The following is a 144,179-nucleotide window of genomic DNA, read 5'->3' on the forward strand; positions in this document are numbered from 1 at the left end:
GTAGACAAAGTTTCCTCGAAAGGCTGCACGAGAAAATGGAAGCAATGTTTCTTCCAGAATGACCCTGTACTTGAACTGGTTCAGGTTTCCATTCAGAACAACCAGGTCAGTTTTGCCCCCTGCATGAAAAGCAGCCCAAACGGTCACCCGACCACCTCCAGATTGGACTCTTGGCACTATACAATCTTCGTTGTGGGCTTCATGCACTTGTCTGCGCACTCGGACGTGGCCATCTTGACGATAGACCAGAAATCTAGACTCATCCCTGAAGGTCACGTGATTCCAGTGTCCTGGCTGCCATTGACTGTGCTCTCTGGCCCACTGCAATCGGCGCTGGCTGTGTTGTCTGGTCAGGCCTGGCTTTCTCAGGGGATGCCTGGCACGATAGCCTGCTTGAACCAGTCGTGGGGTGACTAGCCTTCTGGATACAGGCACATTTGTCAGTTGCTGCCACTCAGCCCTAAGCCGATTAGCTGACTTGGTACGGCCATTGCAGATTAAACGGTGCAGCTGGCGATCATCTCTCCTTGTGGTTCTGCGTGGACATCCTGGCCTCGGAATTGGAGTAGGGACACCCCTCTGAGCATTTCGTTTCAGGATCTTTGACACCTGACCTTGAGTGATGCCATACTGCCGAGCAATAGCACACTGTTTCATGCCAGAATTTCGTAAAGCCACCACTCCATGACAAACAGCATTGTCAAGTTGACGGACCATCTCCAGAGGAAGCGGCAATAACTTTTGTAGACGTGCAGCAGTTGTTTTCCACGAATACAGAACGCAACAACCCTTATATACCCGATTGTGAAGCCAATCGTCAAATGTACCTGTCCTTACATTTTGTCACGCCACCTGTGATATAATCCTGTTATTGACTTCTTGCTGTGAAAGACAATCAGTGACATGGTTCTTTCAAGAAAGACATCACCAAATGGTAAAATAAACTCACCAGATTGATATACTGAGTTCAGAAAGTAAACCCAAGTCAAGAAAAAAAAAAATTCCATTTTAAATGCCAAGTCTGTATATATATATACTCTACCGGTCAAAAGTTTTAGAACATCTCAATTTTTCCAGTTTTTATTGAAATTTACGGTTTAATTTCTCAATATTCTCTGAAATTAAGCATAGAACAAATAAACAATTGGAGATAAAAAAAGAAATCGTACTCATTTTGTTTAACAAAATTTAATTTACATTTTTGACTCGGCAAAGTGTCCACCTTTTGCAGATATAACCGCCGAACACACTCGTGGCATTCTTTCTACAATGGAAATCAAATATTGGTCGGGAAGTGCTTCCCAACGCTGTTTCAGACGTTCCCACAAATATATATATGTACAACTTTAAGTGTTAAGTATACCAGTAAAGTACCTAAATTTGGCAGATTATCCCGTTAAGTTGGGCAGTTTCAGGACCGCGTTTTAAAGTGCATCCATGAGGGAATTGCTCACAAATCTTCGCTCAGATTTCGTGTTGGCAAATTCGCCGAAGTCATGGACCCGAGACTGATTTGCTCCGAAATTATCCAGGTGGACGTGGAGGCCTTCTCGGCCCTTACATGCCTGATGGTGCTACGGTCTTGAAGACCCTCATGACCGTTACTATATATACACCTATCTGCAACGACAACACGTAAAGAGGCAGGTAGTAGGAAAAAGGCAGGCATGTCTCAGGTATAAAGCCATTGTTTACAGCAATCAACACCGAAAACATCACTTTCAGAACACCCAAGCCTCTTATGAGGAATGGATTTTGACAAGTCATAAATAAGTGAGCAACAATGTTCATAATTAAACAAACACTCAAATATCTGCGTCCGATGGGGTGCCCAACACCGCAGGTTTCATTGTGACACGTTCACAGGAACGAAAAAAATGCAAGAGAAAGAAATTTCAGTCAAATCAAAGAGTTCAAGGCAAGTCTTTTTCAATTCCCATCACGACAACTTTGCTTCTCAACTTTACGCAAAAGTCTGCAGAGATGCGATTGCAGGTGCGAACCTCAGAAATGGTGCCATTTATTTTTTAAAAATCCCGTTGAGAACAGTCTTGCAGCTGAAAGACTCGTCCCGGCTCCTGCATGTAACACGACTGTCTTGCCAAGAATTTCACTTCTCCGCCAGAGGTCGATGGGATGCCTCGGATTATATTTGAAAACCAATTCCGATTTCACATGGTCGTCGGCTCCTTTCGATTGTGGTGGAAGCTTTTGTGCACCGCTGGCATACATAACTTGATAAAAACCCGTTTCCTTTTAAAGGTTGCTAATATGGCATGTGGGTTGGCAGGATTACTTAGAGGTGTTCGCACTCACCTTGGAGCTACCTCGCCTGGGTTTGAATCTTGAAGCAGCGATTAACTAGTGTCACCGCAGCGAGTGGGGCGATGTATTGGTGTGTAGGTCTGTAGTCTTTAAAGATCCCACACTGTCGTTCCTGAAAAAGTAGTCGCTTTATCATCGGCACCCAGAACAAATTTCAGATGTCTTCCCTGACTGACTGCAGGGAAGGTAATGGAAATCCGTAGCATAACCTTTGCCCAGGAGCTGCCATGACAGCACTGACACCGTGTCAGGAGTATGCAGCACATTTGAGTGATTGAATAGAGAATCCATTAAAGGGGGAAAAAAACATCACAACTTTTAAATCTTTCCACAGTACGGTATAGACTGCTTTCCATGAAGGATTATGAAGCCTTTTATTCCAATGCTTGGTAATTACTTTTAAGATTAAGCTACCAGGTGTCTCTTATCCATTAAAAAGCAAAGCAACAGTGAGGACGGTGGTGGTGAGGGTGGGTTGTTGGTGGGGGGGGGGGGGGGGGAGGGGGGGCTAGACAACACTTTGTGTGAGGTCCATTTAAAGTTGTAGGAACTCAGGCACACCACGAGGACATGGGAACATCATGCTAGTGACTGCATAATTTGAACATTTGAGAACGACTTCCAGAGATGGACAGATGGCTTGATATGCACAGGATAAATTAAATTGGCCTTCCCACTGTTCATCTGATGCACCATAACCCAGTTACATCGCTTTGGTGCTGCTGAAGCTGTTTCGTGGCAGAGGTTATACTGGGTGGTTTGCCATTGAATTTGGAATTTGTTCGTGGTGTTGGAGATAGCTCACTTATTCTTCATGAAGGACACCATGGGGTCTTTATCCTCCACCAACGAATGCTGGTAGACGGGACGCCCAGGTTTAACGTCCATCCAAGGGATGGCACACACATTGATGAATCACCCTGCCTGTGAGACACCAGAATAACAGTTTATAGCTGGGTTTGGGATTCAAACCTAGGCTAGACAGCTTCGAAATGAGTGTGTGTACCTCTCACCCATCCTGCCAGGCTCTTCCGGCGATCGAGCAATATACAGTGCCGATAGAAAGTCTACACCCCCTTTAGAAATTGTCACCTTTTGTTGCCTTATATCCTGGAATTAAAATGCATTAAATGCGACTTTTCCCACCTTTGTTTACACATTGTAACCCACAACCTCCAAGTGAAAAACAAACTCTACAAATTTCAGAAAGTTAATTGAAATACAAAACTAGAATAGCTTGGTTAAGTGTCTGCCCCCCCTGAGTTAATACTTGGTAGAAGCACCTTTGACAGCAATTACAGCTCTGATTCTGTTGGGATAGGTCTCTACCAACTTTGCACACCTTGATTGGGTGATATTTGCCCATTCGTCTGTAAAAACAAAAAAAAACAAAGAAAACTGTTCAAGCTCAGTCAAGTTGTGTGGGGAGCGTGATGGACAGCAATCTTCAAGTCATGTCACAGATTTTCGATTGGATTTAAGTCACGGCTCTGACTGGGCCACTCAAGGACATTTATCTTTTTGTTCCTTAGCCATTCCAGTGTACCTTTGGCTGTGTGCTTCGGGTCGTTGGCATGCTCAAAGGTGAACTTCCCTCCCAAGTTCAGCTTTCCTGCAGATGGCAGCGGGTTTTCCTCCAGGATTTTTCTGTATTTTTCTCCATCCATTTTCCCTCCTATCCTGATAAGTGCCCCAGTCCCTGCTGATGAGAAACATCCCCATAACATGATGCTGCCACCACCATGCTTCACAGTAGGGATGGTGTTCTTTGGGTGATGTGCTGTGATGGGTTTGCGCCAAACGTAACGTTTTGCTTTTGGCCCAGAAAGTTCCATCTTGGCTTCGTCAGATCACAAAACTTTTTGCCACATTGCTTCAGAATATATGGAGAGGTTTTTTGCATATCTCAAATAGGACTCAAGGTGGGCTTTTTTTTTAGTAATGTCTTCCTTCTTGCACACCCTACCCACAGGCCAGACTTGTAGAGTGCTTGGGATATTGGTGTCACATGTACACAGTGACCAGTATTTGCCATAAAGGCCTGTAGCTCTTTCAAAGTTGCCATTGGCCTCTTGGGGGCCTCTCTGATCAGTCTCCTCCTTGCTTGGTCATCCAGTTTGGAGGGATGGCCTGATCTAGGCAGGGTCTTGGTGGTGCCATACTCCTCCCACTTCTTAATGATTGTCTAGACTGTGCTCCAAGGGATATTCAAGGCCTTTAAAATATTTTTATACCCATCCTCTGATATGTGCCTGAACCTTTCCAGTACTTTATCCCAGAGTTCTTTTGAAAGCTCCTTGGTGCTCATGGTTGAGTCTTTGCTGTGAAATGCACTACCCAGTAGAGGAAACCAACAGAAACAGCTGATTTTATTCCGAAATAATCAAAAATCACTGCAATTTAACACAGGTAGAGGCTAATTAACTTGGTGTGTAATTTTGAAGGTGATTGGTTAAACCTGAGTTAATTTTCAATTGCTATTATAAGGGGTTAGACACTTATCCAACCAAGCTATTCTAGTTTTGTATTTTTAATTAATTTTCTAAAATTTGTAGAATATTTTTTCACTTGGAAGTTGTGGTTTATGATGTGTAAATAAAGGTGGAAAAAGTCTGATTTAATGCAATTAATTCCAGGCTATAAGGCAACAAAAGGTGAAAATTTTGAAAGGGGGTGTAGACTTTCTATAGGCATTGTAAATAGTGTAGATAATGTTTGCATAGTCTGCCTGCTCTGGATGATTCACAATAGGGAAAGTGAGAGCAGGTGGACCAGGATTAGAAGATGTGTTAGATGATGGGCTACCGAGAAGCAGGCCTGTTGGTGGTCACAACAGCAGGTTCTCAATATCAGACAAATGGCACAAAATTCCAAATACTGTATGCTCAAGGCCTAGTCTGTCTCCAAAGCATTGAAGAGAGCCTGATCAAAAGTGGACAATTTGACAGCACATCAGTGAAGAATACCCCATAACATGAGAAATAATGAGAAACGTGTACCCCGATCAACTACATGTTATGAGACAATGGCTTGGCATGATGGCAAAAGTCCAAATGATGCCAGATTGAAGATGTGTTCAGTATAAGAATGATGAGATGATGAGAAAAAGGGCCCCAGAGTGGGCCTGGGCAAACAACTATATTCCATATATTGTCTTATGATGGAATGACTTCTGGTCAAAATATATTAATTAATAAATCCAATATCAGTACGTCTTGCATGCTCACTGCCTGCGATTCAAGTTGAAGTGCAGGAATGACTTTTAATGTCATCGCCACATGTGATATTCATCTTGTGAGATCCTACGCAGGTCCATACAACATGCAATACAAGATAATTTTAAAAATAAATAAATGATCTTTCCATGCAGGTTCACCAAATAAGTTCACACATTGGCTCCATGTGACTGCACAAAATGTTTGGAAATGTTTAAACGAGGACGATAAAGAAAATAAACAAGAAAGACGTCATGCAGAGCACGATACTTGCAAAATCCATCCCCCCTCCCGACGCCCTGAAAAAAATTGCCATGGATACATCAAATTGTCCATTGCATTAAGATTAAAATTGATGATCTTAATCAAAGTTCGGGTCAATCAGATTAAAATTTATTATTTTTCAGATGAAAATGAATGATTTTAGAAGTTTGACCTTGGCTTGACCTTTGACCTTTTGACCTCAAAAATAGTAGGTTTCCCAATTCACTGAAGCACAATGCAATTGCAGTTAAATTTTCAAGTCTATCAGATGAAAAATGACGATTTTAGAAATTTGACCTCAAGATGACCTTTGACCTCAAAATCAATGGGCTTCTCAGTTGTGACCTCTTCTACAACCTGGTAAAGTTACATTACAATTGGTTTGGAATTGTGACCTGTAGGCGAATGACATACCAACAAACAAACAGACAGAATAAATAACACACAAGACCAACCAATATACTTGAAAAATCATCGATTTTGCAAGTAAGAAATAAGAAACACAACTCTCTGACTTCAGCGTGCTCCCACACAGTGCAATACAGCACATCATGCAGCAGTGCCACCTCCCACAGACGAGACATCTGAAGCATCAAGGACAGCGTCTTACACAGAATCTTACCAGACACAAACAGTCACATCAGCTTCAAGGATATATTGGATTTTCATCCAGTGAGTGTCATAGCAACGGATCAACACTGCCCCACATAGGATGGCATAGCATAAGAGATCTCTTTTCCGAGAGTTTATTTCATAAATCACCTGCCATAAAGGATTCTGCTGCCATAGAGAAAGTACAGACTACAGCATCGAGTTACTATGTTCCAGGGATAGCTGGAGACTAAGCTGTGAGGAACATTTGAAGGAGGCAGGACTTTATACATTGCATAGGAGGTGATTACGAGGGGATCTGATTGAGATGTTTAAGCCAATGGAAGGTGTTGTTGTTCTATGGCCCATTCTTTCTCTCTTGTTCTCTTGTTGTTGCTCAGTTCTCTTGAACAAGCCCGCAGCACGGAGACAGTCTGTTGATGTCCCAGGAGCGACCCAGAGTTCCCCCACATCCAGGATGGTGTACCCCACCTTCACAAAGTTTGGGTCACGACAGAGTTAGAGAGAGAAAGAGGGAAAGGGCCAGTCCGTGTGGACAGATCGGCACTTTGACCGCGCTCCCTGACAAATCCGGGCAGCAGGGAAGAATGGGGAAGATTTGGCTCCTCACTTACATTGGGGGTACAACCACCGTGAAGAGGCGTCCTCTATAGTTGTCATTGAAGGGTGTGGACAACATAGGTGCAGTGGAGTTTTTCAGAAAAATGGACAGTGTTTGGACCAGGGGACAGAGCTTGAGGGTAAACTAGAGGAGAGTTATGACAGTTTTAAGTCAGCGGTCTTTCAATGGGAGAGAAGATTAATGCATGGAATGGTCTCCCAGCAAAAGAGGTGCAGTGGAGGGGTGGATAGGATAAAATTGGAATTATATATTGTTACGTGCTCCTCCCCAACCCCTTGGTCATGGTGTACCTCCGAGCCCCGAGAGGAGTCACGGCAGAAAAATGTGTTATTCTCTATGTCAAAGATCAATGGTGAAGCCACACCAATTGTTACTTACAAACAAATATTGTATTAAGGTCACACAAGAATAACAACACAAAAACAATAGTAATCAATTGCACAACAAATAGTATATCATTCCTATGATGATACCATCAGGTTCGTACAATATAACTCACTGTGCTCCAAGTGAGCAAAAATAAGAAGATTCCCAATGTCTCTATTCCCGGCTTCAAGCCAAAGTTGTTCTGGCTTCAAGCCAAAGTCGATCCGCTCCAGCGATCGTCAGAACGATGTCCAATCGAGATCAGAATCCCGTTCGGATGACAGTCACAGTCATGCGGCCAAAGTTGCACAAAGGCGCCCTCAAGGCGACTGGGAAATCCAAAGGCGCCCTCCAGGCGTCTGGGAAATCACACCCTCGGGTATGGACGTTTCACGGCTCACAGTCGGCGAACCTCAGATTTACCTTCAAAATCCGCGTTGCACACACACACACCAGATAAACGTCTGAAAGCGGTGAAAACAGCTGAAGCGAAGCAAAGAAAACTTGCTCGACACGCAAAGCGCGTGAGTCAAAATGGCCGACGGCCCGTACTCGAGACGTAATGGCCCGACGATGATTCTCTTCGGAATCGACCGCAAAACCTGACACGCAGGTTAATCTGTCACAGCGATAACAACTCTGTCGCAGGAATCCCTTTCCTGGGAAACCCAAAGTTCACTCGTGACTCTTGCTCGCCAATGTTCGCTCCAGACCGCAAAGCAACTATGCTTCTTGTCCGACTCCACTCGCTCCGCCATCTTTTTTCCTCTTCCCTCTTCGTCGTCGTCCGGTTCCCGATCCGGTTTCCGGTTTCTTTTAACACTAACTTTTTCACCTTTTAAAAACAGTTCATAAACAATAAACCTTTTGAAAACAATAATAGTACATGGAATCAAAAATATTTACAGTGGATGAAAACCACAACAATGGAAGTGACGAATCCATAACAATATACAGTTGTGAGAAAAAGTTTGTAAAACCTTTAGAATTTTCTGTATTTCTGCATAAATTTGACCTAAAATGTGATCAAATCTTCATCTAAGTCCTAATAATAGATAAAGAGCACCATTATTGTTCAGAGTTTTCCTGATGGTGCACTCATGAACACTGAGATTAGCCAATGCAAGAGAGACATACAGATCCTTAGACATTACCCTGGGGTTATTTGTGATCTCCTGGATAATTATTGTACCCTTTGTTCTTGGAGTGTCCTGGAAAGAGTAAACAATGGTGTTGAATTTTCTCCGTTTGTGCACTCTCTGCCTGACAGTGGATTGGTGGAGCTCAACATATTTACCTCCGTGACCGAAGGTGAGCTTGGTGAAGATCCGAATGCGGACCCGGATACAATATTTTTTGATTATTTGAAGTGATTCTTCACCATTGAGTGATGGGGCCAAAAACGATATATAGCGTGATATTTCACTTGGTAGAAGTTGTGGACGACCTATGACAAAACTTGGTAGATGAGTTGGTTATCCAGATCCAGTTCGGGCCTATCAGTGGGATGGAAAATGTAAACTGTTTAGCCCTGTGGAGGTATGTATGCTTTCTACTGAGTGCCGTTCTAGTTACCCTGCACTCGTGAAGCGAAATGCAGGGTTAAGCGATCGGTTTGCGTGCGTACGTACATGTCATGAACGTACAGTACATACGTATGGCATACGTACGTGTTAGTATTTTTAAAATTGCATTTTCTCAGCAAGCATTTGTGGTCCAAATGACATGAAATTTTGCATGAGAAGAGCGTCTCCTGTAGATTTTTTTAGTGATAATTATGACGTCATAGATTAAGTGGTATGGATGCCATCTTGGAAAAACTTTGCACCTCGATATCTCCGAAACCGCTCATTGGAAAAAAATTGAAAGTGGTTCATTGTCAGGTACTCTAGGAGGAAATCAAATATGTTAATGATGATGTCATCGTTACCTTCATTATGCTGTCATAATTCGACAAGTACAACACCTGATCCAATTAGTACGAATTTTTTTCCTCTCTGCAACTGTTGGTCTGAAGGACGTGGAATTTTCACCATAAGAGCGCTTCCTCCTGTATATTTTTTTATTATAATTATGACGTCATCAGTTACGTGGTACGGACGCCATCTTGGAGAAACCGAAAAACGTTGCACCTGTATATCTCTGAAACCGTTCTATGGGAAAAATTGAAACGTGGCTCATTGTAAAGAACTCTGCATGCTGAATAACTGTTCTAATGATGATGTCATTGGTGCCTTAATTATGACGATATAATTCAACAAGTGCAACGCTTAGTCTGAACAGATTGAAATTTATTGAGTTTGATCTCCGTAATAATTATATTGGAGAATGTAAATATTTATGTCATCAGTCACGTGGTCTGGCAGCCATATTGGATCAAAGAAAAAAAAACCAGAAGAGTTGGCTCACATCAAGTCCTTCTCAAGACTGTGCGAAGTAAGTATTCTATGAATACTGTACCATCAAGATAGAAATGGTTTTGTAACCTTTTCCAGACTGATGAGATCCTCAGATATCTCTTTTGATCAGGGCATGACACACTTCCACAATCCTGTATGGTGAAGACTGGACTCTGATGGTGACAAAGTTTGTCTTTCATATAGGGCAGGGCCACCCAAAATCACTCCAGATTGTCATCCCAACATTACCCCCTTTATGGAGCTGATTAACTTAGAGGTGCACAAACTTTTTCTGACAAAGAAATTTAATATTGGATTGTTTTGCTCAACAAATAAATTTAAAAAGGATATTTTTGTGCACGATTTTAAAAATCATATTCTCTTTATTACTAGCAAAGGTTTGATCTAGCAACGGACTAGCGACGTTTTTGAGCAACGCCGGGTCCCTCCTTCCACCCCTTCCCTCTGGATTTCCACACCCCTTTCTCAGCCCTCGTCACACTCTTTCCCCTCCCTCCACCCCACAACCCCTCCCTCCAGGCTCCCACCGCTCTCGCCCCCTCCCCTTCTCTGACCCCCTCCCTCCGGATTCCCACCTCACCCTTTCGCCTCCTCCCTTCCCACTCCCTTCCTCCTCCTCCCATCCCTCTCCCTTCCTCCTCCTCCCAACCTACCTCCCCCCCCCTTCCAGACTGCCACCCCACCCTTTCCCCTCCTTCCTCCCATCCCACTCCCTTCGGACTCCTAACCCACCCCTTACCTCCCTCATCCCACCCCTTCCTCTCCCTCCAGACTCCCACACCACCCCTTCCCATCTGTCCTCCCATCCCTTACCATCACTCCTCCCATCCCACCACTCCCTCTGGACTGCCATCCTTTCCGCCATCACATTTTAGGTCTACTTTATGCAGAAATACAGAAAATTCTAAAGGGTTCACAAGATTTTTGGCCCCACTGTAGGTACCTGGATTCCTTGGAGATGGGAGGGGTATGGGATATTGGCAGGACATCTAAGTAGCTTGTGTGCGGATGGGTGAAAATACTGGGGTTGGTGCAGGCGTGCAGCACAGGCATGATGGGCTGGATGGCCTCTTCCTCCCCATCATCCTGTACCAAAGTTCCTTGTGTACATTTTCGCTTATGTGTAGCCACAAATTCGTGTCCCATCAAGGCCATTTCTGTGCAGATTTTAATCAGCATTTATCACGTGCCCCACAAGCACCATGCGTATAGTTACACCAAAAACAAGAGGGATTGCACAAAAGCAATGGGCAAAATGCAGCGTTTTGCATGACTTATTTTATTTTCTCCTTGAATATATAAACTCACGACACACTGCTCTGAAATTAACAAACAGCGAGCTCCATCTTGTGGTAAAGATGGACCACAACACAACAGGTCTCACCAGCCCTTAAGTGACAATTGGACGGAGAGAGTTTCAGATGCTTATATCAAAGGTAAGCCATGTTGCACGTCCAGGTAGGTGAATCCGGACTCCGGATCTACATGTACACAGTATTGCAATGTGATACAAGTCATCCACTTGGCGGTGTTACAAAACCAGCTAACACCCATGGTGTAATTTTTTTAATTTTTTTTATACCCATGAGCTGAACAGTTCAACCATAAGTCACATCAAACTAATAAATGTCCTTGTTGTTGTAACCGTTCAGAAATTGGGTCTGTTTGGGGGTCTTGACAGTCTTCCACTGCGGGAAAAACCAGGACGTCTGTGTGAGGGAGGATCTTTGACCTCAGCCGGTGTTGAGGGTGTGAAAGACGTCCTCCCGGCTGGTGTGCTCACCCATACCAATTTCTCAACACTACAACCCACGGTCTCAATGGCAGTTTTGTCTCCACATTGCACATCAGGTCTTGCGATGCTCAGGCTGCATCTCTTTGCTAGCCCATCCAAGGGCTGTCCATGATAGGGAGTTGGTACTTACTTGGCCACTCTCAGGTTCACGTGATTGTGGCGATAGAGGGCACATCCATTTCACATCCATGAGATTGAGGCGTCGGGCAACCTGTTGTACACAGGTTCCTACTTTCCAGCGACCTGTCTGGTCTCCATGCAGTGATTTGATGTGGATGTATTCACGAACATTCAGCTCAGGTAAGTCTCTGGCTGACCTGTCCAAGGTGAGCTTGAATATCTGCTTTTTTTTGACGCAGTATCTACAAGACACCTGGAATGACACAAGGCTCGAGCAACTTGTTGGCCACAAATAAGACGTCTTCAGCCTTCTTGACATCAAGAGTTGCGCAGAGCTGCCAGCCATGCCCTCCGTCGATATGTTCCTCCACTTGAGTATGGTCTTCCAGCGGTCATTGCTATCACATGTAGCTTTCTTGCACAGGTTCATTACAATTTTGATGGCAGACTCAGCTTTGTCATTGGCTTTTGGGTGTCATGGAGAGGAGGTGAGATGCTCAAATTCCCATTTGATGGTCCTCATAGGCAGCTGCACATTCCAGTTCAGCCAAGGTAAGTTTCCATGACCAGATACATTGTTTCCCTGTTTTATTTTAATTCTTGCTTTGCTGGTCGTGTTTTTCGTCAATTTTTTTCTGTCCCAAACTGTATTTTGCCCTTTTGAATCATGCAATTTGTGCCATAGGTAAAGTCAGGCCTACTGGTGATAAGCACCAGAAATGTTCTGATGGGTGGAGCCAAACTTGTCAGCCTTCCACACCATCAAAGACGCACTGGCCAACGGTTCACTCCTGATTCATCCAAAGCCAGAGGTGCCAACATGTTTGATGGTAGACGCGTCTGAGGTAGTCGTGGGTGCGGCTCTTCAATATTTCGTCGATGCCGACTGGCGTCCACTGGCCTTCTATAAAGCTCTGAAACCAACTGAGAGCAAGTACAGCCACTTCGATCAGGAATTACTCGCTGTATATCTCGTCATCAAGCACTTCCGCCACTTCTTAGAGGCCAGGCAATTCTCTGTCCTGACTGACCACAACCCTTTAACTGTCGCTCTATACACCCACTCGGACTCTGACTCTCCTCAAACACTTCGCCAACTCAGTTATATCTTGAAATTCACCACCAACATCCGGCACATCAAAGGAATTGTGAACACGGTGGCCAACGCTCTCTCACGCATCGCGGTATTGCCGTTGTTTTCTTCCAGCACACTGGCCATCAGTTTTAATGCAATTGCAGCAGCACAGTCGGAGTACACGGGCGCAGTGGGAGTACATGGTGCTCCATCGTCTACATTCTGTAGCAGGTTCGCTTGCATTTTGTGAGGTACCACTCCCAGGGAAAAACACTACCCTCGTGTGTGATACGTCGACGGGACAGTCATACCCTTTCGGTCCTGCAGCATTCCGTCGTACACTCTTCGACAATTTTCACTCACTCATGTACCCAGGTATTCAAGCAACCCAGCGACCCGTCACCACACGCTACATCTGGCCACACATCAACGACGACGAGTGCTGTTGGGCCAAGCAATGTCTCCAATGCCAACGCTCAAAGATCCAATGCCATACTGTCGCACCACTTGGTTGCTTTTCAACACCGGATAGTAGTTTCGACAGGGTTCATGTGGATATCGTTGGTCCCCGACCACCATCGAACGGGTACCTCTATTTGCTGACTTGCCAGGGCCTTTGTCCACACCTGGATCTCACGTTTTGGTGTTCCTTCAACCGACACTTCAGATCATGGTAGCCAGTTTGATTCCACTATATTTCACGAAGCCGGTTTGATTGTGTGTTCCAGGACAAATAGATTCGATTTTGGTGAAGATCCAAATACGGATCCGGATACAAGAATTATTTTAATTTTTAAGTGATTCTTCACCATTGAGTGAAAGGGCCAAAAATGATATATTGCACAATATTTCAAAAAGTTTTGGATGGATTATGCCAATACCCGGTGGAAGAGTTGGTTAGGTGACAAGAGCAAGTCGATTAGGTTTTAGTTCAATTCAGAGTGGGATGCAAAACATAAACTGTAGAGTCTGGCGGAGGTATTACCTTTCTAGTTACCCTCGCTGGAGGAGAGGTTTACACCGCCATGGTATTTGGGACCGTTTGTTTGTTTTTTGTTGGTCCGCACAAAACGAGAGTATGTGTATTAATTATAATAGACCCTTAGTAACCCCAATAACCTGTACGACCCCTCAGACCCTTTCGAACACTTACAGCCCTGAGACCCATTAAGACCATGAAGACCCACAAATATCCTAAAACCCCTAAAAGCCTGAAGACCCCTTAAGTCTTAAGACAACGAAAACACTTTAGAGCCTTTGGAACCCTAACACCCTTTAATACCCTAAAACCCAGAGGACTCAAAAGACCCCAGAGACCCAAAAGACCCTGAAGACACAAAATACCCCACCCAGATACCCAGAACCCCAAAAGACCCAGAGGACACAAAATAACCCAAGACCCAGAGTACCCCGAATACCTTAGGTTTGAGGACCCAGAGGACATTAGGTTTGTAATCCTTGTGTGTACCTGCGTTCATGGGCGATGTTTATACGAACCAGAGATCCAATGTCATACCTGGCCTCTTCTTCGTCGACCCCACTCCTATTATAATGGATGGTGCAGGGGAATGGTTAATATGTGATTTAGTTCACTTTTTAGCAATTCTGCAAGGGTGCAATTTATATATCCTAATTTACTGTATTTGTAATGAAATAATAAGTGAAATGAAAAAATGCTTAAATCATGTCAAATTACAAAGACGAGTTCTTATTTTTGGATCCACCAACCACCACTCACCCTTCAAATCGAACCATTTACCGATTTGAACAAGAGGGGCAATGTGAACTGCACATTGGCGACGCATTTTGCGGAATACTAAATGAACATCTCCATCATTCAGTAAAAGTTTATAATAAATTGCAAAAGCCACAGCTTTTGCATTTATAAACTTTTACTGATTTAATTCAACTGGATGAATCATAACCTGCATCGATCTCCATCATTCATTTATTTAAAACATGTCCCAATGTTACAACTTTTATACAAGAGGTGAATTTGTTATTTATACATTTGTAACACGAATATACTTTAACTAAGAGATTTGAAAAATTAGCTTTTCATCGCAATGGGTTTTGAAGCTTTTACACCGCCATGGGTTTTGTTGTTTTTACACCGCCATATAGAAATCAAAGAAAAAGAGCGACATTATTTAAAATGTTAAATTTAAAATAAGGACAGCATATTTAGAGAAAACACTTAGCAAGGTAATAATCTTATTCATGCGTAATATTTTGAACCATTTCATCATTACCAAAAGAAGGGAAAAACCATTGCCGTTCAGCCGTTTGAAACTGATAAACATTTCCGGTCTGAGTTGCGGATAAATGAGGAAGAAGAGTATATTCTACCGAATATTAAAAACAATTACAGGTTAAGAGTGACAGAAGTTAAAGGTATGAATAATTACAGAAAAAGAGAATTTATTGAGTCAATGACTTCGTAATTTATAAATAACGATATTAATAAGAAACGTCAACAGTTGTGGCTCCATCAGAAATAAGGAAGCGCAATAAAACAACAACTACTCCGAGTAGTTCCCGCTTTCTCGGCGCGGGAATTTTGCTTCAGGTTTTTATCTGTTCATTATTTAATTATTGTTGTAATATTTATTTTCTTCCAATAGGAAGCGTGTATTGTGAGACATGGAAGGAGAAACAACTCCACGACGCACACCCACGGTAATGGTGCCTTTTCTCTGTTTGATGTAAAGTTTATCGTATTTACAGGAACCGTAACTGACGTGAAATACAATAATATGTTCATTGAGTTGTTGTTGATGTCTGTGTGCTCGTGAAGTCGTGAACGAACCATTTCGCTTCCCTTTTCGTTTTACCTCACACTGAAGTACACGAGATGAGCAAGTTGCCTTTTGTTTAACCCTCAAATTATTGTTTCTTGCTTGATATGATTGTTTTCCCAATATGTAGTTGTTCTCTGCTTAGGTTTGTAATTTTATTTTTGTTGTGGAACGTTCGTTCGAAACAAGTCAATACGAGGCTGAGGGGAGAGAGCCCGGCGGGAGATATTTTCACGAATGATTGCCATAGAAATGGGTTTGCCATAGAAAGATTTGATTTTGCATAAAACGTTTACACATCTCTCCTCAACTTTGTACATAAAAAGTTTACACTAATCTCGCCTCGACTTTGTACATAAAAAGTTTACACTAATCTCGCCTCGACTTTGTACATAAAAAGTTTACACTAATCTCGCCTCGACTTTGTACATAAAAAGTTTACACTAGTCTCGCCTCGACTTTGTACATAAAAAGTTTACACTAGTCTCGCCTCGACTTTGTACATAAAAAGTTTACACTAGTCTCGCCTCGACTTTGTACATAAAAAGTTTACACTAATCTCGCCTCGACTTTGTACATAAAAAGTTTACACTAATCTCGCCTCGACTTTGTACATAAAAAGTTTACACGAGTCTCGCCTCGACTTTGTACATAAAAAGTTTACACTAATCTCGCCTCGACTTTGTACATAAAAAGTTTACACTAGTCTCGCCTCGACTTTGTACATAAAAAGTTTACACTAGTCTCGCCTCGACTTTGTACATAAAAAGTTTACACTAGTCTCGCCTCGACTTTGTACATAAAATGTTTACACTAGTCTCGCCTCGACTTTGTACATAAAACGTTTACACTAATCTCGCCTCGACTTTGTACATAAAAAGTTTACACTAATCTCGCCTCGACTTTGTACATAAAAAGTTTACACTAATCTCGCCTCGACTTTGTACATAAAAAGTTTACACTAGTCTTGCCTCGACTTTGTACATAAAAAGTTTACACTAGTCTCGCCTCGACTTTGTACATAAAAAGTTTACACTAGTCTCGCCTCGACTTTGTACATAAAATGTTTACACTAGTCTCGCCTCGACTTGGTACATAAAAAGTTTACACTAATCTCGCCTCGACTTTGTACATAAAAAGTTTACACTAGTCTCGCCTCGACTTTGTACATAAAAAGTTTACACTCGTCTCGCCTCGACTTGGTACATAAAACGTTTACACTAGCCTCGCCTCGACTTTGTACATAAAAAGTTTACACTAGTCTCGCCTCGACTTTGTACATAAAACGTTTACACTAATCTCGCCTCGACTTTGTACATAAAAAGTTTACACTAATCTCGCCTCGACTTTGTACATAAAAAGTTTACACTAGTCTCGCCTCGACTTTGTACATAAAAAGTTTACACTAGTCTCGCCTCGACTTTGTACATAAAAAGTTTACACTAGTCTCGCCTCGACTTTGTACATAAAAAGTTTACACTAGTCTCGCCTCGACTTTGTACATAAAAAGTTTACACTAGTCTCGCCTCGACTTTGTACATAAAAAGTTTACACTAATCTCGCCTCGACTTTGTACATAAAAAGTTTACACTAGTCTCGCCTCGACTTTGTACATAAAAAGTTTACACTCGTCTCGCCTCGACTTGGTACATAAAAAGTTTACACTAATCTCGCCTCGACTTTGTACATAAAAGGTTTACACGAGTCTCGCCTCGACTTTGTACATAAAAGGTTTACACTAGTCTCGCCTCGACTTTGTACATAAAAAGTTTACACTAGTCTCACCTCGACTTTGTACATAAAAAGTTTGCACTAGTCTCGCCTCGACTTGATACATAAAAAGTTTACACTAATCTTGCCTCGACTTTGTACATAAAAAGTTTACACTAGTCTCGCCTCGACTTGTTACATAAAAAGTTTACACTAGTCTCGCCTCGACTTGTTACATAAAAAGTTTACACTTGTCTCGCCTCGACTTTGCACCTAAAACATTTACACTAGTCACGCCTTGAATTTGCACCTAAAAAGTTTACACAAGTCTCGCCTCGACTTTGCACCTAAAAAGTTTACACTGGTCTTGCCTCGACTTTGTACATAAAAAGTTTACACGAGCCTCGCCTCGACTTTGTACATAAAAACTGTAAACTAGTCTCGCCTCGACTTTGTACATAAAAAGTTTAAGGGAAAGGTGTATGCTGCAATTGCTGCATGTGTGAGAAGTGTTATGATTTATGGGAGCGAGACATGGGTAATGAACGTTGAGCAGCAACGAAGGCTGGAAAGGGTGGAAATGCGAATGGTTCGGTGGATGTGTGGAGTATCGTTGAGAAAGAGGAAGACAAATGATGAATTGCGAAAGATGATGGGAATGGAGCCTGTGATTGATGCTGTGAAGAGGAACAGGTTGAGATGGTTTGGTCATGTGTTGAGGAAGGATGAAAGTGACTGGTTGAGAAGAGTGATGGAAATGAATGTGGAAGGAAGTAGAGGATGGGGAAGACCGAGAAAGACTTGGCTAAAGATGGTGGAAGACGAAATGCGGACAAGGGGGTTAACAAGGGGAGATGCAGAAAATAGGGCAAAATGGAGAAGATTGTCATGGGGACCACAAGGCTAACCCCCGCTCTGGCAGGGAAAATGGCCTTAAAATGCATGTTGTTGTATTTAACATCCGCCAGCTCATAAATGCAAACAGACAGGACACCTGGCTTAACATCCATCCGAGGGATGGTGCACTTGGTGATGCACACCCTGTCTGTAAAGCACCAATTCAACAGTTTATAGTGGGGTTGGGCATCAAACCCAGGTTAGACAGCTAAAAGGTAAGAATGACATCAACATCACAAAAACCTATTGATGCTTGATATCAACTTTACATTAAGGTGAAATAAGTTTTCATCTAGATTGCATACAAACGTCGTTATCAACCCGGTTGATAATTGATATCAACGGAGGAGGTGGGAGAGTGGATAACCATGATCCTATCCACCATACCCCCAGGCCATGAGCACGTCTTTGCGAGAGAGACTAAAACGATCCCGACGGAGTTTCCACGCCTCACCACACTTGTGTGCCAAGTATCCTAAGTTTCAGCAGCAGGATGGCTTACCCGATGCCTCTCCAGGACCTCGAGCTGCATGTTCCTCCGGGATGACCATAAACCCTGGTTCTCCTGCCTTTCCTCCACTAGCCACATCACCCAACCTCTGCAGTGATGAGCATCCTTTGGATGTCCTTGGAACACCAAAAAGTGGACTTGGTTCTCGAGATGCTCCATCCAGTCAAAATTCTACTTCCAGGCGATGTCTTCAAGTGGAATCCAAAGGTAGTGCTTACGAAATTAGCGATTGGTTCGCTGAACGTTCTCGTTTTTAGCAAACCTAGGACGATGTTTCGGGGAGTTTATTCATTCATCTGTCGGCTTGAACACGTTACAAACTCTTTTTGAAACCGATGAAGGTATTTTCATGAAACTTGGTAGAAATCAGGTGTCATAACTATTCTCAAGTTGGTTCAAGCCATTTGCCAACATATTTTAAGTGGGTCAGTCAGATGTTAAAGTATATGTTAAGATCAGAGGATGTGTCCCAATAACTGGTAGGCCAGACACAGGTCACAAGGTGGGATGTTGGGCCAAAGGGCTGGCCTGTTTTGTGTTCCCATTTGTCTAAATTTGCTCATGATTATGCAATCCCAGGTTCAAACCTCATATTCCTCGGCTGATGTCCTATTGGTTTTGAATATCCTGTTTACAAGTAGCATGTGCATCAGCCGACCAAATGGTAACGTTTGCGGGGTTACAATCCCAATGTGTACGCATACACAGAGGGGGAAGGGAAGGTAAAGAAAAATAATCTTGGAATGGGGGGGGGGGTAAGCTGGAAGATTGACGTAAAAACAAGATAAAAGCAGAATGTGTGGTCAAAAATTGTACAAGTTTGTGTACGTAATATGTAGACGACACTTTACAAAGTATCATGATGTCCAGCTACTTGCGGCGATCTTTTCCCAATTGTAGATGAGGGTTTTGGTGCGACATGCAACAAAGAGATGATGCTTCTTCAGAAAATACAAGCTCGCGAGGAGACCCTTCGCCGGCTGCACATGGTGAAACGGTACCGCACCAAGGTTTGAGCTTTTCGACGCATTCTATGATTTGGAATTGTATTTTACAGCATCATACGGGCAGCATGATTGAGATGTGCTCTCGGAGCTCACGATGCTGAGGTGGGTGTCTCGAGTTTGGAATTTCATCGTTTCCAATTCAATTCCTTTCCATCTTTCTTGTAATCTCTTGCCTTCCCACCTTGAGCCCAACGTCCTTGGTCTGGCGATGGATGAAATCAAGAGGACGTTGATTGAGGTATGCTAACCGCCATGGGATGTGAGGAGAAGCTGACATTTCAGGTGTTAACCCTCTTTTGCTGCAACGAAGAGTCGATGCTCAAAACGTCAGGTTATCCTCGCTTTCCATGCCGGTTAGCATACCTCAATCGACATCCTGTTAATTTATTCCATTGTTCTACCTGTCTGCCGAGGTATATTGATACTAGCTTTCACCTACAAGATTATTTCTTCATCCTTGTTCTACCAATCACAATGTTTTGCTTTGAGGTTAAAGGTTGAGTTCTTTCTGATCACTTGCTCATAAGGTGTGATCGTCACTGTTGGTAATTTAACAACTACTGGTAATGTGGTGAAACGTCACACAACAAAACCGATCCACTGCCCCCAGAACAACCTGCCGGAGCTGCAGCAGCTGACACGGCGCTGGCGTCAAGCCGCCCAGTCATTGCTCTATGACCTCCAGAAGGAAGTGATTAATGACACAAGTCATAAGCCCAGCCTGAGTGATCTGATGGCAGGAATGGGTATCGATCCTGCCCTCCTCCATTACAATGCAGCGGAGGATGCTTTCGATTAGATTTGGCCGCAAGTGCCACGGCCACGTTGACATCCTCCAGGGAAATGGACCCACGGTTGAAAGTTCAAATCGCACCTTGACGAATTGTCCGTTGTTGCCCAACGACGTGTCTTTCGAATCGACATCCGAGTGTTGCGCCTCCCAGGAAATATTGGGTCAGGGCTCCACGTTGTAGGATGAATATCGTTTGCTCAGTAAGCACTTTAATTTACCATTGAGGTCGTCTGCGTGCAAAAGCATCATGTGGCTGATCATTTGCCCTCAAATGCAAATTTTGGAAGTCGCATCGAAAAAGGACTTTTGCTTCGGTGACGGTTCAAACATATCAACACTGTTGCTGCCCTTTTTGAAGATGCATTTGTCTGGCTCGATCATTTTGACTTTGGTTGTACTTTTGCTTCATGCGTTGGGGTCGTTATGCAGAAGCAGGGGAACGGCTCGATTGCTGGGGTGTGTGTTGAGTTGTAGTTTGTGAACAGAAAATGTTAAGATGCAACGTTTAATTCAAAATTCCGTTCCTGTTGACATTTCAGATGGCAAGAATGTCGTTCATTAGTTCAAGGAAAGAAAAAAAAATGTGAACAAAAATTATTAATTTGTTTTGCAAAAGCCACGAATGAGTACCATTCTGCCTGTTATATTTATCAATCAAGTCATTTGAAGTTGTTTATTTACCTTTAAAAAATGCTAATTCAAGTGTTTTAGCCACCACTTCCTCCTTTGTGTGTTACAGGATTTTAAAAGTTACTATTTATGATTCTGGCAAACTGCCATGAAGAGGGTAAAAGATCCAAAAGGAAATAAAAGTGTTTTCAGTAAATGGATCCATGAATGTGGCATTTTCTGTTCTTCTGAAAATCTAAGTGTGTATATATATATATATACACCACAACAGGCATTTTAATATATATATATATATATATATAATTAATACTACAAGGACATATATATATATATATATATATATATATATATATATATATATATATATATATATATATATATATATATATATATATATATATATGATTGCAATGTAACTTTTGTTTTTGTATTAAATCCTTCATTGATCTTTACAAAGCATTTTCAAACCCTTCCATAGATGTTCAACTCAACATAAATGTTCAACATAAATAAAGTTCAACATAAATGTCATGTTCAACTCCCACTGCTGGATGTCTGGAATTCCATAGAACTTGCAACACGACATTGATTACATATGGTAATTCACCCGCTTCTAAAAACATCCCTTATATCATGGCGAATCACTCCGATTATGGTTCTTTATACTACTGTAGCTGCTGCTGAAGAAGTAGGACTCGGTAAAGCCGCTTATGTTTCCTACGTATACTGGAACGTTCTGGTAGATAAGAGCAGCCTCCTCCATTGACTGGTTCGGGAATCTGTGAAAGTTCTTTCTCGCTGTAATAAATAAAGACGTGTCAGCATGTTTAAAGGACAATTTGATCATGAAACACACACACGCACGCACACACACACATGCGCGTACGTACGTTTCTGATTTGACAGGAAATATTGGGTCATTTGGGAAATTTTACCCCATTTCCCGACCCCCCAATATACTATAAAAATTCCCATATAAACAATAATTTGATCGAGTCCTTCTATAACTCAAACAATTCAAAGGACACTCCGGGGGAGGCTTGCCATTGGCGAGCGATCCAATGATGGCCATATTTTTTTTCAGACCGCCATGATTGGACCTTCAGCATTTGGAATAAAGTGTAAATTAAGAAAATGTGTCCCCATCTAAAATATATCCATAAAACTCAACATCATGAAAACCGAATGAAAAATTTTCAAGTTATGATCAAAAAGATGTATTTTGTTAATTGGGTCACAATCCGAAAAAACAGGTCAAGGACGAATATAGTATCAGGTGCACAACTTCAGTGCAGGTACGCTATTATTATTTTATTTTTTTTATGTTGGAGGCTCCAGGCATGGACGATATAGTCCTCATCAAGGCCAGGCCTTAAATAAATGAGTATGAAAAGTATATGGTGTTTGTTTGCAACAAAAACACTCTTCAATCTCTTAACCGCACTCTCAACTCCCACACTCTTCAATTCCCACTCCTCCCTCCAGGTCTTTAAAACAGCTGTTCACCACCATCTCTTGTCTTCCCCCATCCAAAACCTTGATCTTTTCTGCCCCCGTTAGAACACCCCAAATCTGCATCTTTCGATCCCCAACTTCTTTCCCGAAATTCCTAGTAGTGAAATTCCTAGTAGTGAAATGTCATGTTCAATGTGTTAGCTCTTCCACGAGCCTCGATTCTGTATACCAAAAAAGTAAAGATTAAAGCTAGTTTGAGTATTTTATCTTTGAGTTTGAGATTAAAGCTTCACAGAAAGTTTGAGTGAGACAAAGCAAGACCAGCAATCCTGACAGAGTGTAAAATGGTTCCGGGCACCACTTTAACGCTCCCAAGTCAGAACAGTTGTACCACCTTGGGCGGTTGCTGTCTTCAACCTACTACCTAAAAATAACATCTTGGAGGGCCAAGATATCTTTGAGAATCCATATTGGCAAAATTGAGCAGTGAAAAACCACTTTATATATATTTTTTCCAGAGTGCCATTTTGACCTTGACCTTTAACCCAGAGTGGTATGATGAAAATTGAGGGTAGATGAGCCTTACTAAACACTATCCAGTGAGGGAATTTTCTCTCGATCTGACGTTTCCGATGAATTTGTTGCCTTAGGGGCTGGCGGATCCAGATGAGAAGTACAATCCCAGAAGACCCTGCTGCCCTGATTAATCCTCTCAAATATGGTTAAATTCTGGCTCGTAGTTTTTTGTTTTTTTTTGTATGCAAGATCGAGGCTCGTGAAAGAGCTAACATTAATCACACAAAAAGTCAAACCGACACACAAAACGGAAAAAACAAGGGGAGCGGCAGACAGGATGGGGAGAGAGGGGGAAGGACACAAATACAACATTTGAGAGCAGGGACATCAGGAGGACTTGGGGGTAGGTGGGAGAGGTATAAAACATATGAACACTGCAAGGACTCTGGGGTGAATTAGCGGGGGTAGAAAAGATCAAGGTTTTGGATGGCGGAAGATAAAAGATAAGAGATGGTGGTGAACAGCTGTTTTAAAGAAATGAAGGGAGGACTGGGATTGAAGGGAGTGGGGGAGTTTGTTCCAGAGGCGGGAGAAAAGGGGAATGAAAGAGTGAAGGTGAGCAGAGAGCCTAGATTTTGGCAGTTTAACCATAAGAGGGTTGCAGGCAGATCTTGTGCGACCTGAAGGAATATTGGGGGGACAGAGCACAGAGAGAGCTGGGGGAGCAAGGCTGGAGAGGAGTCGGTATAAGACAGAAAGACCACCAACCTGCCTGCGGTGAGTGAGTGAAAGGCCCTCGGAGTTAGCTTCATCGCAGGAGATTCCAATGATTCTGAAAGCTTTGGCCTCAACAGCGTGAAGCCGAGCTAGGTGTGAGGCAGGTGCACCAGCCCGGAGGGGGGAAACAGTATTCCATTGAGCTGCGGATGAAAGCCTTGTATGTGGTGAGGAGCTCAGGTGTGCCAAGGAAGGACTTCGCATGACGGAGGATGCCCAGTCGGCGACTGGCTTTGGAGGCCAGCTTGGAAATGTGGTTTTCCCAAGAAAGATCATGGCAGATAGTGAGACCCAAAAGCTTGAGCGACAGAACTTCTTGGAGAGGATTGTTGAGAAAGTAGATGGGAGGGTTTTCCAGTCGGTCCTTTCGGAGAGACATTGTAAGAGTGTGAGATTTGTCAGGATTGAAAGACATGTTCCACTTGTTTGACCAGTCTGTGATTTTGTCCATGTCTGCAGAGAGGGAGGAGGCTGCAGACTGCCGATCTGAGGGATGAGGAATGGAGCGGCAGATAGTGGAGTCATCAGCAAAGAGATAGAGAGGATTTTCCAGAGAGACAGAGAGATCATTGATGAAGACCAGAAATAGCACAGGGCCCAGAACACTACCTTGGGGAACTCCAGCCAGAACAGCAAGGGGAGATGAGAGAAATCCATTCAGGGCCACACGTTGCCTACGACCAGAGAGGACGTCCGCAAGCCATGAGTGGAGATTTCCATGGATACCATAGGAGGAGAGTTTGGTGAGCAGAGCTGGGTGCCAGACCGTATCGAAGGCACGTGATATGTCAAGTGAGACAGCTCTGATTTCCTGTTTGGCATTGAGGACCTCCATCCATTGTTGAGAAAGCAGAAGCAGCATGTCCAGAGTAGAGTGACGAGGTCTGAAACCAAATTGATGGTCAGAGATCAAGCCATTGGAGAAGAGGAAAGATTTCATATCCGAAGCAATGATGGATTCCATGACTTTGCTGATAATTGGAAGCAGGCTGATTGGTCTGTAGTTGCAAGGATCTGTTTTTGCACCTTTTTTGTGTAAAGCGGTAATGGTTGCTGATTTCCAAGATGCTGGCAGATGACCTTGAGCAAAAGAGAGGGTGAAAAGAACAGAGAGAGGGTGAGATAGAGCGGCAGAGCAGGATTTTAGGACCCGTGGGCTGATGCCGTCTGGTCCAGTTGCAGAATCAGAGTCGAGGTTTGATAAAAACTTCTCCACCTTGTCAGGAGAGAAGGACACAGAGTCCAGGAGCAGTTGGGTTCGACTGGGAAAGGTGGGAACAGAGAGAGATGGGTTTGGGACACAAGATTTTGAGGCAAACACAGAGTTGAGGCATTCTGCATTGTCACGTGCGGTGTCAACTGTGTAGCCATTTGAGGTATGGGACGGGATGGAGGGGGCACAAACACCAGAAACGGATTTGACCAGACGCCACCAGGATTTGGAGGAAGGAGACAGGTTTGAGAGTTCAATCTTGAGTGTGGAGCGATAGTGCTTCCTGGCACTCCTGAGGGTAGACACACACTTGTTTCGAGCTTGGTGGAAGGAACTGAGATTGCCTTCAGTTGGATTTACCTTCCAAGAGGCAAAGGCAAGTTCTTTCAGGGCAACTGCCTCACCACAAGATTCAGTGTACCATGGACGGGAGGAAGGGTAAGACAACTGAAGACAAGATGGGATAAATCTGTGCACGAGAGAGAGCAGTTTGCTTTGGAAGAATTCCCAGGAAGAATTGATGTCAGCGGCAGTAGAGATGTGAGACCAGTCCAGATGATTGATGGCTGCTTGCAGACCGTGCCAGTCGTCCTGAGTGAAATGCCTGAATCGTCGGCGCTGAGGAGGCTCTCTGAGAATGGCCAGAGAGATGTCCACTTTAACAAGCACATGATCAGAAGAACCGATTGGAGCAGAAGAAGAGCAGCAGACATTTGCAGGGAAGTTAGTCATAACCAAGTCCAGAAGAGAAGATACTCCATTGACTGAGATCCGGGTCGGGAAATTGACAGATTGTGTCAGTCCCAATGAGTCGCAGAAGTCCTTTGCTGAGGTGCCATGGCTGCTGAGAGATGAACCCACACCCAGCTAGCTGGCATGATGACAGTTGAAGTCGCCACATATGAGGAAGAGAGAGTTTGGATGAGTTGATAGAAGTTGGTCCATGTTGTCCGACAGCGAAATGTAAATGGAGTCATCACTGTTTGGAGGACGGTACAGAACACATATGAACAAAAGGTGGGAGCGGAGAGGAAGCCATAGCCAGAGGTAGGTACTCCTGGGGGTGGGGTGGAGAAAGGGCAGTGCAGGGAGAGTGAGGAAGAGAGTTTTTGATAAAGATAGCCACCCCACCACCAGGACGAGGCTCAGGTCTATCATACCGTAGGAGGGAGTAACCAGGAAGAGATATTAAGGAATCAGACACATCTTGAAGGAGGAAAGTTTCTGTTGAGCAGATCAAGTCTGGATTGTCAGAAGCAACCTGAATGGAGAGATCAATCAGGTTTGAGCGAAGGCCCCGGATGTTTGATGTCCATACCGTTAATGAGGAGAGAGGGGGAGCATCGGGTGCAGGGGAGGGGAGGGGTAGGGTCAGATGTAGGGTGAGAGGGGGAGGTAGGAAGAGCAGTTGATAGTGTGTCAGAGATTACAGAAGAGTTACAAGAAAGGGAAGGATGAGGAGGACGAAAGGTTTAATGGTGATGGGATGAGGCACAGTGAGGGGTTGTTTGAGGGGGGGCAGAGGAAAGTAGAAGGTTGGGGGAGGTGGAGGTATGAGATAGAAGGGAGACGAAGTGGGGAGGAGGCAGCTTTGAGAAGGAGGTGGGTGGAGTGAGAATTTGGGAGGGATGGTTGGGGGGAGATTTGAAGGGGAGGGGTTGGGGGAGAGGGTTGAATGGGAGAGGCAAGGGGGGAGTTTAGGAGGGGAAGGGCAAGGGGGGAGTTTAGGAGGGGAGGGGCAAGGGGGGAGTTTAGGAGGGGAGGGGCAAGGGGGGAGTTTAGGAGGGGAGGGGCAAGGGGGGAGTTTAGGAGGAGAGGGGCAAGGGGGGAGATTTGGAGGGGAGGGGCAAGGGGGGAGATTTGGAATGGGAGGGGCAAGGGGGGAGATTTGGAGGGGAGGGGGAAGTTTAGGAGGGGAGGGGCAAGGGGGGAGTTTAGGAGGGGAGCGGCAAGTGGGGAGTTTAGGAGGGGAGGGGCTAGGGGGGAGTTTAGAAAGTGGATGATTTATGAAAGCTGAACATTTATAACAAATTGGGTTTGTTGCGATTTTCAAGTTAGCGATCCGTTTAAGAACGATGGAGGAGGGGTGGAATGAATGAGAATTTAGAGCATGGAGTGATTTGGAATCATTAGAGATTGAATATTATTTTGAAATGGAATGAGTTGAAGAGGAAATTGAAAGGAGCCTTTTAAATAGTAAGAAAAACAGCGTGTTGTAATATACGACTGAATAAAACATTCCAGGGGAAAGTTTAAACATATTTAAATAGAACCATGAAGAACAATCTTATATTCACAAAAATACCAATGGGGAGAGGGAGCCTAGAGCGATGACCACGAGTCACTTGAACAGGGCAAAAGGTGGAAGGCAAGGGGAAAATGGGGGCGGGGCGAGTCAGCGCACGTGGGCAGAGGCAAAAGCACACGATGGGACAAAAGCACACGAGGAGAAAGGGAAATAAAAGTTTTTGGTTTTTTTTTTGGGGGGGGGGGGGGGGGGTTACAACGTTAGACAAATAGTAGATGTTCGGTGAAGTTTGGGGGAGAAGGGAAAATCAAAAACCAAGCATAACCAGCGAAGGAAGAAACAAACTTTGACGGGAGAAACCTGAGGCTGCAAGGCTTCACACGCCGCGTGGCAAACAAACGATTAATTTATGATAAACACCGAGATAAACACCGAGAAACATCCAAGGGACACACTATAAGTTCACACGCCGAAAGATAAAATACAGTTACGACAAAATACAATTGTGAACAGACTTAACTTTGAAAACGTGGAGACCGTGTGGAGCTTCGAAAATTCGTGACGTCGTCTCGAGATCTCGCGAGAGATGTTTCAGTTATGGAGGTGTTTCAGTGAAAATGGTGAATTTTGGACCCCACAATGGCCGTTTTGTGGGAGCCGGTGCTTATGTGGAGCACAACTTTAGATGCGGGCCTAGTCCTAATGCCTCCAAGCAAGTTTCATTAAAATCTGGTGGTAATTTTGAGGATAAGATTTTGAAAAAATTATCCAAATTTAGGACCTCTGCGGAGGTCGATCCAGCCAGATGAGGAGCGCTACGATTAAGACCTACCTACTCTGATGCATCCTGTTACATTTGGTTTGAATTGGCCAGGTAGTTCGGGAGATGAAAACTTTTTCGGGAAAATGAAGCATTCTGGAAGTTGGCACATTGCCCCTTTACTGGGGAGATATGGCCACAAATTAAGGTTAAGGCATGGTCTTGATGCCACATGGCCATTTTGATGTGGATCCGATTGGTTTCTGAGAAGTTTTTTGAAGGAAATACCCAAATTAGGGGCAAAACCTCACTTTTACCTCCTTTAGATGGGCGGATATGGATGGGGTGCACAACACCATGAGACTTTACTGTTCTGATGTATCATACCAAATTTGGTCCATATTGGTCGTGTAGTTTGTGAGGAAAATATGTTTTAGTGAATGAGGCATTAGTGGAGGGGGCCCGTGTTCCCCTTTTTGTGGGAGATACGGTCATGAGGAGCACAACTTAAGGTTAGGACATGGTCCCGATGCCTTGTGGCGAGTTTGGTTTTGGTATGTCTGGCGGTTTCTCGAATATTTTTGAATAAAATACCAATATTTGGGGCAAATCCTTTTTTATCCCCTCTATAAGGGGGTGCATCCGGATGGGGAGCACATCACCATGAGACCTTACTGTGGGTGATGCATCGTACCAAGTTTGGTCCATATTGGTTGGGTTGTTTGTGCGGAGAAGAGGTTTTAGTCAAATATTAACATACGGAAGGATGGACACCAGGACCCACTATGAAGTTATTTCTGAGAAATAATTTCTGAGAAATAACCTAAAAATTGGGGGAGCTAATTGCAGAAACAAACCCTTTATCTGCTGTGAAAACATTGCTGAAGCGCTGATTTTTCGGGCACGTTTTCCGGATATGAAGATATTATAATAAGAGGGGGAAAGAATGAGTTTTACTCATTCTTTACTCTTTTCCTTCAATTGTTTCATTACCTCTACCACCGAAGTTGGATGGAGGTTATGTTTTCACCCCTGTTTGTCTGTCTGTTTGTGAACAAGACGTCTCTGGACGGATTCGGACAAAACTCAGTGGACAGGTTGCGTGTTTGACAAGGACAAATTGATTCGATTTGGGTGCAGATCCGAATTCAGATATGGCCCATCAGTGGGATACAAAACTAAACTGTTGAGCCTGGTGGAGGTATGCTCTCTACCGAGTGCCATTCTCGTTCCTTTTTTGTCCAATATGTCACGTATCTTACTCGCATTATTATCCAATAGCTGTTGTTCATCTACTGTACATCAGCGGGGAAGTCATAAATGATGTCACTAACTCAGTAGACCTATACATTTCCCTTATTTTCATATTCTATCTCACTCCAAGGATGCGATATGCCTGAAACGTCCATGCTTCTGCTATTTTTTCATGGCCAATAACCCAAACTGTTTACACTTTTGTTTTTATACCCTGCCACAAACTCAGTCCGCTAGTTCTTTGTTGGAATTTGTAACGACCTTTGATGGACAGTAACACTTGTATTACAAGAGGCTTGGTGCAGCATTGAGACAAGGCTGTTTTTCCCATCCTCGGCAGCCCTAAACTACACCTCGGCACGACCGGACTCTGCGAGGCCCGGGCCTACTGAAGGGACGGTTTTGTGGCCGTGGTCATAAATATGGTCAGTAGTCCAGGTTTTGCGAATGCATTCTGGAAACCGTGACCTAAAGTATACTTCTATATACAATCCCGGTGTGTACCCCGGTTTAGAATAGGTACACCGTATCCCTGCGCATCGTAAGAGGCGACCAAGGGTTGGCGTCAGGAAGGGCATCCGGCCATAAAAACATTGCCTCAAACAGGGAACCATGATTGTCATGGGGCCCGCAAGGCTAACCCCTGCTCTAGCGGGGAAAATGGCCTTAAAACGATCATTCATATTTTATATACACAAATAATTAAGTTAAGCACCCCCCCGTTTTTTTACAACCTCGCACATTACAAGTTTGTTGTCGTCAAAACAGTGTAATATACCCATGATATTGCTATATTTTCTGGAGAAGTGATATTATGGTCACATAAAAACATAACAATCATGCCGTTTTCAATATTTTATTCTGAATAATTTAAGGTGAAATTTTTTGGGAATTTTAGGCATATTTTCACCTCAATTTAAGTATGGAGCTATAGGTCCATCACGGACAGTGTGGATGACGTTTATGTTTTCTAACGTACAGTCATTGTTCTGAGAAGACCTCTAGCGATCTTTGCGTCAATAACGTGTGTAGGACCCACGTGATCGGATCACTGACTCAACCCTACGTCTCATAGACCCTGTAAGCCGTCGTATGCGTTGCTGTGGCAGGTTGTTCCATTCCCGATGTAATGCACGTTCCAATTCATCCAGATTGGCTATTGGAGGGACCATCTTCGCAATTTGTCGTCCCAACATGTCCCAAACGTGCTCGAGGGGGTTCAGGTCAGGACTGTACGCAGGCCAGGGGATGGTTGTCACAGCACCTTGCTCCATCCGATCACGTGGGTCCTACACACGTTATTGACGCAAAGATCGCTAGAGGTCTTCTCAGAACAATGACTGTACGTTAGAAAACATAAACGTCATCCACACTGTCCGTGATGGACCTATAGCTCCATACTTAAATTGAGGTGAAAATATGCCTAAAATTCCCAAAAAATTTCACCTTAAATTATTCAGAATAAAATATTGAAAACGGCATGATTGTTATGTTTTTATGTGACCATAATATCACTTCTCCAGAAAATATAGCAATATCATGGGTATATTACACTGTTTTGACGACAACAAACTTGTAATGTGCGAGGTTGTAAAAAAACGGGGGGGTGCTTAACTTAATTCTTTGTGTATATATTCTGGAAACCGTGACCCTGAATACATAAACTGTGAATTTAAAATATGGCAGAAGGCGGTGCCCGTGGTGTCTTCACAGCATTCAGCGTTTTTTGATGGGTCGAGCCTGTTTCTGTTGGATAATATTTCAAGATCCAAACCCTGACGCTACACAGCCACAGCCTGTATGTATATAGTAGTCAACCTAACCGTGACATCTCTTTCCAAAATGTGTTTGTTCGCCAAATACTCCGACAGTTTTTTGGGTTGATATTGACCAAACTAAGACCGAGTACTCGGTGCCCCCCCCCCCCCCCCCGAGGGTTGTCCGATGGTGGGCGGCATCATGATTCTCTGGGGTGACGTTCCAAAGTTCAAACTTCTATTGAAAGTCATAACTATGTAACGTGCCTCTTAATTCCAGTAAGGAAAAGCCACAGAAAAAGCAAATGACAAAAATGGGACTTCGAGTGAGCATCCCATTTCGTGAACTATTTTTTTAATAATAGCTACACCAGGAAGTATACTTTAGTAAATGTATCCCTCATCCCTGTCTCCGATTTCATCCTCATCTCCATGAGGCATTTGGGTGCATATTTGAAGTGTTAGCACCATGGCCAAAAAAAGTGCCATATTTATATAATGCATCTAAAAAATGGCCATATTTTATCAGTGCTGAGGCCTCTGATCCCACACACCTTGCTGAGTTGTATTATCTGTCTTCAAAGCAATTTAATTCATACTCTCACCCTCATTGACGAAGAATTCTGCCATGTAGAAGGAAGTGTGCACAGCGTTGGACGAGTGGGAGATTGCTTGGTTTGGATTCCACTCAAAAGGAGCTTTCTCCGGATGCCACTGTACACCATATATGGAGTAGTTATAGGCTGGGGAAGTATGAGGAAATGGTAAAGTTGCAAATGAGTTTGAGGAAGAAAAAAAAAAAAATACTCATGATAACGACACTGGACGAGCAAGTTCAAAGGTTGTACATGTGTATGGGAAGCACATACATTCTGTGTGAGGCCAAATTAATAGTCAGGTACTAACAATCACATGACCATAACTTTTGCTGCTAACCTGTCATCCATCTTATTGCAGAGCTCGACATGAAAAGACTGTCATCCCACGCCAACATCAAATGTTTTCATGAAAATGGTGACAATGAAAATAAAATTAACAAGAGGCACAATTCCATTTAATTAATTGCAACACAAAAGGCGTAAATGTGACTGGCCTCCCTCCACACAAGACGAAACAGAACATGCACTTATTGACGAATACAGAAAATCTTTCCATTATGGCCCTGAACCTGTGATTGGTACATGACAGGTTTCCTCGGCGGGTTTAGTTCAGCTCCAAAGGACCTATCTCACCGCCGGTCTTGTTATATTCATAGGCCACATCATGGCATACCCCTGTGTGATATAGCGTTTGACGTGCCAATTCTCAGTTTGTTGGAAGTCATTGGGACGGCATGGGCCGATATAGTATGGAACAATTGGGAGGAAACCACAATCATAAAATAAGGAGGAAGGAATGAGGTGAACCAGGTTCACAGACGACAGTCGGTCCCTCAAAACTAGTATTAGACCTCAATGCACATATTCACACATGGATGGTATGGTAGACGTGACGCTTCATCTTCATCAACATACATGAAATCACAATTAAACTAGGAGGGCACTCAGTTGAGCGCATACCTCCGCCAGGCTGAACAGTTTATGTTTTGTATCCTACTGATAGGCCGGGTCTGGATTCGGACCTGAACCAACATCTAATCTGCTTGTTCTTGTCACCTAACCAACTCGTCCATAACTTTTAAAAATATCACTAGCGTGACTCGGCACGCTCCGCGCGCCTCACCACACGTCGATTCAGAGGGATAGACGTCTTTGACCATGTCTGCTTTCTCCGGCAGTGAGGGATGGTGGGTGGGGGTTCGTGGTGGTGATAGTGGGTGGGGATCATGGGGGGAAGTGGGGGAATTGTGGAGGTGGGATGGAGTGGGTGTGATGGGGGGATTGTGGGGGAGAGCGGCCAAAATTGGGTCTTCAGGGACTTTTTGGTCTTTAGGGTCTTCTGGATCTCCGGGGTGTTTTGGGTCTTCATGGTATTTAAAGGTCTTTGGGGTCTTTTGGTATTTTGGGTCTTTAGGGGTCCTCAGGGTATTTTTGGTATTTTGGATCCTCTGGGCCTTTAAGGGTGTTTAGGGTCTTCAGGGGCTTTTGGGTCTTAAGGGTCTTTTGGTTCATCTGGGTCTTTGGCGTAGTTTGGGTGTTTTCGGCCTTTAAGGGTACTTTGAGTATTCAGGGTCTTTTGGGTCTTCGTGGTATTTTGGCTCTTTGCAGTCGGTCTTCATGGGTCTTGGTGGTCTTAATGGTCTTGGGTGGGGGGGGGGGGGATTTAAAGTGTCGTCAAAGGTCTGAGCGGTCTCAGCAGTCTAAAGGGTCAAAATACAGGGTCCGTCAGGGAGGTGTGACGAATTTCAGAAAACTCGTACACAGTTATTTTTAGTCGAATTTCAATTTTTTTTTTTTTTAAGACTACATATATAATGCCATGTAATAGTAATACACTGTAACAAAGACATTTAAAAAATGTAATTCATGTTTTTGAAAAATGACATCTAAATGGCGGCCGTTCTTGTCCAAGCATTCTTGCAGACGCGCAGAAAAGTTCCAGCATTTCTCAGCACAGCAGCATCCCTCAGCAGTTCCAGCATTCTTTCTGCGAACGTAAACCGCCGTACGAAATCATTCTGCTGCAGTTCTTGAACCACCATGATTTTGTACGCGTGATGATGAAGGTCCAAGTGCAAAATTCGACGAACTGATCTGTCTGACATCCGTAGAGCGCGAGCGTGCCGTACCGCTGACCGACGAGGGCTGGCCTCCACAGCTTGTCGAACCCTTTCGATGTTTTCCGGGGTCCTAACGGTTCGATCACCTCCCCGAGCTGCTCCCGGCCTCACAGATCCAGTTGTCCTGAAGTTTTTTACCCACTTCAATATTGTGTTTCGAGACGGAACGGCGCCACGTCGACCAACATTGAAGTGAGTACGAAATCTGCGCTGTGTAAGCACCACCGAACTACCCGTTTGAATAAACGTCTCAACAACAAAGACGCGATGTTCAATCGTCCACAGCTCCATGGCTACTGAAATGGCGCCTGACAACGAGTAACCAACAGCCATCACGCATGCGCTAGACCCCCCACTTGCATTGTTATACCCAATTCAAACATGAATTACATTTTTAAAATGTCTTTGTTACAGTGTATTAAATGGCATTATATATGTAGTCTTTAAAAAATAAAAAAATTTGAAATTCGACTAAAAATAACTGTACGAGTTTTCTGAAAATCGTCACACCTCCCAGCCGGACCCTGTATATATTCCAACAGTACGTAATTAAGAGTTCACGGACTGTTTTTTGTTTTGGTCACAGAAGAAGACGTTTTGGTCACAAATAAACAAACATCACCATATACGTTTGCTCTATTATAATAAGATGTTATATATTTCTGTTCGCCCGATCTCTCAATGGTGAAGAATCACTTAAAAATTATTCTAGCCGAATCCGGATCTTCACCAAAATCTAATCATTTCGTCCTTGTCACATACGCTACATCTCTGCCAAAGTTAGTCCGAATCCGTCCACAACCTTTTGAGATATTTCGTTCACAAACAGACAGACAGACAGGGGTGAAAACATAACCTCCATCCACCTTCGGTGGCAGAGGTAACAAAATGTTTCTCCTTTATTGGTCGCTCACTGTACCCCTTCCACTTTACACTGTGTCATGGTATATTTTGGAACAAACCTCAATGTGTGTCCCGACTAACCCAAACTGCCTTAGGCAATATAATCTTTACCTGATGTTCCTTATTGCCAGAGCTCACCTTCTACAGAAGAGATGAATTTGATGCCGTTATTGTCGGTGTTTAGGCTCACGATGCGATACATCTGCTCGAGGGCATTGTTCATTGAATAATTCTGAAAGAGACAAATAACCTTGGTAACAAATTAAGATGGTTTGACCCATGGGCAGAGATGGCAAGCAAATTAAGATGGTTTGACCCATGGGTAGAGATAGCAAACAAATTAAGATGGTTTGACTCATGGGCAGAGATGGCAAACAAATTAAGATGGTTTGACCCATGGGCAGAGATGGCAAACAAATTAAGGTGGTTTGACGCATGGGCAGAGATGGCAAACAAATTAAGATGGTTTGACCCATGGGCAGAGATGGCAAACAAATTAAGATGGTTTGACCCATGGGCAGAGATGTCAAACAAATTAGGTGGTTTGACCCATGGGCAGAGATGGCAAACAAATTAAGATGGTTTGACCCATGGGCAGAGATGGCAAACAAATTAAGATGGTTTGACCCATGGGTAGAGATGGCAAACAAATTATGATGGTTTGACCCATGGGCAGAGATGGCAAACAAATTAAGGTGGTTTGACTCATGGGCAGAGATGTCAAACAAATTAAGATGGTTTGACGCATGGGCAGAGATGGCAAACAAATTAAGATGGTTTGACCCATGGGCAGCGATGGCAAACAAATTAAGATGGTTTGACGCATGGGCAGAGATGGCAAACAAATTAAGATGGCTTGACCCATGGGCAGCGATGGCAAACAAATTAAGATGGTTTGACCCATGGGTCGAGATGGCAAACAAATTAAGATGGTTTGACCCATGGGCAGCGATGGCAAACAAATTAAGATGGTTTGACGCATGGGCAAAGATGCCAAACAAATTAAGATTATTTGACCCATGGGCAGAGATAGCAAACAAATTAAGGTGGTTTGATGCATGGGCAGAGGTGGCAAACAAATTAAGATGGTTTGATGCATGGGAAGCGATGGCAAACAAATTAAGATGATTTGACCCATGGGCAGAGATGGCAAACAAATCAAGGTGGTTTGATGCATGGGCAGAGGTGGCAAACAAATTAAGATGGTTTGATGCATGGGCAGCGATGGCAAACAAATTAAGATGATTTGACCCATGGGCAGCGATGGCAAACAAATTAAGATGGTTTGACCCATGGGCAGTGATGGCAAACAAATTAAGATGGTTTGACCCATGGGCAGAGATGGCAAACAAATTAAGATGGTTTGACCCTTGGTCAGCGATGGCAAACAAATTAAGATGGTTTGACCCATGGGCAGTGATGGCAAACAAATTAAGATGGTTTGACCCTTGGGCAGCGATGGCAAACAAATTAAGATGGTTTGACCCATGGGCAGTGATGGCAAACAAAGTAAGATGGTTTGACCCATGGGCAGAGATGGCAAACAAATTAAGATGGTTTGACCCGTGGGCAGAGATGGCAAACAAATTAAGATGGTTTGACGCATGGGCAGAGATGGCAAACAAATTAAGATGGTTTGACCCATGGGCAGCGATGGCAAACAAATTAAGATGGTTTGACGTATGGGCAGAGATGGCAAACAAATTAAGATGGTTTGACCCATGGGCAGCGATGGCAAACAAATTAAGATGGTTTGACCCATGGGTCGAGATGGCAAACAAATTAAGATGGTTTGACCCATGGGCAGCGATGGCAAACAAATTAAGATGGTTTGACGCATGGGCAAAGATGGCAAACAAATTAAGATTGTTTGACCCATGGGCAGCGATGGCAAACAAATTAAGGTGGTTTGATGCATGGGCAGAGGTGGCAAACAAATTAAGGTGGTTTGATGCATGGGCAGCGATGGCAAACAAATTAAGATGATTTGACCCATGGGCAGAGATGGCAAACAAATCAAGGTGGTTTGATGCATGGGCAGAGGTGGCAAACAAATTAAGATGGTTTGATGCATGGGCAGAGATGGCAAACAAGGTGGTTTGATGCATGGGCAGAGATGGCAAACATATTAAGATGGTTTGACCCATGGGCAGCGGTGGCAAATAAATTAAGATAGTTTGATGCATGGGCAGAGATGGCAAACAAATTAAGATGGTTTGATGCATGGGCAGCGATGGCAAATAAATTAAGATAGTTTGATGCATGGGCAGAGATGGCAAACAAATTAAGATGGTTTGACCCATGGGCAGCGATGGCAAATAAATTAAGATAGTTTGATGCATGGGCAGAGATGGCAAACAAATTAAGGTGGTTTGACGCATGGGCAGAGATAGCAAACAAATTAAGGTGGTTTGACACATGGGCAGAGATGACAAACAAATTAAGGTGGTTTGACGCATGGGCAGAGATTGCAAACAAAGTAAGATGGTTTGTCTCATGGGCAGAGATGGCAAACAAATTAAGATGGTTTGATGCATGGGCAGCGATGGCAAATAAATTAAGATAGTTTGATGCATGGGCAGAGATGGCAAACAAATTAAGGTGGTTTGACGCATGGGCAGAGATAGCAAACAAATTAAGGTGGTTTGACCCATGGGCAGAGATTGCAAACAAATTAAGGTGGTTTGACCCATGGGTAGAGATAGCAAACAAATTAAGATGGTTTGTCTCATGGGCAGAGATGGCAAACAAATTAAGGTGGTTTGACCCATGGGTAGAGATAGCAAACAAAGTAAGATGGTTTGTCTCATGGGCAGAGATGGCAAACAAATTAAGATGGTTTGATGCATGGGTAGAGATAGCAAACAAAGTAAGATGGTTTGTCTCATGGGCAGAGATGGCAAACAAATTAAGGTGGTTTGACCCATGGGCAGAGATAACAAACAAATTAAGGTGGTTTGACCCATGGGCAGAGATTGCAAACAAATTAAGGTGGTTTGACCCATGGGCAGAGATTGCAAACAAAGTAAGATGGTTTGACCCATGGGCAGAGATGGCAAACATATTAAGATGGTTTGACCCATGGGCAGAGATGGCAAACAAATTAAGATGGTTTGACCCATGGGCAGAGATGGAAAACAAATTAAGATTGTTTGACTCATGGGCAGAGATGACAAACAAATTAAGATGGTTTGACGCATGGGCAGAGATGGGAAACAAATTAAGATGGTTTGACGCATGGGCAGAGATGGCAAACAAATTAAGATGGTTTGACCAATGGGCAGCGATGGCAAACAAATAAAGATGGTTTGACGCATGGGCAGAGATGGCAAACAAATTAAGATGGTTTGACCCATGGGCAGCGATGGCAATCAAATTAAGATGGTTTGACGAATGGGCAGAGATTGCAAACAAATTAAGATGGTTTGACCCATGGGCAGAGGTGGCAAACAAATTAAGATGGTTTTGACCCATGGGTAGAGATGGCAAACAAATTAAGATGGTTTGACCCATGGGCAGCGATGGCAAACAAATTAAGATGGTTTGACGCATGGGCAAAGATGGCAAACAAATTAAGATGGTTTGACCCATGGGCAGAGATGGCAAATAAATTAAGATGGTTTGACCCATGGGCAGAGATGGCAAACAAATTAAGATGGTTTGTCTCATGGGCAGAGATGGCAAACAAATTAAGATGGTTTGACCCATGGGCAGAGATGGCAAACAAATTAAGATGGTTTGACCCATGGGCAGCAATGGCAAACAAATTAAAATGGTTTGACCCATGGGCAGCGATGGCAAACAAATGAAGATGGTTTGACCCATGGGCAGAGATGGCAAACAAATTAAGGTGGTTTGACGCATGGGCAGAGATGGCAAACAAATTAAGGTGGTTTGACGCATGGGCAGAGATGGCAAACAAATTATGTGGTTTGACCCATGGGCAGAGGTGGCAAACAAATTAAGATTGTTTGACCCATGGGCAGAGATGGCAAACAAATTAAGATTGTTTGACCCATGGGCAGAGATGGCAAACAAATTAAGGTGGTTTGATGCATGGGCAGAGATGGCAAACATATTAAGATGGTTTGATGCATGGGCAGCGATGGCAAATAAATTAAGATAGTTTGATGCATGGGCAGAGATGGCAAACAAATTAAGATGGTTTGACCCATGGGCAGAGATGGCAAACAAATTAAGATGGTTTGACCCATGGGCAGAGATTGCAAACAAATTAAGGTGGTTTGACGCATGGGCAGAGATAGCAAACAAATTAAGGTGGTTTGACGCATGGGCAGAGATAGCAAACAAATTAAGGTGGTTTGACCCATGGGCAGAGATAACAAACAAATTAAGGTGGTTTGACGCATGGGCAGAGATTGCAAACAAATTAAGGTGGTTTGACGCATGGGCAGAGATAGCAAACAAATTAAGGTGGTTTGACGCATGGGCAGAGATTGCAAACAAATTAAGGTGGTTTGACGCATGGGCAGAGATAGCAAACAAATTAAGGTGGTTTGACGCATGGGCAGAGATATGTCATGTATGCAGTGCAAATGTTCACCGTTGTATCCCTACACCGGGACCGGGTTGTATCCCTACGCCAGAGCTCGGATGGCGCTGCTGTGAATCGGGCCTTGATTGGCAGAGTGAATAAACGCGTACGACAATTGATCGCAGTTTGTCGAGATACTTTACATGGCGACGAAGGTAAACATCTAGACCATGACATCTTTCGGCCATATCGATGAATTCGACCCTCATGAGGGGGATTTTGACACGTATTCTGAGCGTTTGTCTTTCTACTTCGAGGCGAACGGCATTGCGACCGAAGGCCTGATGAAGGCCGTCTTCCTGTCCGTTTGCGGAGGTGAGACGTTCACACTCGTTAAAAACCTGATTCGGCCTCGGACAATCCAGGAGCTCACGTATGCAGAGCTCAAGGCCGCTTTGAAGGAACATTGCAACCCATCTCCTTCAGTCATCCTGTGTCGGTTTAATTTTTACATGTGCAGACAGCAGCAAGGTCAGTCGATCGCAGACTTCATTGCACACCTCAAAAAACTGTCACATCTGTGTGAGTTTGGGGACACGATTGATGACATGCTTCGTGATTTGCTGGTGGTTGGCATGTCCGATGACCGCACTCGTAGACGCCTGCTTGCTGAGAGAAGACTGACGTTCCAAAATGCCAGAGACACCGCAATTTCCATGGAAAGTGCTGAACGCAACGCTACAAGCATCGGTGCCACTCGCTCATCTGGTACCAGCCCTGCTGTGAATCGGTTGGATCATGTTCAGCCACAACGTTGGAACAAGGCTCCTCGTCAGAAGCCAGTGCAGTCTCAAACCCACAACAACTGTTTTCGGTGCAACGGAAAGCACCCTCCGGAGACGTGTCGGTTCAAAGATGCCACCTGCCATTTCTGTTCGAAAACTGGCCATATTGCTCCAGCTTGCATCACTCGCAAATCGGGAAAAGGAAAAGCTGCTGACAAGATTCATCAGTTTATCGGTTCGGAGGAACCCGAGCTTGACCAGGTGAGCTCTGTTTCCGACAACTCAGAATCGTATGACCTGCTTCATATTGATTCTCACCATAGGCGGGACCCTCTTCTTGCCAATGTTGTCGTCAACAATCGACCATTGCAAATGGAGGTCGACACTGGTGCGGCCGTCTCGCTCATCAGCCATGCTGTTTTCACAAACCTGTGGAGTGATGCTGACCGACCCCATCTGAAACCTACTACCTATGGACTCTCCACCTATACAGGTGAGAAGATTGTTCCCTGCGGTACATGTGATGTCACGGTGGGCTACGATAACCGTGAGTTTCACCTACCCCTGATCGTCATTCCTGGAAAGGGCCCTTCCTTACTCGGCAGGAACTGGTTGAGCATAATTCGACTGAAGTGGGAAAGCATTCATCAACTCCGGGCAGCCAATGTTTCTCCTACCGCAGCATACACACTCAAAAATGTGCTGGATACGTACCCGGATGTCTTCAAGGATGAGCTTGGAACCTTGAAAGGACATACGGCTAAACTCAGGGTTGACCGGGATGCCAATCCTATATTTTGCAGGGCTCGCCCAGTCCCTTTCGCCCTGCGTGAGCGGATTGACAAGGAACTGGATCATCTTGAAAATCTGGGGATCATTGAGCAAATCCAGTATGCCGAATGGGCGGCGCCCATCGTTCCAGTCATAAAATCGGACCAGTCCATCCGCATATGTGGAGATTATAAAATGACCGTGAACAGGTGTTCTTCATTGGATAAATATCCAATCCCGAGGATCGAAGACCTCTATGCTCGTCTCACGGGAGGCAAGACTTTTACGAAACTCGATCTCAAATCCGCCTATCTACAGCTCTGCTTGGACGAGAATTCGAAACAGTATCTTACCATCAACACGCATCGTGGGTTGTATAGGTACCACCGACTTAGTTTTGGAGTGAAATCTGCACCTGGAATTTATCAGCGTGTCATGGACAGTTTGTTTGCCGCCGAACGCAACGTCGTTTGTTACCAGGATGATATTCTGGTTACTGGTCGTACGGACGCGGAACATCTACAGAACCTGGAGAGAGTTCTGAAGAAGATTTCGGACTCCGGCCTACGTTTGCGTCGAGACAAGTGCAAGTTTATGGTGCCATCAGTCACGTACCTGGGTCATACGATTGATGCCGAGGGTCTACACCCGACAGATGAGAAAGTCCGAGCTATCAAGGATGCTCCTTCTCCACGAGATGTGACCGAATTGAAGTCATACCTCGGTTTGCTTCAGTTCTATGGTCGTTACATCCCGAATGTGACCGACGTTTTGGGCCCCCTTTATCGGCTTTTGAGGAAAGGAGTCTCCTGGAGCTGGGGGTCTAGTGAACAATCAGCATTCCAGACCTCTAAGGATCTGCTCAAATCGTCCAATGTTCTCGTTCATTTTGATCCAGAGAAGGATCTTGTGCTGACATGCGATGCCTGTCGGTATGGAGTGGGGAGTGTATTATCGCACGTGATGCCTGATGGTACAGAAAGACCGGTTGCATTTGCATCCAGAACGTTGACCCCGGCAGAGAAAAACTATTCCCAACTTGACAAGGAAGGATTGGGAATCGTTTTCGGCGTTGGCAAATTTCGCCAGTACCTTCTTGGACATCATTTCACGATTCGCACTGATCACAAGCCGCTGATCAGTCTGTTTGGTCCAACTAAGGCGACATCTGACACACTACCACCCAGGATCATCCGCTGGTCCCTGTTTCTCGCTGCTTATGACTACACCATATGTTATAAGCCCGGTTCGTCTATCACAAATGCAGATGCCATGAGTCGGTTACCCCTTCCAGAATCCGTTGATGATTCCCCTACACCAGGATCCATTATCGCACTGATGGATCATCTGGAAGATTGTGCTGTCGATTCTGGCCAGATCCGCACTCATACTCGACGAGACCCCGTTCTGTCCAGAACTGTCCAGGCTGTACAGCTTGGATGGCATTTGCTACCTGAGGGTGACCCAGATTTTGCGGCTTTTAAAGCACGTAAAAACGAACTCAGCGTGGAAAATGGTTGCCTACTCTGGGGATGTCGTGTCGTGATCCCGAAAAATCTGCGTTCCAGGGTCATGGATGAAATCCATGACTGTCACCCCGGGATTGTGAAGATGAAGTCACTCGCCAGAAACTATGTGTGGTGGCCGAATCTTGATGCTGATATCGAACATCATGTTCGACATTGTTACCCCTGCCAGAGCACCCGGAATACACCTGCGAAAGCGCCACTGCATCCCTGGGAATGGCCCAGCGAACCGTGGCATCGCCTACATCTCGATTATGCCGGGCCTATTAACGGCAGCATGATTCTAATAATTACGGACGCGCACACAAAATGGATTGATGCCTATGTGACGCGTGGTACTACGTCAGCCATTGTCATCGAAAGACTCAGACGCTGTTTCGCCACTCATGGTCTGCCCAGGATGATCGTGAGTGATAACGGTTCGTGTTTTTCCAGTACCGAGTTTGCCAAGTTCACACGTCGGAACGGCATCAAACATAAGTTTGTCAGCCCACATCACCAGGCTTCAAATGGCTTGGCCGAACGATCCGTGGGAATCATCAAATCCGGATTGCAGAAACTTCAGGAGGGAACCCTGGAAACAAAGCTGTCTCGTCTCCTGTTCAAATACCGCATCACGCCACAATCAACAACCGGAGCAGCTCCGTCTGAGTTATTGATGAAACGACACTTGAGATCGACACTTGACAATCTCAAACCAGACATATCATCAAATGTTTATCAGAGCCAGCTTAATCAAAAGTTGGTGCACGATAAGACGTCCAACAGTCGATGTATCAACATTGGAGATCCAGTGTTTGCCCGAAATTTTGGTGCAGGTGCGACGTGGCTACCGGGAGACATCATCGAGAAGCCAGGTCCACTGTCCAGTGTGATTCGCCTGCAGGACGGCCGCAAAATTCGTCGACATCAGGACCACATAACCTACCGTCACTGTGAGTCGATGGAGCCTGTAGCATCGTCACAGTCAGGACAACAGTTCGACCCGCCACTGCCGGAGATCGTCGTGGCCGCTCCAGCCAGCTCGGATGCCCCGAAAACCTCTGCAAACGCTACACCCTTCGTGGAGACCAAAGGAATCACCTCGGACTCTGTATCCACTGGTACACCGCGACCCAAAGGAATCACCTCGGACTCTGTATCCACTGGTACACCGCGACGCTCAATGCGTGAGAGAAAAGCACCCGACCGGTTGAATCTTTGAAGATGTTTTTTTTCACGTTGACACATGTTCTATTTTCACGTATTTTCATTATTCTCATAACCGTTTGCACACATATTTTCACATGTTTTGGAAATGTTGCTTTTGAAATGTCAATTCTGGAAATCTAGCACGTATATTGCTCTTGGTAATTTTGGACTTAAAGGGGAGGATGTCATGTATGCAGTGCAAATGTTCACCGTTGTATCCCTACACCGGGACCGGGTTGTATCCCTACGCCAGAGCTCGGATGGCGCTGCTGTGAATCGGGCCTTGATTGGCAGAGTGAATAAACGCGTACGACAATTGATCGCAGTTTGTCGAGATACTTTACAAGATAGCAAACAAATTAAGGTGGTTTGACCCATGGGCAGAGATTGCAAACAAATTAAGGTGGTTTGATGCATGGGCAGAGATAGCAAACAAATTAAGGTGGTTTGACGCATGGGCAGAGATTGCAAACAAATTAAGGTGGTTTGACCCATGGGCAGAGATTGCAAACAAATTAAGGTGGTTTGACCCATGGGCAGAGATAACAAACAAATTAAGGTGGTTTGACGCATGGGCAGAGATTGCAAACAAAGTAAGATGGTTTGACCCATGGGCAGAGATTGCAACAGTGAGATGAAAAATTGGGGCAGCAATAAAAGTGACAAAAATAAATAATTTGAGGTCCACACACTACAGAGCTCTAGGTTCATATCAGGACAAGTCACAACATTTCCAGGCTGAAACAAATCCCAGACTGATTGTCATTCCGACGCAGGAAACTTGACTGAAGATGCAGAAATTTTATTCAGAGGTCCGGCGAAAGCTGGTCCACTCTCTTTCAAAGACGCCGTGGGATCCATAACGTCCATAAACAATCAATGCTAGCAAATGGGTCCTCCAGATACACATCCATGCGAGGGACGGTTCCACGTTGCTACCCCATCCTGCATGTGAATCACCAGGATGAGTGTATAGCTGGGGCGACATTCCAACCTCTGTGAAGCCAATGTCAAACCACCTAATGTGTGAGTATGGTACATCATGATGTGATAAGATGTCTAACAAGCCAACACAGAACTTACAGAACTTGAGACTCTCAGTTTGGATTGTGTCACAAAAAAGGGCGACATAGCTCGACGCAGTGTTTTCATATAAAACGAGATTGAAAACAAAATGGCGTTTCACTTAATTGCTGTCTCAATACAAACAAACCTTCCTTCTGCTTGAATACAGAAAAATAACGAGCAAAGTCTCCATTGGAAATCATATTCGTATTATATGTACAATGTGTATATAAATCTGCGTTTGTCTTTGTTTGACTTGTCTGCCCTCCTAAATGACTGGAAGGAATGAGTTTAAATTTGGTCGTGGTCGTATAGCGCCACCTGGTGGTGATGGGAGAGGGTATTGCAAGTCAGCTGTGGAGATGACTTGCCATTTTACACTTGGTGTCGTGAAAACGTGTTCCTGACCTCTTTCAGAGGGAGTGGGAATAACTCTCCTGTAGGGAGAGGGTGTTTTTCGTCAATTATGTTCAACTGGACTGACAGGATGGCCTCGCGGTACGCACACTCACCTCTAAGCTGTCAAGCCTGGGTTTGAGTCCTGACCCAGTTGTCATCCCGGTGTTTCAATTGGTGGTCTTTCTGTCTTATACCGACTCCTCTCTGGCCTTGCTCCCCCAACTCTCTCTGTGCTCTGTCCCCCAAATATTCCTAAAGGTCGCACAAGATGTGCCTGCAACCCTCTTATGGTTAAACTGCCAAAATCAAGACTCTCTGCTCACCATCACTCTTTCATTCCTCTTTTTTTCCCGCCTCTGGAACAAACTCCCTCACTCCCTTCAATCCCACTCCTCCCTCCAGGTCTTTAAAACAGCTGTTCACCACCATCTCTTATCTTCCCCCATCCAAAACCTTGATCTTTTCTACCCCCGCTAATTTCACCCCAGATTCACTTTTTTGAAATACCGACTTCCTTCCTGGAAGTCCTTGCAGTGTCCATGTGTTTTATACTTCTCCCACTCCACCTTCCCATGCCTCCTCCCCCAAAGCCGTCTCCCTCCCACAGATCTCCTGATGTCCCTGCTCTCAAATGTTGTGTGTGTGTGTGTGCTTCCCCCTCTCTCCCCATCTTGTCTACCACTCCCCTTATTATATGTTTTATGTGTCTGTTTGATTTTTTTGTGTGATTAATGTAAGCTCTTTCACGAGCCTCGATCTTGTATACAAAAAAAAAAGAAAAAGAAAAAAGAAGGGTGATTCATGAATGGGTGTTAACGGTGGTGGGATCTCTCGGAATGATGTTAAACTGGGCGTCTTGTCTGCCACATTCGTTTGTCGGCGTTAAAGATCATACGGTTATCTGAGTGCCCGGCCAGGATTGTAGCCTAGTTCCCGTTTCAGCATCACCAACGCTCTGCAAGAGTGCACACATTCTCCGACTACAACCGGGAAGAATTGGGTCTGTGTCGCGCAGCAAGTCATTACTCCAACAAGGCCATCTGCACAGCAATCATTTCATTTTGCTCTCTAAAGTGTTTTTCTTTTTGTAAGATTTTTCATTTGAACGCATGATGTTTAAAGAATACTTTGTTCGTTCGTGCGTACGCAGCGCAAGGCTGCAGGGTGGCATCATTGGCTGAGTGCATGGCTATCCTGTTGAAACAACGCCCTCTGCTGGTTAGGGTAGGAATTTGTCATTTGTTCAGGGTGTCGTCGAAAGCGCGCCTACTCTTCACTAAGGACACTGGGATCTTTAACGTCCACCAATCCACCAACAGATGCTGTCTGTTGGCGGGCGTCCGTTTACCGTCTATCCGAGGGATGGCACGCACATTGATTTGCTTGTGCAACACCAGGATAACGGTTTATAGCTAGGTCAGGATTTAAACCCAGGCTAGACATCTTTGAGGCGAGTGTGCGTACTGCTAGGCCATCCTGTTAGCCAGAAAATATCTATACAGTATTATAAAAGGGGCCGTGTCTGTCTGTTTGTTTGTTACTTGCAAAATCGAAGATTTTTCAAGTACAGTATATTGGTCGGTTGTGTTTGTGACTCTGTTTGTTTGTCACCGGCCTACAGGTCACAATTTTCAACCGATCTTCACCAAACTTCACCAAGTGGTAGAGTTGGTCAAATGCCAGCAGCCTATTGTTTTTGGGGTCAATAGGTCAAAAGGTCAACATAGGCCAAAGGTCACCAACTTTGCTAAATTTCTAAAATCCTCAATTTTCATCCGATTGACTTGAAATTTGAAGACCACTTGCATATCTGGTCATTGAATTCAACCACCAAGAATTTTTGAAGTCAACATTGGCCAAATGGTCAACATAGGCCAAATTTCTAAAATCCTCAATTTTCATCCAATTGACTTGAAATTTGGAGAGGACTTGCACATCTGGTCACTGAATTCAACCACCAAGTATTCTTGAGGTCAACATAGGCCAAATGGTCAACATAGGCCAAATTTCTAAAATCCTCAAATTTCATCCAATTGACTTGAAATTTGAAAAGGACGTGCATATCTCGTCACTGAATTCAACCACAAATTATATTTTAGGTGAACATTGGCCAAAAGGTCAACATAGGCCAAATTTCTAAAATCCTCAATTTTCATCCAATTGACTTGAAATTTGAAGACGACTTGCATATCTGGTCACTGAATTCAACCACCAAGTACCTTTGAGGTCAACATAGGCCAAAAGGTCAACATAGGCCAAATTTCTAAAATCCTCAATTTTTATCCAATTGACTTGAAATTTGAAGAGGACTTGCATATCTGGTCACTGAATTCAACCACCAAGTATTCTTGAAGTCAACTTAGGCCAAAAGGTCAACATAGGCCAAATTTCTAAAATCCTCTATTTTCATCGAATTCACTTGAAAATTGAACAGCATTTGCACATTGAGTCACTAAATAGGGAAACTAACTATTTTTGATGTCAAAAGGTCAAAGGTCAACTCAAGGTCAACCTTCCAAAATCATCATTTTTCATCTGAAAAATCGTCACTTTTCATCCTGTTGACCCCGAGCTTTGATCAAGATTGTAAATTTAAATCTTCATGAAATGGACAATTTGCTGTATCAATGGTAAACTTTTAGGGGACGGCGTATTTTGCAAGTATCGTGCTACGCATGACGTTTTCTTGTTACTTGCAAAATCGAAGATTTTTCAAATATATTGGTCGGTTGTGTTTGTGACTCTGTTAGTTTGTCACCGGCCTACAGGTCACAATTTTCAACCGATCTTCACCAAACTTCACCAAGTGGTAGAGTTTTGTATACAAGATCGAGGCTCGTGAAAGAGCTAACATTAATCACACAAAAAGTCAAACCGACACACAAAACACAAAAAGGGGGGCAGAGGAAGAGGGGGGGCAGAGGAAAGTAGAAGGTTGGGGGAGGTGGAGGTATGAGATGGAAGGGAGAGGAGTTGGTCAAATGCCAGAAGTCTATTGTTTTGGGGTCAATAGGTCAAAAGGTCAACATAGGCCAAAGGTCACCAACTTTGCTAAATTTCTAAAATCCTCAATTTTCATCCGATTGACTTGAAATTTGAAGACCACTTGCATATCTGGTCATTGAATTCAACCACCAAGAATTTTTGAAGTCAACATTGGCCAAATGGTCAACATAGGCCAAATTTCTAAAATCCTCAATTTTCATTCAATTGACTTGAAATTTGGAGAGGACTTGCCCATCTGGTCACTGAATTCAACCACCAAGTATTCTTGAGGTCAACATAGGCCAAATGGTCAACATAGGCCAAATTTCTAAAATCCCCAAATTTCATCCGATTGAATTGAAATTTGAAGAGGACTTGCATATGTGGTCACTGAATTCAACCACAAATTATATTTTAGGTGAACATTGGCCAAAAGGTCAACATAGGCCAAATTTCTAAAATCCTCAATTTTCATCCAATTGACTTGAAATTTGAAGACGACTTGCATATCTGGTCACTGAATTCATCCACCAAGTACCTTTGAGGTCAACATAGGCCAAATTTCTAAAATCCTCAATTTTCATCCAATTGACTTGAAATTTGAAGAGGACTTGCATATCTGGTCACTGAATTCAACCACAAACTATATTTGATGTCAACATAGGCCAAAAGGTCAACATAGGCCAAATGGTCAACATAGGCCAAATTTCTAAAATCCTCAATTTTCATCCGATTGACTTGAAATTTGAAGAGGACTTGCATATCTCGTCACTGAATTCAACCACCTAGTATATTTGAGGTCAACATCGGAAGGTCAACATAGGCCACATTTCTAAAATCCTAAATTTTCATCTAATTGATGTGAAATTTGAAGAGGACTTGCAAATCTGGTTACTGAATTCAACCACCAAGTATTTTTGAGGTCACCATAGGCCAAAAGGTCAACATAGGCCATCATGTATCATTGGAAAACTTTTGGGGGAGGGTGGATTTTGCAAGTATCGTGCTACGCATGACGTCTTCTTGTTACTTGCAAAATCGAAGATTTTTCAAGTATATTGGTCGGTTGTGTTTGTGACTGTTAGTTTGTCACCGGCCTACAGGTCACAATTTTCAACCGATCTTCACCAAACTTCACCAAGTGGTAGAGTTGGTCAAATGCCAGAAGGCTATTGTTTTTGGGGTCAATAGGTCAAAAGGTCAACATAGGCCAAAGGTCACCAACTTTGCTAAATTTCTAAAATCCTCAATTTTCATCCGATTGACTTGAAATTTGAAGACCACTTGCACATCTGGTCATTGAATTCAACCACCAATAATTTTTGAGGTCAACATAGGCCAAATGGTCAACATAGGCCAAATTTCTAAAATCCTCAATTTTCATCCAATTGACTTGAAATTTGGAGAGGACTTGCACATCTGGTCACTGAATTCAACCACCAAGTATTCTTGAGGTCAACATAGGCCAAATGGTCAACATAGGCCAAATTTCTAAAATCCTCAATTTTCATCCAATTGACTTGAAATTTGAAGACCACTTGCATATCTGGTCACTGAATTCAACCACCAAGTATTTTTGAGGTCAACATAAGCCAAATGGTCAACATAGGCCAAATTTCTAAAACCTCAATTTTCATCCAATTGACTTGAAATTTGAAGACCACTTGCATATCTGGTCACTGACTTCAACCACCAAGTGTTCTTGAGGTCAACATAGGCCAAAAGGTCAACATGGGCCAAATTTCTAAAATCGTCACTTTTCATCCTGTTGACCCGAGCTTTGATCAAGATTGTAAATTTAAATCTTCATGAAATGGCCAATTTGCTGTATCAATGGTAAACTTTTGGGGGAGGGCGTATTTGCAAGTATCGTGCTACGCATGACGTTTTCTTGTTTGTTACTTGCAAAATCGAAGATTTTTCAAGTATATTGGTCGGTTGTGTTTGTGACTCTGTTAGTTTGTCACCGGCCCTACAGGTCACAATTTTCAACCGATCTTCACCAAACTTCACCAAGTGGTAGGGTTGGTCAAATGCCAGAAGCCTATTGTTTTTGGGGTCAATAGGTAAAAAGGTCAACATAGGCCAAAGGTCACCAACTTTGCTAAATTTCTAAAATCCTCAATTTTCATCCGATTGACTTGAAATTTGAAGACCACTTGCATATCTGGTCAATGAATTCAACCACCAAGAATTTTTGAAGTCAACATAGGCCAAATGGTCAACATAGGCCAAATTTCTAAAATCCTCAATTTTCATCCAATTGACTTGAAATTTGGAGAGGACTTGCACATCTGGTCACTGAATTCAACCACCAAGTATTCTTGAGGTCAACATAGGCCAAAAGGTCAACATAGGCCAAATTTCTAAAATCCTCTATTTTCATCGAATTGACTCGAAAATTGAACAGCATTTGCACATTGAGTCACTAAATAGGGAAACTAACTATTTTTTGAGGTCAAAAGGTCAAAGGTCAACTGAAGGTCAACCTTCCAAAATCATCATTTTTCATCTGAAAAATCGTCACTTTTCATCCTGTTGACCCGAGCTTTGATCAAGATTGTAAATTTTAAACTTCATGAAATGGACAATTTGCTGTATCAATGGTAAACTTTTGGGGGAGGGCGTATTTTGCAAGTATCGTGCTACGCATGACGTTTTCTTGTTTGTTTGTCACCGGCCTACAGGTCACAATTTTCAACCGATCTTCACCAAACTTCAACAAATGGTAGAGTTGGTAAAATGCCAGAAGCCTATTGTTTTTGAGGTCAATAGGTCAAAAGGTCAACATAGGCCAAAGGTCACCAAATTTGCTAAATTTCTAAAATCCCCAATTTTCATCCGATTGACTTGAAATTTGAAGACCACTTGCATATCTGGTCACTGAATTCAACCACCAAGTATTTTTGAGGTCAACATAGGCCAAATTTCTAAAATCCTCAATTTTTATCCAATTGACTTGAAATTTGAAGAGGACATGCATATCTGGTCACTGAATTCAACCACCAAGTATTCTTGAAGTCAACTTAGGCCAAAAGGTCAACATAGACCAAATTTCTAAAATCCTCATTTTTCATCCAATTGACTTGAAATTTGAAGAGGACTTGCATATCTGGTTACTGAATTCAACCACCAAGTATTTTTGAGGTCACCATAGGCCAAAAGGTCAACATAGGCCATCATGTATCATTGGAAAACTTTTGGGGGAGGGCGGATTTTGCAAGTATCGTGCTACGCATGACGTCCTCTTGTTTGTTTGTTTGTTTGTTTGTCGTGTTATAACTTGAGAACGGATTAACGGATTTCAATAAATCCAACCACAGTGGATTCGGGTAACTCTCGGGAGTGTTTGTCATCCCAAAATAAAAATTTAAAATTATTATGGGTACATGGACACGCGTGTCAAAACTGCATATGTCAAATGTTGGTTATCCCTGCATGGAGAGCAGGATCTCCCAGGAATTCTTTGTTAACTTGATATCGGATTTCAATGAAACGACTCTCAGGAAGTAAACATAACCACTTATCCCTCTCCCTACAAAGATGTTTTATCCACCACGTTGATTCCCAATCTCCACAAATACAAATCATACATTTTTATGTCTCCGCTGACAAAGCTGCCAGAGGCATTATGTTTTTGGGTTGTCTGTCCGGCCGTCCGTACGGGCTAAACCTCGTTTTTCTCAGCAACCATATGTCTGATTGAGACGAAACTTTCAGGGTAGGAGTGACACCCATGCAGAATGTTTCTATGATAATTGTGACGTCACAGGTAACGTGGTATGGCAGCCATCTTGGATTAAAAGCAAATAATTAAAAAATTATTTCTTGGAAACTGCTGAATGCAAAAATTTGAAACTTGACGCATTGTCAAGTACACCCAATGGGGAACAAAAGCATGATAATGGTGACGTCATAGGTGAAGTGGTATACCAGCCAAAAATGTTTTCATCGAATTCCTTATCCTAAAAATCTGAAATTGCATGCACATGGTCATGCCTATGACCTATTGGCATTGAAATATTAAATTTATGACTTCATAGGTCATATGGTTTTGCAGCCATATTGGATTGAAGGAAAATAGTAAATAATTATATCTCTGAAACCGCTCACCCTATCGATGCGAAATTTTACAAATATCATCTCACAGCACTGTTGCATATAGTTTGAAAAATGATGTCGTAGGTCACGTGGTTTGGCAACCATCTTGGATAGAAAAACGAACATTATCCGATCAACACGAAACTTCACAAACGTGAACCCCTACCCATACATATGCAGAATTATGGCATCTACCCATTGCGGGACTATGCGGAGGCATATTGGCAACACAGTCGCATTGTTCTAGTTTCCCATTCTTTCATTTAATGTCTTTTTTTATACACCAAACAAGAAAAATATTTTTTTTTTCAATTACGCCAAGATTGGTGTTCCCGTCAGCGAAGCGATGGGTCTTATATGCTAGTACTTATGAAGTAGGAAAGAGCATTGTGATATATGTACTTGCAGTATAAAGCATAAAGCAACTCATTTTATTCTCTAGAATCTATAGACGAAAGGATGCACATTGGAGGAAGATCCCTGAATGTCTTTTTTACGGATAAATTATTGGAGAAAAGAAAACAACAACTTTGTCATCCTGGTGATTCAAAAGCAGGAAAACAACAAGGAAGAGGTGGAAACTTTTGTAAAAACACACAACTTATCTACACACGATGCGCTTGAGTTTCCCCGCTGTTACAACCTTGGGTGTGAGAGACCAGGAGTGGAAGTTTGCTGTGATATTCTCAGTTCTCAGAGCCTCAATAAGATCTGGGGGCAAGTGCTGGAAAATCCTAGATGAGGCAGGATCTGTGAAAAAAATATAAAGGAGAGAAACGTAATTTGGCAGAAGATGTGATGTTATGAAATCAATGACAAAACACTGTATTGATATAGACTACAATTCAAGCTGATATTGTGAGTGTGGAGTAGTGTTACTGGTGGGGACAATTGCCTTATTCCCATGTAACCACACACCTGATGTCCCTTGGTGCCATTACTCAGCTCTTTATTCTGTTGATCACCAAGGTAACGGCTTTGTCTTTTACACACCCATAATGGCACTCACCAACAACAAACTCGAGGGGAAGACTCAGGTTGTCGCTGTCAGTGTGTTGAAGCAAGTTCTGCGACGCAGTGATCGTCATGAGTTGTTCAAAGCCCAGACACGTTCCCCACAATGGAAACATGTCCCCTCTCTCCGCTGCCTTCACACGTGCACACACCGAGCAAACCCTGCGGGCAACTGTATTGGGAGAATTTGATCTCCGAAATCCATAAAATTCAATAAATTGCTCAGTACCGGTCCTTTGTACAACTTCACAGTTACCCACAAGGCAACTATGGAGCTAAATTAATTTAGGCGTTCCATTCAGATTGAGTCAATTTCGTTATGGTCTTTGAATATACTAGGGCATGCCCGTACTATATATATATCTAAAATTATATCCCCCCCCTCTATTTACATGAAATGGTTTGGTCCAGCGAACGGCTTGCGTGAACGGAAAGCGAACGGTTTGCGAGTCCGTAAGTCCGGAAGTGACGTCCTCATTTGACTGTCCGGAAGGTTGCATATCGCAGTTACGATGAATCGCAAATTAGTTTTAATTAGTTTTAAAACATAGTTTAACGCCAACATAGTTTGCCAACGTGAAATCAATGAATACGCTCTCAAATGTGCCGTCCGAGGCAGAGTCTGTTCGCCACGTTCGGCACACGTGATAGCTCGCTGCTCTCTGATTGGTTGAATCGTTTTTTGGACATAGCTCGGTAACTACTTCTCCGATTAATATGAAACCTTGAAAAGGCACATCCTCAGGTCCCCAGCAATATATCTGGCAAGTTTCAATTAGATCGGACCCATGGTTGTCGAGAAACAGCAGTCACAGACACACAGACACACAGAGATTACTGGAATTATAGATAGACTAGGACGTGCCCGTACGTGGGTGCCCGTTCCTTGCCAAAAAAAAAAAAAAAAATGTCTGGGCGTGCCCATGGGCCCATGGGCGTGCCCGTAAGTGCGTGATGTGACCGTACAATGAATGTATCGTCCCGACGCCGCAGCTCGGATGGCGCTGCAGTTAATCGGGCCTGTATCGGCAGAGTTATTATAAACGTGTACTACAATCGATCGTACCTTACAACAATCAACACAGATTGCAACGTCAAATAAATGAATACGCTCTCAAATGTGCCGTCCGAGGCAGAGTCTGTTCGCCACGTTCGGCACACGTGATAGCTCGCTGCTCTCTGATTGGTTGAATCGTTTTTTGGACATAGCTCGGTAACTACTTCTCCGATTAATATGAAACCTTGAAAAGGCACATCCTCAGGTCCCCAGCAATATATCTGGCAAGTTTCAATTAGATCGCACCCGTGGTTGTCGAGAAACAGCGGTCACAGACACACAGACACACAGAGATTACTGGAATTATAGATAGACTAGGGCATGCCCGTACTATATATATATCTAAAATTATATCCCCCCCCCCCTCTATTTACATGAAATGGTTTGGTCCATTCGCAAAGCCAAAGCGAACGGCTTGCGAGTACGGTGACAATCCCCCCCCCCCTCTATTTACATGAAATGGTTTGGTCCATTCGCAAAGCCAAAGCGAACGGCTTGCGAGTACGGTGACAATCCCCCCCCTCTATTTACATGAAATGGTTTGGTCCAAAGCGAACGGCTTGCGAGTACGGTAGAACCCCCCCCCCCTCTATTTACATGAAATGGTTCGGTCCATTCGCAAAGCCAAAGCGAACGGCGAACGGCTAAATCGCCATAGCTCGGTAACTACTTGTCCGATTAATATGAAACCTTGAAAAGGCACATCCTCAGGTCCCCAGCAATATACCTGGCAAGTTTCAAGTATATCGGACCCGTGGTTGTCGAGAAACAGCGGTCACAGACACACAGACATACACACACACATACACACACACATACACACACACAGAGATTACTGGAATTATAGATAGACTAGGGCATGCCCGTACTATATATATATCTAAAATTATATCCCCCCCCCCTCTATTTACATGAAATGGTTTGGTCCATTCGCAAAGCCAAAGCGAACGGCTTGCGAGTACGGTGGCAATCCCCCCCCTCTATTTACATGAAATGGTTTGGTCCATTCGCAAAGCCAAAGCGAACGGCTTGCGAGTACGGTGACAATCCCCCCCCCCCTCTATTTACATGAAATGGTTTGGTCCAAAGCGAACGGCTTGCGAGTACGGTGACAATCCCCCCCCTCTATTTACATGAAATGGTTTGGTCCAAAGCGAACGGCTTGCGGAGTTTGGTAAAGAAATCGCCATAGCTCGGTAACTACTTCTCCGATTAATATGAAATCTTGAAAAGGCACATCCTCGGGTCCCCAGCAATATACCTGGCAAGTTTCAAGTATATCGGACCCGTGGTTGTTGAGAAACAGCGGTCACAGACAAACACACACACACACACACACACACACACACACACACACACACACACAGAGATTAGTGGAATTATAGATAGATGAATTACCCAACATCAGTATGTTACACGGGCCTGTATTTTAAGCCAATTTTATCTGGATGATGAAGCCTCAGAGTGGGCGTATGTTACTTCCCTACAATACAATGCAACCCAACCCAACCATCAGGTTTTATAAACCTACTTATATTAAGAAGGGAGGGCTGCAAGGATAGCTTGGAGGCATGTACAATCCCTTCTGTCTTCTGCTTGGAGGCAAGGCTGTCTTGCGTGGGTTTTATTATTATTATTATTTTTTGTGTACAATATCGAGGCTCGTGTAAGAGCTAACATCAATCACAAAAAAACAAACGGACACATAAGACGAAATAAAGGGAGCGGGAGATAAGATGGGGAGAGAGGGGGAAGCACACAAGTACAACATTTGAGTGCAGGGACATCGGGAGATCTGTGGGAGGGAGAGGGCTTTGGGGGAGGAGGCATGGGAAGGGGGGGGGGGGGGGGAGAGGGGTAAAAAAAACACATGGGCACTGCTCGGACTTCCAGGAAAGAAGTCGATATCTCCAAAAATATTTCAAAAAAAAATTAAACACTGAAACTTGTGTTCAGGACTTCATAAAAACCCTTAACTGCTATGATACCTGTATAAATGTATCTCTTTGTAAATGTGATTACTTATGCAAGTTCCTTACACGTATCGTCTCATCGTAGAACACCTTGGCAGCCTTAGCGTAGCCCGAGCTGGTCAAATTGGCACTACCGCCAGGCAGCAGGAGCCTGTGGGCGAAATACAAAGGAAAAAACAAAACAAACTGGGATTAAATAAATAATTATCTCATTATCCACAATCCTCTCCCTCCACAAGAACATCTTGCAATGAAGAAGTACACTCATCGAATACAGTCTGACCCTCACATTCCCGAGGGATACGTTCCTGGAAAATGCCACGAATGTCGAATCCGCAAATGTGGGGGCATTGTTTGAATGGGTGAGGGAGGGGAAGTTCTTTTTTTTTAACTACATGGTCTAGGCTCATAGAAGAGCTATGAATGACTCATAACAAATCAGGACACAACATAACAAAGGGAACAGCAGGAAAAAGGGGTAAACGCCAACAGCAGAACGGAGGGAGAAAAAAGACCAGGCCAAACAAGGTAGGCAGGTAACGATGAGGGGTAATGGAGAACACAAGGGGTGGACAAGATGGATACATAAGCAATATTTTTAGAGGGGTGAGGGGTGGTTTAACAGGTGTAGAAAGATCATGATTTTGGATGAGGGATGACTTGCGATGGTGGTGAACAGCTGTCTTGAAGACCTGGATGGAGGAGTGAGATTGAAGAGAGTATGGAAGGTGGTTCCACAGGTGGGAAAAGGGATAAATGAGTGGAGGTGAACAGTGGTTCTGGATTGAGGCAGTTTCACCAGGAAGGGGTTCCTGCTGGAAGAAGTGTGTCCTGCAGAAACTTGAGGGGGACAAAGCACGGAGAGGGCAAGGGGTGCAAGTCTTGACAAGGCACCACCAGGTTTTAGAGGAGGGAGACAAGTTTGAAAGCTCATTCCTGAGATTGGACAGATGTTGTTTCTGCCTCTCCAGAGAGTAGAGAAACTTGTTGTGAGTTTTGTGGAATGATCTGAGGTTGTCTTTAGTTGGATTTGCCTTCCAGCAGGAGAACGCAAGTCATTTTAAAGAAACTGCCTCACCACCGGATTCTGAGTACCAAGAGCAGGTGGATGGGTAAAGATCATTGAAGACGAGATGGGATTAATCTGTAAATAAGAGAGAGCAGGTTTCTATGGAGGAATTCCCAGGCTGAATTTATATCAGTGGCGGTGGTTATAGGAGACCAGTCCTGATCTATCTATATAATAATAGCGTAAGGACTCGACTTTGTTATCCCTTTTACGCCGCACCCAGTGACCCGATGCCCACGACGCTAATGGATTTACGATCTACGAACCGCGTTCTTTGTTTATCACGTACAGCCATACTCGAAAAATCTGAATTAGCCGACGTTGGGGCCCAAAAGCATCCGATTAACTGCCGATACGACGCCATCTTACGACGCCATCTTATTGGCGTCTGCTGGGTGAAGGCGAAGCAAGCCATCCGCTGATTGGACAGTCGAAGGCGACAGCAAGCCGTCCACTGAGTGGACAATCCCAGAGTGGTGCTATGCCGATTCCTATTACGAATCCATTCATTTTTCAAAAGTATATCATAGCGTTGTCATTTAAGTAGATTGCAATAAATACGTTGTTCATATACGCACTCTTCATTCTCATCTTTCTTCCTAACTCTTACTCGGACAAACAAATCCCCTATGCCATCCATAATGGTACACTCTATCCATACACCACATCCTCCCTTCCGTGGATGTTCCACGGGTTTTGGCTAGTTATAAAATAAAACATTTTAAACCGCGAATATGAGAGGCACGAATGTTGGGACCGGCAATGGCGAGGTCTGACTGTAACAGGTGCACAACTTGAATGCAGGTACACTATCATGATGTGAGAACATCTTGGAAGGCCAAGTGGTCTTTTGAGATTCCACGTTGGCAAAATTGAGCGATGACAAAAAAAATTGTTACTTTTTTCAGTGACATTTAACCATGACCTTTAACCTGCAGCTGTATGATGTAAATGCACCTTGCTCTAGGTTATCTAGACAAGGCAATTTCGTTCTGATCAGACGAACTTCAGTCGGATTATGGTGAAACATGTTAAATTGTTTATAATCAGATCATGACCTCATAAATTATGTCAAGGACAAAACAAATTTATGTCAACCCCATATATACTTTCTATTCACATTATTGATACAAAATTTAATTCCGAAAGTCCCAGCCGGCTCTGAGATACAGCTCAGAAATTGGGAGAGAAGAAAGAAAAGGAAGAAGAAAAAAAGAAAGAAATACCTAAATGGTGGTTTAGTGCTCCTCTGGGTCTAAAAAACTCTGAGGTACCATTAAAAACTGGGGCAGTAATTGACAAACCTACAATAACAGAAACGGCTCAATGTTCCCCCTCCATCCCCTCCCTCACCTCAAACGGCCACACGGCTGACTCCACGCGTGAAAAAGCTGAATGCCTCAACTCTGTGTTTGCCTCTAAATCTTGTGTCCCAAACCCATCCCTCTCTGTACCCACCGTACCCAGTCGTACCCAGCTGCTCCTGGACTCTGTGTCCTTTCCTCCTGACAAGGTGGAAAAGTTTCTGTCAACCCTCGACTCTGATTCTGCAACTGGACCTGACGGCATCAGCCCGCGGGTCCTAAAATCTTGTTCTTCCGCTCTTTCACTCCCTCTCTCTGTTCTCTTCACACTCTCTTTTGCTCAAGGTCATCTGCCATCTGCTTGGAAATCTGCCAACATCACCGCTCTGCACAAAAAGGTGCAAAAACAGATCCCAGCAACTACAGACCAATCAGCCTTCTCTCAATTATCAGTAAAGTCATGGAATCCATCATTGCTTCAGATATGAAATCTTTCCTCTTCTCCAATGGCTTGATCTCTGATCATCAATTTGGTTTCAGACCTGGTCACTCTACTATGGACATGCTGCTACTGCTTTCTCAGCAATGGATGGAGGTCCTCAATGCCAAACAGGAAATTAGAGCTGTCTCCCTTGACATATCACGTGCCTTCGATACGGTCTGGCACCCCGCTCTGCTCACCAAACTCTCCTCTGTTGGTATCCATGGAAATCTCCACGCATGGCTGGCGGACTTCCTCTCTAGTCGTAGTCAACGTGTGGCCCTGAATGGGTTTCTCTCATCTCCTCTTCTTGTTCAGGCTGGAGTTCCCCAAGGCAGTGTTCTGGGCCCTGTGCTTTTTCTGGTCTTCATCAATGATCTCTCCGACTCTCTTGAAAATCCTCTCTATCTCTTTGCTGATGACTACTCTCTGTTGCTCCATTCTTCATCCCTCAGATCGGCAGTCTGCAGCCTCCTCACTCTCTGCAGACCTGGAAAAAATAACAGACTGGGCAAACAAGTGGAACATGTCTTTCAATCCTGACAAATCTCACACTCTTACGATGTCTCTCCGAAAAGACCGACTGGACAACCCTCCCATCTACTTTCTGAATAATCCTCTCCAAGAAGTTCTGTCACTCAAACTTTTGGGTCTCACTATCTGCCATGATCTTTCCTGGGAAAACCACATTTCAAATCTGGCCTCCAAAGCCAGTCGCCGACTGGGCATCCTCCGTCGTGCGAAGTCCTTCCTTGGCACACCTGAGCTCCTCACCACGTACAAGGCTTTCATCCGCAGCTCAATGGAATACTGCTCTCCCCTCTGGGCTGGTGCTCCTGCCTCACACCTAGCTCGTCTTCACACTGTTGAAAGCAAAGCATTCAGAATCATTGGAATCTCCCGCGATGAAGCTAACTCCAAGGGCCTCTCACTCACTCACCGCAGGCAGGTTGGTGGTCTTTCCGTCTTCTACCGACTCCTCTCTGGCCTTGCCCCCCCCCCCCCCCCCAGCTCTCTCTGGGCTCTGTCTCGCAAATATTCCTACAGGTCGCACAAGATCTGCCTGCAACCCTCTTGTGGTTAAACTGCCAAAATCAAGACTCTCTGCTCACCTTCACTCCTTCATTCCTCTTTTCTCCCACCTCTGGAACAAACTCCCTCACTCTCTTCAATCCCACTCCACCCTCCAGGTCTTTAAAACAGCTGTTCACCACCATCTCTTATCTTCCCCCATCCAAAACCTTGATCTTTTCTATCCCCGATAATTTCACCCCAATTCCACTTTTTGAAATACCAACTTCTGTCCTGGAAGTCCTTGGTGTCCTTGTGTTTTATACTTCTCCCACCCCTTCCCACGCCTCCTCCCCCCAAGCCCTCTCCCTCCCACACATCTCCCTGCTCTTAAATGTTGTGTGCTCTCAAGTGTTTGTGTGCTTCCCCTTCTCTTGTCTTCCGCTCCCTCTTTTTATATATTTTGTTTGTCTGGTTGATTTGTTTGTGAAGTAAATGTCAGCTCTTTCACGAGCCTCGATTCAGTATCCAAAAAAAAAAAAAAACTATAAGCCTCCACCTTTCATATAGGGGAAGGCTTAATAATTAGGTTGCCCATACAATTATATTGTAAAGGAATACCTTTTGTTTCTGGTAAAGTTTTTCTTTTTATTATTCTTCCGCCCTATTTTTCACCTCCGAAAACTTTAAAATTCATTTTCTCAGCAACCGTTGGTCCGATTGACAGGAAATTTTCATCAAATGATCGGCGAGACACGTATATTTTTTACTGCTAAATATGACGTCATAGGTCACGTGGTATGGGTGCTATCCTCGTAAAACACCTTCAACTTTGCCCCTCTACATCTCCGAAACGGCTCAATGGAAAAAATTGAGCAACGGCTCATTCTAAAGAACTCTGCAATGGGACCAAAAAAACTTGTTTATTTAGTATATTAAAAGGGCTAACGTTACGAGGATATAATTCGTCAAACAGATCCCTTTCTCCCACGAAAATGATGTATTTTTTTCTCAGATCCTTCATTAAAAAAAACTCACATGCAAAAATTCTCGAAGTCACACGTCACATGGTTCAGCCGCCATATTGTTTTTCGTGAAAAACACGAAAAACCCTTTTTCTCCACAACGGCTGAACAGATCGTGCCCAAACTTGGCATGCATAATCGCATACCCAGGATGAACAAAAGGTTCAGCGATCATGACGTCATGACACATTGTGCCACTGCCATTTTTCAGAATTATTTCCTTTAAAAATCATTTTCTCTGCATTAGTTGTTCATATTGACAGGAAATTTTCACCATAGGAGCGACTCGGCCTGTAGAATATTGTAATTGTAATTATGACGTCACAGGTCACGTGGTACGGGTGCCATCTTGGAAAAACCAAAAAACTTTGCATCTATATATCTCCAAAACCGCTGCACAGAAATAATTGAGACAGGTCTCATTGCAAAGAAATCTCCATGTGGAATAACATATGTGAATGATGATGTCATAGGTGCCGCCGTTATCACGTCATAATTCGACAAGTAAAAAACTTCATCCGATCAGGATAATTTCTTGAGCATCTTCTCGGTAGAAATTTATGCAGAAATAAAATTATAATGAAGTCGTTGGTCACGTGGTTCGGCCGCCATATTGTTTTGAGTGAAAAGCCGGAAAAACCACTAAAATCCCATTTTCTTCAGAACGACTGAACAGATCGAGGCCAAACTTTGCAGGCAGAATAGCATACCCATGATGAACAAAAAAGTCAGCGAGCATGACATCATGCGTCACATGGTTTTGGAGTTATGACATTTTTAAGCATAAACCTTTAAAATCTAGCTCCTCCCTCATTTTAGATCCTATCAAGGGGAAACTTCACAGATGTCTTCAGCATATCAATCTGCTAAAATGACCTTTTGGAATTTGCGATAGGTCACGTGGTTTGGCAGAGATAAATAATTGAATGAAAATATTCAAAAATTTATATCTCTTGAACCGCTTCTTTGATCGACGTGAAACTTTATAGTATAGTAGAAGTCATGAAGTGTAACAAGTGTACAAAATTTCAAGATGATTGGATGTACGTTCTGGAAGCTAGAAGTTGTTATTGTGTGAAGAAGAAGAAACGCAAAGCTTTTTTCTTAAGTCGTCGAGAGTGTGGTCTGAATTAATTATCGCACTGTCCAGCCGAGCAGGCAAAGTACGGAGTGACCTCACGGGGTCATTTGGACCTCAAATAAAATTCTGATTTCAGATTTGTCAATCGCTGAGGTATATTAATACATGACCAAAACAGATTTGGCGAAATGCCGACGATTTTTTACGAAAATATGACACGATCACATTTTGCATGGAGAAGCTGCAAGTTGCCATTGGGTGAAGAAGAAACTTCACATGGGCTTCTCAAGCCGTATCAATGATTCTGTAGCGACCCATGGGTCCCCCAAAGCTAGAGACCAGCAACATAATCTCCTTGCCCAAGCCGGTGACGTAACCGGTGGACAAACCACGGCGCCGAGGTTATAATTGCTTGCACCTGTCGGTCACATGACCACCAAAGCGTGCCTCGCCTGAGAGGCGTGGCTTTGGTTCTGACGTATGCTTTTTGGTTTGGATTATATGTATGCGAACCCGATAAACGGGTTTTCAGAGTTCCCGAGTTGATTATACAACAAACGTCTTCTCGGACGAGTTTGTGTCTTGTCCGTCACTTCGTCCGTCTCAAGCAGGAGCGCTGCTCCTTCAATTCTGCCTCTGAGATTTTTCAGGAATATTTTCTTTAAAAATCACTTTCTCTGCAGTCATTACATGGATAGAGAGCAATTTTTCACCAGAGGTGCGCCTGGGCATGCAGAATCTTTTAAGGATAATTATGACGTCAGGTCACGTGGTACGGCCGCCATCTTGGAAAACCCGGAAAAAAAATTGCATCTCTTTTTCTCAAAAAGCGCTGCGTAGAAAAGATTGAGACCTGTGTCATCGCAAAGAACTCTCCATGGAGAATCACCCATGTGAATGATGATGTCATACTATTGTCATAGGTGCCTCCATTATGACATCATCATAATTCAACAAGTACAAAACTTCATCCAATCAGGATGAAATTACTTGAGCATCATCTCGGGATAAATTGACATAGAGAAAAATAATAATGATTTGAAAGCGGGGTGAACACTTATAAATTTATAAAGTGTGGGGATGTGTGTGTGTGTGTGTGTGTGTGTGTGTGTGGGGGGGGGGGGGGGGGGGGTGGGATGTGTGTGTGTTGAGGGGGGGGGGGGTGTGCGTGTGGTTGTGTGGGGGGGGTGGGATGTGTGTGTGTGTGTGTGTGTGTGTGTGTGTGTGTGTGTTGAGGGGGGGTGTGCGTGTGTTTGTGTGTGGGGGGGGTGGGATGTGTGTGTGTGTGTGTGTGTGTGTGTGTGTGTGTGTGTTGAGGGGGGTGTGCGTGTGTTTGTGTGGGGGGGGGGGGGGGGTGGGATGTGTGTGTGTGTGTGTGTGTGGGGGGGGGGATGTGTGTGTGTGTGTGGTGTGTGTGTGTGTGTGTTGAGGGGGGTGAGCGTGTGTTTGTGTGGGGGGGGGGGGGGATGTGTGTGTGTGTGTGTGTGTGTGTGTGTTGAGGGGGGGTGTGCGTGTGTTTGTGTGGGGGGGGGGGGTGGGATGTGTGTGTGTGTGTGGGGGGGGGGGGATGTGTATGTGGGGAATTGTGTGTGTGTGGGGGGGGGTGGGGTGTGTGTGTGTGTGTGTGGGGTGGGGTGTGTGTGTGTGTGTGTGTGTGTGTGTGTGTGTGTGTGTATGTGTGTGTGGATATGTGTGTGTGTGTGTGTATCGTGGTTGTCTCAAAGCATGTCCAATGAAAGTGCGGTTGTGTCCAAGCAGGGTTGTATCAAAAGCGGGGTTGTATCCAAGCGGGGTTGTATCAAAAGCGGGGTTGTATCCAAGCAGGGTTGTATCAAAAGCGGGGTTGTATCAAAAGCGGGGTTGTATCAAAAGCGGGGTTGTATCCAAGCGGGGTTGTATCCAAGCGGGGTTGTATCAAAAGCGGGGTTGTATGAAAGCGGGGTTGTATCCAAGCGGGGTTGTATCAAAAGAGGGGTTGTATCCAAGCAGGGTTGTATCCAACCGGGGTTGTATCCAAGCGGGGTTGTATCAAAAGCGGGGTTGTATGAAAGCGGGAAGGCGGAGGAAACCGGTCATCACTGTCAGCAGTGGTAAAGTGGCAGTTCTAGTTTAATTTGAAACTAATTAAACTGGAACAGCACTCGGTGGAGAGCACAAGTCCGCCAGGCTGAACAGTCTAGGTTTTGTATCCCACTGATAGGTCAGATCTGGATTCAGATCTGGACCAAAATCTAATAGACTTGTTCTTGTCACTTACCCAACTCATCCCCCAAGTTTTGTAATAACCCGTCCACAACTTTTTGAAATATCATGCTATATATCGTTTTTGGCCCTATCACTCAGTGGTGAAGAATCACAGGGATTTAAAAAATTCTCGGGCCCGGATTCGGATGTTCAACAAAATTGAATCAATTCTTCCTTGTCACACACCCAACGAACGTGTCGACCAAGTTTCATCCAAATCGGTCCATAACGTTTTGAGATATCATGCTATGTATCGGTTTTTGCCTAATCTCTCAATGGTAAAGAATTGTTACGGATTCGTCACTTCCGTCTTTGTGGTTTTCATCCACTGGAAGCATTTTTAGTTCCATGTACTATTATTGTTATAGTCACAAAATCTAATTATTTCGTCCTTGTGACATACCTAACCTCTCCACCAAATTTCGGCTGAATCCGTCCACAACTTTTTGAGATTTTCTTTTTTTTTTGACTGTTCACAAACAAACAGGGGTGAAAAAAAATCCACCTTGGGTGGCAGAGGTAATAATGCAACCATCACAGAACATGATTATATGTGCTGTTTGAGAAGAACAGTACTTAAGTGCCCATCTCAGTCGGGCCCTTCAGCTAGTCCATCATCATCATCATCATACTAAAATACGCCATTTCGTGTCTGTCTGTCCGTTTGTCTGATGAACTTTTGACCCCAATACATTCCGTCCTTACTTATCTAATCTCAACCAAACGTGACAGGATGACGAAGGGTTACATAATGAAGGTTGTAGCGCATTAATTTGCCACCCTCCCCGAGCGGGTTTTCCCCGCCATTTCCCACAATGGGGTTGCATGTTGAGGTGTATATCAATGTTAAATTAGCTTTATTGTGGCGTTTTTCCAAAGACGCTTTCAATAACAAAATTAATGATAATTGCATATTATTAATGTTATTACAAAACCCCCCCTTGCACCTACACTCCTAAACTCCCCCCTTGCCCCTCCACTCTTAAACTCCCCCCTTGCCCCTCCACTCCTGAACTCCCCCCTTGCCCTTCCCCTCCTAAACTCCCCCCTTGCCCCTCCCCTCCAAATCCCCCCCTTGCCCCTCCACTCCTGAACTCCCCCCTTGCCCTTCCCCTCCGAAACTCCCCCCTTGCCCCTCCCCTCCAAATCCCCCCCTCACCCCTACACTCCTAAACTCCCCCCTTGCCCCTCCACTTCTAAACTTCCCCCTTGCCCCTTCCCTCCTAAACTCCCCCCTTGCCGCTCCCCTCCTAAACTCCCCCCTCACTCCTCCCCTTCAAAACTCCTCCCCAACCCCTCCCATTCAAATCTCCCCCCATACCATTCCTCTCCAATTCTCCCTCCTCCCCCCTCCTCCTCAAAGCTGCCTCCTCCCCACTTCGTCTCCCTTCTATCTCATACCTCCACCTCCCCCAACCTTCTACTTTCCTCTGCCCCCCCCTCAAACAACCCCTCACTGTGCCTCATCCCTTCACCATCAAACCTTTCATCCTCCTCATCCTTCCCTTTCTTGGAACTCTTCTGCAATCTCTGAAACACTATCAACTGCTCTCCCTACCTCCCCCTCTCATCCTTCATCTTACCCTACTCCTCCCCTCCCCTGTCCTGTACCCGATGCTCCCCCTCTCTCTTCATTAACGGTATGGACCTCAAACATCCGGGGCCTTCGCTCAAACCTGACTGATCTCTCCATACAGGTTGCTTCTGACAATCCAGACTTGATCTGCTTAACAGAGACTTTCCTCCTTCAAGATGTCTCTGATTCCTTAATATCTCTTCCTGGTTACTCCCTCCTCCGGTATGATAGACCTGAGCCTCGGCCTGGTGATGGGGTGGCTATCTTTATCAAAAACTCTCTTCCTCACTCTCCTTGCACTGCCCTCTCTCCTCCTCACCCCCAGGAGTACCTCTGGCTACGGCTTCCTCTCCACTCCCACCTTTTGTTCAAATGTGTTCTGTACCGTCCCCCAAACAGTGATGACTCCATCTACATTTCACTGTCTGACAACATGGACCAACTTCTATCCACTCATCCCAACTCTCTCTTCCTCATATGTGGTGACTTCAACTGTCATCATGCCACCTGGTTGGGTGTGGGTTCCTCTCTCACCAGTCATGGCACCTCAGCAAAGGACTTCTGTGACTCACTGGGATTGACACAATCTGTCAATTTCCCGACCCGGATCTCAGCCAATGGAGTATCTTCTCTTCTAGACTTGGTTATGACAAACTTCCCTGCTAATGTCTGCTGCTCTTCTTCTGCTCCAATCGGTTCTTCTGATCATGTGCTTGTCAAGGTGGACATCTCTCTGGCCATTCTCAGAGAGCCTCCTCAACGTCGACGAGTCTGGCATTTCACTCAGGCCGACTGGGACGGTCTTCAAGCAGCCATCAATCGTCTGGATTGGTCTCCCATCTCCACTGCCTCTGACATCAATTCTTCCTGGGAATTCTTCCAAAGCAAACTGATCTCTCTCATGCACAGATTTATCCCATCTCGCCTTCAGTTGTCTTACCCTTCCTCCCGTCCATGGTACACTGAATCTTGTGGTGAGGCAGTTGCCCTGAAACAACTTGCCTTTGCCTCTTGGAAGGCTAATCCAACTGAATGCAATCTCAGTTCCTTCCACCAAGCTCGGAACAAGTATTTGTCTACCCTCAGGAGTGCCAGGAAGCACTATCTCTCCTCACTCAAGAATGAACTCTCAAACCTGTCTCCTTCCTCCAAATCCTGGTGGCATCTGGTCAAATCCGTTTCTGGTGTTTGTTCCCCCTCCATCCCCTCCCTTACCTCAAATGGCCACACAGTTGACATCGCACGTGACAAAGCCGAATGCCTCAACTCTGTGTTTGCCTCAAAATCCTTAGTCCCAAACCCATCTCTCTCTGTTTCCACCTTTCCCAGTCGAACCCAACTGCTCCTGGACTCTGTGTCCTTCTCTCCTGACAAGGTGGAGGAGTTTTTGTCAAACCTCGACTCTGATTCTGCAACTGGACCAGACGGCATCAGCCCACGGGTCCTAAAATCCTGCTCTGCCGCTCTATCTCACCCTCTCTCTGTTCTTTTCACCCTATCTTTTGCTCAACGTCATCTGCCAGCATCCTGGAAATCAGCAAACATTACCGCTTTACACAAAAAGGTGCAAAAACAGATCCTTGCAACTACAGACCAATCAGCCTGCTCCCAATTATCAGCAAAGTCATGGAATCCATCATTGCTTCGGATATGAAATCTTTCCTCTTCTCCAATGGCTTGATCTCTGACCATCAATTTGGTTTCAGACCTCGTCACTCTACTCTGGACATGCTGCTTCTGCTTTCTCAACAATGGATGGAGGTCCTCAATGCCAAACAGGAAATCAGAGCTGTCTCCCTTGACATATCACGTGCCTTCGATACGGTCTGGCACCCAGCTCTGCTCACCAAACTCTCCTCCTATGGTATCCATGGAAATCTCCATGCATGGCTTGCGGACTTCCTCTCTGGTCGTAGTCAACGTGTGGCCCTGAATGGATTTCTCTCATCTCCCCTTCCTGTTCAGGCTGGAGTTCCCCAAGGCAGTGTGCTGGGCCCTGTGCTTTTTCTGGTCTTTATCAATGATCTCTCCGACTCTCTTGAAAATCCTCTCTATCTCTTTGCTGATGACTCCACTCTCTGCCGCTCCATTGCTCTTCCCTCAGATCGGCAGTCTGCAGCCTCCTCACTCTCTGAAGACCTGGACAAAATCACAGACTGGTCAAACAAGTGGAACATGTCTTTCAATCCTGACAAATCTCACACTCTTACGATGTCTCTCCGAAAAGATCGACTGGACAACCCTCCCATCTACTTTCTCAACAATCCTCTCCAAGAAGTTCGCTCAAGCTTTTGGGTCTCACTATCTGCCATGATCTTTCTTGGGAAAACCACATTTCCAAGCTGGCCTCCAAAGCCAGTCGCCGACTGGGCATCCTCCGTCGTGCGAAGTCCTTCCTAGGCACACCTGAGCTCCTCACCACATACAAGGCTTTCATCTGCAGCTCAATGGAATACTGTTCTCCCCTATGGGCTGGTGCTCCTGCCTCACACCTGGCTCGGCTTCACGCTGTTGAATCCAACGCTTTCAGAATCATTGGAATCTCCCGCGATGAAGCTATCTCTGAGGGCCTTTCACTCACTCACCGCAGGCAGGTAGGTAGTCTTTCTGTCTTCTACCGACTCCTCTCCGGCCTTGCTCCCCCAGCTCTCTCTGTGCTCTGTCCCCCAAATATTCCTACAGGTCCCACAAGATCTGCCAGCCACCCTCTGATTGTTAAACTGCCGAAATCTCGGCTCTCTGCTCACCTTCACTCTTTCATTCCTCTTTTCTCCCGCCTCTGGAACAAACTCCCACACTCACTTCAATCACACTCCTCCCTCCAGGTCTTTAAAACAGCTGTTCACCACCATCTCTTATCTTCACCCATCCAAAACCTTGATTTTTTCTACCCCCACTAATTCACCCCAGATCCACCTTGTTTGAAATTCCAACTTCTTTCCTGGAAGTCCTGGCAGTGTCCATATGTTTTATACCTCTCCCACCCCCCCCCCCCACCCTTCCCATGCCTCCCCCCCAAAGCCCTCTCCCTCCCACAGTTCTCTCGATGTCTCCATGTCTCTCGGTCCCTGCTCTCAAATGTTGTGTTTGTGTCCTTCCCCCTCTCTCCCCATCTTGTCTACCGCTCCCGATGTTATTTGTTTTATGTGTCTGTTTGTCTTTCTGTGTGATTAATGTTCGCTCTTTCACGAGCCTCGATCTTGTTTCCAAAAAAAACAAAAACAAAAAAAAAACACAACAATATTAAAACTAATAATGTCCCACTTCCCCCAAGGCGTTTTTCCTGCAGTGATAGCGTGTCATTATAATGCTTATAGTTATAATGGCGTTTCCATGGCAGCAACGGCTTCTCAGGAAGGAAAAATATTATAAACCACAAATACATATGCTTAGCTTTTTATACAGTCGCTAATGCTCTTTATAACACAAGATGAAGAAATTTGGAGGAATCCCGACATCCGTGAAGTAAGGTTTACTTGCAGAACTGAACGAAGATCTACAGTACTCTATAGACCCCCCAAATGTTGGGTTAATAACATGGCCTTTTCTGCCGCTACCATGGCAGTTTTAGTTGCGAACTTTTGTAACTCGCTTCTGCTGTTTAATACGAAACTGAAAAGGAGGAAGACCAAGGTGTGCTCATTTATCAAGCAGCTAGCTAGCGCTTGCCAAGCCAGCCGTTCCTTAACGCTTTTGAATGGAGTGCTTGCTGAAATGCTTAAACCACTTGGCGATCTCTCCACAAGAAACTTGGTAAATGAACACACATCCAATGTTCTTGAGACCCGACCATAGATCGACTGTAATCTACATACCCCAAAGAGGAATGACCCTTCTTGCCGCTCCCATAGTGAGCGGGTGTACTAGTACTATAAAAGGAGTCGTCAATGCGTGCATCCGGGTTCCACCCATTGGATTGACAGTTTGCCTGACTCCACCCACAATTTTCATACTACAGCCGCCATTTTGGTACTTAGTCCTATGCGAAGTCAAAGACATCAGAGATGTCATATTCACAATCGCTGCCCTTCAGTGCAAAACGACCAAAGCGACAGTTAAAGGGGGTTTGGACCAATTGGCTTGTGAAGATCGGCCTCAGCGATCGAGGCAGCATTCTGTTGTCTATACACTGCCCAAATCATGTGGCATTCTCACAAGCAGCGCTTGTACCCCAGAAGTTACGCAGGCTCTTGCTATTCTTTCCGACTAGTGTCTCTTAAAATTGTCAGTTGGACGGGCGACAGGGACGGGCGACAGTGACGTCAGTGATACCATGATAGGGGAGGGGGAAGAGATAAATATTCCGCAGTTTCGATGTGGGAATGTCCGTTTGCTTTTGTGAGTGTTAGGAGGGTGGGGGCGAATAAAGAAGGGGCAGATTTGGAAGGGGGGAGTTGAGGCATTCGTTGTGGGGGTGGGGGGAAGGGTTTTTTTTTTGGTTTTTTTTTGTATACAAGATCGAGGTTCGTGAAAGAGCTAACATTAATCACACAAAAAGTCAAACCGACACATAAAACACAAAAAACAAGGGGAGCGGCAGACAAGATGGGGAGAGAGGGGGAAGGACACAAACACAACATTTGAGAGCAGAGACATCGGGAGGACTTGGGGGGAGGTGGGAGAGGTATAAAACATATGAACACTGCAAGGACTCGGGTGAATTAGCGAGGGTAGAAAAGATCAAGGTTTTGGATGGGGGAAGATAAGAGATGGTGGTGAACAGCTGTTTTAAAGACCTGGAGGGAGGAGTGGGATTGAAGGGAGTGGGGGAGTTTGTTCCAGAGGCGGGAGAAAAGGGGAATGAAAGAGTGAAGGTGAACAGAGAGCCTAGATTTTGGCAGTTTAACCATAAGAGGGTTGCAGGCAGATCTTGTGCGACCTGAAGGAATATTGGGGGGACAGAGCACAGAGAGAGCTGGGGGAGCAAAGCCGGAGAGGAGTCGGTAGAAGACAGAAAGACCACCAACCTGCCTGCGGTGAGTGAGTGAAAGGCCCTCAGAGTTAACTTCATCGCAGGGGATTCCAATGATTCTGAAAGCTTTGGCCTCAACAGCGTGAAGCCGAGCTAGGTGTGAGGCAGGAGCACCAGCCCAGAGGGGGGAACAGTATTCCATTGAGCTGCAGATGAAAGCCTTGTATGTGGTGAGGAGCTCAGGTGTGCCAAGGAAGGACTTCGCACAACGGAGGATGCTCAGTCGGCGACTAGCTTTGGAGGCCAGCTTGGAAATGTGGTTTTCCCAAGAAAGATCATGGCAGATAGTGAGACCCAAAAGCTTGAGCGACAGAACTTCTTGGAGAGGATTGTTGAGAAAGTAGATGGGAGGGTTTTCCAGTCGGTCCTTTCGGAGAGACATTGTAAGAGTGTGAGATTTGTCAGGATTGAAAGACATGTTCCACTTGTTTGACCAGTCTGTGATTTTGTCCAGGTCTGCAGAGAGTGAGCATGCTGCAGACTGCCGATCTGAGGGATGAGGAATGGAGCGGCAGATAGTGGAGTCATCAGCAAAGAGACAGAGAGGATTTTCCAGAGAGTCGGAGAGATCATTGATGAAGACCAGAAATAGCACAGGGCCCAGAACACTACCTTGGGGAACTCCAGCCAGAACAGGGAGGGGAGATGAGAGAAATCCATTCAGGGCCACATGTTGCCTACGACCAGAGAGGAAGTCCGCAAGCCATGAGTGGAGATTTCCATGGATACCATAGGAGGAGAGTTTGGTGAGCAGAGCAGGGTGCCAGACCGTATCGAAGGCACGTGATATGTCAAGTGAGACAGCTCTGATTTCCTGTTCGGCATTGAGGACCTCCATCCATTGTTGGGACAGCAGAAGCAACATGTCCAGAGTAGAATGACCTGGTCTGAATCCAAATTGATGATCAGAGATCAAGCCATTGGAGAAGAGGAAAGATTTCATATCCAAAGCAATGATGGATTCCATGACTTTGCTGATAATTGGAAGCAGGCTGATTGGTCTGTCATTGCAAGGATCTGTTTTTGCACCTTTTTTGTGTAAAGCGGTAATGTTTGCAGATTTCCAAGATGCTGGCAGATGACGTTGAGCAAAAGAGAGGTTGAAAAGAACAGAGAGAGGGTGAGATAGAGCGGCAGAGCAGGATTTTAGGACCCGTGGGCTGATGCCGTCTGGTCCAGTTGCAGAATCAGAGTCGAGGTTTGATAAAAACTTCTCCACCTTGTCAGGAGAGAAGGACACAGAGTCCAGGAGCAGTTGGGTTCGACTGGGAAAGGTGGGAACAGAGAGAGATGGGTTTGGGGCACAAGATTTTGAGGCAAACACAGAGTTGAGGCATTCGGCTTTGTCACGTGCGGTGTCAACTGTGTAGCCATTTGAGGTAAGGGAGGGGATGGAGGGGGAACAAACACCAGAAACGGATTTGACCAGACGCCACCAGGATTTGGAGGAAGGAGACAGGTTTGAGAGTTCAATCTCGAGTGTGGAGAGATAGTGCTTCCTGGCACTCCTGAGGGTAGACTTCTTTGTTTCGAGCTTGGTGGAAGGAACTGAGATTGCCCTTCAGTTGGATTTGCCTTCCAAGAGGCAAAGGCAAGTTGTTTCAGGGCAACTGCCTCACCACAAGATTCAGTGTACCATGGACGGGAGGAAGGGTAAGACAACTGAAGACGAGATGGGATAAATCTGTGCATTAGATAGAGCAGTTTGCTTTGGAAGAATTCCCAGGAAGAATTGATGTCAGAGGCAGTAGAGATGGGAGACCAGTCCAAATGATTGATGGCTGCTTGCAGACCGTGCCAGTCGGCCTGAGTGAAATGCCAGACTCGTCGGCGCTGAGGAGGCTCTCTGAGAATGGCCAGAGAGATGTCCACTTTAACAAGCACATGATCAGAAGAACCGATTGGAGCAGAAGAAGAGCAGCAGACATTTGCAGGGAAGTTAGTCATAACCAAGTCCAGAAGGGAAGATACTCAATTGACTGAGATCCGGGTCGGGAAATTGACAGATTGTGTCAGTCCCAATGAGTCGCAGAAGTCCTTTGCTGAGGTGCCATGGCTGGTGAGAGATGAACCCACACCCAGCCAGCTGGCATGATGACAGTTGAAGTCGCCACATATGAGGAAGAGAGAGTTTGGATGAGTTGGTAGAAGTTGGTCCATGTTGTCCGACAGCGAAATGTAAATGGAGCCATCACTGTTTGGAGGATGGTACAGAACACATATAAACAAAAGGTGGGAGCGGAGAGGAAGCCGTAGCCAGAGGTACTCCTGAGGGTGGGGTGGAGAGAGGACAGTGCAGGGAGAGAGGAAGAGAGTTTTTGATAAAGATAGCCACCCCACCACCAGGACGAGGCTCAGGTCTATCGTACCGGAGGAGGGAGTAACCAGGAAGAGATATTAAGGAATCAGAGACATCTTGAAGGAGGAAAGTTTCTGTTAAGCAGATCAAGTCTGGATTGTCAGAAGCAACCTGAATGGAGAGAACAATCAGGTTTGAGCGAAGGCCCCGGATATTTGAGGTCCATACCGTTAATGAGGAGAGAGGGGGAGCATCGGGTGCAGGACAGGGGAGGGGAGGGGTAGGGTCAGATGAAGGGTGAGAGGGGGAGGTAGGAAGAGCAGTTGATAGTGTGTCAGAGATTACAGAAGAGTTACAAGAAAGGGAAGGATGAGGAGGACGAAAGGTTTGATGGTGATGGAATGAGGCACAGTGAGAGTTTGTTTGAGGTGGGGCAGAGGAAAGTAGAAGGTTGGGGGAGGTGGAGGTATGAGATAGAAGGGAGACGAAGTGGGGCGGAGGCAGCTTTGAGAAGGAGGTGGGAGGAGGGAGAATTTGGGAGGGATGGTTGGGGGGGGAGATTTGAAGGGGAGGGGTTGGGGGAGAGAGTTGAATGGGAGGGGCAAGGGGGGAGATTTGGAGGGGAGGGGCAAGGGGGGAGATTTGGAGGGGAGGGGCAAGGGGGGAGTTTAGGAGGGGAGGGGCAAGGGGGGAGTTTAGGAGGGGAGGGGCAAGTGGGGTGTTTAGGAGGGGAGGGGCAAGGGTGGAGTTTCGGAGGGGAGGGGCAAGTGGGGAGATTTGGAGGGGAGGGGCAAGGGGGGAGTTTAGAAAGTGGATGATTAATGAAAGATGAACATTTATAACAAATTGGGTTTGTTGTGATTTTCAAGTTAGCGATCCGTTTAAGAATGATGGAGGAGGGGTGGAATGAATGAGAATTTAGAGCATGGAGTGATTTGGAATCATAAGAGATTGAATATTTTTTTGAAATGGAATGAGTTGAAGAGGAAATTGAAAGGAGCCTTTTAAATAGTAAGAAAAACAGCGTGTTGTAATATACGACTGAATAAAACATTCCAGGGGAAAGTTTAAACATATTTAAACAGAACCGTGAAGAACAATCTTATATTCACAAAAATACCAATGGGGAGAGGGAGCCTCGAGGGACGACCACGAGTCACTTGAACAGGGCAAAAGGTGGAAGGCAAGGGGAAAATGGAGGCGGGGCGAGACAGCGCACGTGGGCAGAGGCAAAAGCACACGATGGGACAAAAGCACATGAGGAGAAAGGGAAATAAAAGTTTTTTTGTTTTTTTTGTTATTTTGGGGGGCAGGGTGTGGGGATTACAACGTTAGTCAAATAGTAGACGTTCGGTGAAGTTTGGGGGAGAAGGGAAAATCAAAATACCTAGCAAAACCAGCGAAGGAAGAAACAAACTTCGACGGAAGAAGCCTGAGGCTGAAAGGCCTCACATGCCGCGTGGCAAACAAACGATTAATTTATGATAAACACCGAGAAACATCCAAGGGACACACTATAAGTTCACACGCCGAAAGATAAAATACAGTTACGACAAAATACAATTGTGAACAGACTTAACTTTGAAAACGTGGAGACCGTGTGGAGCTTCGAAAATTTGTCAAAATGTTGAGGAACAATGTTGAGGGTTGAGGAACTGTGGTGGGGGGTAGTGGGTCTGACTCACCCATTAATGTAACTAAAAAGTTCTTTGTATTCCTTGGTTTTGAGGTCATTTCTATGGGAAAAAAATGAACAGTTATATCGACAACAAATTTATAAAATGGCACATTTAGAGAAGAAAATAGAGGACATGTTGGTCCTATTTTTTATGTGGCAATTATAGAAACTGACACAAATTCCAGTGTTAATAAATTACCAACCAGATTACCTGATAGGTGCAACTCTGGCACCAGCAGATTCCAAGAACTTGATGTATGATGCAGGAATGTAAGCTTCTCCATATTCTCTGAACTTGCCGAATGCCTCTTGGGTTAGAACACCTGCGTATGATGTAAAATGAAAAAAAAATTCAAAAGATACTGATCAGGCACCAGTCCAGTACCACTCATCCCATGGACGGCACACACATTGATTATGGCACGGACAAACCAGTGTTCATCAGGTGAATGGAATGTGCTGGATATTAAAAACATGCAGCAAAATTTCCATTGAACATTAACCACTGTTTCTGTTTTCGGGATCACAGTGACCATTGTTTCCAGTGCTGCCAGTATTCCTACATTGCTTGTACTGTGGATTATAATCCTGAACTTTATACACTTAGTCTTCTCTCCCTTGGGGAAAACCAGAGGCATTGGGCAGTTTTTAGTCACCACAGCTCAGGAAGGACCTATCTGCCATAGAGAGTGTTCACCATAGGGTTACTAGAATGATTCCGGGCCTAGACTCAGCCATGAGGAGCAGCTGAAGGAGACAGAACTTTATATGTGCCCGAATATGTGTTGCATTTTTAGCAGCAGCTTCCATCCCTTGAGCTATGCCCGTGGCTTTTTTGAAATCTAAATCCCTTCTGACAACAACTTGCATTGAGTATGCTCATCTTAGACACTGTATGCAAGTCTCTTCCTGTGTATTTCTTCCGGTATCAACCCAAACTTGCAGTACTCAGATATGTCTCTCAGATCAGCAATGCATGCTGTAATTGATTATCCCGATTTCCTGAACAGTTAGTTGAATTTGAATCCTTGTGCAATTTGGGATGTTTTGGGATGAAGGTGTTCTTAAATTAGATCACAGAGTTATTTGAAGGTTCTGTCAGATGGTTTCCTAGGTGACACCAGACTACACACGAGACCATACACGACCGGTCAAAGGTTTTAGAACACCTCAATTTTTCCAGTTTTTATTGAAATTTACGCAGTTTAATATCCAGTGAATAACCTGAAATGGTACAAAGGTCAGCAGTAAACTGCTCGAGGTAAAAAAAAAAGTTTAGGTCAGCAAAAACGGGAAAATAATGTAAATTGCACACTTATATTGTAAAAAAAAAAAGGCCTTCTTCAGGGAACAAGTAATGGGTTAACAACTTACAGCTGTTCTGCAGCAATGTAAGTAAATTAAGCCTTGAAAGTTGATGCAAACAATTCCTACAGGTGTCCCAACCTCTGCTGATTACTTGATTACAAACCCCCTGTCTGTACAAAAGCAGTATTGGAACAGACTGTTATTACACCCTCTGAAGCATTATTTGGACAATATTGCACTGCAGGAAGTAGTACATTGGAAACTGGAGGAAACTCTGACAGGAAGAGGTCTGGCAGACCCAAAGCCACAACGGAATCAGAAGACAAGTCTGAGAGTCAACAGCTTGCGTGATAGGCGCTCACAGGACAACAGCTTCAAGCACAGCTTAACACTGGTCGAAGTAAGCAAGTCTCAGTTTCAACTGTGAAGAGAAGACTTCGAGCTGCAGGTTTGACAGGTCGAGTGGCAGTAAGAAAGCGATTGCTAAGATGGCAAAATAAGAAAAATAGGCTTGCCTGGGCCATGAAGCACCGCCAGTGGACTACTGAAGACTGGAAGAAGGTCTTATGAACCGATGAATCAAAATTTGAAATCTTTGGTTCATCACGCAGGGTTTTTGTACGCCGTCGAGTAGGTGAAAGGATGGTTCCTCAGTGTGTGACACCAACTGTCAAACATGGAGGAGGAAGCGTGATGGGCTGGGGCTCTTTTGCTGGATCCAGAGTCGGCGACTTGCACAGAGTGCCTGGCACCCTGAACCAAAAGGGTACCACAGCATTTTGCAGCGCCATGCAATACCCTCTTGTATACGCCTAGTTGGTCAGGGTTTCATCCTACAGCAAGATAATGACCTTAAACACACCTCCAGGCTGTGTCAAAACAACCTTCGAGCAAAAAAACAAGACGGTAGGCTTCAAATCATGGAATGGCGAGCACAGTCTCCAGACTTAAACCCCATCGAGCTGGTTGAGGATGAACTGGACAGAAGGGTGAAAGCAAAGCAACCTACAAATGCAACAAGTGGGAACTTCTGCAACAGTGTTGGGAAGAACTTCCCGAACAATATTTGATTTCCATTGGAGAAAGAATGCCACGAGTGTGTTCGGCAGTTATATCTGCAAAAGGTGGATACTTTGCTGAGTCAAAAATTTAAATTAAATTTTGTTGAACAAAATGATTCTATGATTTCTTTTTTATCTCCAATTGTTTATTTGTTCTATGCTTAATTTCAGAGTACATTGAGACGTTAAACTGCATAAATTTCAATAAAAACTGGAAAAATTGAGGTGTTCTAAAACTTTTGACGTTTGAGATTGACGTTTGAGATTTGAGATTGAGATTCACACGTTTGAGATTCACAAACAATAGTCCTTGAGCCAACCGGCCATTTTTTGAAGTGAATGCCAATGCATGGGGGGGAGTAATTCTCATTATGATTTTCCATTAGACCAATGTCTCAAGTGTCAGAAAAGGTGTGATGGACATCTGAGAACGGTAGCTTAGTGCCCGGATGGACGCCATCTTTGAAACCACCCAGCTCGAAAATGCCCATTTGGTGGGGTACATTGTTGCACGTGTATCTGGACTTCTATACTAGCTATCGATGTGCGGTTGACGACTAAATATACGTCCGATGTGTACCGTCTAAATAAAAAATAATATGAAGCATTTTGTTTTAGATTAATTATTATAAAAATCAATTATCGAAAAAAAATCATATATTTTTCAATATTTTATTATTAGACTTGTACTTTTTTTAGTGAAACAACACTGGTATGATTTTCCAAATTATGCATTGTGCTACACCGTTTATCTGTCTATAAAAATAACTCAAAAACTAAAACATATCATCCACCACGAGTGTACACAAAAAATATATGAAAAGGCATGCACTTTCCACAAACCGAAACTATGTCAGTTGGAATTTCCCGCCGATAATCAACCCACAGAACCCAGTGCCGAAAGTGACGTCAGTCTATTCTATATCTATATTCTATATTCTATATCTCAGTCTGAGATTTGTTGCGGTGACCTGATTAATTTCTGAGGGGGGGGGGGGGGGGGGTTGCTTAAGAACTAAAAGTGAACATGTTAGATGGCGCCACATACAACTCTATTATAGAGTTGTATTGTGGCGCCATCTAACATGTTCACTGACTTGGATGAGTATGTCTATGTAAGCTGGCGAGCTTTTCGGATATCGGAGTAATCTAACGTCAGTCTTTTTGTTCTTTCAGCTGAGATGGCCGGTGTCGAGGCGAAACGGGCGAAGATTGAACCTGAGTCCGGAACGTGCATCCTGTGCAGCAAGAAGTCGCCACTCTCTGAACTAAGCAAGGCAGCGGGCAACAGTTCTTGGAAGACATTGTGTGACGCAGCCGCAGTTAGAAACTTTTATCCAATTCTAAAGCTAGTCCAAGAAGGCGCAGTTGAACTTCCTAATATTCCAATATTATACCATAGGGCTTGTAGATCAGACTTCACTCACAAAAACCACCTAGCTACTTTGACCAATGCAGCTAGAAGTTCTTCAGTTGATACTGGCGATGCGGTGCGACGGCGATCATCACGGGAAGAGACAGGATCAACTTCAACGGTCTACGATGATAAATGCATTTTTTGCCAGCGTGCTTCAAAATTCATAAAAGGCAGTCGTACCCGTGAAACAGTTGTCTTGGCTGTTGAACTTCGAGCAGATAAGACAATAAGAGATGCTGCGACAGCTCGCAATGATGAGAGAGTTTTGGCATTGACTACACGAGATATGGTTGCAGCTGAGGCTCACTACCACTTCTCCTGCTATAGAAACTACACACGGCCCCAAAAACCTCAAGTAGAAACTGACATTGAAGATAATATCGAGAAAAAAGAAATGATACGATGTATATTCAATTTCATTCGCACTGACTTGTTCTTGAACCCGAGGATTGTTCCAATAGTTGATGTTGCAACAGATATCCTGTCTTCAGATACATTTTCAGTTGATGTTCGTGACTCCATCAAGAAGAATCTGCAGCGCACATTACAAAGAGAGTTTGGAGAATCGCTCATCTTCTTCAATGTGAAACACCGTGTATACTTGATGCCCGATAATCTGACAAAGCGAGAGATTGCTGCAGAGTGCGTAAACCTGAAAGCAGAAGTGAAAGCATTTGAACGAACGGACGGTGAAAGTAACATTGTGCGTGCAGCTACTTCACTGCGACACCAGATCAAAGATGCTCATTACAATGAACGTTGGCCGCCTCAGCCAGCAGAACTCACTTCAGATTACGTGAAGATACCAGATTCTCTTCGTGTATTTCTGCATACTTTGATTTGCGGGAGTGGGGGTAGCTCTGCGCGTGCCGACACACTGGTATGGTCGATGGCTCAAGATATCATCAATGCTGTACACCGGGGTACCATCAGAACATCGAAGCATGTCCTACTTCCGTGGGCCATGAAAACGCTCACCGGTAATACAGAGGTCATCAGAATATTGAATCGACTCGGGCACGGATGTTCGTACACAGTTCTGGAAGAAATCGAGACAGCGCTATGCATAGACAAATTAGCAAGTGTGGAGAAAGATACAGTACCACTTCCGTCACATGTGCACCCTTCGGTCCCGACTGTATTAGCATTCGATAACATCGACAGGCTAGAGGAATCGCTGAGTGGTGGCGGAACATCGCATCGCGTCAACGGTATCATCGTCCAACCGAAGTCGCAGTCGTGTTTGCCGCCCCAACCTCCATCGGCAGTATCCAAAGCAGATAAGAAGCGATCTATCCCGTCATCCAGCGATTTAGTTCCAATATACAGCGGTGGGAAACGAGAGGGCCCACCTGCAATCAAGCCTGCAGATCTTTCTGACACTCTTGCAGGCGCAACATCCCTTGCGCAGCGCCGAAATCACGTATGGATTATGACTCGCATGCTGGAACCATGCGACCAGACAATCAGTTCGTGGACTGGTTTCAACATCATGACTAGAGATCGTGTTCAGGTGACGGAAGATGTAGTTGGCTACCTGCCGACTATAAACGCACCTGCCACAGATATGGCAACAGTGCAAGAAATCCTCAGAGAAGCTCTGAACATCATGTCATCACTTCAGCTTGAGCGTATACCGGTGGTGCTAGACCAGGCACTATTTGCTAAGGCGACCGAAATAGCATGGAAAGATGTCGATCGATATGGAAGAATCGTGCTCATGATGGGGAACTTCCATACCATCTGTAACTTCATGTCGAGCATTGGGAAAATGTTTGGAGATGCAGGCCTTCGGGATGTAGCTGTTGAGTCAGGAGTAATCGCTGAAGGTTCCATCAACAGGGTTCTGGAAGGCAAGCAATACAACCGTGCTGTGCGACTCCACAAGTTGATGTACGAGGCACTAATGCGCATCATTTGGAAGGGCTTCCAGGTGTGGATAGAAAGCAATCATCCTGACAAGGAACCCCAGATTCGAAGCACTGACCTCAAAATTTGCAGCATCAAGGAGGATGTTTGCCACGAGACTCTCGCTGCTGCTCTCGATGATGATTCATGTGTACAGAGCTTTGACATGTTTGCGAAATACCTACATTTTCTGCGAACCAAACATGGAGACCTGGCTCGCTTCTGGATGATGTATATTGATATGGTAGAGACCCTGCTGGGGTTGATTCGTGCGGATAGAGAAGGCGACTGGATGCTTCACTTGGCTTGTGTCAGAAGAGTGATCCCTTGGTGTTTCGCAATGAACAAGGTGAACTATGCTAGATATCTACCAGTGTACTATGCACAGATGACGCAACTCCACGAAACATGCCCCGAGTTGTACAGGCATTTCAATCAAGGCTACTTCTCCGTACAGCTTAGACCAGGGAATCCATTTGCCAGAATCGCTGTTGATCAGACAACAGAAGAAACAGTAAACAAAGATACGCAAACAGCTGGAGGAACACGAGGTTTTAGTCTTCGACAAGGGGCTGTGTCACGATACTATCTAACTGCAGAAAATCGGGCTACTGCACTGAGGCAACTACGAGAAACTATCCTTGTGAATGGCAGCGACACATCTCACGCCAAGCACCCTGACTTGTCTACTTCTCGCATCAAACGTGATGAGTCTGGCGTCACAGCTATCTGTGATCTACTGGAAAATGACTGGACCAATCCATTCGCCGATGATCCATCATGTCTTCTCAGTATATCTACCGGAGCGGCTGCGAGGGAGGACGTTTCTAATGACCTACTCAACACCCTGCAAAAGGGGGAAGCGGCGTATCAAAGCTTCCAGAAACGTCTTGAAGAGGGAACAGGCTTTCATGACACATTGAACAAGCTAAACTTGAAGACCTTTGGTAAGATCAAGCAGAAAGTTGTGAAGGGCACAAACAAGGAGATCGTCCTGAGAGCTGACAGACAACTGTTTGCCACCATGATACTCATCGCCAAGACAAGGAACCTCGACATGCAACTTGTCCTTTGTCACCCACTAGGGCCGTTACCATGGTCTTTGGCAAACGTTGATGGGTCAATGAAAAAAACGAACAAAGCTGCACTTGCGAAACACATGGAAGGTCTTGTGGAACCAGCCGAGAACGTTGACAAGCGAAGTGCAACAATAATTGATGCGATGGCTCTCATACAAAAGATGCATGGCGAGAACGACACGTTCGAAGAACTATCTGACCGCATCCTTGCTGCAGCGCTTCACGCTGGTCAAGGCAGTGAGCGCATCGATGCTGTCTTTGACACATACACAGAAGAATCCATCAAAGCAGCTGAGCGTGTGAACCGCGGTTCAAATGAAGGCATCAGTTTCAGCGAGATCAGACCCGCACACAAAATCATGAACTGGCGGCGTCTCCTTGCTTGCAGCCAGACAAAGGAGAAACTGGTTGTGTTTCTGGCGGAGTCGTGGAAACATGAAACAAATCGCGAAAAGCTAGGCAACAGAACACTGTATGTCACCTGTGGTGAAAAATGTCTGGTGCTGACCCGCGATAGGTGGAAGTTGGTGCAAGCACTCGAATGTAGCCACGAGGAAGCAGACACGCGTATGTTTCTCCACGCAAAGCACGCCGCTACCCACTACAAGACGATCATCTTAGTGGCAGATGACACCGACGTTCTGATCATCAGTCTTCATCTCAGCCGAACCATCGATAGTCAGCTCTTCATCAGACGAGGAACAAAGGTTCGAGTCAGAATGATCGACGTTGGAAAGTTGGCTGCGGTATTGGGGTCTGGAGTTTGCAGTGCATTGCCAGGGCTTCATGCATGGAGCGGGTGTGACACTGTGAGTGCTCTGGCTAGCCAAGGAAAGATAAAGGCTTTGAAGCTTGTGCAAGCGAATGAGCTGTATCTTCAAGCATTCACAGATCTGGGATCTTCGTGGAATGTACCAACAGACGTCTTCAATAGCATTCAGGCCTTCACGTGTCAGCTGTACGCCAAGAACACGAAGATCGTCGGTGTTAATTCGCTCCGTTATCACATGTTCTGTGCAAAGAGGGCCAGATCGAATCTGGACAATTGCCGCCTTGTGAAGACTCCTTGATGCAGCATACGCTTAGGGCCAACTATCAGGCGGCTATCTGGCGACGCAGCCTTGAAAACCTACCAGACGTCCCAACACCATCAGCAGGACATGGTTGGGAACTCGATGATGGCGGTTCGCTCACAATCCGATGGATGGCGGGTCTACCAGCTCCAGATGTCGTCTTGAATCTCATCTCATGCACATGCAGAAGGACGTGTCGACCGTCAGATTGCTCCTGCATACTGAATGGTTGAAGTGCACTGTTGTGTGTAAGCTGCAGGGATGCTCCAACATGGTGCAGGATGATGCTATCGTGGCTCAGGATGCCAATGACTCTGATGGCGACTCTGATGATTAACTTTGTGTGCACTGTATATTGTATAGCATATGTTGTTCTCTATTATAATGCAGGCCAAATTGCCTGAAAATCTTTATAGACAGATAAACGGTTTAGCAAAATGTATAATTTGGAAGATCATACCGGTGTTATTTGACTAAAACATGACATGTTCAATGATACCTCCGCTTGCTTATTAGGAATATACATCGTATGGTGTTAAAATCAGCTCCATACGTCTTTCCAAACTCTAGTAATGAATAATTAATATAATTGGCGGCCATTTTGAAATCCAAGATGGCCACCAAAGTGCAGATTTCCTATGTAACAATTTCCGCCTGCTTATTAGATATCGTATGGTGTTAAAATCCTCTCCGTACGACATTCCTAACTTGCGTTATCGTCAGAATAGATAATGCCAGCGGCGGCCTAAGTCATTTTATGCCTCTTTACATTTATTTGTTGTAAACTCGTGGTGGATGATATGTTTTAGTTTTTGAGTTATTTTTATAGACAGATAAACGGTGTAGCACAATGCATAATTTGGAAAATCATACCAGTGTTGTTTCACTAAAAAAAGTACAAGTCTAATAATAAAATATTGAAAAATATATGATTTTTTTTCGATAATTGATTTTTATAATAATTAATCTAAAACAAAATGCTTCATATTATTTTTTATTTAGACGGTACACATCGGACGTATATTTAGTCGTCAACCGCACATCGATAGCTAGTATAGAAGTCCAGATACACGTGCAACAATGTACCCCACCAAATGGGCATTTTCGAGCTGGGTGGTTTCAAAGATGGCGTCCATCCGGGCACTAAGCTACCGTTCTCAGATGTCCATCACACCTTTTCTGACACTTGAGACATTGGTCTAATGGAAAATCATAATGAGAATTACTCCCCCCGCCGGAGCATTACTTTTGGTCTGGCTCAAGGACTACAACAAGGAGAAAAAGACATAAAATGTCATAGCCCCTGTGGTTTAAGTAATTTTGCTGTACGGAGATAAAAGCCTCCAGTCGGCCATCTTTGGTCGAATTACAAAACAAAATCGTCTGTGTATATATATATATATATATATATATATATATATATATATATATATATATATATATATATATATATATATATATATAATGTATACTGTCATGTATTGTCTTTGTGCCAAGTTTGAACAAAATTGGTCCATGCATGGTTGAGAAATGGTTGGGGGCACCTGTAAGTAACAAAATGGCCGCCAGTCGGCCATATGAGATCTGTTCTCAAAAGAATGCTGTGCATTAGATTTGTAAGCCATCATTCATTATCTGTGTGCCAAATTTAAACAAGATCGGTAAATGCATGTTCGAGAAATGGTTGAGGACGTGTTCAATACTGGGTTTTTTACAACTAATATGGCCGCCAGTCTACCAGTCGGCCATATTGGATCTGATCACAAAATAAAGTGAGGTGCACGTGTATGTCATCATGTACTCTGCGTGTGCCAAGTTTGAACAAAAAGAGTCCATGCATGTCTGAGAAATGGTTGGGGACACGTTTAAGTAACAAAATGGGCGCCAGTCGGCCATCTTGGATCGGATCTCAAAAGAAAATAACGTGCATACATACATAAGCGATCATTCAATTATTTCTGTGTGCCAAATTTGAACAAGATCGGTAAATGCATGTCCGAGAAATGGTTGAGGACGTGTTCAACATCACATTTTTCTACAACTAAAATGGCTGCCAGTCAGCCATCTTTGATTGCATCACAAAAGGAAATGAAGTGCCTATGTACACCATTATGTATTGGCTTTCTGCCAAGTATGAACAAAATCGGTTGATACATCTCCGATATATGGTTGCGGATGGATGGATGCATGCATGGACACAGACAGGACTCAATCCATAAGCCCCTGTTTCTGACTAAGTCCAATAGGGGCTAATGAATGAAATATCACACTGTTTGACGACATCTTCAACGTCATTCATTAGCGTCATTCATTCATAAAATTATTCATTCATAATTATTGCCATGCAGAGATTATTGACAAATAATTGTTCCATTGTCATTGTGTCTTCATGGATCATTCAATAAACCCAAATATATCCTTTAGGTCACATGGGTGTAATTTCCCCAACAATTTTAATTTCAGCGCAACCCAACTGTCACATCAAAATCTATAGATATAATGAAGTGCAGTCCCATGTGCCCGACATATTGCATGCAGACTCTGAACCCTACATTGTGTAGGTCGTATATAATGCATGTAGAACAAGAAAAAGGGCAATCAGAGATTGCAAACCCTTGCCAGGATGTATTTTCAGTGGTTCTTAAGGCTTTTGTGTTAAAACAAATATGGCGGCCGAACCACCTGACCGATGACGTCATCATTATTATTTTTTCTCCACCAATTTATGCCGACGACGCTCAAGAAATTTCATCTTGATCGGTTTTGTACTTGTCGAATTAGGACGTCATAGTGGAGGCACCTATGACATCATCATTAACATATTTTATTCCCCATGGAGAGTTCTTTAAAATGAGCCATGTCTCAATTTTTTCTATTCAGCACTTTCGGAGATATGGAGGTACAACGTTTTTCGGTTTTTCCAAGATGGCGGCCGAGCCACGTGACCGATGACATCATCGTTTTTTTTTTTTTCTCCACCAGTTTATGCCGACATGGCGCTCAATAAATTTAATCTTGATTTCGTGAAGTTTTGTACTTGTCGAATTATGACGTCATAATGGAGGCACCTATGACATCATCATCAACATATTTTATTCCCCATGGAGAGTTCTTTACAATGAGCCATGTCAATTTTTTTCTATTCAGCGTTTTCGGAGATATAGGGGTGCAAAGTTTTTCGGTTTTTCCAATATGGCGGCCGAACCACGTGACCGATGACGTCATCATGTTTTTTTTTCTCCACCAGTTTATGCCAACATGGCGCTCAAGAAATTTCATATTAATTGGATGAATTTTGTACTTGTCGAATTATGACGTCATAATTGAGGCACCTATGACATCATCATTAACATATTTTATTCCCCATGGAGAGTTCTTTACAATGAGCCATGTCTCAATTTTTTCTATTTAGCGCTTTCCGAGATATAGAGATGCAAAAAATTCCGATTTTTCCAAGATGGCGGCCGAACCACGTGACCTATGATGTCATAATTATCATAAAAAAATTCTACAGGTGGAGTTGCACCTACGGTGAAAATTTCCTGTCAATCGGACCAACGGTTGCAGAGAAAATCATATTTATTCTGTGTGGACAAACAGACAAACAAACAAACAAACAAGAAGACATCATGCGGAGCACGATACTTGCAAAATCTGCCCCCCACCCCCAAGAAAAAAATTCCATTGATACAGCAAATTGTCCATTTCATCAAGATAAAAATTGACAATCTTGATCAAAGCTCGGGTCAACAGGAAGAAAAGTGACGATTTTTCAGATGAAAAATGATGATTTTTGTTATAGTTGACCTTGAGTTGACCTTTGACCTTTTGACCTCAAAATAGTTAGTTTCCCTATTTAGTGACACGATGTGCAAATGCTGTTCAATTTTCAAGTCAATCGGATGAAAATTGAGGATTTTAAAAACTTGGCCTATGTTGACCTTTTGGCCTATGTTGACCTCAAAAATAGTTGGTGGTTTAATTCAGTGACCATCTATCTATAATTCCAGTAATCTCTGTGTGTCTGTGTGTCTGTGTGTTTGTGTGTTTGTGTGTTTGTGTGTTTGTGTGTTTGTCTGTGACCGCTGTTTCTCGACAACCACGGGTCCGATATACTTGAAACTTGCCAGGTATATTGCTGGGGACCCGAGGATGTGCCTTTTCAAGGTTTCATATTAATCGGACAAGTAGTTACCGAGCTATGGCGATTTCTTTACCAAACTCCGCAAGCCGTTCGCTTTGGACCAAACCATTTCATGTAAATAGAGGGGGGGGATTGTCACCGTACTCGCAAGCCGTTCGCTTTGGACCAAACCATTTCATGTAAATAGAGGGGGGGGGATTGTCACCGTACTCGCAAGCCGTTCGCTTTGGACCAAACCATTTCATGTAAATAGAGGGGGGGGGATTGTCACCGTACTCGCAAGCCGTTCGCTTTGGCTTTGCGAATGGACCAAACCATTTCATGTAAATAGAGGGGGGGGGGGGGATATAATTTTAGATATATATATAGTACGGGCATGCCCTAGTCTATCTATAATTCCAGTAATCTCTGTGTGTGTGTCTGTGTGTGTGTGTGTGTGTGTGTGTGTTTGTCTGTGACCGCTGTTTCTCGACAACCACGGGTCCGATATACTTGAAACTTGCCAGGTATATTGCTGGGGACCCGAGGATGTGCCTTTTCAAGGTTTCATATTAATCGGAGAAGTAGTTACCGAGCTATGGCGATTTATTTACCAGCCGTTCGCTTTGGCTTTGCGAATGGACCAAACCATTTCATGTAAATAGAGGGGGGGGGGGGGTTCTACCGTACTCGCAAGCCGTTCGCTTTGGCTTTGCGAATGGACCAAACCATTTCATGTAAATAGAGGGGGGGGTTCTGTGGTCGTTACTGCCACGTGGTTTCAAAGTTTTTTTTTGTTGTTGTTGTTTGCACGCATGTTTTTTTGCACCCACGTACGGGCACGCCCTAGTATATGTAAATCCTCTTAGAATTTCAAGTCAATCAAATGAAAATTGGTGATTTTAGAAATTCAGCCTATGTTGACCTTTTGGCCTATGTTCAACTAAAATATAATTTGTGGTTGAATTCAGTGACCACATATGCAAGTCATCTTCAAATTTCAAGTCAATTGGATGAAAATTGAGGATTTTAGAAATTTGACGTATGTTGACCGTTTGGCCAATGTTGACCTTTTTGCCGATGTTCAACTAAAATATAATTTGTGGTTGAATTCAGTGACCACATATGCAAGTCCTCTTCAAATTTCAAGTCAATCGGATGAAAATTGAGGATTTTAGAAATTTGGCCTATGTTGACGCTTTGGCCTATGTTGACCTTTTTGCCTATGTTCAACTAAAATATAATTTGTGGTTGAATTCAGTGACCACATATGCAAGTCCTCTTCAAATTTCAAGTCAATCGGATGAAAATTGAGGATTTTAGAAATTTGGCCTATGTTGACTTTTTGGCCTATGTTGACCTCAAATATACTTGGTGGTTGAATTCAGTGACCAGATATGCAAGTCCTCTTCAAATTTCAAGTCAATCGGATGAAAATTGAGGATTTTAGAAATTTGGCCTATGTTGACTTTTTGGCCAATGTTGACCTCAAATATACTTGGTGGTTGAATTCAGTGACCAGATATGCAAGTCCTCTTCAAATTTCAAGTCAATCGGATGAAAATTGAGGATTTTAGAAATTTGGCAAAGTTGGTGACCTTTGGCCTATGTTGACCTTTTGACCCCAAAACAATAGGCTTCTCAAGTGGGACGACCGATACAACTTGGTGAAGTTTCGTGACGATCGGTTTAGAATTGTGACCTGTAGGGCGTAGGCCGGTGACAAACAAACAGACAGACAGACAGACAGACAACCACAAACGCAACCGACCAATATACTTGAAAAATCTTCGATTTTGCAAGTAACAAACAGACTCAAATGCAGAGGCGAGTGTAACTAGAATGGCACTCAGTTGAGAGCATACCTCCACCTGGTTGGCCACATCACTCAATGGTGAAGAATCACTTCAAAAATTATACGAGCGGGATCCGTATCCGGATCTTCACCAAAATCGAATCGATTCTTCCTTGTCACACACACAACCTGTCCAAAAAGTTTCGGCCAAATCCGTCTATAACTTTTTGAGATATCCCGCTATGTATCGTTTTTGGCCCTATCTCCCAATTGTGAAGATTCACTTAAAAATTAAATAATTCTCGTATCCGAATCTCTATTCAGATCTTCACCAAAATAGATTTGAATCCTCCTTGTCAGACACCCAAATGGTCCACCAAGTTTCGTCCAAATCCGTCCATAACCTTTTGAGATATCCCGCAATATATAGTTTTTGGCCCTATCTCCCAATGGTGAAGAATCACTTAAAGAATTAAATAATTCTCATATCCGAATTCATATTCAGATCTTTACCAAAATCGAATCTATTTGTCCTTGTCAGACACCCAACGGGTCCACCAAGTTGCATCCAAATCCATCCATAACTTTTTGAGATATCCCGCTATGTATCGTTTTTGGCCCTATCTCTCAATGGTGAAGAATCACTTAAAAATTTAATAATACTCGTATCCGAATCCCTATTCAGATCTTCACTAAAATAGATTTGAATCCTCCTTGTCAGACACCCAAATGGTCCACCAAGTTTCGTCCAAATCCGTCCATAACTTTTTGAGATATCCCGCAATATATAGTTTTTGGCCCTATCTCCCAATGGTGAAGAATCACTTAAAGAATTAAATAATTCTCATATCCGAATTCATATTCAGATCTTTACCAAAATCGAATCTATTTGTCCTTGTCAGACACCCAACGGGTCCACCAAGTTTCATCCAAATCCATCCATAACTTTTGGAGATATCCTTCTATATATTGTTTTTGGCCCAATCTCCCAATGGTGAAGAATCATTTTTAAAATTCTAGTAGCCGGATCCGAATCCGAATCTTCACGAAAATCTAATGATTTAGTCTATGTCACATTCGCTACATCTCTGCAAAATTTCGTCCTAATCCGTCCACAACTTTTTGAGATATTTTGTTCACAAACAAACGGACAGACAAACAGACATGGGTGAAAACATAACCTCCATCCACCTTTGGTGGCGGAGGTAATGAACCTATGGAAATACCTAAAGGGTTTTACATTTGACCTTAAATCCCTTTTTTTTAAGTCCTGAAAAATTCCTGATTTCAGAAAATAAATTGCCTTCAGGATGTGGAACAAGTAACTTTCGGTGACCTGCCAGTCGAAGATTGAGGCAACGAAAAAATAAGGAACTAGAACGCCACTCATTAGAGCGCATACTCCCGCCGTGGGTCAAGTTGGAATAGTACGAGTTCACAAAAGTTTGAGGGAGTAGTTCAGTGACAACACAAGACAGACACTGCACAGATATATATTTAGAATATATGGAAGATAATGTAAAAAAAACAAGGCAATTTCACTTACATTTTCGGATTCAGCGTTCAATTCTATACAAGTGAGTGTATTTTGAGGCATGTGTGACTTCAAATAAAATTGTAAGCCAGGAAAAACGTTCGTTTCATTCCTTGGGGATACAACATGTAAAACTGGCCCAAACGTCAAAACAAAACTCGCTCATTTGAAGTCGTACAAGCTAATGCGACCACTCATTCTTCTGGGAAGAATCCCGTGCACATGCTGGTCACACTTATAGCTCACCTCGTTACAAAGTCTTTATAAGTTCATCAAATACTGACACTGCGATTGACATTCGCTGAGGTAAATGTTGATATATCTTCTGAGGTAAAAATAAATAAATAAATAAACAGTTTTAAAGCATTATACATATCAAACGATACATTTTATGAAACGGGGAAACCTAATACACACTTTGGTGGTTTTAAAATGACAGAATATGTTTTTATTAGAAAAAAAAAAAGAACATTGAAGATGACGCTGCTATAAAAAATACACCGCTCTAATGCATAACCACGAGTTTAAACTACATTTACAACAAATATGAAAATTATTTTCATATCAAATGTTAAATATAGAATATATAGAAGATAATGTAAAAAAAAAAATGAGCCCTATCTTCCAATGGTAAAAAATCCTTCAAAAAATTCCTGGATCCGGAATAATATCCTGAGCTTCACCAAAAACTAATCAATTCTTCCTTATCCCAAGGGCAATCATCCCACCAACTTTCATCCAAATCCGTTCAGAACTTTTCCAGATATCTTGTTCACAAACACACGAACACACGGACGGACACACACACGGACGGACACACGCACGCACGGACGGACACACACACGGACGGACACACACACGAACGGACACGATTGAATGCATTACTCCCTGGCGGGAGTAACAAAGCAAGTTGTCCATGAGCAGGATATCTCAAAAAGTTGTGGACGGATTCGGACGAAACTTGGTGGACAGGTTGGGTCTTTGACTAGGAAGAGATGATTCAATTTTGGTGAAGATCCGAATCCTGATCTGGATCCGAGAAATTTTTTTCACTGATTCTTCACCATTGAACAATGGGGCCAAAAACGATATATAGCAAGATATTTGTAAAACTTGTGGACGGATTATGACAAAACTAGGTGGAAGAGTTGGGTAGGTGGCAAGAACATTCAGATCCGACCTATAAGTGGGATGAAAAACGTAAACTGCTTAGTCTTGCGTAGGTGTGCGGTGTGGCGGCCTCACACAACTTACCTGTGGCGTGGCAGTCACCCACGAGTTACCTTCAGCTTAGCGGCCACCCACGAGTTACCTGTGGTATGACAGCCACGCACTAGTTACCTACGGCATGGTGGCCACACTCGAGTTATATGTGGTGTGGCGGCTCCCGAGTTAGCTGTGGCGTGGCAGCCACCCACAAGTTACCTGTGCCATGGTGGCCATCTTCGAGTTACCTGTGGTGTGGCAACTCCCAAATTAGCTGTGGCATGGCAGCCACCTTTGAGTGACCTATGGTGTGGCGGCCAACCACGAGATACCTGTGGCATGGTGGCCATCCTCGAGTTACCTGTGGCATGGTGGCCATCCTCGAGTTACCTGTGGCATGGTGGCCATCCTCGAGTTACCTGTGGCATGGTGGCCATCCTCGAGTTACCTGTGGTGTGGCGTCTCCCAAGTTAGCTGTGGCATTGCAGCCACCCACGAGTGACCTGTGGTGTGGTGACCACCCTCGTGTGACCTGTGGTGTGGTGGCCACCCTCGAGTGACCTGTGGTGTGGTGGCCACCCACGAGTTACCTGTGGCAGCCTCCGAGTTACGTGTGCCTCGGCACACCTTTCACCATTTCTCAGATTCAAAAGCTGTAAATGTTTATGTCATCAGTATCTTGTTGTCACAAATAGTGTTCCAGAGTCCCGATCTTTATCGACCCCAAGCAAACTTTGTAAATGATTGAAACTCCAACATATTTCCACTTTTATGGTAAACAATGTTCAAACAACAACCGCAGCTGCATTTTCGATGGTAAAGTTTACAATCGTTATCACGTGTGCGACCAGACTCACCGATAACAGGTCGAAGGTTGATCACAGGGGAAGCATTCGCACCCCAGATACAAAACAACGGCAAGAAGATGAAAACTGGAGTCATTTCTGCAGACAAACAGACACGCACACACACTCCATTAATACTTGACAACAACAATTGAACACATCTCAGTAATTAAGATAAATGCAGTGTCATTTAAAGCTTGTTCGGGCGACATGTTGTCCATCAGACCTGTGAGAGAATGATTTTACTGGAAATATCTAGAATGGAAGTTGTCACGTGGATATTTGACTCCACTGTGGGAAATGATGGATTATGACAAAAAATGATGGATTAGGTGGTTCCGTGATTCCATCTGCAATTCTGCGTAAGATGCCGCATGTTGTCGGTGTTTGGAGTTGCAAAACAGATTGGCGTCTCTCTATCTTCAAGTTCAAGATTACAATGGTGTTTGAAAAGTTTCGAGATGAAAATGTACTTGGTTTGCGATACAAAAATGTGGAGGCAATGCGTTGATGATGAAGGAGGTATGATCAGGAAATGTGATACATATAGCAGACACTCAAATGGACTACAAAATAAGGAGACAACGACATAAAATGTCATAGCCCCTGTGGTTAATTTACGAAATGGCCGCCTGTCGGCCATCTTGGATCTGATCTCGAAAAACAATTGGGCGCATAAATTAAGCGATAATTCATTATCTGTGTGCGAAGTTTGAACAAGGTCGGTAAATGAATTTCTGAGAAATGGTTGGGGACATGTTTAAGTTACAAAATGGCCGCCAGTCGACCATCTTGTATCTGATCTCAAAAACAATGGTGCACATAAGTAAGCGATAAAATTCATTATCTGTGTGCGAAGTTTGAACAAGATCGGTAAATGAATTTCTGAGAAATGGTTGGGGACATGTTTAAGTTACAAAATGGCCGCCAGTCGACCATCTTGTATCTGATCTTAAAAACAATGGTGCACATAAGTAAGCGATAATTCATTATCTGTGTGCGAAATTTGAACAAGATCGGTAAATGAATTTCTGAGAAATGCTTGAGGATTAGGGTTAGGGTTAGCGTTAGGGTTAGGGTTAGGGTTAGCCTTACACTTTTAACCCTTTTAACCTAACCAAACCCTTTTAGCAAAACCCTTTTACTAATTTTGCTGTATGGAGATAAAGGCCACCAGTCGGCCGTCTTTGGTCGGATTATAAAACAAAATCTTCTGCATATCTATAACGTCATGTTATGTATTTGTGCGAAGTCTGAACAAAATCGATCCATGCACGGCCGAGAAATGGTTGGGGACATGTTTAAGTTACAAAATGGCCGACAGTCGGCCATCTTGGATCTGATCTGGAAAAACAATGGTGCGCATAAGTAAGCGATAATTCATTATCTGTGTGCGAAGTTTGAACAAGATCGGTAAATGAATTTCTGAGAAATGGTTGAGGATGTGTTCAATATCGGGATTTTTACAACTAAAATGGCCGCCTGTCAGCCATCTTTGGTCGCATTGGGAAAGAAAATGATGTGCTGATGTATACCATCATTTATTGTTTTTATGCCAAGTATGAACAAAATCGGTTCATACCTGTCCGAAATATGGTTGCGGACGCAGGGACAGACGGACGAGACCCGATCCATAAGGCCCCATTTCGAACTAAGTCCACGTATTGAAACTGTCAAAAAGATATTTTTTCTTTACTCAAGTTTCTTTCACACAATGGATTACCAGTGGTACAATCTTGCAACAAGTTTGTCAATGATATATTTTTTAAAGTATGTAAAGATTTCCCTTCACTGGAACTAAGGGGCTGAGCCAGAACCATGAAAAACAGCCCCGGACCATTATTCCTCCTCCACCAAACTTTACAGTTGGCACTATGTATTCGGGCAGGTAGTGTTCTCCTGGCATCCACCAATCCCATATTCATCCGTCAGACTTCCAGATGGTGAAGCGTGATTCATCACTCCAGAGAACGCGTTTCCACTGCTCCAGAGTCCAATGGCGGCGAGCTTTACACCACTCCAGCCGACGCTTGGCATTGCACATGGTGATCTTAGGCTTGTGTGCGGCTGCTAGGCCATGGAAACCCATTTCATGAAGATCCCGACGAACAGTTGTGCTGATGTTGCTTCTCGAGGTAGTTTGGAACTCGGTAGTGAGTGCTGCAACTGAGGACAGACGATTTTTATGCACTATGTGCTTCTGCACTCAGTGGTCCCGTTCTGTGAGCTTGTGTGGCCTACCACTTCGTGGCTGAGCTGTTGTTGCTCCTCGACGTTTCCACTTCACAATAATAGCACTTACAGGTGAACGGGGCAGCTCTAGCAGGGCAGAAATTTGACGAACTGACTTGTTGGAAAGGTGGAATCCTACGACGGTGCCACATTGAAAGTCACTGAGCTCTTCGGTACAGCCCATTCTATAGCCAATGTTTGTCTACGGAGATTGCACGGCTGTGTGCTTGATTAATTATATATACCTGTCAGCAATGGGTGTGGCTGAAACAGCCGAATCCTCTAATTAGAAGGGGTGTCCGCATACTTTTGGCCATGTAGTTTATCTCTTTGCGTTCACTGACCGTGAACCAGACACTCTACATACAAGGCTTGGCCCGTACGGTGTTGTGCTCTCCTCTAGCTCCCGGTGGTGGCATCCCAGGGTAAAATCTTTTATCGTGAGTACATTTTTCCATTGACGAATAATGTTGTTGTAAGGTACACCGATGTCCAATTGTAACCTTATCCTCGGTGTATAAAATCATATATGAGCTTCACATTCCACCTTCAACTTCTCATTCATTTTACCACTTGAATATTACCAATTCACTTCCCACTACATTTTGTATCACACCGATATAATTGGCTGGGTTATGGAGCATTCACATTGCACACCCTATTCGTGATCTGTGACAGGTTCACTCAGAAAAAGCCATATAATGGACAGGCAACTATCAGGGATGCCTCTTCGTGGTGGTTGTACCACCCAATACAAGATGGCGGCCAAATCTTTCCCACTCTTCCCTGCTACTCGGATTTTTCAGGACAGCCTGACCACTGACCACGGTCATCGTGCAGATTGGTCTTCATTGGACCGGCCCACTCACTCTCATCGTCCACATGATCCCCTCACACACAATCACTCAAATCACCACATAAAGTATCCACAACAACATTTATTTTTCCTCTTTGGGGGAGTCGCCTCCCTCCGGCAATCCTCACCTCCTTCTAGCTGGAGTCATATAAACTAACTCAGTGCCACCACAATATATATTTGCCCAACATGTAAAACTCGCTCCAAGACCAGAGGTGGTTTCGTCCACTGCACGAGGAGCGGTGATTGGTCCACCTGGCCTGTACTAAAACCTTCGAGACCTGTCGACGAGACGCAGAAATTACCCCCAGGTCTGATCGTGTTCACCTTTGTTGCCACCACCATGACACCACCCTCAGATTTTATTTTACAATATAAACATGGACACGACAGCACCACTGACAACACCTGCAACCTCTGCGTGGCCACCCCAGACACGATAACACACGTCACGGAAGACTGTGTGGTCCTGACTTTGCGTAGTTAAGAGAGCACCATCTTAGATGTGAGGGATCTCTGGGGCGCTCCTGGTTGCTCGATCGACTATCTCCATGCCACGGGCCTGTTCAAACATAACTGACCGGAGATAATCAACAACAACAACAACAACAACACCCCCAATAATGGTGTCACGTTATTTTAATTTGATTATCTCGAGCACAAGACCCCACATGGTCCAACACATGTCCACATTGCCATATGGATGCATGACATTATTGACCAAAAAAGCAGGTTTAGAGGTGTGGAGTCACGTGGTATCTCAGTTAGCCTCAGTGTGGTCACCTGTGAGTGATTTTCATCTTGTTGAAAACAAATTGTACCATTTCTTGGATCCTATTTACGCTACATGCGTTTGACAGACAATGAATCAATGAATTCCCCACGGAGACATATACTAGCGTCACACAAGTTACCTGTGTATGGCGGCCTCGCACAAGTTACCTGTGTATGGCGGCCTCGCACAAGTTACCTGTGTATGGCGGCCTCGCACAAGTTACCTGTGTATGGTGGCGTCGCACAAGTTACCTGTGGCATGGTGATGACCACCCTGGAATTACCTGTGGTGTGGCGGCCACCGAGTCCCTACGGCGTGGCGGCCACCCACGAGTGACGTACGGCTTGGCGGCCACCCACAAGTTACCTATGGCTTTGTGGTACGGCTTGGTGGCCACGTACATGTTACCTGTGGTGTGGCGGCCACCCACGAGTGACATACATCATGGCGGCCACCCACGAGTTACCTATGGCTTGGCAGCCACCCATGAGTTACCTATGGCTAGGTGGCCACCCACGAGTTACCTATGGCTTGGCAGCCACCCACAAGTTACCTATGGCTTGGCAGCCACCCACGAGTTACCTAAGGCTTGGCAGCCACCCACAAGTTACCTATGGCTTTGTGGTATGGCTTGGCGGCCACCCACGAGTGACATACATCATGGCAGCCACCCACGAGTTACCTATGGCATAGCGGCCACCCACAAGTGATGTACGGCCTGGCAGCCACCCATGAGTTACCTATGGCTTGGCGGCCACCCATGAGTTACCTATGGCATAGCGGCCACCCACAAGTGACGTACGGCTTGGCAGCCACCCATGAGTTACCTATTGGCTTGGCAGCCACCCATGAGTTACCTATTGCTTGGTGGCCACCCATGAGTTACCTATTGCTTGGTGGCCACCCATGAGTTACCTATGGCTTGGCAGCCACCCATGAGTTACCTGTGGCTTGGCGGCCACCCATGAGTGACGTATTCTTATACCTGTGATATATGAGCCTCCAGTAAAGTAAAACAGGTAATACCACTTGATATAACTTTTGAAAAAGAGATTCGGTTTCCATTTAGAATCCCATTTAGGTTCCCATTTAGAATCTCAATGAGGTTCCCATGCAGGTTCCCATTTAGAAGAATCCCATTTAGGTTTCCATTTAGAATCCCATTTAGAATCTCAATTAGGTTCCCATTCAGGTTTCCATTTAGAAGAATCCCATTTAGGTTCCCATTTAGAATCCCATTTAGGTTCCCATTTAGAATCTCAATGAGGTTCCCATTTAGAATCTCAATTAGGTTCCCATTCAGGTTCCCATTTATTTTACCATTTAGGTTCCCATTTAGAATCACATTTAGGTTCCCATTTAAAATCTCAATGAGGTTCCCATTTAGGTTCCCATTTAGGTTCCCATTGAGGTTCCCATTTAGAATCACATTTAGGTTCCCATTTAGAATCTCAATGAGGTTCCCATTTAGGTTCCCATTGAGGTTCCCAGTGAGGTTCCCATTTAGGTTCTCATTTAGGTTCCCATTTAGAATCACATTTAGGTTCCCATTTAGAATCTCAATGAGGTTCCCATTTAGGTTCCCATTGAGGTTCCCATGTAGGTTCTCAATGAGGTTCCCATTTAGGTTCCCATTTAGGTTCCCATTGAGGTTCCCATTTAGAATCACATTTAGGTTCCCATTTAGAATCTCAATGAGGTTCCCATTTAGGTTCCCATTGAGGTTCCCATTTAGGTTCTCAGAGGTTCCCATTTAGAATCTCAATGAGGTTCCCATTTAGGTTCCCATTTAGGTTCCCATTGAGGTTCCCATTTAGGTTCTCATTTAGGTTCCCATTTAGAATCTCAATGAGGTTCCCATTCAGGTTTCCATTTAGAATCCCATTCAGGTTTCCATTTAGAATCCCATTTAGGTTCCCATTTAGAATCACATTTAGGTTCCCATTTAGAATCACATTTAGGTTCCCATTTAGAATCTCAATTAGGTTCCCATTGAGGTTCCCATTTAGAATCTCAATGAGGTTCCCATTCAGGTTTCCATTTAGAATCCCATTCAGGTTTCCATTTAGAATCCCATTCAGGTTCCCATTTAGAATCCCATTTAGGCTCCCATTTCGGCTCCCATTTAGAATCACGTTTAGAATCCCATTTAGGTTCCCATTTAGGATCTCAATTAGGTTCCCATTCAGGTTTACATTTAGAATCCCATTTAGGTTCCCATTTAGAATCCCATTTAGGCTCCCATTTAGAATCACGTTTAGAATCACGTTTAGAATCCCATTTCGGTTCCCATTTAGGTTCCCATTTAGAATCTCAATTAGGTTCCCATTCAGGTTTACATTTAGAATCCCATTCAGGTTTACATTTAGAATCCCATTTAGGTTCCCATTTAGAATCCCATTTAGGCTCCCATTTAGAATCACGTTTAGAATCACGTTTAGAATCCCATTTCGGTTCCCATTTAGGTTCCCATTTAGAATCTCAATTAGGTTCCCATTCAGGTTTACATTTAGAATCCCATTTAGGTTTCCATTTAGAATCCCATTTAGGTTTCCATTTAGAATCCCATTTAGGTTCCCATTTAGGTTCCCATTTAGAATCTCAATTAGGTTCCCATTTAGGTTTACATTTAGAATCCCATTTAGGTTCCCATTTAGAATCTCAATTAGGTTCCCATTCAAGTTTACATTTAGAATCCCATTTAGGTTTCCATTTAGAATCCCATTTCGGTTCCCATTTAGGTTCCCATTTAGAATCTCAATTAGGTTCCCATTCAGGTTTACATTTAGAATCCCATTTAGGTTTCCATTTAGAATCCCATTCAGGTTCCCATTTAGAATCCCATTTAGGTTCCCATTTAGAATCCCATTTAGGCTCCCATTTAGAATCACGTTTAGAATCACGTTTAGAATCCCATTTCGGTTCCCATTTAGGTTCCCATTTAGAATCTCAATTAGGTTCCCATTTAGGTTTACATTTAGAATCCCATTTAGGTTTCCATTTAGAATCCCATTTCGGTTCCCATTTAGGTTCCCATTTAGAATCTCAATTAGGTTCCCATTTAGAATCTCAATTAGGTTCCCATTCAGGTTTACATTTAGAATCCCATTTAGGTTCCCATTTAGAATCTCAATTAGGTTCCCATTCAGGTTTACATTTAGAATCCCATTTAGGTTTCCATTTAGAATCCCATTTCGGTTCCCATTTAGGTTCCCATTTAGAATCTCAATTAGGTTCCCATTTAGAATCCCATTTAGGTTCCCATTCAGGTTTACATTTAGAATCCCATTTAGGTTCCCATTTAGAATCTCAATTAGGTTCCCATTCAGGTTTACATTTAGAATCCCATTTAGGTTTACATTTAGAATCCCATTTCGGTTCCCATTTAGGTTCCCATTTAGAATCTCAATTAGGTTCCCATTCAGGTTTACATTTAGAATCCCATTTAGGTTTCCATTTAGAATCCCATTCAGGTTCCCATTTAGAATCCCATTTAGGTTTCCATTTAGAATCCCATTTAGGTTCCCATTTGGAGTCCCAATTAGGTTCGCATTTAGAATCACATTCAGGTTCACATTTCGAATCACATTCAGGTTCCCATTTAGGTTCCCATTTAGAATCACATTTAGGTTCCCATTTAGAATCTCAATGAGGTTCCCATTTAGGTTCCTATTTAGGTTCCCATTTAGAATCACATTTAGGTTCCCATTTAGAATCCCATTTAGATTCCCATTTAGAATCTCAATGAGGTTCCCATTTAGAATCCCATTTAGGTTCCTATTTAGGTTCCTATTTAGAATCCCATTTAGATTTATATTTAGAATCCCATTTAGGTTCCCATTTAGAATTCCATTTAGAATCCCATTCAGAATCCCATTTACGTTTATATTTAGAATCCCATTTAGAATCTCATTTAGGTTCCCATTTAGAATCCCATTCAGGTTCCCATTTAGAATCCCATTTAGGTTCATATTTAGAATCCCATTTAGGTTCCCATTTAGAATCCCATTTAGGTTCATATTTAGAATCCCATTTAGGTTCCCATTTAGGATCCCATTTAGGTTCATATTTAGAATCCCATTTAGGTTCCCATTTAGAATCCCATTTAGGTTCATATTTAGAATCCCATTTAGGTTCCCATTTAGGATCCCATTGAGAATTTAGTTTAGGTTCCCATTGAGAATCCCATTCAGGTCCCCATTTAGGTTCCTATTTAGAATCCCATTTCGGTTCCTATTTAGAATCCCATTTAGAATCCCATTTAGGTTCCCATTTAGAATCCTATTTGGGTTCCTCTTTAGAATCCCATTTTGGTTCCCATTTAGAATCCCATTTATGTTCCTATTTAGAATCCCATTTATGTTCCCATTTTGAATCCCATTCAGAATCCCATTTAGTTTTCCATTTAAAATCCCATTTAGAATCCTATTTCGGTTCCCATTTAGAATCTCATTTTGGTTCCCATTTAGAATCCCATTAAGGCTTCCAGTTAGAATCCCATTGAATTTCCAATGAGCATTGATGGCACCTGTTATGAAACCACAGGTGTTTATCTAAATTTTGGAAGATTACATTATTACCCCAATCTTGATCGTGGATGTGCAAATCTACTTCGTATCCTTCAGGTGTTCAATTCACACGAGTTCACACCAGGAACCTCAGATCGCCATAGGGAATGAAAATGTCATTAATTGAGAATGATCAGATATGAAATATAGTAAGTAAATCGAGTTTAGTTGTTTTGTTTCCCTTTAAGTGTTGTGGACCAAAAAACAAACACAGGGACAATACCCCTGGTGCTCACCTGGTGGAGTAAACAGTATACTGCACTAACGAAAGGTATTTTAAACCAATTTCAGTGGTTGGTAGAAGACAGTGCAGTAGCAGTATGTATAATTATACTCACATAATCATAAGATTTAAAATAAACAAAAAAATACCTATTTTGGGGGACCCCCCCACTTCCCCAACCCCATATACCTCCTCAGACCCCAATTTTTCTAATACCGTGAACATACTTTGGTACATCACAGGTGATGAAGGTTGTGGTGAAGTTTCATCGAAATTGCATGTGTTGTTTCTGAGAATAAAGCAAATACTTATTTTGGGGGAAAACCCCCCCGTAAAGCCCCAAAGTGGTAGATTTTTTTTTAATGCCGTGAACATAATTTGGTACATCATGGGTGAGGAAGGTTGTGGTCAAGTTTCATCAAAATAGTGTTTGTAGTTTCAGAGGAAAAAGCAAATTCCTATTTTGGGGGGTCAAACCTGGATCCACTTTGACACCCAGTAGACCCCTGAGGCCCCGATATTCTTAATGCCGTGAACAAACTTTAGTCACAACACAACAAATATAATTTGTGCCAAATTTGGTCGTAATCCCATCAGCGGTTTCGGAGAAGTTTCAAGTGTTTACGGATGGACTGACGGACTACGCGCCATCACATAAGCTCCCCTGAACTTTGTTACAGGTGAGATAAAATCTACCACCAAGATAAGCGTGTAAACATATTTGTATAAAGGTGAATATTTGATGAATACAACGCGGATACGATCCGGTTATCGTGGACCAACTGTCCTTTTACATGGATACGACCCGGCCTTCGTGGACCAACTGTCCTTTTATACGGATACGATCCGGCTATTGTGGACCAAGTGTCCTTTTACATGGATACGACCTGGTTATCGTGGACCAACTGTCCTTTTACACGGATACGACCCGATTATCATGGACCAAGTGTCCTTTTACATGGATACGACCCGATTATCGTGGATCAACTGTCCTTTTACAAAATACGACCCGGTTATCGTGGACCAAGTGTCCTTTTACACGGATACGACCTGGTTATCGTGGACCAACTGTCCTTTTACATGGATACGACCCGATTATCGTGGACCAACTGTCCTTTTACATGGATACGACCCGGTTATCGTGGACCAACTGTCCTTTTACACGGATACGACCTGGTTATCGTGGACCAACTGTCCTTTTACATGGATACGACCCGATTATCGTGGATCAACTGTCCGTTTACATAATACGACCCGGTTATCGTGGACCAAGTGTCCTTTTACATGGATACGACCCGATTATCGTGGACCAAGTGTCCTTTTACATGATACGACCCGGTTATCATGGACCAACTGTCCTTTTACATAATACGACCCGGTTATCGTGGACCAAGTGTCCTTTTACATGGATACGACCCGATTATCGTGGACCAAGTGTCCTTTTACATGATACGACCCGATTATCATGGACCAAGTGTCCTTTTACATGATACGACCCGGTTATCGTGGACCAACTGTACTTTGACATGGATACGACCCGATTATCGTGGACCAAGTGTCCTTTTACATGGATACGACCCGATTATCATGGACCAAGTGTCCTTTTACATGATACGACCCGATTATCATGGACCAAGTGTCCTTTTACATGATACGACCCGGTTATCGTGGACCAACTGTCCTTTTACATGGATACGACCCGATTATCGTGGACCAAGTGTCCTTTTACATGATACGACCCGATTATCATGGACCAAGTGTCCTTTTACATGATACGACCCGGTTATCGTGGACCAACTGTCCTTTTACATGGATACGACCCGATTATCGTGGACCAAGTGTCCTTTTACATGGATACGACCCGATTATCATGGACCAAGTGTCCTTTTCCATGATACGACCCGATTATCATGGACCAAGTGTCCTTTTACATGATACGACCCGGTTATCGTGGACCAACTGTCCTTTTACATAATACGACCCGGTTATCGTGGACCAAGTGTCCTTTTACATGGATACGACCCGATTATCGTGGACCAAGTGTCCTTTTACATGATACGACCCGATTATCATGGACCAAGTGTCCTTTTACATGATACGACCCGATTATCGTGGACCAAGTGTCCTTTTACATGGATACGACCCGATTATCGTGGACCAACTGTCCTTTTACTCTCCCTGGTGCAACACCCTGTATATTCCAGATGGCGGACACGAGATATGTCACGGAACGCTCCTTAAACATTTCACAAAAACAAAGCTCTGTCTTCCGACTTTACCTGTGCTGTTGATACAAATTGGAGTTATATTATTATAGATATTAACTACAAACAATACAAATTGTATTATTCACTCTACATTATACCAAGCCAAAATAGTGACATTGCCTCAACATTCCAATTCCTGACGTTAGCTCAACATTCCAATTCCTGATGTTGGTTCAATGTTCCAATACCTGATGTTGGCTGAACATTCCAATTCCTGATGTTGGTTCAATGTTCCAATTCCTGATGTTGTCTGAACATTCCAATTCCTGATGTTGGTTCAACGTTCCAATTCCTGATGTTGGTGCAACGTTCCAATTCCTGATGTTGGCAGAGCGTTCCAATTCCTGATGTTGGCTGAACATTCCAATTCCTGATGTTGTTTCAACGTTCCATTTCCTGATGTTGGCTGAACATTCCAATTCCTGATGTTGGCGCAATGTTCCAATTCCTGATGTTGGCGCAACGTTCCAATTCCTGATATTGGCTGAACATTCCAATTCCTGATGTTGGTGCAACGTTCCAATTCCTGATGTTGGTTCAACGTTCCAATTCCTGATGTTGGCTGAACATTCCAATTCCTGATATTGGTTCAACATTCCAATTCCTGATGTTGGCGCGACGTTCCAATTCCTGATGTTGGCTCAATGTTCCAATTCCTGATGTTGGCTGAACATTCCAATTCCTGATGTTGGCGCAACATTCCAATTCGTGATGTTGGTTCAACGTTCCAATTCCTGATGTTGGCGCAACATTCCAATTCGTGATGTTGGTTCAACGTTCCAACTCCTGATGTTGGCTGAACATTCCAATTCCTGATGTTGGCTGAACAAATCCAATTCCTGATATTAGTTCAACGTTCCAATTCCTGATGTTGGCGCAACGTTCCAATTCCTGATGTTGGCTCAAAGTTCCAATTTCTGATGTTGGCTGCACATTCCAATTCCTGATATTGGTTCAACGTTCCAATTCCTGATGTTGGCGCAATGTTCCAATTCCTGATGTTGGCTCAATGTTCCAATTCCTGATGTTGGCTCAACTTTCCAATTCCTGATGTTGGTTCAATGTTCCAATTCCTGATGTTGGCTCAACGTTCCAATTCCTGATGTTGGCTCATCGTTCCAATTCCTGATGTTGGCTCAACATTCTAATTCCTGATGTTGGCTCAACGTTCCAATTCCTGATGTTGGCGCAACGTTCCAATCCTGATGTTGGCGCAACATTCCAATTCCTGATGTTGGCGCTATGTTCCAATTCCTGATGTTGGCTCAACGTTCCAATTCCTGATGTTGGCTCAACGTTCAAATTGCTGATGTTGGTTCAACGTTCCAATTCCTGACGTTGGCTCAACGTTCCAATTCTTGATGTTGGCTGAACATTCCAATTCCTGATGTTGGTTCAACATTCCAATTCCTGACGTTGGCTCAACGTTCCAATTCCTGAAGTTGGCTGAACATTCCAATTCCTGATGTTGGTTCAACGTTCCAATTCCTGATGTTGGTTCAACATCCCAATTCCTGATGATGGTTCAAAGTTCTAATTCCTGATGTTGGCTCAACGTTCCAATTCCTGATGTTGGCTCAACGTTCCAATTCCTGATGTTGGCTCAACGTTCCAATTCCTGATGTTGGCGCAACGTTCCAATTCCTGATGTTGGCGCAACATTCCAATTCCTGATGTTGGCACAACGTTTCAATTCCTGATGTTGGCTCAACGGTCCAATTCCTGATGTTGGCTCAACGTTCCAATTGCTGATGTTGGTTCAACATTCCAATTCCTGACGTTGGCTCAACGTTCCAATTCCTGATGTTGGCTCAATGGTCCAATTCCTGATGTTGGCTCAATGTTCCAATTGCTGATGTTGGTTCAACATTCCAATTCCTGACGTTGGCTCAACATTCCAATTCCTGACGTTGGCTGAACATTCCAATTCCTGATGTTGGTTCAACATTCCAATTGCTGACATTGGCTCAACGTTCCAATTCCTGATGTTGGTTCCACGTTCCAATTCCTGATGTTGGCGCAACGTTCCAATTCCTGATGTTGGTTCAACGTTCCAATTCCTGATGTTGGTTCAACGTTCCAATTACTGATTTTGGCTCAATGTTCCAATTGCTGATGTTGGCGCAACGTTCCAATTCCTGATGTTGGCGCAACGTTCCAATTCCTGATGTTGGCTCAACGTTCCAATTCCTGATGTTGGCGCAACGTTCCAATTCCTGATATTGGCTCAACGTTCCAATTTCTGATGTTGGCTGAACATTCCAATTCCTGATATTGGCTCAACATTCTAATTCCTGACGTTGGCTCAACGTTCCAATTCCTGATGTTGGCTGAACATTCCAATTCCTGATGTTGGTTCAACATTCCAATTCCTGATGTTGGTTCAACGTTCCAATTCCTGATGTTGGCTCAACGTTCCAATTCCTGATGTTGGCTCAACGGTCCAATTCCTGATGTTGGCTCAATGTTCCAATTCGTGATGTTGGCTCAACGTTCCAATTCCTGATGTTGGTGCAACGTTCCAAATCCTGATGTTGGCGCAACGTTCCAATTCCTGATGTTGGCGCAATGTTCCAATTCCTGATGTTGGCTCAACGTTTCAATTCCTGATGTTGGCTCAACGTTCCAATTGCTGATGTTGGTTCAACAAGCCAATTCCTGACGTTGGCTCAATGTTCCAATTCCTGATGTTGGCTGAACATTCCAATTCCTGATGTTGGCTCAACATTCCAATTGCTGATGTTGGCGCAACGTACCAATTCCTGATGTTGGCTCAACGTTCCAATTCCTGATGTTGGCTCAACGTTCCAATTCCTGATGTTGCCTCAACGTTCCAATTCCTGATGTTGCCTCAACGTTCCAATTCCTGATGTTGGTTCAACGTTCCAATTCCTGATGTTGGTTCAACGTTCCAATTCCTGATGTTGGCTCAACGTTCCAATTCCTGATGTTGGCGCAATGTTCCAATTCCTGATGTTGGCGCAACGTTCCAATTCCTGATGTTGGCTCAATGTTCCAATTCCTGATGTTGGCTCAACGTTCCAATTCCTGATGTTGGCTCAATGTTGCAATTGCTGATGTTGGTTCAACATTCCAATTCCTGACGTTGGCTCAACGTTCCAATTCCTGATGTTGGCTGAACATTCCAATTCCTGATATTGGTTCAACGTTCCAATTCCTGATGTTGGCGCATCGTTCCAATTCCTGATGTTGGTTCAACGTTCCAATTCCTGATGTTGGTTCAACGTCCCAATTCCTGATGTTGGCTCAACGTTCCAATTCCTTGTGTTGGCTCAACGTTCCAATTCCTGATGTTGGTTCAACATTCCAATTGCTGATGTTGGCTCGACGTTCCAATTCCTGATGTTGGTTCAAATTCCAATTCCTGATGTTGGTTCAACGTTCCAATTCCTGATGTTGGCTCAACGTTCCAATTCCTGATGTTGACTCAACGTTCCAATTGCTGATGTTAGCTCAACATTCCAATTGTTGATGTTGGATCAACGTTCCAATTCCTGATGTTGGTGCAACGTTCCAATTCCTGATGTTGGCAGAGCGTTCCAATTCCTGATGTTGGCTGAACATTCCAATTCCTGATGTTGGCGCAACGTTCCAATTCCTGATGTTGTTTCAACGTTCCATTTCCTGATGTTGGCTGAACATTCCAATTCCTGATGTTGGCGCAATGTTCCAATTCCTGATGTTGGCTCAATGTTCCAATTCCTGATGTTGGCTCAACTTTCCAATTCCTGATGTTGGTTCAATGTTCCAATTCCTGATGTTGGCTCAACATTCCAATTCCTGATGTTGGCTCATCGTTCCAATTCCTGATGTTGGCTCAACATTCTAATTCCTGATGTTGGCTCAACGTTCCAATTCCTGATGTTGGCGCAACGTTCCAATCCTGATGTTGGCGCAACGTTCCAATTCGTGATGTTGGCGCTACGTTCCAATTCCTGATGTTGGCTCAACGTTCCAATTCCTGATGTTGGCTCAACGTTCCAATTGCTGATGTTGGTTCAACGTTCCAATTCCTGACGTTGGCTCAATGTTCCAATTCCTGATGTTGGCTGAACATTCCAATTCCTGATGTTGGTTCAACATTCCAATTCCTGACGTTGGCTCAACGTTCCAATTCCTGAAGTTGGCTGAACATTCCAATTCCTGATGTTGGTTCGACGTTCCAATTCCTGATGTTGGTTCAATGTTCCAATTCCTTATGATGGTTCAAAGTTCTAATTCCTGATGTTGGCTCAACGTTCCAATTCCTGATGTTGGCTCAACGGTCCAATTCCTGATGTTGGCTCAACGTTCCAATTCCTGATGTTGGCGCAACGTTCCAATTCCTGATGTTGGCGCAACGTTCCAATTCCTGATGTTGGCACAACGTTTCAATTCCTGATGTTGGCTCTACGGTCCAATTCCTGATGTTGGCTCAACGTTCCAATTGCTGATGTTGGTTCAACATTCCAATTCCTGACGTTGGCTCAACGTTCCAATTCCTGATGTTGGCTCAACGGTCCAATTCCTGATGTTGGCGCAACGTTCCAATTCCTGATGTTGGCGCAATGTTCCAAATCCTGATGTTGGCTGAACGTTTCAATTCCTGATGTTGGCTCAACATTCCAATTCCTGACGTTGGCTCAACGTTCCAATTCCTAATGTTGGCTGAACATTCCAATTCCTGATGTTGGCTCAACGTTCCAATTGCTGATGTTGGCACAATGTACCAATTCCTGATGTTGGTTCAACGTTCCAATTACTGATTTTGGCTCAATGTTCCAATTGCTGATGTTGGCGCAACGTTCCAATTCCTGATGTTGGCGCAACGTTCCAATTCCTGATGTTGGCTCAACGTTCCAATTCCTGATGTTGGCGCAATGTTCCAATTCCTGATGTTGGCTCAACGTTTCAATTCCTGATGTTGGCTCAACGTTCCAATTGCTGATGTTGGTTCAACATTCCAATTCCTGACGTTGGCTCAACGTGCCAATTCCTGATGTTGGCTGAACATTCCAATTCCTGATGTTGGCTCAACGTTCCAATTGCTGATGTTGGTGCAACGTACCAATTCCTGATGTTGGCTCAACGTTCCAATTCCTGATGTTGGCTCAACGTTCCAATTCCTGATGTTGCCTCAACGTTCCAATTCCTGATGTTGCCTCAACGTTCCAATTCCTGATGTTGGTTCAACGTTCCAATTGCTGATGTTGGTTCAACGTTCCAATTCCTGATGTTGGCGCAACGTTCCAATTCCTGATGTTGGTTCAACGTTCCAATTCCTGACGTTGGTTCAACGTTCCAATTCCTGATGTTGGCTCAACGTTCCAATTCCTGATGTTGGCTCAATGTTCCAATTCCTGATGTTGGTTCAACATTCCAATTGCTGATGTTGGCTCGACGTTCCAATTCCTGATGTTGGTTCAACGTTCCAATTCCTGATGTTGGTTCAACGGTCCAATTCCTGATGTTGGTTCAACGTTCCAATTCCTGATGTTGACTCAACATTCCAATGGCTGATGTTAGCTCAACGTTCCAATTGTTGATGTTGGCTCAACGTTCCAATTCCTGATGTTGGTGCAACGTTCCAATTCCTGATGTTGGCAGAGCGTTCCAATTCCTGATGTTGGCTGAACATTCCAATTCCTGATGTTGGCGCAACGTTCCAATTCCTGATGTTGTTTCAACGTTCCATTTCCTGATGTTGGCTGAACATTCCAATTCCTGATGTTGGCGTAACGTTCCAATTCCTGATGTTGGCGCAACGTTCCAATTCCTGATATTGGCTGAACAATCCAATTCCTGATGTTGGTGCAACGTTCCAATTCCTGATGTTGGTTCAACGTTCCAATTCCTGATGTTGGCTGAACATTCCAATTCCTTATATTGGTTCAACATTCCAATTCCTGATGTTGGCGCAACGTTCCAATTCCAGATGTTGGCTCAATGTTCCAATTCCTGATGTTGGCTGAACATTCCAATTCCTGATGTTGGCGCAACATTCCATTTCGTGATGTCGGTTCAACGTTTCAATTCCTGATGTTGGCGCAACATTCCAATTCGTGATGTTGGTTCAACGTTCCAACTCCTGATGTTGGCTGAACATTCCAATTCCTGATATTAGTTCAACGTTCCAATTCCTGATGTTGGCGCAACGTTCCAATTCCTGATGTTGGCTCAACGTTCCAATTTCTGATGTTGGCTGAACATTCCAATTCCTGATATTGGTTCAACGTTCCAATTCCTGATGTTGGCGCAATGTTCCAATTCCTGATGTTGGCTCAATGTTCCAATTCCTGATGTTGGCTCAACTTTCCAATTCCTGATTTTGGTTCAATGTTCCAATTCCTGATGTTGGCTCAACGTTCCAATTCCTGATGTTGGCTCATCATTCCAATTCCTGATGTTGGCTCAACATTCTAATTCCTGATGTTGGCTCAACGTTTCAATTCCTAATGTTGGCGCAACGTTCCAATCCTGATGTTGGCGCAACATTCCAATTCCTGATGTTGGCGCTACGTTCCAATTCCTGATGTTGGCTCAACATTCCAATTCCTGATGTTGGCTCAACGTTCCAATTGCTGATGTTGGTTCAACGTTCCAATTCCTGACGTTGGCTCAACGTTCCAATTCCTGATGTTGGCTGAACATTCCAATTCCTGATGTTGGTTCAACATTCCAATTCCTGACGTTGGCTCAACGTTCCAATTCCTGAAGTTGGCTGAACATTCCAATTCCTGATGTTGGTTCAATGTTCCAATTCCTGATGTTGGTTCAACGTTCCAATTCCTGATGATGGTTCAAAGTTCTAATTCCTGATGTTGGCTCAACGTTCCAATTCCTGATGTTGTCTCAACGTTCCAATTCCTGATGTTGGCTCAACGTTCCAATTCCTGATGTTGGCGCAACGTTCCAATTCCTGATGTTGGCGCAACGTTCCAATTCCTGATGTTGGCACAACGTTTCAATTCCTGATGTTGGCTCAACGGTCCAATTCCTGATGTTGGCTCAACGTTCCAATTGCTGATGTTGGTTCAACATTCCAATTCCTGACGTTGCCTCAACGTTCCAATTCCTGATGTTGGCTCAACGGTCCAATTCCTGATGTTGGCTCAATGTTCCAATTGCTGATGTTGGTTCAACATTCCAATTCCTGACGTTGGCTCAACGTTCCAATTCCTGACGTTGGCTGAACATTCCAATTCCTGATGTTGGTTCAACATTCCAATTCCTGACGTTGGCTCAACGTTCCAATTCCTGATGTTGGTTCCACGTTCCAATTCCTGATGTTGGCGCAACGTTCCAATTCCTGATGTTGGTTCAACGTTCCAATTCCTGATGTTGGTTCAACGTTCCAATTACTGATTTTGGCTCAATGTTCCAATTGCTGATGTTGGCGCAACATTCCAATTCCTGATGTTGGCGCAACGTTCCAATTCCTGATGTTGGCTCAGCGTTCCAATTCCTGATGTTGGCGCAACGTTCCAATTCCTGATATTGGCTCAACGTTCCAATTTCTGATGTTGGCTGAACATTCCATTTCCTGATATTGGCTCAACATTCCAATTCCTGACGTTGGCTCAACGTTCCAATTCCTGATGTTGGCTGAACATTCCAATTCCTGATGTTGGTTTAACATTCCAATTCCTGATGTTGGTTCAATGTTCCAATTCCTGATATTGGTTCAATGTTCCAATTCCTAATGTTGGCTCAATGTTCCAATTCCTGATGTTGGCTCAACGTTCCAATTCCTGATGTTGGCTCAACGGTCCAATTCCTGATGTTGGCTCAATGTTCCAATTCCTGATGTTGGCTCAACGTTCCAATTCCTGATGTTGGTGCAACGTTCCAATTCCTGATGTTGGCGCAACGTTCCAATTCCTGATGTTGGCGCAATGTTCCAATTCCTGATGTTGGCTCAACGTTTCAATTCCTGATGTTGGCTCAACGTTCCAATTGCTGATGTTGGTTCAACATTCCAATTCCTGACGTTGGCTCAACGTTCCAATTCCTGATGTTGGCTGAACATTCCAATTCCTGATGTTGGCTCAACGTTCCAATTGCTGATGTTGGCGCAACGTACCAATTCCTGATGTTGGCTCAACGTTCTGTTACGTGGTCCCCTCGGTGAATACCTGGTCTCGGTGACCCCCGGACCGTGAGAGGAACTTCGCCAGAAAGTTGTATTATATATGCGCTTTCGCCACGCAATCCATATGAATTCCACCCAAGAGAAAACTGATGTTCAAGGATATATTTCAATGGTAATGATACCATACAATTTCAATGATACAACCACGGAGATTTTCCCCGAGCAATCAATAACAAACAACCCTCAACAATTCCCAATCCACAATCAATTCCCTATATGATTAAGATGGCCATCTTATATATGTGTGTCCACTTCGGTACTCACGACCCCCTTTTGGTCTCTGCCCCTCACAATGTCTCTGGGCCCCTCCTGACCAAGATGCTGGTCGGCGTCGCCGCACTCGGGCGGTTGAACGAACCCCGGGTGGACGTTTTTCCACCGGGCAGGTATCGTACCAGGCACCGCGGCTGCAGCCCCTCGTGGCCACGCGAAGCGGGCACGGCAAAGCAAGCCAAAAGCCCCACGCCGCTTGTAAGGCGCGTTAGGCCCCAACGTGCGACCCGCACGCGTCTGTTTAGACGGTGCCACGAACGGTGCCAGACGCGGGGTCGATGCACGGCCCCACGTCAACTTGACGTCTCCACCGGGCAGGTACACGTCCCGGTAACTCCTCTCGCCAGACGGGCTTCGGAACGCCGCTTTTTCACGCAGCGCAAGGTCGATCCCACCTTTCGTCGGAGCGGGGCGAGGAAGAGGAAACCTCGCTTTTTTTCCTCGTGTCTTTTCCTCTTCCGTTTCCGGTCACTTCCGTTTCCGGACACTTTTTCAGAAGGGCTCCTGACCCTCCAACCACAACAACCCTTAATCTACTATACACGGATAAGCAAAGACCTGAATGGTAATTTACATACATTCACATAAATATGTAACACTCCCCCCCTTCAAGAAAGAAAGTTTGAACCCAGCGAAAACTTTATTTGCCGGCCAATTTGGAGAGACCAACCAGATAACTCAACCCCCCCCAGATTAACTCAATCTGGACAAAGCGTCCGCCACGACATTGTCCCTGCCCCGTACATGTTCAATTTCCAAGTTGAACCCCTGCAAAGCCAAACTCCATCTCATCAACCTCTGATTTTTATTTTTCATTCTTTGAATGAAGGTTAAGGGGTTGTGATCCGTAAAGACCTTTATGGGAAAGGACGTGATTCCTAAATACACCTCATAATGTTGAAGCCCTAGCAGGAGAGCCAGGGTCTCTTTCTCCACGGTGGCATAATTTGCCTGATGTTTATTGAACTTTTTGGAGTAGTAGCACACGGGGTGGTCCACCCCATCCTCATCTTCCTGTAACAAGACCGCTCCAGCCCCCACATCGCTTGCATCTACGGCCAACTTGAAAGGTGCTTGAAAGTCCGGAGCGGTTAGGACCGGAGAGCTCATTAGTATCGCTTTGACATGGGCAAAGGCCGCCTGACATTTGCCATCCCAAACGAATGGGGTCTCCTTTCTCAACAAACTCGTTAAAGGGGCTACCACATCCGAAAAATTCTTACAGAACCGCCGGTACCACCCCGCCATACCTAAGAATCTCATCAGCTCTTTCTTCCCCTTTGGGACTTGGAAGCGATCGATAGCTTCTACCTTGGCGGTCACTGGTTGTACTTGACCCTGCCCTACTACATGGCCGAGGAACACTACCTGTGCTCTTACAAACTCACTCTTGGCTAAGTTGATGGTCAGACCTGCCTCGGACATCGTCTGAAAAAATGCATGGATTTGCTTAATGTGGTCTTCCATGGTCATGGTGTGGATGATTACATCATCCAGATATGCCTCCACCCCCTCCAGGTCTGCAATGAGCCTATTAATCAGTCGTTGAAATGTAGCCGGCCCGTTCTTCAACCCAAAAGGGAGGACCTTGTACTGATATAACCCATTCGGAGTGACCAAAGCTGAGATTTCTTTGGCTCTATCGGTAAGAGGGATCTGCCAATACCCTTTCAGCAAGTCAAATTTGGTAACAAATTTAGCTGGGCCTATTCGATCAATACAGTCGTCAATCCTCAGGAGCGGATAGGAGTCGGTCTTGGTCACTGCATTCACCCGTTTTAAATCTGTACAACACCGGAAGCTGCCATCGGGTTTCGGAACCAACACACATGGGGAGCTCCATTCACTGTTGCTTGGTTCGATGATGTCATTGTCCAACATATATTGCATCTCCTTCCGAAGATACTCCATCTTTACCGGGTTCATCCGATAGGGGTGTTGTTTCACTGGAGTGGCCTCCCCCACCTCGATATCATGATATACTAAGTCCGTACGACCAGGTACATCTGTGAACAAATGTTTAAATTCGAACATTAGGCTGGACAGTTGTCCTTGCTGTTCCCTTGTTAAATGACCTAACTTCTCATCCAAATGACTCAACACTTCGGTGTTCGTCAATTTGGGGCAGGCCTGGTCATCCAAGTTATCAAACTTCACACCGGCGTTTCCGTCCATTTTCACCGGTACGACAGGTGAGACAGGAACTACGTCTTCCACCGGTTTCCTCTCATGATATTTCTTCAGTCGGTTGACATGACACAACTGTCGCTTTTTCCGTCGGTCGGGAGTGGTCACCACGTAGTCTGTCTCATTCACCCTCTCCTCCACTGCATAAGGACCGAAATATCTAGCCTGGAGGGGCTGACCTGGAACGGGCAGCAATACTAACACCCGGTCCTGAGGACTGAAATTCCTTATCTGCGAGGTCTTGTCATGTCTCTCCTTCATTTTCCCCTGGGCCCTTCTCAAGTTCCGTCGTGCCACCTCACACGCCTTTGCCAGTCGGTGTTTCACTGTGGACACATACTCCACCATCGGTGTCCGGGACTCCTGTAGTAACCACTGTTCTTTCACCAATTTCAACGGTCCCCGCACTGCGTGTCCAAACACCAGTTCAAACGGACTGAATCCCAAGGAATCCTGCACGGACTCCCTCGCCGCAAACAACAATAGGGGTATCCCTTCATCCCAATCCTTGGCACATTCAAAACAATACGTTCGGATCATATTCTTTAAAGTCTGGTGAAACCTTTCCAGGGCCCCTTGGCTCTCGGGATGGTAGGCGCTGGATCTTACTTGTTCCACCCCCAACAGGTGTACCACTTGCTGGAACAGTGTGGACATGAAATTGGAACCCTGATCCGATTGGATGATCTTAGGTAGACCAACCCAAGTGAAAAATTTAATCAAGGCCTTTGCAATAACTGCCGCCGTTATTTTCCTCAGAGGCACTGCCTCGGGGAACCTGGTGGATGCGCACATGATGGTCAGTAAGTATTGATGTCCAGCTTTGGTTTTGGGTAAAGGGCCCACACAGTCCACAATGACTCGGCTGAATGGCTCTTCAAAAGCTGGAATTGGCTTTAACGGGGCGGGTGGGATTTTTTGATTCGGCTTTCCCACCAGCTGGCAAGAATGGCAGGACTTGCAGAACTTCGCCACATCCCGTCGCAATCCCAGCCAGAAAAAATGTACCAATATCCGGTCACAGGTCTTGTTCACTCCCAGGTGCCCGGCCCAAGGGGTCTCATGTGCCAAACTCAAGATCTCCTTCCGGTACAGCGGTGGCACCACAATCTGATAGTGAACTTTCCACTCATCGTCTGCGGGCACCTCCGGGGGCCTCCATTTCCTCATTAGGGTTTCCCCCTTCATGAAATACCCCACAGGTATCTTCGTAGCCTCTTCTTCCGTAACGGCTTTCTCAATTAACCTCTGGATCTCCGAGTCTTCGTGTTGTTCTTCCACTAGTCTCCTTCGGACCAGCGCGGTTTGCTCCCCTTCGTTCCCCGCGGTCTCCGACGGACACTCCACGTCCCCTTGCGTTCCAGACGCTACCATTTCTCGAACTTCCTGGGAATCCCTCCCCTGGTTATTTCCCTTTTCCGAGTTGTCTTCCCGTACCTCTAAGGGTTCTAACTCCCCCTCTCTTTCTTCCTCCTTCTCTTCCGCGTGCTTTCTACCCATAGCCCGAGTCACTGCACAGGATGGAAAGATCCCCGGAATCTCCATCTCTAACCGAGTGGTGTTATTTTTCTTACTGGGCTTGTCCACCATTATTGGATTACCCGAAACTCGCCCCCCGGCCAAATCATTCCCGATAATAAAAGAGATTCCCTCCACAGGAAGGGTGGCTTGTAAGCCTACGGTGACCGGCCCTGATACCAACTCAGAACTCAACTGGATGACATGAAGCGGAGCTTTAACATAGCTCCCGACCCCCTGTAAAAGCACACTAACCCCAGTTGCCGTCTTCTCCGACAATGGCAAAATGCCCTCCAGCATCAACGATTGGTGGCCTCCTGTGTCCCTCAATACCCTAACTGGCTTCTGGTTACTCGGGTCGCCATCCAGCGACACGAACCCCTCTGAAATGAAATGTTTGTAGCCCTCCTGAACAAGGTTCTCCCGGGACGCCGTACCTTTGACAGGGGAATCTTCCCCCCGCTCTGCTCTCCAAGAATGATTTCTCACACTTGCCAGTGCATTCGGAGTCGCACTAGACTGATTCCGTTCCGGGTTCTCCCTTTTCCGGAGGTAACATTGGGACATCAAGTGTCCAGTTTTATGGCAAAAAGCACAAGTAGGCCCGGGGGAGAACCTCGGGGTCGGCCTTGAGCCCCCCGAAAAATAAGTTTGTCTTGGGCCCGTGGCCCTCTGATTTCTAACAGTTGGGGTATCATAGTTGTCCCCATAATCATCTCGAGGCCGCCGCCAGGTAAGGTCGTTCTCCGCACCGGGTGTTCCATAACTCCCCTGCTGAAGTCTAGGCGAGGAGTTAGGTTTGTGGACCCCTATTCGGTGGGTTAAGGCATAATCATCCGCCATGGTGGCTGCGTCCCACAACTTTGGTACTTTCTTTTCCTGCAGGTACACTTTGATGTCCTCGTGGACACACTGCTGGAATTCCTCCACCAGGATCAAGTCACGCAATGTTTCGAAGTCTTTCCCGACTCCTTTTGACTCACACCACCGATCAAACATGTTTTCTTTCACCCTGGTAAACTCCACATGGGTCTCACTCTCCCTCTTCCTGGCATTCCTGAATTTTTGCCTGTAAGCTTCCGGAACCAGCTCATAGGCCTTGAGGATGTGCTTCTTCAGTACCTCATAATCTGCACATTGGTCCATTGGTAGCGCCGAATAAATCTCTTGAGCTTTCCCCACCAGCACACTTTGCACTAGTATGGTCCAGGCCTCCTCCGGCCAGTTTAATTGTCGAGCCACTTTCTCAAAGTGTGGAAAAAATTTCGCGACTTCCTTTTCACTGAACGGTGGAACCAGCCTCACATGTCTGCCCACATCCCAGGTTTTCTGGTTAGGTGTCGACCCCGTCAGCAAGGGTGGTGCCTCTCCCCGTTCTCTCATTAACTCCAGCTCCTTGAATTTAATTTCTTGCTGAAGCTCCATGTCACGTTCCTTTAATTCCCTTTCTGCTTTTCTCTCCTTTGCTTCGAGGTCCCTTGCAGCTCTCCTCTCCTCTGCTTTTCTCCCTTCTAACCTTTCCTGGAGTTCTCGTTCCACTCTCCTTTCCTCTGCTTGTTTCACTTCTCTCCTCTCTTCTGCTTTCCTTTCTTCTTCTTTAATCCGTTCCTGGCTCCGTAATTGCAACTCCAGTTTCCGGAGCTCAACGTCTTCTGGTTCTTCGGGTAGCCACTCCCAGGCTAACTCGTCCCATGTTCCTAATCCCACCATAGATTGTATCACCGTGGCCTGCAACTCTGCCTTCCTCAAATTAGTTCGGACCTCCAAGTTAAAATGTTTGGCCAATTTCAAGAGGTCCGACTTTAGTAACGCTCGGAACTGTGCCTCACTCGGTGTTACCGCAAAGTTCTGTGCCACAAACGCCATGGTGACTATCGTTAACACCTGTTAACCTTCACCCAAGACTTTACCCCAATTTCCCCAAAAATTTTCCAATTAATACTTAATTAATAAATTTTAATTAATAAAAATATTATTTTATTATTTTACACAAATACACTTTTAGATCCCGGACGAGCCCCCAATTCTGTTACGTGGTCCCCTCGGTGAATACCTGGTCTCGGTGACCCCCGGACCGTGAGAGGAACTTCGCCAGAAAGTTGTATTATATATGCGCTTTCGCCACGCAATCCATATGAATTCCACCCAAGAGAAAACTGATGTTGAAGGATATATTTCAATGGTAATGATACCATACAATTTCAATGATACAACCACGGAGATTTTCCCCGAGCAATCAATAACAAACAACCCTCAACAATTCCCAATCCACAATCAATTCCCTATATGATTAAGATGGCCATCTTATATATGTGTGTCCACTTCGGTACTCACGACCCCCTTTTGGTCTCTGCCCCTCACAATGTCTCTGGGCCCCTCCTGACCAAGATGCTGGTCGGCGTCGGCGCACTCGGGCGGTTGAACGAACCCCGGGTGGACGTTTTTCCACCGGGCAGGTATCGTACCAGGCACCGCGGCTGCAGCCCCTCGTGGCCACGCGAAGCGGGCACGGCAAAGCAAGCCAAAAGCCCCACGCCGCTTGTAAGGCGCGTTAGGCCCCAACGTGCGACCCGCACGCGTCTGTTTAGACGGTGCCGCGAACGGTGCCAGACGCGGGGTCGATGCACGGCCCCACGTCAACTTGACGTCTCCACCGGGCAGGTACACGTCCCGGTAACTCCTCTCGCCAGACGGGCTTCGGAACGCCGCTTTTTCACGCAGCGCAAGGTCGATCCCACCTTTCGTCGGAGCGGGGCGAGGAAGAGGAAACCTCGCTTTTTTTCCTCGTGTCTTTTCCTCTTCCGTTTCCGGTCACTTCCGTTTCCGGACACTTTTTCAGAAGGGCTCCTGACCCTCCAACCACAACAACCCATAATCTACTATACACGGATAAGCAAAGACCTGAATGGTAATTTACATACATTCACATAAATATGTAACAGTTCCAATTCCTGATGTTGGCTCAACGTTCCAATTCCTGATGTTGCCTCAACGTTCCAATTCCTGATGTTGCCTCAACGTTCCAATTCCTGATGTTGGTTCAACGTTCCAATTCCTGATGTTGGCTCAACGGTCCAATTCCTGATGTTGGCGCAATGTTCCAATTCCTGATGTTGGCGCAACGTTCCAATTCCTGATGTTGGCTCAATGTTCCAATTCCTGATGTTAGCTCAATGTTGTTCCAATTCCTGATGTTGGCTCAATGTTCCAATTGCTGATGTTGGTTCAACATTCCAATTCCTGATGTTGGCTCAACGTTCCAATTCCTGATGTTGGCTGAACATTCCAATTCCTGATATTGGTTCAACGTTCCAATTCCTGATGTTGGCGCAACGTTCCAATTCCTGATGTTGGTTCAACGTTCCAATTCCTGACGTTGGTTCAACGTTCCAATTCCTGAGGTTGGCTCAACGTTCCAATTCCTGATGTTGGCTCAACGTTCCAATTCCTGATGTTGGTTCAACATTCCAATTGCTGATGTTGGCTCGACGTTCCAATTCCTGATGTTGGTTCAACATTCCAATTCCTGGTGTTGGTTCAACGTTCCAATTCCTGATGTTGGCTCAACGTTCCAATTCCTGATGTTGACTCAACGTTCCAATTGCTGATGTTAGCTCAACGTTCCAATTGTTGATGTTGGCTCAACGTTCCAATTCCTGATGTTGGTTCAACATTCCAATTCCTGATGTTGGCTCAACATTCCAATTCCTGATGTTGGCTCAACGTTCCAATTCCTGATGTTGGTTCAACATTCTAATTCCTGACGTTGGCTCAACGTTCCAATTCCAATTCCTGATATTGGTTCAACCTTCCAATTCCTGATGTTGGCACAACGTTCCAATTCCTGATGTTGGTTCAACGTTCCAATTCCTGATGTTGGTTCAACATTCCAATTCCTGATGTTGGCTCAACGGTCCAATTCCTGATGTTGGCGCAACGTTCCAATTGCTGATGTTGGCTCAACGTTCCGTTTGCTGATGTTGGCTCAACGTTCCAATTGCTGATGTTGGCGCAACGTTCCAATTCCTGATGTTAGCGCAACGTTCCAATTCCTGATGTTGGCGCAATGTTCCAATTCCTGATGTTGGCTCAACGTTCCAATTGCTGATGTTGGCACAAAGTTCCAATTCCTGATGTTGGCGCAACGTTCCCATTCCTAACGTTAGCTCAACATTCCAATTCCTAACGTTAGCTCAACGTTTCAATTCATTTTATATCAAACTCAGTGTTGCCAGCTCGGTAGGTGTAGGTAGCTGGGTGAACACGATAAAGTTCTAACAAATGCAATAATGTCGTACCTGCTGCGGATCGATGATGTGGCTTCCGGTGTTGTGACGTTCGTTTCATCCGATCACCTTCCCGGTAGGATCTGCTAACACAGCCGAACCTCGGAACTCCAGCTCGTGCAATCCGTCCCATGGAGATCTACGCTGGTCCAAAGTCAAACCGGTTCTGGGCGCTTGAACGCTTCAACCCGATATATGATCCTTCCGTAACATGATCGTTTATTTGTGGCACCTCCCCCGCCCTATGCCGGCAGCTGTACCACACGTCACAATAGTCACATGAACACAAGGGAGTATACGAGCAGAGAGATATGAGAGGAGGCCAATCGGTCCATCATGCCCGTATCATATCCACACCTGTCCATCTACGATCTCGGCACCATCCCAAAATTCCAAACCTTAACCAAAGCAATGGCTCGTGGTTGCTATAGTTCAGGTAAGATATATCAGGAATATAAAAAAGAAACTGTTCGTTTCTTATGGAGTCAGTTTTACCAATAAGAACATCCACTTTGGTGGTGCCAGCAGGGGGCGACGCATCCCAGAGGACGCAAATTGGGGCCTAAATCAGGCTATCCATTCTGCATGCAGGTTATGGAGTGTGCACCTGAAATATCTCATTGTGTCTTTCGGTAATAGCTAGAAAACCATTTTATGTGGAAACCCTTGCATTGTAATTTGCACGACAGTTCCTTCTCTGATGTGTGGTGATCCGCCATTTGGCGCAGGTACATATTGTTGCGGATCTCGGTTTACGGCGCTCCCCTTACCGAGGGGGGTTTAATCCCCTCGTCTATTAAGCTGGCCGTCCGAGTCCTAGAAGATACCGTGTTCCTTCCGGTCGGAAGCAGGGCGATACTTCTGCCTGAGCCACAGACAAGATGGAATGTTGCTGAGCGGTTTAACAATCCGAAGCTCGAGCCGTTAGCGGCAGTCTAAACCCGATTATAGCGGTTCCTATATCGTGCCACCAATACTCAATTGGGGACAGGACGCAAGCGATCGGATGAGAGGAATCAAAGTAAAGCAAGAACAAATGTAATTTATTAATTATGTACAAGAAACCTGAAGAGGAAATGAAAGAAGGGAATATACAAGGAGAAGAAGAAGAAGCAGTGACACAGGGCAGCCTTAAACAGTCTTATATTATCACACGCCCAGGACAGTGCAAACACACTTACACGAATGGGGTGGTGGTGGTGGGAAGGAAGAGAAGGGTCCAAGCAGATGGTTCCAGGCTCCGGGTCCGCCGCGAAGAATGGCAGGCAGCTTTGCGTGTCGTTGGCGCACGACCGGACCTTACATATGCAAGGGGCAGGGATGCTGTGTGCGTATAGCGTGCCGAACGCTCTCAAAGCAAACGGCAGTTCGTATCAAACGATCATTCCAAGCGGTCCTCTGCGCAGTGTTCTTATCATCCACCGTCTCTGCGCTGTTCTCTCAATCGCAACGGTCCCCTGCGCAGTTCTTCATCAATGGCCTCCCCTCGCGCATCTCTTCATTTCTTTAGGTTTGACTCCTTCTCTCTCCCTGGCGCATCTCTCCTTCAGGGCTTGGCGCTTGCGCTTTTATAACCCGCTTAGAAATCAAGCCGCGCTTCATCGAGCCACGCCTATTAACGAGCTCACCTCAGCCCTGGTTGGTCAGCGAGGGCTCACTGGCTCCACCCTCGACGGCTCGTGGGCGAGGCCACACCTCTTCCCATGGCTTCGCCCCTTCTTTCCTCGAGCCGACCGCTTGTTCAATGGCGGCTTGAACCAGGCAGCGAATGCTACTGGCAAGCCAAGGAACACAATTTGGAGGAAGGCTACGCCGCAATATGAATTGACAAGGGGACCTACTCTTATTTAATTAATACAACGCAGATTCAACTATTGGGAACAGATCCGTACCTGAAACACATACTAATGAAATAACTAAAGGAGAAGCCTATGGTGTGCTACGTGTTGCTCGTGGCCTAACTAGGGTGCGACCTTTGACCTTTACACCAAAAATGGGAGTATTTCCAGGGGATTATTTATAAGGGAATATTACAAATATTTACAAAGTGGAGGGTTCTAAAAACCGCAACACAGCACCCTCATTACCGCCAGGGCCGTCCCGGCCCGACAGAACTTTAACTTACTGTGACACTCAGGTGTGGTAACCCTCTACTATGAACTTCACCCTGAGTGCGACATTTTAAAAACAACTAAGTATGTCCCGCCTGCTGCGTTGCATTCTATCTCACAGATTCACGCCCACAGAATAACCGAATTACGGAATTAATTTTCAAGCTAAACATTGACGGTGGGGAGCATTATTTACAAAGACACTACTTGGTATTTACACGCGAACCCAGGACCTGCCTTTTGGGAAACAAAAAGAAGATCTTTTGAAAAGAGGAAAGGCATACACTCCACTGCACCGATACCACCAGCACCAATAAGCACCATAGAACAAAAAGCACCAAAATGCACAAAAAGCACCAAAAGCACCATCCGGTGCACAGTCCTACATTTCAAGAATAATGATGCCTTGCGACGTCTTCTCTGCTGGGCCGATGGTTCTGGACGACTTCTTTGCTTGCGGACTATTTAATCATAAACGAAAAGGGCACAAAATGTGTCCACTTTTTAATTATGTCCAGCAGGGGCCAACTAAGGTGGTCCACCTGCATGGCTTAGGTGCCACCTTTACCGTGGTCCGCAAGCAAGTTCTCCTGGCCACAATGGCCGGTCCCCAGCAGAGGTGCCAGGCCCCAAAATGTGGGGTCCATGAATGTGGTGCTCGGCCACACACCTGTGGTCCATATGGTGGTGCTCGGCCACAACAATGTGTGGTCCATAAGTGTGGTACCGGTCCAGGCATGCAGCAGCGAGGGTGCGGGCACACAACTGCGGGCACCTGCACACTTTCCCCTCGGCACACAAAGACCACGGTCCATGAGTGGGGAAGGAAGACAAAGCAGGGTTAGCGGGGTGCAAGGGCGCAATAGTACACATCAACACGAGGTAATGCCGAGGTGAGGTGCGCCGGAGAGCGAGCCGAGAAAGCTCGTCCCTACCGTACATCCCCCCCCCCCCCCATCACCTAATCTACCCTTGCCCCTACCCCGTATTTACACAATTTACAAATCCGCCGCTAACGTCCTGTCTTCCCCATATCTCCCCTAATCCAAATTCGTCACAATCCCTCTAAACCAAATTTGCCACCAATCAATCCCTCATCAATCCCTCCTAAGGAGGAAGAGATGGAACATCAGCACAATGTCACCCCCACGTCATGATGCGTCTTACATACCAGACATTTGCACCAAAACGGTGGTGTGGAGTCCTGTCACCTCAGGTGAGTGGATGCGGATGGTGCGAAGAGACTTTCTCCTAACTACCTTCTAAATGACTTTAATACACTTTAAACTACCCGGGGTCTTTCCCTGCCAAACCATTGGCCATCTTACACTCTATGCGGTTTTAAGAACCAAATTCCCATTGACCAAACTGTGGTGCTTCATCAATTTGGGGTCTCACTCCCCCGATTCAACTCCCTGTGCCCTTGCACAATTTCAGGACTGGGTTGTGTGGCTCTCCCAGCAGGTCTACCCACCTGCACACCTCCACCACTGTAGTTGCCTCCGAGCTTACCTGCTCCTTAACCTAACCTATCTAACTGGGGAAGGCCCTCCTTGGCGCTTACCCCACTCGGTGCCTTCTCTGGCACTGGGCTACCCGGGTCCGTCCTCCGGATCCTCGGGCCCCATCCACAACAACTCTACCGGCTCCCAGAGCCCACCTGCGGCCTCACCTGGCCGACATCCTAACAGTGGCGGAGTGCCCATTCAACAACACACACTGACAGGCCACACGCCCAGCCATTTCCACGTCACTAATGCACCCATCCAAACACCATTCTTCCACACGCACCACAGATGCCAATATCCAACCACAATTTACCTACTCCCCCTACCTAACTCTTAAACTACCCTCCCCGGGTATTCGTGATGGGGTCCATCCTCCCCATCCACTGCCTTCGCACCATCCACTCCACTCCACAGTTTCCACCATACTCACTCCATACCATCCATTCCATACTCCATATATTCCATACTCCATGTATTCCACACAACCATTCTCCATACACCTGTTCACTTGCACACCTGTGCAATCACACCTGGTGCCACCTGCACCCTCCTTCCTCCCAGGCTTCCTCAATCATTCAATACAATGCGCAACCACAATTGATCCTCATGCACTGCTTCATACACTTTCAATTCTCAAACATCTCACAATCACCTTTTCACAATACACTTCTGAGTACACTTTTAAACACACACACGGCATCATCTGACCTACCTGGTGCCCTGCTAAAACTCACGCTTCCCCCTCGCCCCTTACATTATTGCGCTCCCTCGTCATTATAATCCAACTACCCTCTCTATGTCCCCACTACCTGTCCAATGTCGCTACTTAAATCTAGTTACCTATGGTCATTTCTAGGTCCCTATACATTATCCTAACCCTCCCTGGCTAGTTTTCACTGCCAAACCCCATAAAACTATAGCTCCTTTGCCCCCTGTGTGAGGGATGGCAGAGTTGCCATCCCACCACATCGGGCATCTCCCACTATCAATTTGGCTCATCCAATTCCAACCAATCACAAATTCCAATCACTGCCAATCCTTCTCACTATTCCAAATTTCGGATCAAAACACTATCATCATCACAGTCCGCTATATCTGAGCCTCGGTGCGTCGTTACCTCATTAAAACTCGGCTTCGCAAAGCTGAACAATGAATTCGGGTGGTTTGTTTGCCTGCAGGTTGAATCCGTCCGGCATTCAGTTCAAGGGAGGTGGTTTGGTCGGGCCGAGATTCCACGCACCATCTCGGCGCGGCACCTTGCAGTCCCCGGCCCGTTGGCTCAATCTCGCCCGGTCGGGACCCCGTCCCCACGAGGGGGCACCGTTTCCGCTTCCTCTTACCTGCTCCTGAACCGGACCGGTCGCCTTGCCCGACAAGGCCCGGACTCGACCGTGCGGGGCGGAGCCAGGCCAGAATCGGGCGCGACGCTTCGAAGAGAGGCGATGCAGCACCGACCCGCCCCGGGCCTCGCATCCAACAAAGCGCACCGCACCCCGAGTGCTCACCTCGGCTATCCGTCGCCCTAACTGCTAACCCGGTTAACGTCGATGCTTAACTCGCATGCTCGCACGCACACGCGACCTGTTTTACACTCACCAAGCCCGGCGTTCCAACGCCGCCCGTACATTCCACACACTCTGTCCATTCCACCACCGCAGTCCCTGTTACACACCACACCTCTCGCGCACCCTCGCCGTCCGCACACTTCGTTCCACACCTCTCCTCCGTTACGTCCTCCGTAACACTCACCATGGGCGTGCACTCTTGCATCCACCCACTAAAGCGCTCCGATGTGCCCTTCCGCACTTGCGCCACCACTAACTCAGGTGTACACTCTCACACACGTTCGACCATTCCAGGTGTGCATTCTCACACCCGCTCCACCACCAACTCACTCTCCGTGTCACACTCCGTACACTCCGAAGTGCATTCTCGCTCGCACTCGGTATCACTCCCACACTTTATAACACGCTCACTCTTTGACGCACACTTTTTCCTCACACGCGCGCCATTTCCACTCACACGGGACCCTTCACCAACGCCCGGGTGCCATATCGATCCCAATCGCGCGACAATTCTCTTCGCGCCAAACACTCTGCCGAAAAACCTCTTAGCGCCATACACAGCACGACTCACCTTTGGGATCCTTTTCTCCACGCGCACCTGCAAATCTTTATAAGGATTAGCAAGTACGGCATCAGGATGTGAATTCAGACTTTGCACATAATCCATTCCTTCCTCCAACTGTTGCTCTTCTAAGTCTGTTGTCTCTACAATTTCAACTATACCCACTACTTTTTCTTTACGCACCTCGACGACCGCTGGCTGTATTAAAATTCCCTCTTCTACCTCAGCAGTCGCCGGCTTTTCCAGACCCTGGGTCGCGATGTCTACCCCGGTCCAGTTACCTGTGCTTTTCTCCGACTCACTCAACCTGCGCTCCTCGACCCGCATTACCTCGTCGTGCACCCGTGGGACCTGCTCGCCCAACCTGCGGTCTCTGTCCCTCTCCGCTTCCCTTCCTTCATATGCGGCCTGCCCCTCGCCAACCCCTCATTAATTTCTTTGGCTTGGCCAATTATGCCCCCCAGTTTGTCCCCTAATCTGCTTCCGAATCCCTCAAATTTGCTTTCCAACCTGTTTCCTACTCCTCCCACCTTGCTGTTTAATCCCTCACATTTGGCTTCTAGCCCACCGATTTTGCCGTCGAGCCCCCCGATTTGGTTTTCTAATCGTTCACTGGTACCCCTTGCTTCGTCCCTCATTCTATCCATTTTTGCATCCATTTGGGTCAGGAATAACCTAAAATCAAACCCGATTGGCACAGCGGCCCCAGCCGCCACCGCGGGCTCGACCCCCGCGGTGCCGCCATTTGGTGCCCCTCCAACCATGTGCGCGAAGGCGCCATCTTGTGCACCTGATACCCCCTCAACCACATCTTCATTGCTCTCCTCCTCTCTCTCCCCCATATACATTTCCCCGGATGTCCTGGGTCGATTCTACCCCCTCTAACTCCCCAACCGGCATACAATCACCTTGACCATCCATGGCACGATTTTAAATTTAAGATGTTAAATAAAATTGTGGGCCACTCGTAATTTGAGCGCGGACCTCTACATCGGCCTTCTTCCCCTTAAGAAGGGGGGATTAGTCCCCTTGTTCGTGACTGACCGACGTGAGTCCTGACGCTGCACAGCTCCCTCCGGAGAGGCAGGAGCGCAACCCCGTTCGCGACCGCGGACAGATGGTAATTGCCGAGCGGTTTAGCAACCGCGGCACGAACTATTAACAAGGACTGACCCGATCCTTAACGTTGGCCAAATCGTGCCACAGGTATTCAATGAGGGAAATCACTAAAGCGACCAAATGTGAAGAAGAAGAACGTAGGAAGAACAAATATGATTTTTACCACTATTTATACACTCAAAAGTAACCAAGGAGGAAGAAGGATAAGAAAATAAATGGAAGAAGAAGAAGACAGTGCACACTAGCTTATTTAAACAGGCTTAACTTATACCTAGGGACAACATGAAAGACAGACGACAATCACACTTACATGGGGAATGATGACAGGAATGGCAGGAGGTGGATGGCTGGAGGGAGAGGAAGGTTCAGCTCGGACCGGAGCACGGTCGGGCCAGGAGGGAGCAGCCGCCGCCCTGATCTTGATCGGTCTCGCACGGCGCGTTCCTTCGCGGCTGGTGTAACTGCCGTCGAAGCCAAAAGCTGCTGTGGTTAAAGCTGCTGCGTGCTGGTGCGTCGCGTGCTCTCCAAGGACTTCGTTCGTGCGTCGCGTGCTCTCCCAGGGCTCATCTCTCGTATCTCATCTGAGGTGGGGGCATCCCGCCACGGGTTATATTGACCACACCCCCGAACCTTCGCAAACCTCCCCGATCGTTCTCTTTCCGCCCTCTCAAGCCAAACCCCCGAGCCTTGGTTGGTCACTCGGGCTCTCCTGGCTCCACCCTTTGATGACGAGGTGGAGACACGCCTTTCTTCTCCGCCCCGACCGAGTGCTCAATGGAGGCAAATGCAGCCAACCGCCCAATGCAGTTGGCAATAGTGATGCCACAAACCCCATCCAAAGTTACTGGCACTTTGAAGATACCATGGGGGCGTCGGAGGGACCTATCTTATTTAATTGATGCAACGCAATGAATTAGTGGACCACAGAGCCTTATACTGACATATGTTAAGGACATAACTACCGAGGGGAAATCTATGATTTGCTACGTGTGTGCGATGGATTAACTAAGGGCGACCTTTGACCTTGATACGACAGAGGGTGATATTTACAACAAGTTTCACATCAAATTACACACACAATTCCCAAATCCTCAACAATATCTATATATATCTGTGGAGCGTCTGTCCTGTCCTGTGTTGTGTTGTGTTGTCTTGTGTTGTGTTGTCTTGTCACTGAACTACTTTCTCAAACTCTTGTGAAATCGTACCAAACTTCTGGTATGCACTTATCTCTCCCGTGGGTATGTGCTAACGGTATTTTTTTTTTAGAAAAATATTCCTATTTTTTATTTTCTTTGGAATTTTTTGGGGAATTTTTTTTTCAACTTCAATTGTTTATAAAATGTGATATCACGTATATTACAAATACATTTGTGCAAAATAATTGTTTAAATTATGATTGGTTAAAACCATGACAAAACGGCAACTCGGGTACAGTCATTTATCGATATAGCTACACATCTGGGCAGTGTCTGTGTTGTCACTTAACGACTCCCTCAAACTTTTGTTTCCGTGGTTGTGAAGTGTTTTTAATAACGTTGTGGTGGTTTTGAATGACGTGGTGGTGAGGTATTTTGAATTATGTGGTGGTGAGGAGTTTTTAAATGACGTGGTGGTGAGGTGCTTTTAATTATGTTGTGGCGAGGTGTTTTGAATTAGTTGGTGATGAAGTGTTTTGAATTATGTGGTGGTGAGGTGTTTTGAATTACTTGGTGGTGAGGTGTTTTTTAAATGACATGGTTTGTGAGGTGTTTTTAATTTCGTGTCTGTAAGGTGTTTTTATTACGTGTTTTATGGCTGTGAGGTGTTTTTAATTTCGGGGTGGTGAGGTGTTTTTATTATGTGTTTTATGGCTGTGAGGTGTTTTTAATTTCGTGGTGGTGAGGTGTTTTTAATTTCGTGGTGGTGAGGTGTTTTTATTATGTGTTTTATGGCTGTGTTAATTTCGTGGTGGTGAGGTGTTTTTATTATGTGTTTTATGGCTGTGAGGTGTTTTTATTACGTGTTTGATGGCTGTGAGGTGTTTTTATTACGTGTTTTATGGCTGTGAGGTGTTTTTAATTTCGGGGTGGTGAGGTGTTTTTATTACGTGTTTTATGGCTGTGAGGTGTTTTTAATTTCGTGGTGGTGAGGTGTTTTTATTATGTGTTTTATGGCTGTGAGGTGTTTTTATTACGTGTTTTATGGCTGTGAGGTGTTTTTAATTTTGTTGTGGTGAGGTATTTTTATGACGTTTTTTATGGCGGTGAGGTGTTTTTAATTTCGGGGTGGTGAGGTGTTTTTATTACGTGTTTTATGGCTGTGAGGTGTTTTTAATTTCGTGGTGGTGAGGTGTTTTTATTATGTGTTTTATGGCTGTGAGGTGTTTTTATTACGTGTTTGATGGCTGTGAGGTGTTTTTAATTTCGTGGTGGTGAGGTGTTTTTATTACGTGTTTTATGGCTGTGAGGTGTTTTTATTACATGTTTTATGGCTGTGAGGTGTTTTTATTACGTGTTTGATGGCTGTGAGGTGTTTTAAATGACTTGGTGGTGAGGTGAGGTGTTTTGAATTACGTGGTGGTGAGGTGTAATCGTCCCAAACTTCCAGTCTGCACCTACCCCTCCGCTATGTGTGTGCTGAGGGGTTCTTTCTTGAAAAAAAAACATTCAACCTAAATCTTCAACCTAAATTGCCTATAAATATGTAATATCACAAACACAACAAATACATTTGTGCAAAGTAATTGTTTGTATTATGATTGGTGTAAATCATAACAACAGAGCAACTCAGGTACAGTCATTAGCCTCGACTAAAATAAGCCCGTTCCTTAGTAACGACGCTTGGTGAGGGTCGCTGCGCTCGCCTCACCAAGCTAGTGTATATATATATATATATATATATATATATATATATATATATATATATATATATATATATATATATATATATATATATATATATATATATATTGTTGTGGTTTTTGGAATAAAGGCAACCACCCTTTTAGTTAGTTGCACCACAACATGTAGCCTCGCTTAGTCAGTTATTTCTTATTAAATGTGAAGAATAGTCTCCTTCCCAGTGTTAGTATGTGTCGAGGCAGGTAAGTAAGGGTTGGTCTCATTGGGCCTGGAATGCCATGTGCTGGGCCTAGGACAAGTCGAGGACGCCCGAGGGAGGAGCCGGAGGGCGTGGCTGGTGTGGAAGTGTAACTCAGTGTAACGTATTGATTGGCCCTGGTAACTCATTGATTAAATCTGGTAACGAAGCAGAATGTGCATGAACATGATAATCCTTTGGAAACACCTGGTCAAGGCCCCAGGCTAGAGCACCCCCCCCTGCTGTGTAAATGGAAATCACAGCAGGAGGGGAGCGAGCTGATGCCAGGACTCGGTGCGATGCATGACCTCGGGACATTAGCGGAGAGGAGATTAAGTCCAGTTTGGCGATATAACGAGAGCAAACGTTGAGTAAAGGAGACTTGTCCTCAGAAGCCCTGCCCGACGGAACGATGGAATGAACGAGTACTTGCTACGTGAAGCGCTGACCGAACGGGAGTGTCGGATGAACGAGAAGGACCAGCGAAAAGAGTTAACCTGATCCATTATATACACAAAGAATTAAGTTAAGCACCCCTACACAACGAATTAAGGTAAGCACCCCCTAATATATATTCTTTGTGTATATGTATACATTGGCATATATTCTAAGGTATGTGAGATCAAATAATGATTGGTATGACATTAGCAATTATCCATTGATGAAATGCAGATGAGTGCACTCATCTGTGACGCCCATCGCTCGTGCAGCACGTGTTATCATCCACGTGGTCGTGATTGACGCAAAGATCGCTAGAGGTCTTCTCAGAACAATGACTGTATGTTAGAAAACATAAACGTCATCCACACTGTCCGTGATGGACCTATAGCTCCATACTTAAATTGAGGTGCAAATATGCCTAAAATTCCCAAAAAATTTCACCTTTAATTATTCAGAATAAAATATTGAAAACGGCATGATTGTTATGTTTTTATGTGACCATAATATCACTTCTCCAGAAAATATAGCAATATCATGGGTATATTACACTGTTTTGACGACAACAAACTTGTAATGTGCGAGGTTGTAAAAAAACGGGGGGGGGTGCTTAACTTAATTCTTTGTGTATATTATGCGGTATCATTTTGGTAATTGGATGAAGTGAATACAGTTTAATAAACTAGACCTTTTGTAACCTGTGTCCGGTCATTGGAGTCCTGTGAGTCATACACAAATTCTACAACAATATGGAGGCACCGCTGAAATTTCGAGTGGACGTCGCCAAGGTGAGCATGTAAGCATGACGTCTTGGGGATCTGTCCATTATGAAATATGAATTCTGAAGATGGAGGATTTGGTGTGTGGGACTTGCATTCCGTAGGTAATCCAAGGAGTGTAAAAGTATTTTTGTCACGACCGTCCAAGGTAAAAGTCACGGATGGAACGGTTTAAATGATTCTATTATTCGTGTGCTTGCATATGCGTACGGTATACGCTGGGTGTTAAGAGCCTTACTCTGGTCTGCGGGCAAGTCGGCTCATGAAGTGCACCATGAGGCGATTTGTTTGCCGGGTCGGTAAGGTTCGGTAAGGTCCGTACACGTGTACAATCGTGTACACCCGTTTTAAATAGAGAATTTTTTTTCAGTTTTCCCGCCATAACTAAAACTCGTTCGATTTTTTTTTGACGAAATTTGCTAGATAAATAGCATGGGTGACACGGAACCAGTGCTGTTGTGTTTTTTTTTTTTTTTTTTGACGAAATTTGCTAGATAAATAGCATGGGTGACACGGATTAAATGATTTTATGATTATGAATTAATGAGAAAATGATTTTATATTTAAATATAAAAATTGATCTGCTTGGTGTTAGTTTAAGGGCTGTTCCAAATTTATCTTGATTATGAGACAAAAACAGCAGAATGGGAATCAACAGACAATGGAACAGCTCGCGACGAGTGTTTGTGGGTGACAACCACCCTCTGGTCGAGGCTCATAGAAGGGGTGATGCTTACTGATTCGGCACGCTTAAAATAGGTGTTAATGGTGGGATGTCAGAGGTTTTGGCGTGGGCTTAATAGTCACACTGTTTGAAAAAATAATGCTCGATGCAACATGATCCTAAAAAGAACCCATCCCTACATCGAAGGATAAGGAAGGGAAGGAATGGAAAATTTGAAGTATTAAAGTTACGGAACTCAAAATGTCTGGGTTTGAATGGAGTCATTAAAGGATTGAGTCATTCATTGGTTTGATGATGGTCCTAATATTTTGATAAATGTTTGATAATGGTCCTGGTGATTTTAGTCCTAGGAATAATATATGCTAGTGGTTTGTCTGAAGGTTTTAATGAGATCGGATTTTATCTATCTATAATTCCAGTAATCTCGGTGTGTGTGTCGGTCTGTCTGTATGCGACCGCTGTTTCTCAACAACTACCGGTCCGATATACTTGAAACTTGCCAGGAAAAAATGATGGGGACCCGAGGATGTGCCTTTTCAAGGTTTGAAATTAATCGGACGGGTGGGTCCCAGGGTGTGGTCGCCGTGCTCGCGGGTCGTTCGTTTTGGCTTTGCGAATGGACCAAACCATTCCATGCAAATAGGAGGGTGGTTCTGTGGTCGTTCGTTTTGGCTTTGCGAATGGACCAAACCATTCCATGCAAATAGGAGGGTGGTTCTGTGGTCGTTCGTTTTGGCTTTGCGAATGGACCAAACCATTCCATGTAAATAGGAGGGTGGTTCTGTGGTCGTTCGTTTTGGCTTTGCGAATGGACCAAACCATTCCATGCAAATAGGAGGGTGGTTCTGTGGTCGTTCGTTTTGGCTTTGCGAATGGACCAAACCATTCCATGTAAATAGGAGGGTGGTTCTGTGGTCGTTCGTTTTGGCTTTGCGAATGGACCAAACCATTCCATGCAAATAGGAGGGTGGTTCTGTGGTCGTTACTGCCACGTGGTTTCAAAGTTTTTGTTGTTGCTTGCACGCATGTGTTTTTTTTTTTGCAAGCACGTACGGGCGGGCACGCCGTAGTATATATAAATAGAGGTAATATTGAGTTATGGAATTAATTGCTTTCAACAAGACAGAAAGAGATAGACAGAGTGAGACAAAGTGAGAAAGAGAGACAGACAGAGAGAGATAGACAGAAAAAGAAAGAAAGAGAGACATAGAGACAAACAGAGATAAAGATGATACTCAGACACATAGAGAGAGACAGACAAAAAGAGATAGACAGAGTGAGACAAAGTGAGAAAGAGAGACAGACAGAGAGAGATAGACAGAAAAAGAAAGAAAGAGAGACATAGAGACAAACAGAGATAAAGATGATAGTCAGACACATAGAGAGAGACAGACAAAAAGAGATAGACAGAGTGAGACAAAGTGAGAAAGAGAGACAGACAGAGAGAGATAGACAGAAAAAGAAAGAAAGAGAGACATAGAGACAAACAGAGATAAAGATGATAGTCAGACACATAGAGAGAGACAGACAAAAAGAGATAGACAGAGTGAGACAAAGTGAGAAAGAGAGACAGACAGAGAGAGATAGACAGAAAAAGAAAGAAAGAGAGACATAGAGACAAACAGAGATAAAGATGATAGTCAGACACATAGAGAGAGACAGACAAAAAGAGATAGACAGAGTGAGACAAAGTGAGAAAGAGAGACAGACAGAGAGAGATAGACAGAAAAAGAAAGAAAGAGAGACATAGAGACAAACAGAGATAAAGATGATAGTCAGAGTCAGACACATAGAGAGAGACAGACAGAGAGAGATAGACAGAGTGAGACAAAGTGAGAAAGAGAGACAGACAGAGAGAGATAGACAGAGAGAGAAAGAGAGAGAGACATAGAGACAAACAGAGATAAAGATGATAGTCAGACACATAGAGAGAGACAGACAAAAAGAGATAGACAGAGTGAGACAAAGTGAGAAAGAGAGACAGACAGAGAGAGATAGACAGAAAAAGAAAGAAAGAGAGACATAGAGACAAACAGAGATAAAGATGATAGTCAGACACATAGAGAGAGACAGACAAAAAGAGATAGACAGAGTGAGACAAAGTGAGAAAGAGAGACAGACAGAGAGAGATAGACAGAAAAAGAAAGAAAGAGAGACATAGAGACAAACAGAGATAAAGATGATAGTCAGAGTCAGACACATAGAGAGAGACAGACAGAGAGAGATAGACAGAGTGAGACAAAGTGAGAAAGAGAGACAGACAGAGAGAGATAGACACAGAGAGAAAGAGAGAGAGACATAGAGACAAACAGAGATAAAGATGATAGTCAGACACATAGAGAGAGACAGACAAAAAGAGATAGACAGAGTGAGACAAAGTGAGAAAGAGAGACAGACAGAGAGAGATAGACAGAAAAAGAAAGAAAGAGAGACATAGAGACAAACAGAGATAAAGATGATAGTCAGACACATAGAGAGAGACAGACAAAAAGAGATAGACAGAGTGAGACAAAGTGAGAAAGAGAGACAGACAGAGAGAGATAGACAGAAAAAGAAAGAAAGATAGACATAGAGACAAACAGAGATAAAGATGATAGTCAGACACATAGAGAGAGACAGACAAAAAGAGATAGACAGAGTGAGACAAAGTGAGAAAGAGAGACAGACAGAGAGAGATAGACAGAAAAAGAAAGAAAGAGAGACATAGAGACAAACAGAGATAAAGATGATAGTCAGAGTCAGACACATAGAGAGAGACAGACAGAGAGAGATAGACAGAGTGAGACAAAGTGAGAAAGAGAGACAGACAGAGAGAGATAGACAGAAAAAGAAAGAAAGAGAGACATAGAGACAAACAGAGATAAAGATGATAGTCAGACACATAGAGAGAGACAGACAAAAAGAGATAGACAGAGTGAGACAAAGTGAGAAAGAGAGACAGACAGAGAGAGATAGACAGAAAAAGAAAGAAAGAGAGACATAGAGACAAACAGAGATAAAGATGATAGTCAGACACATAGAGAGAGACAGACAGACAGACAGAGAGAGATAGACAGAGAGAGACAGAAAGTGAGAGAGAGACACAGACAGACAGAAAGAGAGACAGAAAAAGAGAGAACATTTTTGGGAACGTTTTTTCACATTACTTTCCTGCAACATTGAAATAATGTTGTTGTAAAACGTTTCCACAACGTCACCACAACGTTTCACTTTCGTTGTTGCAACGTTTTGCTCCAACGTTTTGGGAACATTCAAATGTTGTGTTTTGCTGATGCTAATTACCTGAGGTAATTACAGTAATTACAGTTCCGGTAATTACAGTAATTACAGTAATCATTACAGTAATTGCAGTAATCTTATTACAGTAATTACATTACATTAACTCAGGCACCTTTTGAGTAAGGAAGCTGATATTTGGACATGACACTGACCAAGTGATGTGGCTGTCAAGGAAAATATTGATTTATTGATTAATCATTTAATAAATTAACTCGTTGATTTATAAATGACTTATTTAATTAAAAGTCCTCAGAGATACATCTTCGGATGAAATACTTGCAGATTGGTTATGCTATGAGCCAATTGATTAAGGAAAATATTTTGTGATGGCCATATTGGCAATTTTGTGGCCATATTCGTGGCAACTCAGTTAGTGCCACTGCACCTTTAAAATGCATCCCTGCGTTCATTTTTCGATCGATTGAGTTGAAATTTTGAACAATCGGATCTGGACTGTCGTTGTTAACGACTCTAGCATGCACTCGTCCAATCAGGATGGAGCGGTATGGTCCCCGGATCATCACTGCCCGCAGTTTTTAATTAATTTTACTTTCCTCTTGGTCATATAATTTTGAAGACATGCATGTCATGATAGAGGAAATGTTTGTTCTGTTGAACGGAATAAATGTTGTTTATTTGAGTGGGTGTGTATTTTTGTGTATTTTGGATATATTTTCACGACTAATTCCAGTTAACATCCTGCAAAATTTGCTCGTTTGCTGGCCGAGTCGAAATTGCGTTGAGTTTCTATGGCATGCGCCATTAAAAGCGCTGTGTAATGGTTGAGCTCCCTTTATTTCGTTTTGGTCATGCGGATGAGCAGACAAAGTGACGAATGCTGCGGCTGGAGCAGTAGAAGCGATGTTTTAATTGAAATGATGTAATTTAATTCAACGTGGTAGGTGGGCAACACCACAAAGCATACCTCTTTTTAAGGTGTGTATAAACCCATGAACATTTCAGCAATCAATACGATGCTGAAATGATGTAATTTAATTCAACGTGGTAGGTGGGCAACACCACAAAGCATACCTCTTTTAAGGTGTGTATAAACCCATGAACATTTCAGCAATCAATACGATGCTGAAATGATGTAATTTAATTCAACGTGGTAGGTGGGCAACACCACAAAGCATACCTCTTTTAAGGTGTGTATAAACCCATGAACATTTCAGCAATCAATACGATACTGAAATGATGTAATTTAATTAAACGTGGTAGGTGGGCAAAACCGCAAAGCATACCTCTTTTAAGGTGTGTTCAAACCCATGAACATTTCAGCAATCAATACGATGCTGAAATGATGTAATTTAATTCAACGTGGTAGGTGGGCAACACCACAAAGCATACCTCTTTTAAGGTGTGTATAAACCCATGAACATTTCAGCAATCAATACGATACTGAAATGATGTAATTTAATTAAACGTGGTAGGTGGGCAAAACCGCAAAGCATACCTCTTTTAAGGTGTGTTCAAACCCATGAACATTTCAGCAATCAATACGATGCTGAAATGATGTAATTTAATGAGTAATTTAATGAGTAATTTAATGAATAATTTAAGGTGTAATTTAATTGTGTAATATGGTCGACCTTGGGTTTGTTTGGGTTTTGTTGTTTATTTTTGTAGGTGGGTATTTTTGTGTATTTTGGATATATTTTCACGACTAATTCCAGTTAACATCCTGCAAAATTTGCTCGTTTTTCTGGCCGAGTCGAAATTGCGTTGAGGTCCTATGGCATGCGCCATTAAAAGCGCTGTGTAATGGTTGAGCTCCCTTTATTTCGTTTTGGTCATGCGGATGAGCAGACAAAATGACGAATGCTGCGGCTGGAGCAGTGGAAGCGATTTTTGAATTGTTCAATGATTATTCGATATTGTTATGACTTATTGTCAATAGGTATACTAAGTGGCCATGAGGTAGCCTGTTGCTATGTACAGTTTTATTCTAGTGTTGATTATACCACATAGCTGTGGTGATAAAGGAAATGTTCGTTTAAATAGATGACTATGATATGACCATGACTATAAAATCATGATGATTATTATGAATGATATCATAGGGTTCAAATGCAGAATGATTGCATGAACTTGGGAAAGAACTTTCAAGCCCTATGGGATCAATTGGGTGTTACAAGCGATGGAGTTTCAAAATTTAGCATGATTGAAGGAATTTTACAGTCTTATTTCAGGAGTTTTACGAAATTTAAATTGCCAAGAGATTTTGGGTACTATTAAAGGAAAAAATGATGAGATATTTTTCCAATGAACTTTAATATCTGCCATCCATTTTGGCTGTCTCACGAATGAAGGATGAGTTGCCTTTAGTGGTTGCAAAGAAAATTTGTGGAGACCAGGCAAAATGGGGAAATATGTCAGATATGACCCTAGGACAGGACGGTGATTCATCAATTGACATGAGGTACGAACCAGAGGTGACGACCGATAAAATTCGATCTCAGTCAATGGATGGACCTGTCCTGATATCATTGGGGAAAGGGCTTATGCAAGGAGTCATCCAAAATGATTAATTTGATTTATTGATGAATATTGATGAATTAATTGAAATTGAATAATTGATTGAATTGTTGATTGATTGAATCTAATTGATTGAATTTAATTGAATAAAATTAACTGAATAAATTGAACTGAATAAATTGAATTGAATATATTGATTGTTTGATTGATGAAAATGCGGTCTCAAGAAAGAAGCTTTGATATCTTTGCGAGATATTATCAATGTGGAGACAACCTGGGAAAATTGAGCAAGGTGGTGAGTTTATATACAGATATATATGTGCGGTTACCATTGTGTGATTTCCCCGTCAACAGAGCGGACACCTGAGGATTCACCCATTTCATACTGACCCTTTGGCTCATCTGCAAATACTGATCTGTGAGATTGGATTGTGCAAAAGCCACAGCTGAGGGAGATTCTCTGGAAATCACCGTGTGAACAGGTGGAGAGACCCTTCCTGGAGGTACGAGTGAAGCTTTAGAGGAACAAACTACAACACATCCAACGCTACTTTGATAAAAGGCAGAATGGGAAATGGAGCCTGCAAGAATACACAAGGACAACCAGAGATTCCACAAAAAGGTACTTGTACACATCATATGTACGACCGTTATGGTGCAGAAGCTATAAGGCAGGTCGAGAATTGGTATTTGTGGACAAAGGGACATGATGAGGAGTTTCCAAGAGATGGTACATTTGAGCGAAGTCGATTGGAAAGATTGGAACAAAGATTGAAAGCCAGGAAGAGACAGAATCTAACGGTAGACTGGCTTGCATTCCATCTTTGGGATGGTGAATCCAGACAACGGGAACAGCAAGAACGGATAACGGATCTAGAACTTAAAATAAAAAGGATACAGGATACAGTGGAGGAGACAAATGCACAACTGCCCTCGAAATTAGGAATGAAAGTGACAGTTGTCCCATCAGATTTCCAGTTGTCTCCCCAAAAAGGACGGTACAGAGAATTTTTTCGTGTTTCAGGAGATAACGAGAGATTGCAGTGGCAACTCAGGGATGTAGAGATGCAGCCCAGCAATACAAATGCACAGGTGCACAGATCAGACAACGACAGAAACCGGTGTTTCAAGTGTGGACGGATGGGACATTGGAAAAGAGGATGTCCGTATACCAAAAGGAAGACAAGTTAATAGGGTAAACCAAGATCAAGGGTACCAGTGCTGACCGATACCTCAGACAATGATTAGGCCTTCATTGCTGCAAATCCCAAATGATGATTAGCCTCAACAGATTCGATTACTGGACAAACATGAATAACTGTCGATGATTCTTGGGTCTGAAAAGTTTTCGGAGCAAGAATTATTCATTTTTTCTTTTGCTTGTAAGCAAATTAGTAATTAATTGATCACAAGCCGAAATTGGATCTTTTATGTTGGGCACACAATTTTAAATTTACAAAGTTGGAACAATTGCTTTGCAAATTTTTGAAACCAAGGGACAAGGGTCGCATGATGATCAGGTGGGAATGTCGGACTAGTGTTCCGCATGATTGATAGGTCAGTGGTCGACTGACATGCAAATGGGTGTGTAGTCAAATTTGGATAAATTATGGTGGGAACTGAAAGGGTAATTTCAATGTGACATCATAGGGGTTTTCTAAGAATAGACTTTTAGTTTATTTGGGTATAAGCATTTTAATTTGATTGACAAATTTTATGAAATTGAAATAAAATTGACACCCATCTGATCTGTAAATAATGGTTCCAACGCAAACAAATATGCATAATGCATGTGTGTGTGTGTTTTTGTGTATCAATCTTACAAGATTGCTGACACCGACAGTGTGCCTTGTCTGAAAATAGATAGTTCCAATGTGGGAAAAAAAATGTGGGAGTACAAAATTAGCCAAATTTGGGAGAGGTCTTACACTGACTTCCCAGAGTACTCTGCTCACGGATTTTTATATATATAAACTTGAATTTTATCAGCATATAAATTGTGCTGTATGTATGGATGTGTTTTAGGCATAGATGATATGGGAAAATAGTAAAGAAAATTTTGCTGGTTTGAACTATTGTGGGTTTTCAGTTCTGGAGTTTAAACAAAGTCACTGGTTAACAGATGAGAAAGGATAGTAAATAAATTATTCGCTGCTGGGCAAATTAAGTACGATATTACTAAGACTTATGAGAGCTATTGTTCCGCCTTACAGCAGTGGAAAATTATTGGAAAAAAATTAGATCCAACATAATGAATCTATAAAAGAATGTGATAGGGATAATATCCTCAATTTGTACTAATTATTTGATTGTGGGTAAAGGAATTAAGTTATCGTAGTGGATTGTTAACAGCAGCCTGAAAATGTCCTGAGAGTGTGCATCCATGTAATCAGAAATCCCAGATTTGTTTTTTACAAACAACATTTTGGTAGAGGTCTTGTGTGGAACACTTCCTTGGTAGATAAAAAACGGTACTGCATGCTGGCAGCCACTTTTGCGGCCAGTTAGGCCAAACAAATTGAGAGGAAATTGTAGTTAAATACGTAAGTTACACATGGCTATTTGAAAAAAAAAAAGAAAAAAAAAAAAAAGGAAATTTGTTGAGATGGGAAACATTTTTCGAAGGTTTATTAAGGTGTTATAATATGACATGTGGCAAGGCAAACTATTGGATGGGAAAATTAGATCTGGCTATAGAATAAATTCATTGACCCCTTGAAGTTAATTCTTCGAATCATTGTTTCACTGGCATTTTTTGTTCAAATTGGAAATAGTTTGGTAGAGCTTTGGTTAAAACCTTTGGTGGCGGTATCTTGGAACGAAATGATAAACCATAGGAGATTGATAAGAATAGAAAAAATATGGACCCAAAATAGAAAGTTGGATTCATGCCCCTCATTGCAAACAAGCACATGGGGCTAAGGTGGACGATCCCACAGAAAATGAGGCTGCACCTAGCAGCCCAGCAGAACATTCAGTGGTAGATAAATGATAGTCGTGATTTACAGTCATTTGAATTACATTTTAACACCCCTTGCATTGATAAACATTACATTTTCAACATGTGATATTCCTACTTGGGATAGTGACATTTATTTGCCTACATGACATACAATTACCTGCTGATATAAATACAACATGAGTGAAAAATGTATCACAACTACACTCATGATCAGGGGATTGAGTTCAACCCCGGGAGATAGGGGGATCAGGGCAAGACAAATAATCTGATTATGTTACATATTAAGGGATTTTCTTTATTTACCTTTTAGGAAGCTTGTTAGTTTGGTATATAATGTTAAATGTCATCGACATATAACTATGTCATAGGTATGAATATATACAAGGAGTAGCAGACTTGTTTGTTGGTTTAGTAGTTATATTGGCAATTGTTTTAGTGGTGGCTTGCTTGAAAGCCTTAGTGACGGTGTGTTTGAATAAGGTAACCAACAACACGATGATAACACATGAAGTGACAAATGAGGAAAGAAATGTGGAACCAGAAAAGGAAGACTTTTATGGCGACATAAACAGTAGAATTAAGATAATGGCATGACGACAATGTTATGAGTTGTGTCAATTACAATATCAATGAACTCATATCACCACGAGTGACACACTGTTAGAAAAAAAAAAAAAAAAAAGAGGGAAAAGAAAAAGTGGAGGGGAATTATGGTAATAATACATTATGCTTAATTTGTTGGTTTGGGAAAATTGTTGTTGGGAATTAGGTATTCCCGTTTGTTATTGTAATCATATACAATGCTATTCTTAGTTTAGTAATAAAATACATACCTGATTGAATATTATTTGTGTGACGCATATAAATGAATATAACTTTTTGTGTTAAGGAAAAACAACAAATTGTTGAATGTGAAACTGTCGGAAGATATACATGATTATGCTGATTTCATGGTAAGATGTACCCTATCTGATTCAGTGTGTGCGGAAAGCAGATTCAGATATGACTGAGCATAAGGATAAGACGAGATCACATTTTGGAGGGATTGCTAACGGAATTGGGAAGAAGAAAGAAAGAAAATTTGTGGCTAAAAAATGAAGTTAATCGTGGCATACACCCTCTTTCTCAAAGAATGATGAAGACATTCTCCCGTGTAACTTGGAGATGAATGCTTACCTTCACCAAGGAAATTTATGTGACCATTTGCCTGGATCACACTGCAACATATGAAAGAAAGGCGATCACTTACTCTTGTTCGAAGACTTCGAACATTCACCACATCAGAAGTTGCAGGACAACGACATTTTACCTGCAACCTCTGTGAAATGCGGGGACATATGTTATTACTTCACCAACGTCCGGGGAACCAGCATGGACCTGCAAAAAACGGCTGTGCCCTTGTCACAACAGCTGTGCACGATTCTGCTGGTTGCTCCTGGTAAGGACCATGAATGACCTGAACACCATGGTCCCAACATCAGTGTGGATGCATCCGGCATCCCTGTTCCACATCTTGCTGGCCAATCAACGTCACACCAATACTTGCTGCCCACTCACAATGAGGGAAGAGGCAAGTCGACTACAACTGGGTGAAGGCCTTGTTCAAGGAATCATTATGGTTCACAGAAAAAAAGTGGCAAGAATGCTACATGGAGAGAAGGGTCAGTCTATGACTCCGCAGTGTTACCACAACAGCGAAATCCTACACGAAGTAGTGCAGGAGCTATGAAGACATTAGGAGAAAATGTTTCATACCTGGATTCAAACACAAGTGATCAGCCCTTCCTTTCAAACAAAGTTAACATTTGTGTGGAGGCAAACGTTTTTTGCCAGATGGTGCAGATGCTTTACAAAACTTGAAAATGAAGTGAAATTGTTGTATCTTGGTGATGGTGAAGTGTTGTTTTGAAAATATATTTGTGATGCAAATGCAATAGATTGAACAATATGGAAGGAGTCAATGACCAACGAAATGTTTTGTGATTCTTGCAGGATGACGGTGTATGCCTAAGGGAATTTGATTACCAAAGTGATTGATTATTTACTTATACTTGTAATGATGTTTACTAGTAGTGATTGATTGTTTACTTATATTGATGTTTAGATTAATGGTTAATATAAACAAAAACAAAAAGATGAGGGAATTGTGGAAGTGTAACTCAGTGTAACGTATTGATTGGCCCTGGTAACTCATTGATTAAATCTGGTAACGAAGCAGAATGTGCATGAACATGATAATCCTTTGGAAACACCTGGTCAAGGCCCCAGGCTAGAGCACCCCCCCCTGCTGTGTAAATGGAAATCACAGCAGGAGGGGAGCGAGCTGATGCCAGGACTCGGTGCGATGCATGACCTCGGGACATTAGCGGAGAGGAGATTAAGTCCAGTTTGGCGATATAACGAGAGCAAACGTTGAGTAAAGGAGACTTGTCCTCAGAAGCCCTGCCCGACGGAACGATGGAATGAACGAGTACTTGCTACGTGAAGCGCTGACCGAACGGGAGTGTCGGATGAACGAGAAGGACCAGCGAAAAGAGTTAACCTGATCCATTATATTATGCGGTATCATTTTGGTAATTGGATGAAGTGAATACAGTTTAATAAACTAGACCTTTTGTAACCTGTGTCCGGTCATTGGAGTCCTGTGAGTCATACACAAATTCTACAACACTGGCAAGCAGCAAACAGCCAATGGAGCTAAAAGGGAGTGGCCAATTATGGCGGCCAATGGGAGCTAATGGGGAGTGGCCAGCAACGGCGGCCAATGAGGACTAAGGGGAGTAACTGATGGGGGTGGGGGCTATCACGACATGTGACCCCCGGCGGCCAGTGGAGGCCTTTGGAACATTCTGGTGGGACTCCGGGGGCTATAAAACCCGACCCGGACCCCCGAACTCTCTCTCTGCCCCCGCTCTCTCTCACCCAGGACTCTGAAAGTACTCTCGTTGGCCCTGTACTCTGACGCTCCCTGGATTCGCTCTCTGGCCCGACGATCTCCCTGCCTGGACTCCCTGCACGTGCGCTTTGCCTCGCTGGCTTCGGGACACGCTGCGTGGATTCTGGTTCATGCATGACTGAGGTCGACGTCCCTGCCGCGAACATCCTCAGGGGGGAAACGCCCAACGATCCGGCCAGGGCGAACTGCGCCAAGCGGCCGTGCTTTGTGCGCGTCCCCTTCTTCCTCCCCTTCCCCGAACGAGTCAAAGGGCCCTTGTCTGGGAAACGTAAGTAAGGTGGTTAAGATTCTCTTCTGTGTCCCTTTTCTATCACCAGTGTACATTTGTGAATAAATCTGTGGTTTGCTTCTAACTTGGCTGTTTTCGTCCCTTCGCCATTGGCCTTGCATTGCACGAGTTAAAACCGCTCGATCGGGTTCATAGTAATTAACGGCACGAGTTATGCGACACGCAAACCGCTCGGCGTTAAAGACCAGCGTGACTCGTGTGAGGTCCAGCCCCCTTCCTCGCGGTGGCGTGTGTATCGAAGTTACTCGGGTTGTGACCGGAAACCCTTCCACGCGCTAGCTGCGGGTTTGACAGCTGGAATTGCTCAGCAATCCGCCCCCACGAGTGGAGACTGGGTAGCGGCCTCGTGGACTCGAAGCTCGAGGGGGAACAGGGCTTAATCCCCCCTCAGTACGTCGACGAGCTCGAGATCCGCAACAATATATATATATATATATATATATATATATATATATATATATATATATATATATATATATATATATATATATATATATATACAGACTTGGCATTTAATATGGAATATATATTTTTTTCTTGACTTGGGTTTACTTTCTTAACTCAGTATATCAATCTGGTGAGTTTCTTTTACACTTTGGTGATTTATTTGTTAAAAGAACCATGTCACTGATTGTCTGTCACAGCAAGAAGTCAACAACAGGATTATATCACATGTGGCGTGGCAAAATGTACGGACAGGTGCATTTGATGATTGGCTTCACAGTCGGGTATACAAGGGTTGTTGCGTTCTGTATTAGTGGAAAACAACTGCTGCACGTCTCCAAAAGTTATTGCCGCTTCCTCTGGAGATGGTCCG

At 44.2% G+C, this 144,179-nt stretch overlaps 2 protein-coding genes across 2 annotated transcripts; one reads left to right on the top strand and one right to left on the bottom strand.

Moving 5' to 3' along the window:
• Positions 1–15,307: 15,307 nt before the first annotated feature.
• On the top strand, positions 15,308–21,360 carry SFR1 (SWI5 dependent homologous recombination repair protein 1). Its single transcript, XM_068111316.2, has 4 exons — positions 15,308–15,493; positions 18,613–18,937; positions 19,631–19,740; positions 20,348–21,360. The coding sequence occupies exons 1-4, from the start codon at positions 15,458–15,460 to the stop codon at positions 20,534–20,536; spliced, it is 660 nt and encodes a 219-aa protein (XP_067967417.2). The 5' UTR covers positions 15,308–15,457; the 3' UTR covers positions 20,537–21,360.
• Positions 21,361–21,573: 213 nt separating this feature from the next.
• Positions 21,574–119,883, bottom strand: LOC137423798 (gamma-glutamyl hydrolase). Its single transcript, XM_068111314.2, has 10 exons — positions 119,563–119,883; positions 92,226–92,312; positions 75,076–75,187; positions 74,872–74,922; positions 56,191–56,275; positions 53,090–53,228; positions 52,724–52,830; positions 34,901–34,994; positions 31,746–31,883; positions 21,574–21,958 (listed from the first exon to the last, which is right to left on the bottom strand). Exons 1-10 carry the CDS (start codon positions 119,681–119,683, stop codon positions 21,792–21,794), a joined length of 1,101 nt encoding a protein of 366 aa, XP_067967415.2. The 5' UTR covers positions 119,684–119,883; the 3' UTR covers positions 21,574–21,791.
• Between the last annotated feature and the right edge of the window lie 24,296 nt (positions 119,884–144,179).

Source organism: Myxine glutinosa, chromosome 3, assembly GCF_964187855.1.
Source record: "Myxine glutinosa chromosome 3, kmMyxGlut1.1, whole genome shotgun sequence".
NCBI lineage: Eukaryota > Metazoa > Chordata > Myxini > Myxiniformes > Myxinidae > Myxine > Myxine glutinosa.

Bases quoted from the DNA above. Each gene is read 5' to 3' on its own strand.
- LOC137423798 (XM_068111314.2), bottom strand. From the start codon at position 119,683: ATGGGACGGATTGCACGAGCTGGAGTTCCGAGGTTCGGCTGTGTTAGC. The intron at 74,923-75,075 runs GTAATCTGGTTG...TTTTTCCCATAG, and splicing joins GCCAGAGTTGCACCTATCAG to AAATGACCTCAAAACCAAGG. The intron at 31,884-34,900 runs GTGAGCTCTGGC...ATACTTCCCCAG, and splicing joins ATTCATCTCTTCTGTAGAAG to CCTATAACTACTCCATATAT.
- SFR1 (XM_068111316.2), top strand. From the start codon at position 15,458: ATGGAAGGAGAAACAACTCCACGACGCACACCCACG. The intron at 15,494-18,612 runs GTAATGGTGCCT...CCATACCCCCAG, and splicing joins CTCCACGACGCACACCCACG to GCCATGAGCACGTCTTTGCG. The intron at 18,938-19,630 runs GTAGTGCTTACG...TCCCAATTGTAG, and splicing joins TCTTCAAGTGGAATCCAAAG to ATGAGGGTTTTGGTGCGACA.